This window comes from Nyctereutes procyonoides, unplaced genomic scaffold (genome assembly GCF_905146905.1).
Source record: "Nyctereutes procyonoides isolate TBG_1078 unplaced genomic scaffold, NYPRO_anot_genome, whole genome shotgun sequence".
NCBI lineage: Eukaryota > Metazoa > Chordata > Mammalia > Carnivora > Canidae > Nyctereutes > Nyctereutes procyonoides.
Window position 1 is genome coordinate 2,262,406 of NW_026575130.1, and position 144,179 is coordinate 2,406,584.

The 144,179-nt window shown below is 35.4% G+C and overlaps 2 pseudogenes; one reads left to right on the top strand and one right to left on the bottom strand.

Annotated features, from left to right (window-relative positions):
- Positions 1 to 24,849: 24,849 nt before the first annotated feature.
- On the top strand, positions 24,850 to 93,878 carry LOC129521169 (KAT8 regulatory NSL complex subunit 3-like; annotated as a pseudogene).
- Positions 93,879 to 121,746: 27,868 nt separating this feature from the next.
- Positions 121,747 to 123,439, bottom strand: LOC129521212 (ATP synthase subunit alpha, mitochondrial-like; annotated as a pseudogene).
- Between the last annotated feature and the right edge of the window lie 20,740 nt (positions 123,440 to 144,179).

Consider the following 144,179-nt stretch of genomic DNA (forward strand, 5'->3'; position numbering starts at 1 on the left):
TACCATTAATAAGCCAGATAATCTGTGTCCCTGATTAATACACTGCCTGTTGGGATGTGGTCAGTTCACCAACATACAGTAACAGATATAAACCACTTTCAGCGTTTGGCTTCCTGAAGATAATATGGAAAATAACTAAGAGTGAGAATACCTCCGAGCTAGATATATAAGTGCAGATTCTTAATTTTTACTAGTGGCCATTGTTCCCTAAGTTGATTAATTAAATTTCAAAAGGTAACATTTAGCTTAAATTTAAAATCATGAGCTCAAAGGAGATTCTTCCAATTTAGAAAGGCAAGTTATAATTTAAGTTTATAATAGCATTAAACTTATGTTCTGCCTAACTTCTTTTAGCAGCCTCAGTAGCTAAAGCTTTGATAAACTCTATATGCCTTTAGAAGAGTCATTTTGCCTTTGGAGGTTGTAAATAATGGATTAGTAATGTATAATGTATTCCTGAAAGCAAGTACTGCCTTGTTTAACACTATCTGTCAGTTATAATGATGCTGAAATAGAACTCAATGTGAAAGGGACATTGGGAAATGTACTGCTGTGCAATGTGAATGTGAGTGAATTTTTCTCAATTGCATAATTGTTTCATTTTTTAATGCAATTATGTGTTAGCTATGTCTCAAAAAGATAGCCAAGCATATGGCATTTTGGTTGGATACTTTTTGATACTCTGAAATGCAGATAATGTTATAAGTCTGACTTATAAAACATAAACAAACTTACTATTTTTTAATGAAGACAGAGTTTTAGGGCATCATATGGTGCTAAAATCTGTGTCTGAATTAAATGTATTCTTAAATGTTTATAATAAAGCTTTTGAATAATATGATTGTGAGCAGTTCTGAATTTTTTCTCAGCACAGAAATTCTAAAAGCAATATAAGACTCAGCTTAAAGTAGCAAATGAGTTAGAATATGTTTGATAGAACTTGCCAACATCCTAAAATCAGATCCAGACAATGTGTTTGAATTAATGTGAAATGTCAGCTCACCAATTGAGAAATCATAGCTCAATTGCTTTACAAAACAGGCGGACTCTCAGAACACAATCCCTATCACAGACTATTTTTCATATTAGAGAAAAGGAAAAGAGGGCACCTTGTGAGCTCTCATCAGTTGATTTGGTTACAATAAAAAGTGAACCTTAAAAAGTCAATTTTGATATATGCTAGGAAATATACTAGAATTATCAAATGAGATGACCTCATATTCATTTACATGTGTCTGTATTGCCAAATGCTTCTAGACTTGAGTGTATTAATAAGCTAATTACCACAAAAATACTACGATATTTTTTTCTTCCTAAAATTAGGCTTTTTTGTGTGACTTAATTTTTTTAAAACATAACACATATGTTAAAGATGCTCCATTATTACAGTTTGAAATTTACTATACAAAACTGACTTATTTTTAGAAGCAAAATATTATAGGATAATTTTTGTTAAACACTGTACATATTTTTAATGCCTAAATGTATGCACTAAGTATGTATCTAAATATTTTGGATTTAATTTCACTCATGAGGTGAGGACATTGACAGCAATGTGTATACTAGAGTTGTTCAGATATACAAGCACAATTTTCTTATAAGTACTCACAGTTAATTACTACTATATTTCTCACAAATAATTTTGAATAAAGGAGGATCCATTAGGGGTTTATGTGATGCCACTGAACACTTCATAAAAATCAGTTGCAATAATAATAGCTATAGTAATACTAATAAGACCATTTAATGGCTATGGGTATTTTCACAATGTTGCGGTATCATGCAAACTCTGTTACATGAACTAGCTCATTATTGAAATATAATTTTATGTATAAAATATAGTTAGTGCTCCCATTTTTAAAAATGAGTGACAGTGGCATATGGAAATATATAATTTGCTAGGGTTTCTGGCAGAAAAGGAATAACTCACCAGGCGTTGTTTACTTAAACCCTGCTCATTCCAGAGATGGCTTCATCAGTTTCTAAGACATAAACTTTGAGCCCTTGGAACATTTTATTTTTCCTGATAAGAGTTTTTGTTTTTGTCATTCTGAGACCGTACTGTACTAATTGACAAGTTTATCCTAAAATGTGATTTATGGTGAACAAACGTTTTCTTTCTGTGAGGTTAGATTGGAATCCAAGTAGCTGAAGTCATATAGGCACTGCATGCTTACATGACTCATTCCCAACAAAACCCTGGACACTAAGGCACAGGCAAGCTGAGAATGTTCGTATATCACTGCTAGGAGAAGTAAGGACATCTTCATGCAAATCTACTGGGAGGAGACACTTGGAAGCTTATACCAAGTATTTCCTAGACTTCACCTCATGCAACATTTTCCTTTGTTTGTCACTAAAATAAATAAAAATTGTCTCTATTTCATATTGTATTCTATTTGCAGATCATGTAGTTTCATATCTAGAAAATCTGGAAGACTCCATCAAAAAAACTGTTAGATCTAATTAAAAAATTTGTTAAGTTGCAGATACAAAATTAATATAGACAAATCAGTAGCATTTCTGTACTAATGCTACTATTGTACTGACAACAAATTAAAAGGTAAACAGTCCCACTTACAATAACATCAAAATACTTAGGAATAAATTTAACCAAGAAGGTGAAAATCTCTACTCTAAAAACTATAAGACAATGATAAAAGGAATCAAAGACACAAATAAACTGGAAAGATAGCCCATATTCATTAGGATTGGAATAATTAGTATTGTTAAACTATCCATACTACCCAAAGCCATCTATAGATTCAATATCCATTAAGATTTCAATGGCAATTTTTACAGAAGTAGAAAAGCCACTACCACAATTTGTATGGAACCACAAAAGACTCTGAACAGAAAGGAATCCTAGGAAAGAACAAAGCAGGAGACATCACATTCCTGATTTCAAGCTATTTTATGAAGCAGTAGTAATCACAACAGTGTAATACTACATAAAATAGACACAAAGACCAATGGGACAGAACTGAGACCCCCATAATTAACCCATCTATATTATCAAATCAACTCATATTCAACAAGGGAACCAAAAATGCTCAATGGAGAAAAGACCATATATTTAATAAACAGTACTAGAAAAACTAGCAGAAATGTTTCTAGAAAACTAGAAATTGGATATTCACATGTAAAAAAATAAAACTAGACCTCTATGTTACACTACTCATAAACTTGAAATCGATTTGAACCTAAGTGTAGAAAACCATAAACCATATAATTCCTAGAAACCATAAACTCCCTAGGGGGGATAAAAAGGACATAGGAAAAAACTCCTTGACATGAGTCTTGGCAGTGATTTCTTTTTTTTTAATTTTTATTTATTTATGATAGTCACAGAGAGAGAGAGAGGCAGAGACACAGGCAGAGGGAGAAGCAGGCTCCATGCACCGGAAGCCCGATGTGGGATTCGATCCCGGGTCTCCAGGATCGCGCCCTGGGCCAAAGGCAGGCGCCAAACCGCTGCGCCACCCAGGGATCCCTTGGCAGTGATTTCTTAAGTATGACACCTAAAGCATGAACAAAAAAATATAAAACAAGTAGAACTACTTCGGACTAAAAAGCTCTGCATGGCAGAGGAAACAACAAAATGAAAGGCAATATACATAATGGGAGAAGATATTTGCAAACTATGTATCTGATAAGGGGTTAAGATAAAAAATATACAAAGAACTCATACCTCAAGAACAATAATAATTATTATTATTATTTAATTAGAACATGGGCAAAGGATCTAAATTAACATTTTCCAAAAATGATCTACAAACGGCTAGCAGGAACCTGAAAAGGTGTTCAACATTACTAATCACAATGGAAATCCAAATCAAAACCACAATGGGACATCCTGTCACACCTATTAGAATGTTTGTTATCAAAAAGACCGGAAACAATAAATGTTGTTAAACACCTAGAAAAAAGAAACCTTTGTGCATTGTTGCTGGATATGTAAATTGGAATAGCTACTATGTAGAACAGTATGCAGGCTCAATTAAAAAATAGACCTACCATATGATCCAGCAATTTTACTTCTTGGGATTTATCCCAAGAATGTTGAAATACTATGTAAAAAAGATATCTGTATCTATATGTTCATAGCAGCATTATTTACAATAGTGCAGATATGGAAACCACCTAAGTGTGTTCATTAAGAGATGAATGGATAAAGAAGGTGATATATATACATATATATTTACACATCTTAGAATATCATTCAGCCATGAAAAAGAAGGAAGTCCTGCCTTTTGTGACAACACGGATGTGTCTTGAGGACATTATGCTAAGTGAAGTAAGTCATACAGTGAGAGGCAAATACTGTATAATCTCACTTATATTTGGGATCTTAAGGAAAAAAAGAAAAAATACTCAGAAAAAGATGTCATATGTTTGGTTACTAGGGGTAGAGGCTGAGGGAATTGGATAAAAGTGATCAAAATGTTCAACCTTCTAATTATAAGATGAATAAGTACTAGGAATATAATGAACAACATGATGACTATATCAACACTGATCTATAACTAATATATGTAAAAATTATATATAATATATAAATAAATATATAAATTATATACATATATATGTATAAATTATATATATAATTTTTATACACACACAGATAAAAATTAAGATTAAATCCTGAGTTCTTATCACACATTTTTTGGTATTTTCTATTTTGCATTTTTTTGTGTAAGATGATGAAAGCTAACTAAACTTATTGTGGTAATAATTTTATAATAAATGTAAGTTAAATCATTTTGCTTTATGCCTTAAGCTTATACAATGTTTTATGTCTATTATATCTCAATAAAACAGGAAAAAATTAAAGACTTTTTATTTTCACAGCAAAACTAAATGGAAGATAGATTTATTTCACGTAGATGTAGAGAAAGGGGAACCCTCTTACACTGTTGGTGGGAATGCAAGCTGGGGCAGCCACTCTAGAAAAAGTGTGGAGGTTCCTCAAGAAGATAAAAATAGAGCTACCCTATGACCCAGCAATTGCACTACTGGGTATTTACCCCAGAGATACAGATGTAGTGAAACCATGGGACACCTGTACCCTAATGTTCATAGCAGCAATGTCTACAATAGCCAAACTCTGGAAGAGCCATGATGTCCTTTGACAGATGAACAGATAAAGAATTGGTATGTATATATACAATGGAATATTACTCAGCCATCAGAAAGGATGAATGCTTACCATTTACTTCAATATGGATGGAACAGGAGGGTATTATGCTGAGCTAAATAAGTCAATCAGAGAAAGACAATTATAATATGGTTCCACTTATACGTGGAATATAGGAAATAGTGAAAGGGACTATAAGGGAAAGGATGGAAATTGAATGGGGAAAAAATAGAGAGGAAGACAAACCATGAGAAATTCCTAATTCTGGGAAGCAAACAAAGGGTTGCAGAAGGGGAAGTTGGGGTGGGGGGCCGGAGATGAGGTAACTGCGTGATGGACACTAAGGAGAGCACATGATGAGATGAGCACTGGGTGTTAAACTATGTGTTAGCAAATTGAATTTAAATAAAAATACTAAAATTTTTAAAAAGAAAAAATGAATATGTTTAGTTTTGTGAGAAACTGGCAAACTGTCTTGCAAAGGGGCTACAGGATTGTATAAGCCCACTGGCAGTGAATGAGAGTTCCTGTTACTTTCCAACTTCTCCAGCATTTGGCCATGGTAATTGGTGTGTAGAAGTATCTCATTGGCTTTAATTTGCATTTCCTGATGCCATGTGACAAGTAATATATTTTCCCACGATTATTTGCCATCTACAGATCTTCGGTAAAGTGTCTGTTAAGGTCTTTGGCCCATGTTTTAATCAGGTTGTCTGTTTTCTTATTGCCAAGATTTCTTTGCATATTTTGGGTAATAGTCATTTATAAAATGTGTCTTTTGCAAATATTTTCACAAACCATGGCTTATCCTCTTATTCTGACATTGTCTTTCAAATGGTATAAGTTTTTAATTTTAATGAGTCCAGCTTGTCAATATTTTCTTTCATGGATCATGACTTTGGTGTGTATCTAAAAGTTATCACCATACCCAATGTATTTTAGGTTTTCTCCTCTGTTATCTTCTAGGAGTCTAATAGTTGTACATCCTACTTGTAAATCTCTGATGCATTTTAGTTTTGGCAAAGGGTATAACAGTTGTGTTTAGATATTTTTGTATTTAAATGTTAAGTTGTTCAGCATCATTTAATGAAAAGACTATTTGCTCCATTTTAATACTTTGTCATAGATTCGTTGATTTAAAAGCCATTAATTTACTGTTAAGCCTCCCTCAGTCCCTTAAATAAGAAACTTCACTAGCTTCCATATATGCTCATATGGTGTTCATTTAGTTTTATATTAATTACAGGTGGATTTAATTTATGGCTATGCTAAAAGCAAAATAAAAATATTAGGAATGTCTCCTAATAAAGGTCTAAATTCATTACTGCATAAACTAAAGTAGAACAGCAAATAGTATAAAAATCACTATTTTATAAAAATTATTCTGTCCAAAATACGTTAACGGAATTCAGAATATCTACAACATACCATCCACCATGTTCAGTATATGTTTTGAAAATGCAAGAAATATGAAAGTGACCCAAATCATTTTTAAAATGAGTGATGGTTATGAATAGGAATTTTACATCTAAGAGTTGGTAAATTAAAATTCATTCAAACTAATCAGTAATGAGAGAAATGCCAATAAAATTATAATTTTATTTTTTTAAACTGATTTTTTAAAATTTTTATTTATTTATGATAGTCACACAGAGAGAGAGAGAGAGAGAGGCAGAGACACAGGCAGAGGGAGAAGCAGGCTCCATGCACCGGGAGCCCGACATGGGATTCGATCCCGGGTCTCCAGGATCGCGCCCTGGGCCAAAGGCAGGCGCCAAACCGCTGTGCCACCCAGGGATCCGTGATTTTTTTTTTTTTAATATAACACCACAGTAAACAGAGAGTGGCCCCTATTACAAATGATTTTTAAAAAATGCCATAAAAGTGAGGAGCATATTAAACTTAATGTTCCACAGAGATCCAAAGCAAAATAAACAAAAAAGCCTTAGTTGTTCACTTTCGGATACCAACCAATACACTGAAGTCAGGATAGAAAATGTAGAGGAGTAACATCAGCATCATAGCAATGTGAGTCATTCCTTTTTTATTTCCCCTGTGATTTACAGCTAGTTGAACATCCATAATTGAGCAAAAATACCTCTGCACATTACATCTGTGCATCCAAGAGTGGGTGGATAGGACTTTGGAGAGGCCTGTGGGTAGAAGGGACCTGATGAGACTGCCCCACCCCCTATTGCCACAACTAGGGGAAAAGAGGATTCTAGACATTGCAAATTGGACACCTATGGGAGGAAGAGAAAATTTGTGGAGATATAGACTAATGATAGGGGAGCCTATGGGGGGATAGAGAAGTTTGGAGGCAGAAGAGTGGGAAGAACTTTCTAAGGTGACCCCTCCTCCCAAGAAAGACATTACAATTAACTAGGTTTGTGGCCGTGGCAGAGGAAGTGGAAAGTTAAAGTAGTGAGTGACAGCCTCACCGTATGGATTGCATCTGGAGGAATTTCTTTTTCTCCAGCAGCATCTTGATTTCTGGGGAGGGACCTCTGACTTGGCCAGGAGAGAAGAAAGGGAAAGAGTCAGCCAAGACTAGCAAAGGATATTGAAGGAATATGTTTCCTATGGTCTGCTTTGGTATCCCAACAGGAAGTGGACCTCAGCAGGAAGAGTCTCCCCAAACAAGGATCCCCCCTACATGATCTGTGGGCACACCACAAACCCCAGTGCTAAACCCACACCTCCCCCACTCTGCTGCGTTGTTCTTGTGCCCACTCTCAAGTGCAGTTGTCAGGATCATCTCCAGTAAAAGAAACTGAAAGCTGGAACTATAGCACCACCTTCTGGAACACGAAAGAAAGCTTTCTAGTGTCCGGCTTGCTAAACTGAAAGAATCAAAGTAAACAAACCCTTAGCTCTGCTAGTTGAATGTGAAAGCAGAAGTCCCTATCATCAAACACTATAAAATCAAGGAAACGTATCACAAAGAGAAAATGGTAATTCCTCAACAATTTAAACTCAAAGGCATGTGATATTGCCATCTGATAAATAATTCAAAATAACTTCTGAATAAATTCAGTAAGCCACAAGATAACTCAGAAAGGCAATTCAATGAACTCAGGAATGAAATTAACAGGAGTTCTTGACCAGATACTGAAATTACAAAAAATAACCAAATTCTAGAGCTGAAGATTTCCATGAATGAGATGAAGAATGTAGCGAGCACTGGTACCAGGGCAGAACAGATGAAAGAATAAGTGACTTGGAGAATGAGGATCTAGAAATAATTGATTTAGAAAGAGAATTGAGATTAAAAAAAGAAAAAGGGGGTAATCCCACAAGAGCTATCAGATTTTATCAGAAAGGCAAATATAAGAATAATTGGTACACCACAGAAAGAAGGCAGAGTTTAAAGAATAGCTGACAGACTTGGGGAAGGAATTGGACATGTAAATCCATGAAGCTAACAATATATAAAAGCAGGGGCATCTGGGTGGCTCAATGGTTAAGCGTCTGCCTTTGGCTCAGGTCATGATCCCAGGGTCCTGGGATTGAGTCCCGCATCAGGCTTCCCGTAGGGAGCCTGCTTCTCCCTCTGCCTATGTCTCTGCTTCTCTCTCTGTGTCTCCCATAAATAAATAAATAAAATCTAAAAAAAAAAAAGGTAAAAGTGAAAAATATAATTTTTAAAGTTTTATTTATATTCTAATTAGTTAACATATAGTGTAATATTAATTTCAAGAATATGATATAGTGATTCAACAATTCCAAACATCACCTGGTGCTTATCACAAGTGCACTTATCACAAGTGCACTTCTTCATCCTCATCAATTATTTTACCCAACACCACCTCCACTCCCCCAACCCCCTACCCCCGTTCACCTCCCCTGATAACCATCAGTTGTTCTCTAAAGTGAAGAGTCTGTTTCTTGGATTTGCCTCCCTCTCTTCCCCCACCCACTTTGCTCATTTGTTTCTTCAATTCCACATATGAGTGAAATTATATGATACTTGTTTTTCTCTGACTTATTTCTCTTAGAATTATACTCTCTAGCTCCATCAGTGTTATTGCAAATGGAAAGATACAAGCAACAAGCAAATAACTTAAAATATAGCTGGTTACTCAATTTTTCTTCAGATATATATTTATATAAATGTATAAATGACATACCTTATTTATTTATATAAATATATATGTATATATCTCATTTATTTATTTTAGGGAGAGAGAGAGAGCAGCAGCAAGCAGGTGGAGGGGCAGAGGGAGAGAGAATATCCTGAGGCAGCCTCCCCACTGAGCCCCAAGCCCAGTGCAGGGCTAGATCCCAGGACCCTGAGATCATGACTTGAGCCAAAAATCAAGAGTCAGCCACTTAACTGACAGACACCCAGTTGCCCCTTCAGTAATAGATTTTGATATGCTATTTTGTGTTTTTATGAATTTTTTTGCCTTTATTTTTCATACAACTAAGGTTTAATTCAGATAAAATATTTTACCAAAATTTCCAATATCACCATTATCCAATTCCAGAATATTTTCATCACCCGAAAAAGAAACCTGATACCCAAGAACAATTACTTTTCATTCATCCCCTATCCAGCTCCTGGTAGTCACTAGTTTACTTTTGGTATCTACAAGATTTGCCTCTTCTGAGTATTTAAGTAGAATGCTACAATATGTGGCCTTTTGTGTTTGACATCTTTCACTAACCATAATATTTTCAAGGCTCATCCATTTTGTAGCACGTGAGTATTCTTTTTCATGAATGAATACTGCATTGTATAAGTATTGACACACTTTATTTCTCTAAGCTGTATCTGATTAAAAGTGTCTGATAAAAATTATTTTGCCAATTTAACTTCCAGAAATTAGTTTATTATAATTTATCAAACACATAATCCAAACCCTTAGACTTATTGTGTGACCACTATCAACTATTTGAAACTCTAAGAAACATAGAATGCAACAATTTCTACAAGATTTTATCTACTACTTCCCACTTGACACATCCAACAATAACTCTTACTGAACGTAATCATCTCAAGAAGTACCTCACTCTCCTGTAATGCAGCAAAATTGATTACCTTTTAGATATTTATTATATGTCAGACACAATGCTAAGAGCTTCATATGAGTTTTTTTCCTTGAAATACTTCCATAAGACAAAGGCTGCTATCATTTTCATTTTATATATAAGAACACCAGGTCTATCTACATAAAATGGAGAAATTATCCAAGGCTACGCAGCTAGGCACAGAAGTCTTAAGACTTTCAGGATTGATCCTTTAATAAAAGCATTTCTCTTTCATTCTCCATTCATGTATGATTTCATTTTGGATCTTTGACTTTATTAAAAAAACTTTAGTTGTTTCATAAAGAATTTTACTAAAATATATAAATCACAAGCATATTTTTAAGCCTATCAAGAATATTTAATACATTCTTTTGAAGATAGGCTTAGTTGAAAGGAAAACAGACACATAGTTTTTAACAAACCCTTAAGTTTTTCAATGACAGTGAGCCTACATTGGGAGGGGGGGTTACCCCAGATTTATTAAAATTATCTTATTTTCATAATATTGTTATTTTAAAAACTGAGGAATATGTGACCAAACATATTTATGATAAGCCAGCTTATTTTTCTGTCAGGTATTTGAATATTGTTATGTGACATAAACAATGCTAATGTTTAAATGTAGCTGCATCCATGTCCCATATGATAAAAATATGATAAAAATATTTGATATGCTGCAAACAAGAAGTGACACCTGTGTTGTTTGTTAGATAATCTGATAGCCAGAGAACTAGCTGATGACTTATGTTTACTGTCACAGTGAAGACAGTCATGGGGGTTTTTCCATTACTACAAATCAGACTCTGTCACTCAGGGTCCATCTCCTTGCCGCCACCACACACACACCACACACACGCTCCTTGAACACTGAAAATCTGTTGACCTGTTGTCAGGCATAACTTGTGGACAGAAAATTATCTGTTCTTTTCCTTTTCTCAAATCAGAACATGTACTTTATTAGTGTATAATCTTGCATTTGATTACTTTGGGTGCTAGTTTGGATAACATGTTCTTAATAGGTAATGAGATCAGTCAGGACAAGTTCCATTTCTCACAGCTTTAAGTACCCTTGTTGTCTTCTCTAGTTTGGTTAACTGCCTAACAGTTTGCAACTACTAAACAAGCTCTAATTAACTTGGATGTTATAGTCAGAATCGGTTAGCTCTTTCTGAATCCAGGTTTAAATTGCAACAACATCAAGGCATAATTTAATGCTCTTGATCAGCAGCAGGCTATATTATAGAACTGAAAGCCTTAGCAAAACTGACTAAGATCTTGGAACACATCTATAGGATTACTTTTTAATTGTGGCCCTGTTCTTCCAGGGAATGTGGGGTACAGGTCAGCTTGAGTCAAGACCACACATAATAAGCCTTCCTGACGGAGCTGTTTCTGTTGCACTCAGGCAGGAAAACTAATTTGTAGCCCCACTCACTGGAATAAAGCCTTCAGCCTGCCCAACCAGAAAGCCTTACCAGATCACAGGGGAAGCTGTATAGCCTATCCAAATCCCTGCTTACGTTGGAACTGGAAAAGAGATACCCCAAAGTTTCTCTTGTCTGCAGAACAAAACTGTTGGCTTCACCTGACTAGGATATCCAGTGTACACTCTTGCCTAAATTAGGTCCTCAAACAATGAGCTGTGCAGGCCCTGGGACCCATCATGCTGCCTGGCCAGGGAAGGAAAGTTAATTCATAGCTCCAACTACCCCTCTGTATGGTACCTAGTCCTGATCATCTAGTAAACCTAATGAGAGAATCCAGGGAACTGTGGAACCAGTCCTACTGCTTCAGATGGGCAGAGAATCAAGCAAGAAGTGCTATCCAGCAGTACTTAAGCCAGTTCTACACCCCCTCCTACCCCTCACTTTGAACAGTTGCATCACCTAAAAATAAATCCTAAAGTAGGCCCAACCTGCTCAATGACATTACCAGCAGGCATGTCCAAAAATACAAACTGGGCTAACTGGTGAACCATCTCTGCCAAAATAAACCCACAATGTCTGAAAGAGGAGCTCTATTACTCTTATACACAGATTCCAACATGAGGAGGAATAAAGGTTAAAAAAAAGTAGGTGAATATGACACCAGCAGGAAACTAATAAAGCCATGACTGACCATAGAGAAGTAGAGATCTATTAATTATTCAAGAATTCAAAATCTGGGCATCCCAGGTGGCTCAGCAGTTTAGCGCAACCTTTGGCCCAGGGCGTTACCCTGAAGACCCGGGATCAAGTCCCACGTCGGGCTCCCTGCATGGGGCCTGCTTCTCCCTCTGCCTGTGTCTCTGCTTCTCTGTGTCTCTCGTGAATAAATAAATAAAATCTTTTAAAAAAATTCAAAATCACTCTCTTAAATAAGTTTAGTGAGCTCCAAGAACACACAATTACATAAAATTAGGAAAACAATTACAAGAACAAAATGAAAAGTTCAACAAAGATGTTAGCATAAAAAATTAACAAATTCTAGGGATCCCTGGGTGGTTTAGCGGTTTAGTGCCTGCCTTTGGCCAGGGTGTGATCCTGGAGTCCCAGGATCGAGTCCTACATCGGGCTCCCTGCTTGAAGCCTGCCTCTGCCTCTCCTCTCCCTGTGTCTCTCATGAATGAATAAATAAAATCCTTAAAAACTTTTAAAAAATAATAAAAAACTAACAAATTCTAGAGCTGAAAAATACCATAACTGAAGAATTTAATAAAATGCTTCAAAAAGCAGCCTTAGCCATGCAAAAGAATAAGTCAACAAATTGGAAGATGGGACATCTGATATTATCCAGTCAGAGGAGCAAGTGACAAAAGATAGAGTGAGGAAAGTCTATACTGCTTATGAGACACAGTGAAAAGAAACATGTTCACATTATGGAAATTCCAAAAGGAGACGAGGAATAGAAAAGGATGCAAAATATTTTTAAAGCAATATGGTGAGAACTCTCCAAATCTGGGGAGAGAAAGAGACATCCATACCCAAGAGCTGTAAAGAACACCAAATAAGTTGATCCTGAATAAGGCTACACCAACACACAATATTATCATGTTGTCAAAAGTCAAAGAAAACTTTTAAGAGCAGCAAAAGAAAATAGAAGTTATATGTAAGTGAACCACCAGAAGATAATCAGATTTCTTAACAGAAACTTTAGGCCAGGAGAGAATGGGGTGACATATCTAAAATATTAAAAGATAGAAATGTCAGGAAAAGATACCAGATTAAGCTTTCCTTCAGAAATAAAGGATAAAGACTTTCCCAAACAAACAAAACATGAAAAAACTCATTACCACTAGACTCATCTTACAGGATATGCTAAAGGGAGTTCTTTGGGTAGAAATAAAAGGTTGTTAATTATCATAAAAACTTAAGGTAACATAAATGTTAATAGTAATGATAAATATATAGCCCAAGTTAGATTCTGTAATAAGATAACAGTGATATATAATTCACTTACACTTCTAGTTTCAAAGTTAAAAATCAAATATAAAAATATCCACAACTATAATAATCTGTTATTAGTTACACACACTAAAATGTGAAGGAAAGAAGTGTAAAGATTAATAATTCTATTAAATTTAGCTGTTATTAGTTTAAAATAGTATTATGTTTAGAATATTTTATGTAAGCCTCATAGTAACCACAAAGAAAAAACCTGTAGCAATTATATAAAAGGACATGATAAAGAAGCCAAAATATATTAATGCTAAAATATATGGAGATATAAAAAAAACAGTAGGATAAGAAATAAGGAGCAAAAGATCAACAATAAGAAAACAATGAAAAAAAATAGCAATAGTAAGGCCTTAACAAATATCCATAATTACTTCAAATATAAATGAACTAAATTCTCCAAAAGACACAGAATGGCTAAGTAGATACAAAACAAAATCCAACAATTTTCTACTTCTAAGAGACTCAAATAAGCCTAAAAGACACAAGCAAACCAAGAGTAAAGGGATAAAACAGATATATTTTTAAAAATGATAATTAAAACATGGGTAGCTATACTTAGACATAATAGGCTTAAAATGGTAAAAAGAAACAGAGGGTCATTATATTATGATGGAGATTTAACAATTGTAAATTTTGTGTCCAACACTGGAGTGCCTAAATATATAAAGCAAAAATGAATGGAACAAAAAGGAGATCTAAACAGTAATACAATAATTGGGAACTTTAATTTCCCACTCTCTACAATTTATGGATCATCCAGACATTCAAAGAAATAAGGGATTTGAACAACACAACAGGGTAAATGGATACATACAGACAGATACATACAGAATATTCTATCTAACAAAAGCATAATTCAAATTCTAAAAACCACATGAAACATTTTCTAGGACAAATCATTTGTTAGGCCACAGGACAAGTAAGCAAATTCAAAATGACTGAAATTATACGAAGTATCTATTTTGACCACAATAGTATGAAACTAAAAATAACAGGAGGGAACTGGAAAATTCATGAACTCATGAAAATTAAGCGCTGTGATGAACAACCAATGGATCAAAGAAGAAATTAAAGGAAAAATTATAAAAGTGTGTCGAGACAGCAAAAATGGAAAAGCTCATAAAACTCTTAAAATTTATAGGATGCAACAAAAGCAAAAGAGAGATTTATAGCAATAAACAACTATATTAAACAAGAAAGATCATAAATAAACAATCTACTCTTTAAGGAACTAGAAAAAGAATAAACTGAGTTAAAAGTTAGCAGAAGGAGGGAAATAAAGATTAGAGCAGAACCAGAGAACAGGAAAAAAATAGAAAAGATTAACCGACCTTATAGTTGGTTATTTTACAAAGGCAACAAAATTGATTAATCTTTACCTAGATTAACTGAAGAAAAAAAGGATACAGATCAACAAAATTATAAATGAAATTGAGTAGGATCATGACAAATGACACCACAGAAATATAAAAGATTAGAAGAGGCTACTATAAACAGCTATACTCCAATAAACTGCGTAACCTAGAAGAAATGGAAAAATTTTTAGAAACATACAATTTACCAGACTTCATCAAGAAGAAATAGAAAGTCCAAATAGGCCAATTACTAGTAAGGTGATTCAATCAGTAATCAAAAATCTTCCAACAAAGGAAAAACCAGGACCAGATGATTTCACTCATCGACGTTACTGAACATTGAAAGAAGGATTAACACCAATTCTTTACAAACTCTTCCAAGAAATCAAAAAGGAGGAAACCATCCCAAATTCATTCTATGAGGCCAGCATTATCCTAATATCAAAGCAAGAAAATTTTGGACACACCAGAAAAGAAAACCATACTGCAGTATCTCTGATAGATATACATGCAAAAATTCTCAAAATATTAGCAAACCGAATCAGTACATTAAAAAAAAATCACTGAGGCACCTGTGTGGCTAAGTCCATTAAGCATCCGCCTTCAGCTCAGATCATGATCCCAGGGTCCTGGGATGGAGCCCCTCATTGTGCTCCCTACTCAGGAAAGAGCCTGCTTCTCCCTCTCCTCTGCTACTTTCCCTGCTTGTATGTTCTCTCTCTCCCTCTCTCTCTCTCTCTCTCTCTCTCTCTCTCTCAGTAAAATCTTTAAAAAATTATCATTCACCACAATTGAGTGGCATTTATACCTGGGATGAAAAGATGGTTCAATGTACATGAATTAATGTAATACATCACATTATTAAAAAAAAAAAAAGAAATATCTGAATGTAGACAGGAAAAAAACTTTGACAAAATTCAAGACCCATTCATAATAAAAATCTAAAAAATTATGTATAGAAGGAACTTATCTCAACATAATAAAGGCTATATATGACAAGCCAATGGCGATATCATATTTAATGATGAAAGGTTGAAAACTTTTCTTCTAAGATCAGGAACAAGACTAGGGTGCCCATTTCTCACCACTTGCATTCATTATAATATTAGTAGTCCTTCCCAGAGCTATAAAGCATCAGAATTGGAAAGGAGGAAGTGAAAATGTTTATTATATATATAGATGGCATGATTTTATATAGAGAAAAACCTAAGACTCCACCCCAAAACTGTTCAATCTAATCAATTAAATCAGTAAAGTTACAAGATACAAAGTTAATATACAGAAATAAGTAGCATTTCTATACAATGAATTATCTGGAAAAAAATGATACCATTTACAGTAGCATCTAAAACAATAAAATGCTTAAGAATCATCTTAACCAAGGAGGTGAAAAAACTTTACTCTGAAAACACTGAGGAAACACATCATTGATGACATACATCAAAGATGGCACAAATAAATGGAAAGGCACTCCATGTTCATGGATAAGAAGAATCAGTACTGTTAAAATGTCAATACTACCCAAATCCATCTATAGATCAGTTCAATCCCTATGAAGATTCAATTTTTATAGACGTAGAGAAAACAATTCTAAAATTCATATGGAACCACAGAAGACCTTGCATAGCCAAAGGAATCCTAAGGACAACAAAGTGAAAGACATCACACTTCCTGATTTCAAGCTACACTATATGCTATAGTAATCAAAACAGTATGGTGCTAGTGTAAAGATAGCAAAACAGATCAATGCAACAGAATTGAGAACCCAAAAATAAACTTGAGTGAATTTGATCAACTAATATTTAATAGGTGAGATAAGAATTCTAAATGGAGAAAAGACTGTTTCTTCAATAAAAGGTGCTTGGAGGGGATCCCTAGGTTGCTCAGTGGTTTAGCGCCTGCCTTCGGACCAGGGCATGATCCTGGAGTCCTGGGATTGAGTCCCATATGGGTGCTCCCTGCATGAAGTCTGCTTCTCCCTCTGCCCAGGTCTCTGCCTCTCTCTCTTTCTCTCTCTCTGTCTCTCATGAATTTTTTTTAAAGGTACTTGGAAAATTGGACATTCACATCATTCAGAAAAATTAACTTAGAATGGATTAAAGAATTAAATGTAAGACTTGAAACTATGAAATTCTTAGATGAAAACCTAAAAAAAAAAATCACCTTGGAATGGGTCTTTTCAATTTTTTTTAACACCTAAACCACAAGCAATATTTTTTTTTAAATTAAGCATGACTACAACAAATAAGTGGAACTACACACACACACACACACACACACACACAAATCAACAAAGTCAAAAGATCACCTATAGAATAGGAAAAATATTTGCAAACCATATATCTGGTAAGGGTTAATGTTATAAATAGCTCATACAATTCAACACCAAATCAAACAAACAAACACAAATATAAAACAAAAATCCAATTAAAAATAGGCAAAAGACCTGAATAGTCACTTTTCAAAGAAGATATATGATTGTCCAAGTACACAAAAAATACTCAATTTCACTAGTCATTAAGTGAATGCAAATCAAAATCACAATGAGATATTACTTCATGCCTTTTAAAAATAAGTATTATCATAAGGGCAAAAAATAACAAATAGTGGCAAGGATATGAAGAAAAGTTTACTCTTGTGCACTGTTAATGGGATTATAAACTGGCATACCCAGTATGGGAAACATTATGGAGCATTCTCAAAATATTAAAAGTAGAACTACTTATGACATAGCAACTCCACTTCTGGGAATATTTCAAAAGACATTTACAAGCTCATGTTCATAGAAGCATTATTTACAACAGCCAAGACATGGAAGCAACCTAAGGGTTCATCAATAAATGGAAAAATAAGTTGTATTTATAGATAATGGGATATTATTCAGCCATAAAAAAAGAGGACATCTTGCCATTTGTGACAATGTAGATGAACTTGAGGGCATTATACCAAGTGACATCAGTCAGCCAGAGAGAGGCAAATATCTTATCATCTCAATTATATATAGTTAAAAAAAAACTGAACTCGTAAAAAAAGATCAGACTGCGGTTAGCAGAGACATAAGGCATAAGGCATACAGTTAATTATTTCTTCCCATAGACTGTGGAATCCATAAGGAGTGTAATAGTCTTATTTATTACAATATATCCAACCCAAAGTTGTATCTAAAAAAACGGTGAGGGCTTCATAAGTCCTTTTTCCACAGTGGAGAAGAGTATAAAAATTTTTTTTCTACTTCTATTTTTGTAATTTTGTTTAATGCTGTTCCTTTAAAAAGCGATACAAATTATATTTAAAAATATGCATATATACACACAAAAATGCATAAATTGTAGCAAGTAGAATATTTTAAATTTGAAATAATTTGTTTTTCGAATGACATTCATTATTCATGAAACTTGTAATAGTTGAAATTTATTTCTGTTTGAAACTATATAATTGATTTAACAAGCAGTAAGCTTCATAACCTTCTCTTATAATTCATGCTAACATAAAAAAGGTGTTGAATAATGGCAGTTTACAAATAGATGTTGTGGGGCCCCTGGGTGGTACAGCCAGTTAAGTGACTGACTCTTGGTTTCAGCTCAGGTCATGATCTCAAGGTCCTGGGATTGAGCCCCACATCAGGCTCCATGCTCTTCGCAGAGTCTACTTGAGTTTCTCTCTCCCTCTGCCCTTCTTCCCCATGTGATTGCTTGCTTGCTCCCTCTCCCAAATGAATAAATAAATCTTTTAAAAATAAATAAATGAATAGACATTGTATCCATACTATATAAACTAATCAAGCAATAGATAATTAATTGTATCAGCTAGATAAGAAGCCAGGTTGGTCCCAACTATCAAAAAGTGTAATATGGGCAGCAGAGTTAACAATTTCAAATACATCAGAAAATAGTCTTAACACTGCATGAAAAGAATAAATGCAATGTGCTTTTCAATGGCAGTACAAAAATTAAAGAAAAAATTGAAAAAAAATGTTTCTATTTCTACTGATGTTATATGACACCATATGTAACTTAGCAATAATTATTAAGGTGATAGGTGATAATCTTGATACTTTTCAACTGCAAAAACTTTCAAGTAACAATTTACATAATTTTATAAATATATTTAATTTTTATATGAAAAAGATACATCATTGAAAATTTCCAGGTTTGGAATCCCTTTATCTAATTGGATTTTCATTTACTTTTAACTATACCTTTAGAAAATAAACTTTTATAAGTAGCAAGTGATGAATGATGAATAATTACAAATAAATATTGAAAACAGCATCACATGCTATATTTTTTAGTAATTTTTTTATATTTTTTGTAATTAAATATAAATGTCATGATCTTGATTTTCTTTAAAATCTTTTGTTCACTTCGGTATACCGTTGGAGAATGATTTATCATGCTGTTATTAAAATAAATATATAATTTAGATATTGTTTGGCTTCCCAAATAAAATTTGGAAACTTATTTTTTCATAATCCTTTAGTCTAAAAGTCCAGGATCAGTGTTCTGGCCAGATAGATTTCTAGTGAGAACTCTCCATGACTTGTGGTTGGCTGCCTTCTTGCTATTTCCTTAATTTGGGGTGTCTTGTTTTTGTTTTTGTTTTTGTTTTTTGTGCATGTGCAGAGAGAAATTGCAAGAGTGAGCTTTGGTATCTCTTCTTATGAACACTAATCCAATTAGATTAAGGCTCCACCCTTATGACCACACTTAACCTTAACTACTTCCTCAGAGAAGCCAATTCCAAATACAGGCACACTGGGGTTAGGGCCTCAATTTTGGAGGGATACAAATATTCAATCCATAACGTATGTATTATCCTCTCTGAGTCATTTTGCCATTAATGTAGCCTAGAGTAGATAATTTGACGAGAAGTGAGCTCATTTGTCACATTGAAATCTTTAAATACTGACATACACAGTTTTGAAAATAATTTCTAGAGTTTAATGGTAGCTGCTTAAATTGAACTTATTCTATGTATCCATCCCTCAAAATATCTAAGCCTGAGAGCAATCCAAGTGCACACATGAATTATAACTCCAACAATAGTAGAGATACAACACCAAAAACTTAAAATTACCTGTATATGGAAAAATAACCTTAAATTATAGCAGAACTTCTAGTCGTTCTGCAAGGCAGATGAGGAAAGGGAGGCTTAAGAGGCTGTTTTTAAAGTGGGGGAGGGGATTAAGGTTGGAGAATGAATTCAAAAAGGCCAGAAAACCCACCTCCAGTAAGACAAAGATGAGGATTGAATGTCAGATGAAGATAATAGGACTTGGTAGGAGAAAAAAGCTTCAAAGTGCCCAGGAATGAAGGTGGCAGCCTGATAGAAACTTTTATTCTGGGGAATAATTAAATAAGTAGAAAAAGAATGACAATGAAGGATGTAGAGAATGTAAGCATCCTGCAAAAATATAAAAGAAATAGAATACAGGCCAAGCCATTCTCTTATTACCTACCATCAAATTGTTCAGTAAAGAAATTGTACTTCACTATAGTGACTGAAAAGAGACACCCTGAACATAAAAGACTGTCCTCAAGAAGTACAGGGACAGAAAAAAAGGAAACAGATTTCAGAGTAATCTACTTAAAAAGAAAGCAGAAAATTCAAATCATAGCATTTTTGTTGATGAAAACATGTAGAATATATAATATACATAACTATATATAATAGATAATGTATATTAATACTATGTATAATATAATGCATATGTATTCATGTATAATATAAAATATATAATATGCACAAAAGATGATATACAGAAAGATTATATGGCCACGTTTTAGTCACTGGATGTATAAAATCCATACAAAAATCACTTTTATTACTCAGCCATTAGAAACGACCAATACTCACCATTTGCTTCCACGTGGATGGACCTGGAGGGTATTATGCTGAGTGAAGTAAGTCAATCGGAGAAGGACAAACAGTGTATGTTCTCATTCATTTGGGGAATATAAATAATAGTGAAAGGGAATATAAGGGAAGGGAGAAGAAATGTGTGGGAGATATCAGAAAGGGAGACAGAACATAAAGACTCCTAACTCTGGGAAATGAACTAGGGGTGGTAGAAGGGGAGGAGGGCGGGGGATGGGGGTGAATGGGTGACGGGCACTGAGGGGGGCACTTGACGGGATGAGCACTGGGTGTTATTCTGTATGTTGGTAAATTGAACACCAATAAAAAATAAATTTATTATAAAAAATCACTTTTACACAACACACATTAATCTGTTCCTTATTTTAAGCATATATATGATAGAAGGATTTCCAGCTTTATGCATTGGGAATAAACTAATAAAAGTTAAAGTAAGTAAATAAAACCCGAGTGGAATTCTATACAAACTATTGAAGATAAAATTTCATTAGCTGAATTATGAGATGAATTAATCCCTCTACATCCAAGATATCAAGAAATTACTTAAAATACAAAAATAAATGTTACAACTCAAAATTATGCTACACTATAATAATCCTTACTGGTATTTTTAAGAACTCCTTGAAAGTGAGCCAACTTCTTAGTCAATAACAGCATCTTAAAAAATTCTATTTTACCTTTCATCCATTTCAACACTCTTGGCAGCTCTGCCTAAAGTTTTGTCATCTGTTTGCCTTCCAAAACAAAACACAAAAACGCTGGCTTTTCATCTTCCACTTTTAGGACTGTATCTCTTTTCCTTCCTATAGGCATGATAATACAGAACTACTTTTGAACTTGGCACTAAGCCCTCCTCCTTTCCTATCAATCCTAAATTCTGTCACTTTATCTTCTTTGCCCAAATTTTTCCTTTTTAAAACCTATACCTCCTCAAATCACTATCTAACTCAAAACAGACTTTTGGGGGGAGTTGGAAAAGGGGCAGTCAGGCAGAGGTATGGAGGGACGCAAAGTGGGAGCTGTTGACAAAGTAAGCACTGACAGAAACAGAACAGTAACTGACAGGAGAATGTTACCAAGACCTTATATGCTTTCTTTCTTTTGGAAAAAAAGGAATTAGCTGTGACTATTCACAGAAATGAGGTTCTCCTTCTATTTTACATGTAAGACATTAGCTTTGTCAGTGCTGAAGTAATTTTTATTATATCATATTAACTGAAATTAACTATGTCTAATAGTACCTAAATCTTACCTATCGACTAGGAGAGATCTATCATCCATTTCTTCAGGAATTTTCAGAAGTACAATTAACTAATAAATTGCATATTCTGTTGGAAATAACACAAGAACTGCAAAAAAAAAAAAAAAAAAAAAAAAAAAAAACAGCTAGAGCAAGGTCCTAAGGTGAGAGCTTCCCTAAAGTGTTCAAGGAAGAACAAGGACGTAATGAAGCTGGAATGAATGTGTGAATGGAAACACTAGAATAGGTCAGGGTTTAGGGTTTAGGTAGACAGTGTGATGGCTGTAGGCCATTGTGTGGACTTTGGCTTTTAGTCTCAGTGAGAAGGAGAATCATTGCAGCTCTAGCAGGACTGGCAAATTGGTATTAAAAAATCACTGTAATATTTTGAAAAGAAACTGAGAGGGTAGATCTCATAACCTGAGGATCTTGTTAAGAAACTGTTACAGTAACTCCAATCAGTAGATAGAGGTGACAACAATAGAGGTAGTAAACAGTGATTAGATAATGCATCTATTTTGAAGTTAATTAGGAGTAACAAATATTTCTTGACGTATGGTAAGTGGTATGGAAAAGAGCAGTTAAAAATGGCTCTATTTGCCTGTGCAACTGTACATTCCCATGGAGGTCATTAAGGGAGCATGTGAAATATGTTTTAGGAAGAAATCATAGGTTTAGTTTTGGATATGATAAATTTGAATGTCTATTTCAAAGTCTAGTCAGTTTGACATATGAGTATGAAGTTCAAGAGAGACATTTTGTCAAAGGATATAAATTTAGGAGTCAGCACATATATTGAGATATGGACTGGTTGAGATCAACTAAGGGAATGGAGACAGACCAAGACATGAGGGACCTCCAACAACAAAAGATCAGGAATATATATAATTTCTTTGCCAGAAGTCACCTTTAAGAGGCAGGAAGGAGGTGGGGTAAGTCGGGGCCAGAGGTTGTATATACTGGGCCTTGACCCTCTGAAGTGTGTGAGGTACAGTCTGCTGAATCACCACTTACAAACAGAAATCTGGTTATTGGATTATTCCTGCAAAATTGCTCTAATTAGGAGCTGCAAAACCTCAGAAGATATTGCATTGTATGAAACATATCTGGAGATTGTAGATGTAAAAGTTGTATGTCTTATAAATAAAGAATATAAAAAAGGCAGTAAAAAACCTTAGCAGGACCTTTTTCGCAGAAGATTGTTAGCCTACAGAAGTGATATCATACCAAGATAACTGAAATATTTTTCAATATTTCCCTAAAGAATTTTTTAAAATGGAGTCTTTTTCACCAGAATATGTGTTCTTGACGAGTGGGGAGTTATGACTGAATCTGAAACACATGGAATTTCACTACACAGTATGTTCCAGCATGTTGGTGAATTGAACTGAATTGAATTAATGAATTGATGAACACATTCAGAAATACTGCCTTCTAATTTGCATGGATGGATTATATCACTGAAAAAATTTATAAATAATCAAGGGTTGAATAAATTTCCTGTTTCATCTTTAAATGTGGATGCTACAATGGAAATTATCTTAAGTATACAAATACCATTAAATGAAGTCCCAGTGGGTAGAGTTCAAATATATTTCCCACTCATATAATGTTTTGAGAACATGATTTTATTGTTGGTGAAGTTTGGGAAAATGAATTGATTTGATACTAAAAAGCAAGGCATTCAAGCCCTAATTTATTAATTCAGTCCAGTTTATATTGGAAACAATTTGGGCATATGTTTGATTGAATAACTTTGATGTGTTAATGGAGCAACTTTGAATTACTTCATGATTATGTTACAAAATTAACTTTTTATTTAGGGCAATGACAAAGTCATAAAAATTCCTTTTCTAAGATAACATTTAGTTTTTTAATTCCTCATTAACCTTGACATGTTTTCATTTAATAAATAACTGTAACTTTTGACATATTAATTATAAGTATTCAAAGGATATTTCATGAAAATGCCTTATTATATTAGCATATTAGAAAGTATATATATAGAAAATACACAAAAATGAAACATATTGAGTAAAGGGGAGAATCCAAAAGGAAATAGAGGTAAAGTGAACACTTAAATAAAGTGAAGCCAAATGGGGAAATGGATGAAAGAGGGGGGAATAGGCTATATACTGTGTTGATGGCTGCCTGTAGTTCAAACAATCTGAACTGAAAATTGACTATTGGATTTTCCACAATAGAGGTAATTGTTGACCTTGACAAGAATAGTCTCTGTAGACTGATAAATTGGGTTTGAGAGCATGAAATGAGAGAAACTGGAGGAAGAATGTATTACAAAACCCACCCGGGTGGCTTTGTCAGTTAAGCGTCTGCCTTCAGCTCAGGTCATGGTCTCAGGGTCCTGCGATCAAGCCCCATGTCAGGTTCCCTTTTGGGTGGGGAGTCTGCTTCTCCCTCTCCCTCTGCTTCTGGCCCCTGCCCTTGTGTTCTCTTGCTTGCTTGCTTGCTCTCTGTCAAACAAATAAATAAAATCTAAAAACAAAACAAAGCAAACAAAAAACCTCACCCGAAGTGTGCTGAGTCAGAAAACAGCACAGTGACCGGATAATTTTTTTTTTTTTTTTTTTTTTTGTGACAGGAGCATGTTATCAAGAGCTTATACGCACTTACATGGTTATATGGTAGAAAATGAAATTTCCCTATTGTAGTAAAGATAAGGAAGAAGTCCTAAATCACTGTCTTTAAATAGGTAAGAGAAGATTGACTCTCTTGCACAAGTGGAGTTTTTTTCATTAGAGAATGGTAATGGCATGTGCAGCGAAAGGCTACAAAGCAGAGAACATGTTTGCCTATGGTGGTAACTGGATAGTTGTAGTTATTAGAGTCTGCAGAAATTCTTACGGCTTCAATTTTCTCAGTGAAGTAGGAAGAAAAGCAATTGGTGAGTGACAACAGTAAAACAGCTAATGTGGTTTGAGTGGAGAGGAGGAAGTATAAAATGATTATGTAGGATAGCTGTAGAGCTAATGGACTAGCAACTTTCTGTATGCCTGCTGTGCAGAAAGGATCCATGGGATGTCTATAGGCAAGAAATTAAAGAATTTTTAGTGTGGCTTCATGTTTTACTCCCACATTTTGCCAAAAGGATAGATAGGCACAGAATATGAGGATAGTAGCAGCAGTACTTCTCAAAATAACTCCACAATTTATAATTGATACTACTTGGTAAGCACTGTTTCAATCCTAGGTCTGAGGAAAACAAAGTGATCAAGGGCCACAGCAAGACTATTGACTTTGGTTTCATGTGAATTAATTCGCATTTCTGAGAAATGGGCAGAGGTTGAGAAAAACAAGACACTAACGATGGCATTTTAGATATTTGCCTGTGGAATCTCACAGCATATGTGCTTAGGTGACAGTAAGACGCAACTGTCTAGAGTCTAGGACTCAAGAAAGCATTATGCACTAGAAATGGAAATTGAAAAAATTTTAGCACATAGAGGCAATTTAATTGGGAAGAATTACATGATCCAAGAGGACTACCTAGAATTAGAAGACAATGACCTAGAATCAAACTTAGCAGAACATAATATTTACGAAATGTTCAGATAATAAGCAGGTAGCAGATGACACCAAATGGAACTCTCAAGAGCTAGGAGGGAAATTCTAAACACATAGGAAGTGATTGTTTAAAAATCAACATTAATGGGTGAAATAGATGGTCCAATGTGACCTAAAATGTATAGACTGTTCCAGGTCATTAGCATATTTGAAGCTTACTAAAAGTGCAAAATGTTAATTGCATGCATAGTATTGGTATTGGCCCCATGCAATTAACATTTTGCACATTCTAGCCATTTCTAGTGCTAATTTTCTAGCCATATTAATTTCTTCTAGTGCTAGAAGAAATTCTAGCCATTTCTGGTGCTAATTTTCTAGCCATATTAATAGCCAGATGCTATAATTAAAAAATAAAAAAATTAAATATTTAGATCCTTATTATTTGTGGAATGTTTAATGTATTAGATTTATTTTTAAGTGACATATTCCTTGAAAGGTTTAAGGAGATTTAATTTACTACTTGTTGCAGTTTTTTAAATTAAATTGTGAGATCTCAGATATAAATGTGGGATTACTAATATAATTTATTTTAATGAAGGTTGATATTTTATCAATATTTTTAGATCAAGGCTTACATGTACCTTTTTAACTTTCTGAAATTAAAGTGATCTTATTTGGAAAAAAAACAGATTTCTGCAATTTCCAAATGGAATAATAAATTGCTATTTTCAGATTTTGTATTCCTTCAAAGGGAAAATTACTATCATTCAATTTCATGCATCTAAAAGTTTTCCCACAAGTCCTAACATTTGTTGATATTTTTCAATGAAGTATGGATTTGATTCTCCTCTCAGTTTTGGTCTTCATTCGAGAACTTAAAATCTAAATTAAACTTTAAATAGTGAATACTTTCTGAAATAGTTCTGAGAAAGCTGAGTTCTTTTGCTTATTATTTTCTTAGGTCAGCTATGTTAAAGATATCTTACTTTTTAACTTTTTAATAGTTCACAGTTATAAGTCATAAGAAATAATGATGGAACAGACATTATAATCATAGCTAAAAATGAAAAGTTGGTTGTTTTTTATATTAGTTAGATTTAACTATTATTAGTTCATCATTACACAGAGCTTTACATCCAAGAATCCCTGGAATTAAGGTTATAGGACATTAATGAGAGGCCTGGGAAAGAAATGATACTTACTTGCAAACTCTGAAATAATATGCACATTCCACATACTTTTCTGTTAAATGAAATATTTAAGAGACAAATCAGGAGAAATCATGAGCTGCCATTTTTATGCCTATTAATCCTCACTCCTCACATTTTACTAAAAAGCACTTCTTTGAAACATTCTGATAGACCCAAGGAGGATTAAACCGCATTCATCCTTCTGTGTAACTTTAATAAAATAACCAGATTTAAAACTTGCAAATATTAAACACAAACAGAATTGAAAATCTTGACTTTGGAAGAGACTTGATGTAAAAAGTTTTAGATACAACTTTTCAGTTCTTTGAAAAGAGAGTGAGTGGATAAGTTTGTGGACATGAAATGAGGACTTCTATCAGAAAGGAGCAGGCTTTTATTGCTAGATAGACGCAGCAGAAGCTTAGAAAAGTGTGAATAAAGGGAATGAAATGCAATAAAATAAAATTTTACTCATTTCAATCCAGACTCTATTAGCAGGTATTTACATGTGCCATCATTTTATGTCTAATGAAATAAATGTTGAAGTTTCCTTGTGCCAAGGCATCACATACACAGACCTCAATGCTCATTATAGACTAATCAAATTTCTCTCTGAAGTTATTAAATTTCAGTTCAATCCCTAACTAAAACTACTCTCTTCAAATGGCAGGCAGGTACCTGACAAAAATTCAGTGGAGAATGAGAGAGAACAACTTCATGAACTAGCTTCCACCTAATTTCTCAATGTCATCCTAACAATATTATAATCATGAGTATATTTATATGTGGGAAAGTCCAGAGTGACATTACCAGAATTGGTAGTACTTGTATAATGTAAAAATAATTAAGTTTGTGTATTTATTAGATGCAGAGCTAAATTACGTATTAAATTATAAGGAATCTACAAAATAATTAAACACATTGTTTTTTCAAAAGTGGGTTTTTAATTATTGTTTAATATTCAATCAAAGAGAAAGATGCAACAAATATTGAATTATTTTAGAGATATTTTTGACAAACTTCTGAATTTATGTGCTCATATTGAATTAGGTTATTTTCACAAATGTCAATTTTGCATCAGTTGTCATCATTTATAGGACAATTTCTACATCAATTTTTTATCTGATATAGACATATCACAGTTCATGCTAAGAAAGCAATGTCTATAAACAATCTGTTGTTAATTTGAGTCCAATCTGTTTATCAAAGTGGACCAGAGTAGAAGTCTTACTTTCAAAGATTTGTCATTCTCCATTCCAACTTGATGTTTCTGTTACATTCCAATTCAGTTCATCAACTATTTCTTCCTACAGCTGGCTGGATTTTAGTCAGAAACCCAAAGAAATTTAAGGGAGCAGAATGGGAAATAATTGAAAAGGTATAGATAAAACATAGCAACAAAAGACTTAGAGAACTCCCTAATGAATGTTTGACATTTTCAAATTCCTTTATGATATTCATGAGAAAGATACAAATTATGCCACTAATTGATTGAAATAAATTCAGTGAAAAAACTAATCTATACTTAATATATAACCTGAAGGGAAGGTTTTGAATTATCAATGTTAAAATTTTCAAGTTTGAAAACTTTTAAGATTAAATAAAAAGCTTGTACTTAGATGTTTGGATTTGTATACCTTTTTGTCCCTGGAATTAATATTTCAAGAAAAGTAAATTTTAGTTAAATATTTGTAGGAATATTCACTAATGGCAAGTTCCACATTGCCATTAGTAAAAATCTTTAGCCTATCAAAAATATTGCAAATATATCTACCTATTGCATTCAATATATATCTCTGGGGGCATTAAAATAAATTAATTTGGGATGCCTGGTGGCTCAGCAGTTGAACATCTGCCTTCGGCTCAGGGTGTGATCCTAGAGTCCTGGGATGGAGTCCCACATTGGGCTCCCTGAATGGAGCCTGCTTCTCCTTCTGCCTATGTATGTCTCTGCCTCTCTCTCTGTCTCTCTCATGAATAAATAATATCTTTTAAAAAAATAATTCTTGTCACGAAAGATGGACAAAAATCTAATCTATTTATTTTTGTTCTCTTTATCATATTTTAAACAACTTTAAAAGATCCCTCTGGGCTAGTATTAATATAAATTATTTGAGGGCTTGCATTGAGGCTAATTCCCCTTCTGAATTTCAATCATTTCTTTCCTGAAATATGTTGAAATGACCTGAAAGTTTGTTTTCATAGCATGAAAAGACATAATTGTCCAACTTGAGTAAATTATAAGAAAAAAACAGGTTGTGTGTTGGTCTATACGCATAGAGTAATTTTTCTCTTAAAGTTTCTATGGGATTGTTTTGCAATTAATTACATATACCAATGAAGGCAGATGATAGAAAAGATTTACTACATGTTCTTGGGGAAAACTTTTATATTTGCACCAATAATGTATGGGCAAATTCTGTATTCTATATTCTCAGACTCCATTACTGATTTTTCATCTTTACTAATCCAATAGAATAAAAGTCATATCTCATTGTTTCAGTATCTTTCAAATGTACTTTAGCTTTTTAAATTTGCCTGTGAGAGAGTATATTTTTAAGCTTTTTTTTTTTTGGTTAGTTTTTCTATGAAGTTGTCTAAATTTCTGTAAGTTTTAAATACTTAAATTGTGTATATTATAATCATTGTCCTCTATTTTATGATTTTGAACAGGCCACAGCAACAGATTCAGGGAGAAGTGGGCACTTCTGGTGGAGTTAAACATTTTCTAATATCTACTAAGATATAAAATGCATACCCGACATATAGTTCAGCTAAACAAATGAGTTAGGTTTATAAAAAAAAAAAAAAAAACATGATTCTTAAAAACTGCTCAGATTTAACATACCAGCTTTGGTAACTGCATGCTGTTAGGAAATTCTTTTTTCTTTTTCCTTCAGTTTCATTATTATTTGTTTCGGTTGCATCTATTATTTGGTGTGTAGAAGTTGCTGGATGGGATGAGCTTGCATCAGGATGAGTAGTTATTATACATTTTCTTCATTCACCTTTGCATTTCATTTTATTTTGTGGTGAGCATGTTACTTTTAAAATTTTAAGAATTACAATTCTAGGTCTTACATGATCAAGTAACTATACTGCTAAATTCTATTTTTATGTATGTTGTATTTACAAGATACATATTTATTCAAATAATTTTAAAATCCAATGTATTGAGGTGCCTAGGTGGCTCAGTGGTTGAGCATCTGCCTTTGGCTCAGGTTGTGATCCTGGGGTCGAGTCCTGGATCGGGCTCCCTGAAGGGAATCTTCTTCTCCCTCTCCCTCTGCCTATGTCTCTGCCACTTTCTCTCTATCTCCCATGAATAAATAAATATATTTTTAAATCTAATGTATTGTAGATAATTCCTTTGCTTTATGGAAGTACTCCATTGGAATTATTTATCTTTATGACCTATTCAATGTTAGATAAATCTTTCAGAATATTCATTCAACATTTCTTCTGAGAATAGAAAGTATAATCAGTGCCTTATGTTGGTCTGGCATAGGTAAACAGTCAAGATTTAGATACCTAATTCCACCAGGAGAAAGGAGATGATACGTTAATAACTTGGTCAAATAAAGGTATGAGTATGCCAAAGTCTTCATCTGCCAAAAATCCTTATTGACCTTATTTTCACTCTCTGACAGTAAGGACCATCACTGTGTCCTTTTTTACCCTGTGTATTTTTTTTTATATATACAAAGATAAGTCTTTGTGAAATGTCATTCAAGCTAACCTCCATGAGATTATATATTTATTATATATGTTATGTTTCTATTACCTGCCTGTACATTCCTGCATCAGATTGATAATTTTAGAAACTCTGCCTAAAGCCAATGAAAGGCTTTCTATCTTTTTGTATGCATGATGACATAAACTCTAAACCTTCCTATATGGCAACACATATTTTATATTACTGAAGTATTCTTTTAAATTTATTCTCCTGGAAAAATGCCTCAAACTTTCATTATCTCATTAGATTTCTAGTCAAATCAAATAGATGCATTTCAAGCAATGCTTAAAAAGTACTACGTGCCAAAAATATGTCAGCTTTTTGCGAAGATGAACAGAATGAACCCTGTTATCCTCAGGTAATATAATTCACAAAGTAATGCATTATTATTTTAGATTTTGGCATGCACAGAACACTCAATTTGAATTAATGTATCAATAGGCTAATAATTTTGTGAAATTTTATAAAGATTCAAATCAATTAGAAAAATAAACCTAAGTCACATCAATAAGTGAAAGAGTTGTGTGCAATCAACAGACAAGAAATCTGGTTTATGGTATGAAAAACAAATTATAAGGAAGGCTCTACAATCATTAATTTTGTTTTTTTTTTAATTATCATTTCTATTAAATTGTAATATCCTACCTTATAAGTGTGTACCAGAAGAATGTTGGCAAATGTTCGACAACTTATAAATCCTGTATATGTTAATTGAATACAGATCTAAAAATTATAGAGAAATTTCTATTTTTCATTGAGGACTACTTTCAGCAATATACTAAGCAGCTAAGTTAATAATCCCATCATTCTCATGAGTTGAAATACAGCATTTTTTATCCTGAGAGGCAGTGGCAAATGGATTACCTTTATAATCTTTTCTAAAATAGAGTTTGCAATGTACTTGTTCATATCCATTAGAATTGTTTTTGGAACTTTAAAAAAAAAATAAACCCCAAGCATCATCATTTTATATTCCTCATGAATTAAAACCAGTCAACAAGTACTAGGAGCTGTATTTTGAATCCTTAGTATTGGAGGTATTTATACAATTATGCTTTAAATAGTAGTATTATTCTTAACTACAGAAATATTCTATTTAGCCCTATAGTGATAGGTTCAAAGTACTCAAATCTTGGCAGTATCTCGGAAATATGACACTTGTGCAACCACACACACTAGCTTTTGACATTTCTCATCTCTCACTTACAAAAATATTGAATTATTTAGTGAACAAGATGGTATTAGCATCTTTACACTTATTATTTTCACTTTGTAATTCAACAAGATCAGAATGCTAAATTTTGACTAACAGTTCTCTAAATAAAATTTTACTTCATGCATTTTTTGTTGCATGCTTTATTCAATACCAACACTGTTCCCAACGCTTTGTTAAAGATCTATAGAATAGCATGAAAAAGAATCATTAATAGTACAAAATTAATTTTCAGTGGTATAAAATTTCAAAAATAAAGACAAAAATAATGTAACTCATCATACACGCATACACAGAAGAGCAGGGACAGCTTGCTGTAGAATTAGAGAGCCTGTGGTGCCATAAACATAGGCTGATGGGCTTTGGCATGATCAGGAGAAGGCACTCAACTTGGTTTCAACATCAGAAGGGAGAGAGAAGAGTGGAGGGGACATCTTGTGTTTCTGAAAGCATGGCAAATTGTTGCTGTAGCATCAGAAAATTGTCAGTACCACAGACAGATATCAGAGGGAGCAAGAGACTGTAAGCTCTTGAAAAAGAAACTGGCAAACCTCTCCTTTTGGGAAATTACACGCATGAGCACAGAGAACCCCAAACTCCTCAAAATAGGTTTCAGAGGCCAACAGAATTTCTAGTTTGATTAGGAAAGTACTTACCGTACATTAAAAGCCAGTCTATAAAAACTGGAATAAATAACCATTTTTACAAATGCATAAAACACATACACATATCACAAAACACAATTAAAAAAATAGAGAAACATGACCCAAAGGGACAAAATAATCCAGAAACTAACTCCAACAAAATGAAGATCTTTGATTCCATGACAAAGAACTCAACAGTTTTAAAGAAGCTAAATGATCTAAAAAGAAAACAAGTCATCAATTACAAGGAAGCAAGAGAGAAAGGGACAGTGACCAATAAACAAAATGGCAATAAGTACATACTTATCAATAATTAAACATAAATGGTCTAAATGCTCTAATCAAAAGACACAGAGTGACAGAAAGAATAACACTCATCTACAGACTACCTACAAGAGACTACTGTTAGACCTAAAGGCACATACAGAGTGAAAATGAAGGGATGGAAATCATATACCGTAATTAATGGTATATGCAAATGGAAGGAGCAACAAGAAAAACACAGAGTAGCAATACTTACATTAGATAAAACAGAGTCATAAAGAAAAACTACAAGAAGAGATAAGGAAGAGCATTACATAATGATAAAGGGGTAAATCCAACAAGATGATACAACAATTGTAAATATCTCTGCACCTATCATTACAGCAACTATGTACATAAAGCAAATATTATCAGACATAAAAGGAGAAATTGACAGCAATGGTATGGGACTTTATATTCCATTTGCATAAATAGATAATCCAAGCAGTAGACTAATAGGAAACAGTGTCTTTAAGTGACACATTTTTCCAGATGAACTTAAGATATATACAGAATATTTCATTCAACAACAGAATAAACATTTTTTTTCAAATGCACATGGAATATTCTTCAGGAGAGGTCACATGATAAATTTATTGAGACTGGTTTTGTAGCCTAAGAACACTGAAATCTTTTTGTGCATCTTTTCTAACCACATAGTATGAAACTAGAAATCAATCACAAGGAAAAAATTGAACAAAATACAAACACATGGAGACTAAACATGCTGCTGTAACGAATACGTCAAAAAAAATAAAAGAGGAAATCAAAATCTACATGGAAACAAATGAAAATGAAAACTCAATGGTATAAAATCACGGTAACACTGCAAAAGCAGTTTTAAAAGGGAAATGTATAGCAATACAGGTCTATCCCAAGAAAGAAGGAAAATCTCAAACAAGTTACTCTTACACCTAAAAGAACTAGAAAAAAAAAAAAAAAAAAAAAAAAAACAAAGCCCAAGGTTAGGAAAAGGAAGGAAACAATAAAGATCAGAGCACGGGACACCTGGGTGGCTCAGCAGTTGAGCATCTGCTTTTGGCTCAGGGCATGGTACTGGAGTCCCAGGATTGAGTCCCACATCGGGCTCCCTTGAGGAGCCTGCTTCTCCCTCTGCCTATGTCTCAGCCTCTCTCTATGTGTCGCTCATGAATAAATAAGTGAAATCTTAAAAAAAAAATCAGAGCTGAAATAAAGAACAAAAAATAGAGAAAATAAATGAAAATGAGATTTGTTTCTTTAAAAGATAAACAAAATTGATAAAACTTTAGCCAAACTCTAGGAAAAAAGAAAAGACAAAATCAGAAATGAAAAATGAGAAGCAACCAATGAAACCACAGAAATACAAAGGATTATTAAAGAATACTACACAAAATTATATGCCAACAAATTAAACAACTTTAAATAAATGGATAAATTCCTAAAAACATACAATCAACCAAAACTGAATCAGGAAGAAATATAAAATCTGAACAGGCCAATTACTAGTAAAAAAATTGAATCAGTAATGAAAAATTCTTAGCCAAAAACGGTTCAGACCAGACAGGTTCACAGGTAAATTCTACCATTTATTATTTTTTTTTGAAGTCTTATTTTATTTTATTTTTTATTGTTTTTTTATAACAAATTTATTTTTTATTGGTGTTCATTTGCCAACATATAGAATAACACACAGTGCTCATCCCGTCAAGTGCCCCCCTCAATGCCCGTCACCCAGGCACCCAAACCCCCCACCCTCCTCCCCTTCCCCCACCCCTAGTTCGTTTCCCAGAGTTAGTAGTCTTCATGTTCTGTCTCCCTTTCTGATATTTCCTACCCATTTCTTCTCCCTTCCCTTCTATTCCCTTTCACTATTATTCATATTCCCCAAATGAATGACACCATATAATGTTTGTCATTCTCCGACTGACTTACTTCACTCAGCATAATACCCTCCAGTTCCATCCACGTTGAAGCAGATGGTGGGTATTTGTCATTTCTAATGCCTGAGGAATATTCCCTTGTATACATAAACCACATCTTCTTTATCCATTCATCTTTCGATGGACACCGAGGCTCCTTCCACAGTTTGGCTACTGTGGACATGGCTGCTAGAAACATCGGGGTGCAGGTGCCCGGCGTTTCATTGCATCTGTATCTTTGGTGTAAATCCCCAGCAGTGCAATTGCTGGGTCATAGGGCAGGTCTATTTTTAACTCTTTGAGGAACCTCCACACAGTTTTCCAGAGTGGCTGCACCAGTTCACATTCCCACCAACAGTGCAAGAGGTTCCCTTTTCTCCGCATCCTCTCCAACATTTGGGGTTTCCTGCCTTGTTAATTTTCCCCATTCTCACTGGTGTGAGGTGGTATCTCATTGTGGTTTTGATTTGTATTTCCCTGTTGGCCAGTGATGTGGAGCATTTTCTCACCTGCTTGTTGGCCATGCCTATGTCTTCCTCTGTGACATTTCTCTTCATGTCTTTTGCCCATTTCATGACTGGATTGTTTGTTTCTTTGCTGTTGAGTTTAATAAGTTCTTTATAGATCTTGGAAACTAGCCCTTTATCTGATACGTCATTTGCAAATATCTTCTCCCATTCTGTAGGTTGTCTTTGAGTTTTGTTGACTGTATCCTTTGCTGTACAAAAGCTTCTTATCTTGATGAAGTCCCAATAGTTCATTTTTGCTTTTGTTTCTTTTGCCTTCGTGGATGTATCTTGCAAGAAGTTACTGCGGCAAAGTTCAAAAAGGGTGTTGCCTGTGTTCTCCTCTAGGATTTTGATGGAATCTTGTCTCACATTTATATCTTTCATCCATTTTGAGTTTATCTTTGTGTCTGGTGTAAGAGAGTGGTCTAGTTTCATTCTTCTGCATGTGGATGTCCAATTTTCCCAGCACCATTTATTGAAGAGACTGTCTTTCTTCCAGTGGATCGTCTTTCCTCCTTTGTCGAATATTAGTTGACCATAAAGTTCAGGGTCCATTTCTGGGTTCTCTATTCTGTTCCATTGGTCTATGTGTCTGTTTTTGTGCCAGTACCACACTGTCTTGATGACCACAGCTTTGTAGTACAACCTGAAATCTGGCATTCTGATGCCCCCAGCTATGGTTTTCTTTTTTAAAATTCCCCTGGCTATTAGGGGTCTTTTCCGATTCCACACAAATCTTAAGATAATTTGTTCTAACTCTCTGAAGAAAGTCCATGGTATTTTGATAGGGATTGCATTAAACGTGTAAATTGCCCTTGGTAACATTGACATTTTCACAATATTAATTCTGCCAATCCATGAGCATGGAACATTTTTCCATCTCTTTGTGTCTTCCTCAATTTCTTTCAGAAGTGTTCTATAGTTTTTAGGGTATAGATCCTTGACGTCTTTGGTTATGTTTATTCCTGGGCCTCTTATGCTTTTGGGTGCAATTGCAAATGGGATTGACTCCTTAATTTCTCTTTCTTCAGTCTCAATTTTAGTGTGTAAAAATGCCACTGACTTCTGGGCATTGATTTTGTATCCTGCACACTGCCAAATTGTATGAGTTTTAGCAATCTTGGGGTGGAGTCTTTTGGGTTTTCTATGTAGAGTATCATGTCATCGGCGAAGAGGGAGAGTTTGACTTCTTCTTTGCCAATTTGAATGCCTTTAATGTCTTTTTTTTTCCTTTAATGTCTTTTTGTTGTCTGCTGAGGCTAGGACTTCTAGTACTATGTTGAATAGCAGTGGTGAAAGTGGACATACCTGTATTGTTCCTGATCTTAGGGGAAAGGCTCCTAGTGCTTCCCATTGAGAATGATATTTGCTGTGGGTTTTTCATAGATGGCTTTTAAGATGTTGAGGAATGTTCCCTCTATCCCTACACTCTGAAGAGTTTTGATCAGGAATGGATGCTGAATTTGGTCAAATGCTTTCTCCATATCTATTTTTTTTAATTTTTATTTATTTATGATAGTCAGAGAGAGAGAGAGGCAGAGACACAGGCAGAGGGAGAAGCAGGCTCCATGCACCGGGAGCCCGATGTGGGATTCAATCCCGGGTCTCCAGGATCGCGCCCTGGGCCAAAGGGAGAGGCCAAACCGCTGCGCCACCCAGGGATCCCTCTCCATATCTATTGAGAGGATCATATGGTTCTTGGTTTTTCTCTTGCTGATATGATTAATCAAATTGATTGTTTTACGAGTGTTGAACCATCCTTGCATCCCGAGAATAAATCCTACTTGGTCATGGTGAATAATTTTCTTAATGTATTATTGTATCCTATTGGCTAGTATCTTGTTGAGAATTTTTGCATTCATGTTCATCAGGGATATTGGTCTGTAATTCTCCTTTTTGGTGGGGTCTTTGGTTTTGGAATTAAGATGATTATGCTAGCCTCATAGAACAAATTTGGAAGTACTCCATCTCTTTCTATCTTTCCAAACAGCTTTAGCAGAATAGGTATGGTTTCTTCTTTAAACGTTTGATAGAATTCCCCAGGGAAGCCATCTGGCCCTGGACTTTTGTGTCTTGGGAGGTTTTTGATGACTGCTTCAATTTCCTCCCTGTTTTGACCTGTTCAGGTTTTCTATTTCTTCCTAATCCAGTTTTGGTAATTTGTGGCTTTTCAGAAATGCATCCATTTCTTCTAGATTGCCTAATTTATGGGCATATAGCTGTTCATAATATGTTTTTAAAATCGTTTGTATTTCCTTGGTGTTGGTAGTGATCTCTCCTTTCTCATTCATGATTTTATTAATTTGAGTCTTCTCTCTCTTCTTTTTAATAAGGCTGGCTAATGGTTTATCTATTTCATTAATTCTTTCAAAGAACCAACTCCTGGTTCTGTTGGTCTGTTCCACAGTTCTTCTGGTCTCGATTTCATTGAGTTCTGCTCGAATCTTTATTAACTCTCTTCTTCCTCTGGGTGTAGGATCTATTTGCTGTTTTTTCTCTAGCTCCTTTAGGTGTAAGGTTAGTTTTTGTTTTGGAGTCCTTTCCAGTTTTTGGATGGCTGCTTGTATTGCGATGTATTTCCCCCTCAGGACTACTTTTGCTGTATCCCAAAGATTTTGAACAGTTGTATCTTCATTCTCATTAGTTTCCATGAATCTTTTTAATTCTTCCTTAATTTCCTGGTTGACCTCCATGTGTTTGAAGTCCTTAAAAACTTCTTGTTGTGATTTAGTTCTAATTTCAAGGCGTTATGGTCTGAGAATATGGAGGGGACAATCCCAATCTTTTGGTATCCGTTAAGACCTGATTTGTGACCTAGTATGTGGTCTATTCTGGAGAAAGTTCCATGTGCACTTGAGAAGAATGTGCATTCAACTGAGTTTGGATGTAAAGTTCTGTAGATATCTGTGAAATCCATCTGGTCCAGTGTATCATTTAAAGCTCTCGTTTCTTTAGAGATGTTGTGTTTAGAAGATCTATCGAGTGTAGGAAGCGCTAGATTGAAGTCACCAAGTATAAGTGTAAGTATGTCTTAACTTTGGTTATTAATTGATATATTTGATATCTCCCACACTCGGGGCATATATATTGAGGACTGTTAAGTCCTCTTGTTGGATAGATCCTTTAAGTAGGATATAGTGTCCCTCTTCATCTCTCACTACAGTCTTCGGGGTAAATTTTAGTTTATCTGATATAAGGATGGCTACCCCTGCTTTCTTTTGAGGACCATTTGAATGGTAAATGGTTCTCCAACCTTTTATTTTCAGGCTGTAGGTGTCCTTCTGTCTAAAATGAGTCTCTTGTAGACAGCAAATAGATGGGTCCTGCTTTTTTATCCAGTCTGACACCCTGCGCCTTTTGATGGGGTCATTAAGCCCATTCATGTTCAGAGTTACTATTGAAAGATATGAGTTTCGTGTCATCATGATATCTATTCAGTCCTGTTTTTGTGGATTGTTCCATTGGACTTCTTCTTAAAGGTGGATTTTGAGAGTCCCCCTTAAAATTTCTTGCAGAGCTGGTTTGGAGGTCACATATTCTTTCAGTTCCTGCCTGTCTTGGAAGCTCTTTACCTCTCCTTCCATTCTGAATGAGAGCCTTGCTGGATAAAGTATTCTTGGTTGCATGTTCTTCTCATTTAGGACCCTGAATATATCCTGCCAGCCCTTTCTGGCCTGCCAGGTCTCTGTGGAGAGGTCTGCTGTTACCCTAATACTCCTCCCCATAAAAGTCAGGGATTTCTTGTCTCTTGCTGCTTTAAGGATCTTCTCTTTATCTTTGGAATTTGCAAGCTTAACTATTAAATGTCGAGGTGTTGAACGGTTTTTATTGATTTTAGGGGGGGATCTATTTCCGGATCTGAATGCATGTTTCCCTTCCCAGATTAGGAAAGTTTTCAGCTAGGATTTACTCAAATACATATTCTGGCCCTCTGTCCCTTTCAGCACCTTCGGGAACTCCAATTAAACGTAGGTTTTTTTCTTCCTCAGGCTGTCATTTATTTCCCTTAATCTAATCTCATTGTCTTTTAATTGTTTGTCTCTTTTTTCCTCAGTTTCCCTCTTTGCCATCAACTTGTCTTCTATGTCACTCACTCATTCTTCCACCTCATTAACCCTCGTCATTAAGACTTCTAGTTTGGATTGCATCTCATTCAATTGATTTTTAATTTCTGCTTGATTGGATCCAAATTCTGCAGTCATGAAGTCTCTTGAGTTCTTTATGCTTTTTTTTAGAGCCACCAGTAGCTTTATAATCGTGCTTCTGAATTGGCTTTCTGACATTGAATTGTAATCCAAATTTTGTAACTGTGTGGGAGAGAGGACTGTTTCTGATTCTTTCTTTTGAGGTGAGGTTTTCCTTCTGTCATTTTGCTCAGTGAGGAGTGGCCAAAAACAAGTTGTATTGGGAAAAGGAGAAAAAGAGAGGAGAGAAAGAAGGAAAGAAAAGAGAAAAAGAAAAAAAGAAAAAAGAAAAAAAGAGAAGAAAAGAGAAAGAAAAAGAAAGAAAAGAAAGAAAAGGGGTGGGGGAAGCAAACAAATCAAAAAGCAAAAAACAAAAACAAACAAACAAACAAAAAAAACCACGGGGGAGTATCCTCTGATTCTGTATACTGTAAGTAAGTCCCTTGACTTCCCCTGGAACTTTCCAATGCTGCTTGGTCAATAATTTGTTTTTTCCCCTGTCCGTCTAGCTGCTCTTCTGGGGGAGGGGCCTGTTGTTCTGATTTTCAGGTGTTAGCACTTGGGGGAGCTGCTCTGCCCCCTGCCTGGTGCAGAGCTCAGTGAGTAATGTTTATCCTGTTTATCCGGTGAGGCCACTGTGAGGCTCAGTGGGGGTTGTTTACCCTGTAAGGTCCCAGGAGGAACAACCACAGGGGCTGCGGCCAGCTCTGCAGCCCTGGAGTCAGCTCCCGCAGTAACTACTGAGCTCTCCGTCTGCAGCGGCCTGGATGCTCCGGGGGCGGGGTCGCTGATCTGCTCAGCTCAGGACAGGAGTGTCCTTGCTGTCCTGTACCCTCCTGGCCTCTGTCTGTCCCAGGGGGAGGCCGGATCCTGGGCTGTGTCCCGGTGCCCTGTGCTCCCGGGCCTGTGCTGTTGGATTCGCCCTCCCACCTCGCAGCCCCCCCTCTCTGTGGAGCCGCCTCCCGAGCCCCTCCAAGCTGCTCCCGGGTCCAGCCGTGTGCATTCTGCAGCCCTTTAGGGAGGTCGGCTGTGGGGGGTCGGGCTCTCTCCAGGGCGCAGGTGTCTGTTATGTCCCAGGGAGCCTGAGGGCATCCCCACCCTTCCTGGGGTCCTGCTCTAACTCCCTGCTAGCGCCTTTCCTCCCGGGAAGGTTGGTGAAGCTCTCACTTCTCTGGGATGGGGCTCTCCTGTCCTGGGGGCACTCGCCCCGGCCTTAGCCTGGCTCCTGGTGGGGCCCCTCCCCCTTGGGTGCCTTTTGTTTCTTTATTTCTTTTTTCCCCCATCTTCCTACCTTGCTAGAAACGTGAATCTTCTCACTGTAGCATTACAGCTATTCTCTCTTTAAATCTCAGGCCGAATTCGTAGATTTTCAGGATGGTTTGAAGGTTATCTAGGTAATTTGGTGGGGACAGGTAACTTCGGGATCCTACTCTTCTGCCATTTTGCCCCTCCTCCACTCTATCAAACATTTAAAAGAAGAGTTTATACCTATTCTACTCAAACTATTGCAAAATAAAAAAGAAAGGAACACTTCCAAAAATATTTTATGAAGTCAGCATTATCCTGACACCAAAAACAATGACAATATAGAAAAAGAGAACTAAAGAGCCAATATGTCTGGTGCGTACAAATGCAAATAAATATCTTCAACACATCACATTCACTCAAGTAGGATTTAGTCCAAGCATGCAAATATGGTTCAACATTTGCAAATTAATCAACATGATATGCATAGTAACACAATTTATAAAAATCATATGATGTATCTCAATAAATCCAGAAAAAAACATTTCACAAAATTCAACATCTGTTCAGGGAAAAACAAAACAAAAACAAAAACAAAATGCCTCTCAACAAAGTGGGTTTATTTATACTTGAATATAATAAAAGCTGTATATGAAAAATCCACAGCTAACATACATCATATTCAATGATGAAAAACTGAAAGCCATTCCTCTAATATCAGGAATAAGATACAGGTTTCTACTCTCAGCACTTTTATTCAATATAGTAATATAGAAGTCCTGGTCATAGAAATGAGACAAGAAATAAAAAGCATCCAAGTGGATAAGAAAAAATCTTAAACTGATATTATTTGCAGAAGGTATGATACTATACAAAGAAAACACTAAAGACTGCAACAAATAACTATTAGCAGTAATAAATTCAGTAAAGTTGCAGGATACAAAATACTGTATTTTAATACACTAATAATTACATAGCAGAAAGACAAATTAAGAAAAAAATAATTTATAATCGCATCAAAAAGAATAAAATACTTAACAATAAACTTAACCAAAGAGGTAAAAAAACCTATACTCTGAAAACTGTAAAACACTGATCAATGAAACTGAAGATAACACAAATAAATGTAAAGATACTCCACACTCATGGTTTGGAAAAGTATTGAAAAATGTCCATTCTACCCAAAGCAATCTACAGAGTAACTGCAATCCCTATTCAAAATATCAAAAAAAAATTCACAAAATTAAAATAGTCTTGAGATATACAGAATCACAAAAGACCCCAAATATTCAAAACATACCTGAAAAAAAAAGTTGGAGGTATCAAAATCCCAGATTTTAATATATACTACAAAAGCTATAGTTATCAAAACACTATGATAGTGGCAAAAAATGGACACATAGATCACTAGAACAGAAGAGAGAGACCAGGAATAACCCAAGCTTAATCTATGACAAATGAGGCAACTCATTTCCCAACAATGGAGGGAAAACTCTCTTCAATAGATGGTGCTATAGGAGGACTGAAAAGCTATATTCAGAAACATGAAACTAGAGCACTTTGTTACACCATACAAATATAAATTCACAATGGATTAAAGACTTAAATGTAAGACCTGAAACAATAAAACTCCCCCGAAGAAAACATAGGCAGTAATTTCTTGGGCATAGGATTTAGCAACATTTCCCTAAGTCTCCTCAGGCAAGGGAAACAAAAACAAAAATAAACTATTGTGATTACACAAAACTGAAAAGATTTTGAATAGCAAAGGAAGCCATGCATTACAAAAAGACAGTCTACTGAATGGGAAAAGATATTTGCAAGTTATATATCCAGTAGGGGATTGATATCCAAAATACATAGAGAACTTATACAATTCAACACACACATACACACAAATAATCCTATTATAAATGGGCAAAATATTTTTTTTCTAAAACAACATACAGATGGCCAACTGAAACAAGAAAATATGCTCAACATTACTAATCATCTGGGAAATGAAAATCAAAACCACAGTGATATATCATCTTACACCTCTTACAATGGCTAGTATCAAAATATAAGAAATAATTGTTGTAGATACGGAAAAAAAATAAGCTTTTTTGCACTTTGTTGGAATGTAAATCAATGCTGCCACTATAGAAAACAGTATGGAACTTTCTCAAAAATAACTAATAGAAATACCACGTGATCCAACAACTCCACTACTGGATATTTACTGAGAAAACAAAAGCAATAATTTGAAAATATATATGCACCTACCCCATGTTTACTGCAGCATTATTTACAGTAGCTAAGATATGGAAGCCTCTTATGTGTCCACAAAGACCTTAACTGATAAAAAAGATGCAGTCTCTGTGTGTGTGTGTGAGTGTATAATAAGGTATATTACTCAGTCATAAAGAAGAATGAAATCTTGCCATTTGTGACAACACAGATGGACTGAGAATATATTATGCTAAGTAAAATAAGATAAAGAAAGACAAATACCATATGAATTCACTGATATGTGAAATCTAAAAAACAAAACAAATATATGAAAGCAGGAATAGACTCATAAATACCAAAAAAACCCTGATGGTTACTAGAGGGTAACTGGGTCAGGAAATGTGCAAAATGGGTGAAGAGGAGTAGAAGATAAAGTCTTCAAAAAAATAACTAACTAAAAACAAAACAGACAGCTAAATGAAATCAAGTTAATGATATGAACAATACAAGTTCAACAAAGAGATAGTAACTATAAAAAAAAGAACCAAAAAATTTCAGAGTAGCAAGAAACAATAACTGAATTGAAAAATTTACTAGAGAGGTTCAATAACAAACTTAATGAAGGAGACATACTAATCAGTGAACTTATCAACAAGTAACTTAAATTTATCCAGTCAGAAAAGCAAAACAGAACAGAATGAAACAAAGTGAAGAAGGCCTGAAGGACTTACAGTAACACATCAAGTGGATTAATATACACAATTACAGGAGTTCTGGAAAGAGAAGAAAAAAAGAAAGGGACAGCTTATTTGAAGAACTGGTGGTCAAAACTTCTCCTAATCTGAAGAAAAGGGACATGAAAACTTAAGAAATCCAAAGGATTCCAAGCAGGATGAACTTATTATTATCAAACTATCAAAAGTCAAAGACAAAAACAAAATCTTGAAAATAGCAGGAGAAAAACACTCCTCATATACAATGGAGCTCTAATTAAATTGACAATGGATTTACCCACAAAAATCTTACACACTAGAAGAAAATATGATGATATATCTAAAGTGCTGAAAGAAAACACAAGAACTTTCCAATCAAGAATATTATAACTGGAAAAATGATCTTTCAACAACGAAGAAATTGAGACTTTCCAGATAAAAGCAAGGAGTTCATCACTACTAGACCCCTTGTAGAAGAATTAAAGGGAGTTCTACAAAATGAAATGAAAACAATGCTAGAGAGCAATCCAAAGGCATATGAAGACATAATGCTTACTGGTAAAGGTAAAAATTTAGATAAATACAAAATAATGTGAGAATATAACACTGGTATATAAGGCACTATTTATTTTGGTATAGAATAAGAAAAATGTATAAGTTATAAAATTTAATGGATGCACAATATGTAAAGATACAACCTGTAACATCAGTAAAATAAAGTTGGGGTAGGGAAATATCAACATAGGTAATTGAAGTTATCAATTTAAATGATAAAAAATATTTTTAATATATTTTTAAAGACCTTATTCATTTATTCATTCTTCTGAGAGAGAGAGAGAGAGAGAGAGAGAGAGAGAGAGAGAGAGAGAGAAGCAGAGACACAGGCAGAGGGGAAGCAGGGTCCGTGTGGGGAGCCTGACGTGGGACTCAATCCCAGGTCTCCAGGATCACACCCAGAGCCGACGTTGGCACTAAACCGCTGAGCCACCCGGGCTGCCCAAAAATATATTTTTTATACTTTTGAAATTTAGTACCTTTTAACATAGAGACCAAAATACATTGAGAACCAAGTAGATCACCATGTTGGTCTACTCTGCGAGATTACATTTTCTCTCCCTCGCTACTTCCCTCTCCTTCTTTTTTGTTTTGTTATCTTTTCTTTTCTTTCTCTTTTCTCTTTTATTTTCTGGTACTTGACCTCAATAGAATTGTCTACTGTGTATTTTGCTTAGGTCATGGTTGATATTTCTTACTCTGCTCACTTGTACTGCCATTTTTCATTGTACAAAATGACTAGAAGGAAAAATTCACTACAAACCAGAAGTAATATTATCTGCCACAGATCTAATGGATATGGATTTAAGTAAGATGTCAGAGATACAATTCAGGATTACAATTATAAAATTACTAATTGGACTTGAAAAAAAAAGCAAAAAAGACTCTAGAGAATCTCTTACTGCAGAAATGAGATCTAATCAGGTAGGAATTAAAAATACTCTGAGATACAGTCTAAACTGGATGCTCTAACAACTAGGGTAAATGAGGCAGAAGAGAGAATATGGGACATAGAAGAAAGTTGATAGAAAGGAAGCTGTGGAAAAAGAGAAAAAACAACTAAGAGCTCATGAGGAGAGGCTCTAAGAGTTAAGTGATAGTTTGAAAAAAAATAACATCGTTTTTTTGGGATTCCAGAGGGCATGGAGAGAGGACCAGAAGGTATGTCTGAACAAATTATAGCTGAGAACTTCCACAATCAGGAAAAGGAAACCTGTATTCATATCCAAGAGATAGGGAGGACCCCTCCCAAAATCAACAAAAACCAATCAACACACCGACATACAATAGTGAAGCTTGCAAATTTCAGAGATAAAGAGAAAATCCTAAAAGTAGCTTGAGAAAGAGATTCCTAACACATGGGGGGAGAAATATAAGATTAACAGTAGACATATCCACAGAGATTTGGAAGGCCAGAAAGCATTGGCATGATATAATCAGGGCACTAAATGAGAAAAATATGCAGCCAAGAACACTTTATCCAGCAAGGCTCTCATTCGGAAGAGGAGAGATAAAGAGCTTCCAGGACAGACAAAAATGGAAAGAATATGTGATCATCAAACCTGCCATGCAAGAAGTATTAAGTGAAGACGGAGCCCCCCACCGCCCCCCACAAAAAAAATCTGCAGAAACTGGGACTATACAGGCAATACAATGACACTAAATTTATGTCTTTCAATAGGTACCCTGAATGTGAATGGTCTAAATGCTATAGTCAAAAAACACAGTATCAGACTGGATAAAAAACAAGACCCACCTATATGCCCTCCAGAAGAGAAATATTTTAGACCTTTGGACACCTTCAGACAGAAAATGAGGTAGAGAACTGTTTAAAATGCTAATGGGCATCAAAAGAAAGTTGAGGTAGAAATCCTTATATCAGATAAATTAGATCTTACACAAAAGACTGTACAAGAGATGAAGAGGGACACTATATCATACTTAAAGGGTCAATTCAACAAGAAGACCTAACAATTATGAATATTAATGTACCTAATATGGGAGCAGTCAATTATATCAACCAATTAATAATCAAAGTGAAGAAATACATAGATAATAATACATTAATAGTAAGAACCTTCAACATTCCACTCTCAGCAAGGAACAGATATTCTAAGCAGAAGAACACACACACACACAAAAAAACAAGGGGTTTGAATGACACACTGGACCAAATGGATTGCACAAATATGTACAGGACATTCCATCCTAATGCATCTGAATATACATTCTTCTCATTTGCACCTGGAATTTTTTCCAGAATAGAGCAAATATTGGGTCTATTCTGATACCAGTTGAGACAAATCAGGTCTCAGCTGATAACAAAATACTGGGATTATCCCCTGCATATTTTCAGACCACAATACTTTGAAACTAGAACTCAACCACAAGAAAAAATTTGGAAGGAACTCAAACACTTGGAAGTTAAAGAGCATCCTACTAAAAAATGAATGGGTGACCACGAAATTAGGGAATAATTTAAAAGATTCAGAGATAATCTTAATGAAAATGTTCAAAATTCAACTTAATTAAAATGTTCAAAATCTGTTCAAAATCTTTGGGATATAGCAAAGGTGGTTCTAAGAGGGAAGGAAATTTCAATACAAGCCTCTCTAAAAAAATTGGAAAAAAATCCCAAATACACAAGCTAACTCTACACCTAAAAGAAAAAAAAAAAACAGCAAACAAAGCCTATATCACGATAAGAGAAATAATAAAGACTAGAGCAGAACTCACTGAAATAGGGAACAAAATAACTATGGAACAGATTAAAAAAAAGAGTTGTTTTTTTTTAAATAATTAGTATGACATATAAACCCCTACCCAGACTTATTAAAAAGAAAAAAAGATTCAAATTAATAAAATCATGAATGAAAAAGGACAGATCACAACTGACACCAAGGTCACCAATACAAATACACCACCAATACAAATGGTTTTAAGAACATATTATGAGCAACTATATGCCAACAAATTAGGCAATCTGGAAGAAATGGATGCATTCCTAGAAACCTATAAATTACCAAAACTGCAACAGAAAGAAATAGAAAACATGAACAGATCAATAACTAGTAAGGAAATTGAAGCAGCCATCAAAAACCTGCCAACAAGCAAAGTCCAGGGCCACATGCATTCCCAGGGGAATTCTACCAAACATTTTTACAAGAAATAACATTTTAGGAAAGTTGTTTCAAAAAGGCATTCAAATTGGCAAAGAAGAAGTCAAACTCTCACTCTTCACAAATGAAATGATACTGTATTTTGAGAACCCCAAAGACCCCACCCCAAAATTGATAGAACTCATAGAGCAATTCAGCATTGTGGCAGGATAAAAAAAAAAATCAATGCACAGAAATCAGCTTCATTTCTATACACTAACAATGAGACTGAATAAAGAGAAATTAAGGAATCAATCCCATTTAAAATTGCACCCAAAACCATAAGATACCTTGGAATAAACCTAACCAAAGAGGTAAGGATCTATACTTGAATAACTACAGAACACTTCTGAAAGAAAATGAAGACACAAAGAGATGGAAAAACATCCCATGCTCATGAACTGGAAGAAAAAAATACTGTGAGGATGTCTATTCTACCCAGAGCAATCTATACATTCAATGTAATCCTTATCAAAATTCCATGGACCTTCTTAACAGGGTTGGAACAAATAATCCTAAAATTTGTACGGTACCATAAAATAACCTGAATAGCCAGAGGAATGTTGAAAAAGAAAACCAAAGCTGGGGTCATTACAATGCCTGACTTCAGGCTGTACTCCAAAGCTATGATCATCAAGACAGTATGGTACTAGCCCAAAACAGACACATAGATCAACAGAGAACTCAGAATTGGACCCTCACCTCTATGGTCAACTCACCTTCCACAAAGAAAGAAAAAAGACGGACTCTTCAATAAATGGTGTTGGGAAAATTGGACACATACAGAAGAATTAAACTGGATCATTCTCTTATACTATACACAATGATAAACTCAAAATGGTTGAAAGATCTAAATGTGAGACAAGAATCCATCAAAATCCTAGAGGATAACACAGGCAACAACCTTTTTGAACTTGGCCACATCAATTTCTTCCAAGATAAATCTATAAAGGCAAGGGAAACAAAAGCAATAATGAACTGGGACTTAATCAAGATAAAAGGCTTCTGAATAGCTAAGGAAACAGTCAACAAAACTAAATGGCAACCTACAAAATGGGAGAAGATATTTGAAAACCATAGATCAGATAAAGGGCTAGTATCCAAGATCTACAAAGAACTTATCAAACTCAACACCCAAGAAACAAACAATCCAGTCAAGAAATAGCAGAAGATATGAACAGACATTTCTCTAAAGAAGACCTACACAAGGCCATCATGAACATTAAAAAATGCTCCACATCACTAGTCATCAAGGAAATACAAATCAAAACCACAATCAGATACCACTTTACATTAGTTAGAATGGCTATAATTAAGATAGAAAACAACAAATGTTGGCAAGGATGTGGAGAAAGGAGAACCCTCTTGCACTTTTGGTGGGAAGGCAAGCTGGTGCAGCCACTCTGGAAAACAGTGTAGAAGTTCCTCAGGAAGTTGAAAATAGTGCTACCCTATGACCCAGCAATTGCACTACTGGATATTTACCCCAAAGATACGATGTGGTAAAACAATGGCACACCTGCACCCAAAGTTCATAGCAGCAATGTCCACAATAACCAAATTGTGGAAGGAGCCACGATGTCCTTTGACATGGATAAAGAAGATGTGATTAATTATATATTATATATTAATTATATATCATTGGAATATTATTAAACCATCAAAAAGAATGAAATCTTGCCATGTACAATGATATGGATGGAGCAAGAACATATTATGCTAAGCAAAATAAGTCAGAGAAAAGCAAATACCATATGATTTCACTCATATGTGGAATTTAAGAAACACAATAGTGAAACACAGGGGAAGGTGGGAAAAGGGCAGAGGGAACAAAACACAGGAGACTCTTAACAGTAGGGAACAAACTGAGGGTTGATGGAGGGGAGGTGGGCAGGTGATGGGCTAAATAAGGGATAAGGAGGGCATTTTATGTGTTAAATATAGGTGATGAATCACTGAGTTCTACTCCTTACACCAATATTACACTTTATGTTAACTCACTAGAATTTAAATAAAAATTTGAAACAAAAATTACAGAAAATAAAAATAGAACTACGTGATCCAGCCATCCCAGTTAAAAAAATTAACAAGGTCTTGAAGAAAATATTTGCATATCTGTGTTCACTGAAGCATTATTCTAATTGCCAAATAATTAGGCAGCCTAAATGTTCATCAACAAATGAATGGGTAAAGAAAATGATAATACATACAAGATAATATTATTAAGCCTTAAAAAGAAAGGATTTCTGCAGTATGTGACAGAATGGTTGAAGCTGAAGGACATTATGTTAAATGAAAAAGAAAAAAAATAGTCACAGAAAAGGAAATTTACATGAGTTACCTAAAATAGTCAAGCTCATATGAGCAGAGATAGAATGGTGGTTGCTTGGTAGGGGCTACTGATAGAAAGAAATGGGGAGTTGCTTTACAAGGGATATAATGTTTCAGTTATAAAAGATGAATATATTGTAGAGATCTGTTACAATACTGTGCATAAAATTTAAATGTTAAGTGTATAATACTGCATTGTTAGAATATAGTTAAGTGCCTTATCATTTAAAAAAAGTCAGATCAAAATTATTCTCTGGCTGGTAGTGAACTTAGTGCTATTGTAACTAATAATCAGACTCCAAACTGCCTGCATTAATTATTATACAGTATCCATGTGATATTTTGTAAAAACATAACTATGATGTGATAAACTTCTGCATCTTCACATTTTTCTAATTAAATGTTCCTAAAAATCTAGGAGAGATTTTATATATGAATTATAATTATCCCTATTATCTAGTCAATAATAACATATGTCATACCTCACTAGAATCTCTCTCTAGAGTTACCTATAGAGTTTCCTGAAAATGTATTTTAGAGTTAAGTGTCTCATAAACAAGTACATTGACAATTATGTTATAGCCATATATTTGAACTACATTTCTATGTTTTGAAGTAAAATAAGAATATATTAACCAACATCTGCTCAAAACATCACAACTACATTTCTTCCTAAGTTTTGATATTTCCTATTTTTATTTATAGGTCTTCTTTTCTATCCTTCTTTTCTTTGTTACTGTCCTCTGAAGCAGTATTTTGCACTCATCTTTTATTTTTTCCATGTGTTTTACTCATGGCTAAAATCTCATCCTTCTAAAAGATAATTACTCCCATAAATACAAACGCACAGACATGCAGAACTAGTGTTTATTACCTAAGGTTTTGCCCCAGATAACCACATAAGCATATCTCCTGTCAAAGACTTTGGAAGCTCCTCAAAATACTTGCATTAAATACTTTAATAGTATTCATCACAATTTTCCTAAAAAACAAACTGTGACTAATATATAAATACTTCAGCTTCACTTAGTTATCTCAAAATGTAGATTCAAATAATCTTTTAATTTTCTCCCAATCTCCATATATATGATGGACTTTTATTAAATAGAATCATTAACTGTTTCCCCATTTCGATTGGAATTTCTAAAATATACGAAGAGGAGCAGAATATGCCACCCCAAATATGCCTCTTTGGCATAGGAATTATTTTTTGCATATTGCTTTTAAGAAAGAGTAGACCAAAAAAAGCACTGAAAAACAGTAATTACTTTCAAGATTTATAAGGATAGTCTCCATTTGTAAGCAGATCTCCCTTTCTGTACAGGAAGAAAGGATGACTTTCTGTACCAGGTAGTAAGGATTAGGTAAAAACCCTTATGAATGGAAAAGACATAGACTTAAACCGCATAGCAACAATACTTTTTTTTTTTTACAGTGCTTTTCTTGGTAATATCCCATAAATGGCCTCCTACATATAGGAGGTATACATGCTGTTAATTTTCTTTCCTAGAAATTTGTGTTTTATTACTGGGGGTGGGGGCAGGTTCAGCCAAAAACCTAGAAGGCTAGAGGGATAATTACTTTGCTTCCTCTACATATGTCACTAATCTCAGTATTTTCCATAATCGTGTTTCCAAATTTGAAATTCACTCTGTATATATATATTTTTTTTTCTTTCTCTTATAACACTGGTGTTTTACTCTATTTCAACAACAAAATATAATAGCACATTGTGTTCTAGTAGATCTTGGGTATGGTCTATTTCTGGATATTTAAAAAAATTTCTGATCATTCCTTTCTTTGTTGTATTTATAGCACAAGTGGTAGAAATTCTTTTGTTATGTTTTTCTATCTATCCAGTTGTATGTTGGTGTATTTAAAAGGAGACAACAAACACAAAATAAAGTCACTTGTGTTAAGCCCACATCACTAAATCAAAACGTAATACCTAGCTTACAGTTTCAAACTTCCCCTGGTCAGCACTAGTTAAACAATCTGTCTGATAGATTCCTGTTGTGCTCTAAAGGAAGCTGACCTTCCAAAAAGATTCCACTTTTTGCTAGTGACTTCATTGTGTCATTCCCTTTTGCCTATAAGCCTTGCATTTTGTAGGGCTTTTCAGGGCTCCTTTCTATCTGCTAGATGGAATACTGCCCAATTCACAAATCACTAAATAAAGGTAATACAATCTTTAAAATGGACTCAGTTGAATTTTGTTTTTTAACAAGAGCCTAAGAATTTTCATTAACATTGCCTTTTACATGGTGTTTCCTATGTAAAATTTATTATACAACAGCATATATATTCCATTTGCTCATTGATCCTAACCCCTACATTTCACTATGTGGGGAGTGACTCGGTTGCTAATTTTATGCATGTTTCACTTCTTCAGGCTCCCAGGTGAAAATTTACCTTGTCAATATTCTTTTAGATATACATGATAGATATCCATCTAGTGGCTTAAACAAAAGAAAATTCATTTGTTCAAGAAATGAATATTCCACAGTAAAGCCAATACCTTTTACTAAAGAGAAAATAGTAAGACTCACCTTATAACATCAAAGTCATTATCAGCTCTATATTCTTGAAGCTAGCTCCTTTCTTCCATATCAAAAGGTATAAGTCCTCTTCTCCATAGGTAAGACAACTTAAAAATTCATATCCTTATGCCAACAAATCCAAAGAGAATATGCAGCTTTACCTTCTTTTATAATGAAAAATCTTAAGTTTCACTCAAATGAGATCAACTTATTTCATATCTTAAATCACCTACCATGGCTCAGTGTATATAACATTTACTAAGAAAATATGAGATATACTTAGAAATAAGAAGGAAGTGGTCAATTCTACTCAAAATAAATGAGGTAACAGTGATAAGTGGTTTCCCAAGGAAAATTCTAGAATTTATTTTCTGGAAGAAAAGTAGGGAGGTACACTATTATTCCAGGAAATGCTAGTGCTTTTAAAACTGCTAAGGGAGAGTTTCTTGAGGGCAAACCTTCTGTCTTTGTCTGTCTGCAGTGTCAAAAATAGAAGTTGAATAATTATTTGTTTTATACCAGAAGAAGGCTGGTCCATCTTTAAACTACAGACTTAATCTTTAAGACATTTTTCTACTGCTATCGCAAATAGAAGCCCAGTTTCTAATTTCCAGTATCCATTATCTTTCCAGAGTTTGGAGAAACTGATTAGATTCACATAAAAAAAAATTTCCCTTCGGGATCCCCGGGTGGCGCAGCGGTTTGGCGCCTGCCTTTGGCCCAGGGCGCGATCCTGGAGACCCGGGATCAAATCCCACATCGGGATCAAATCCCACATCGGGCTCCCGGTGCATGGAGCCTGCTTCTCCCTCTGCCTGTGTCTCTGCCTCTCTCTCTCTCTCTCTCTCTCTCTCTCTCTCTCTCTGTGTGTGACTATCATAAATTAAAAAAAAAAAATTCCCTTCATTCCTTTCCTTAACTGTGTTCTTTATTTTGTGGCATGAAGAGTGATGGTGGGTGGGTAAAGCTTACAGATTTTGGTGTTCAGATTTGGGAATTTATACTGAACACATAGACACATATATTTGGATATGTTCATTTCTCAGTGTCCATCTATAGGTAGGTGGGTAGCTGCATACATATACACAAATATCATTCTATTCATTTAATTAAATCTGCAGGCCTGAGTAAGTAAAGTGGTATTAAATTATAAATTAACCCTAAAGATTGTTAGCTAGGCATATATTAGTACTTGAAAATTATAGGTCGGTATAAATATTCTCCCCTCAAATCTACCTGTTTCAGTGATCTGATATATTGCATTATAGGTTCCTTCTTAAATCATAGAGAAAACATTAAACATGTAAATTGATATAGATGAAACCTTAATGTATTCAATATTTCTAGCTAGAACTTAATATTGTGAAACATACTCTGTTTAAATTATCCAGGAGATTCATTTTTATTCACGGGTAACAGGAAATTATTTCTGGCAGAAAACTTGTTCTAACCAGGATTGTAAGATTTTTCCGCTGGCATAGTAAAGAAGGAATAAATTTCCATATAGTGAGTTCATTATGACTAACGTTACAGCCTACTGGTAGATTGATGGTATACCATCTGAATGTTTTTTGACATGTATCAACTTTTAAAACGTGTTATAGAAATCATTAATAGCAAATTTCCCTCTGAATTTTTACAACAACCTGTTGGTTACAACAGGATTCATTATTTTGATTTGATAATGCTATAGAAGAATGTCCTTCTCCAGGATTATATTTTATTTTTAGTAGATAATTGATATTTATAATAAATGTTTTCTGATAAAAAAAAAAAGGCTACTCTTAAGAAAAAGCTAGAGAAGCTATTGGAATATAAGAATCCTGAGCTTATTGGTTCCACAGACACACCGAGGCAACAATTACATCTGAGTAACCAACTCTGAAAATGATCTGAAGAATGCAGAACAGATTTTTCATAGCTAGTCATTGAGAAAAGGTCACCCTGAGAAGGATAGGAAGAGCAGAGAAGTGGTCAGAATCTACACACTAACCATAAACAGGAGAGACATACCAAGAACAGAGGAATGAGGGGATCATACTCCACATCAAGCATCCCTGACTATGGGAACTGTCACTAAATGTCTAGCTTTGAAAATCAGTGGGACTTAACTTGTAGAGATCCAGAGTGATAGACAATTGAGTACTTTCCCTTAAAAAGCCAGCAAACTAAATAGCTGAAGCCAAAACAACACAGAAACAGTATGAAAAGTGCCTCGGGTATACACAAAGAAAATTTATAGATTAATCTTAGAACCTGTGCTGGAGGAGCAGGAATTTTCAGAAGATATTTCCAGGAACAAAAATGCTGACTAGTGTCATTTTCTTGCCATCACTCAGGCTAAACAGTTGGATACATAGAGAAGCCAGTTCTAACACTCTCAAAATATTTTGCCATTACTATGTGCTCCACCCTGGCATTTCCCTGCAGACCTGCTTCACTCAATGTGCCCACCTCAGAGGCATCCCTCCAAGCAACTCCTACCCGGTAGACAGCCCCAGGAAGAACCTGCACCATTTCAAAGGAACTCCTGCCCTGGGTATACAGGGAGTGGAGATCTCCACACAGCAGCACACATACTTGAAAGTCCTGCAGCCCCTGCTCTTAGCTGACAGCACAAGGACACTAGTCCTGCCCTCCTGTATGCTTCCAATTGTGTCAAAAGCAAACTGCAGAGAGCTAGGTTGAGTGCCAGTCTCATACACCAAGAAGACAATGGCCACCACAGTCAGGCCTCTCAAGAGGGCAGGGAGCAAACTCTGCCCAGGATATCCACAGTAGGCAAAACAGGTCATTGCAGGTAGAGCTGAAGGCCATCGTGGCTCACCACAAAACAGGTCATTGCAGGTAGATCTGAAGGCCATCGTGGCTCACCACAACATCCCAGAAATGCCTGGTTCTGGTGATCAGCAGGGATTGTGCTATAGGGCACCACAGGACCTTTTCTACACAAGACCACCACTTTCAAGACTAAGAGATACAGCTGGCCTACTTAATACATAGAAACAAACACAGAGAGTTCAATAAAATGAGGAGATAGAGGATATGTCCCAAATGCAAGATCAAGACAAAATTATGGGGAAAGAAAAAGAGCTAAATGAAATAGAGATAAGCAACATGCCTGATGAATAGTTCAAAGTAATGTTCATAAAGACACTCAGAAGACTTGAGAAGAGTGGATAAACTCAATGAAAACTTTAACAAAGATACAGAGTATTAGAAAAAAAGAATCAGTAAAAGTTGAAAAATACAATAACTGAAGTGGAAAATCCACTAGATGGAATCAAAACACATTAGAGGATACAGAGAATATATCAGCAATCTAGAAGGCACAGCAATCTAAAGTACCCAAGCTGAACAGGTAAAAGAAAAAAGTAATTTTTAAAAAGTCAGACTACATTAAAGGATCTCTGGGACAGCATCAAACAAACATTCACATCTGGTGGTCCCAGAAAAAGAGATAGAGACGGAGGCAGAAATTGTACTTGAAGATATAATAGTTGAAAACTTTCCTAACTTGGAGAAGAAAATAGATATCCAAGTCCAGGAAGCAGAGAGGACCCCAAACACAACAAACCTGAGGAGGCCTAGAGTAAGACATATAACACGTTTTAAAATGCCAAAAATTAAAGATAAAGAGAATCTTAGAAGAAGAGAGAAATAATATTTAGGTATAAGGGAAACCCCATCAGGTCATCAGTTGATGTTTCACCAGAAATTTTGAAGTGGCAAGATATATTCAGAGTGATGGGGGAGTACACAAACTACAATGAAGATTACTCTATGGCAAGGTTATCATTCAGAAATAATTAGAAAAAGGGTTTCCCAGACACACAAAAGTTAAAGGAGTTTGTTATCACCAATGCACTCTATAAGAAATATTAAGGTAATTTTAAAAGTAGAATTAAAAGCCTGTAACTAGGGGCGGGGCAAGATGGCAGAGGAGCATGGTCCCCAAGTCACCTGTCCCCACCAACTTCCCTAGATAACTTTCAAATCATCCTGAAAACCTACGAATTCAGCCTGAGATTTAAAGAGAAACAGCTGTAATGCTACATTGAGAAGAGTTTGCACTTCTAACAAGGTAGGAAGATGGAAATATAAATTCAATAAATAAATAAGTAAATAAGTAAGTAAGTAAATAAATAAACAAACAATCCAGTAGGGGCGGGGCCCCGCGAGGAGCTGGGCTAAGGCGGGGGTGGGGGTGGGGTGGCAAGAGTCTCTGGGTCAGGAAAGCCCAGTCCCGGAGAAGCAGGAACTTTTAAAAATCCGCACCAGATTCTTCCCAGAGGGAAAGGTGCTCGCAGGGAACTCGGGCAGGATCCCAGGAGGGGCACTAACAGGAAGTGCACCCTGGGGGAGAGCGTGCCACACACGTGGGCCGAGCTCCCTAAAGGGCTGGAACGCGCGCCTGGGCGGGCCGGGAGCAGCTCAAGTGGCGGCTCGGGCAGCGGCCCCGCGTGTAGGGGGCTGCGCGGTCCTGGGAGCACGATCCCAGCGGCACAGGCCCCGGAGCCCAGGGCACTGGGGGACACACCCCAAGATCTGGTGCTCCCCCTGGGACAGGCAGAAGCTAGGAGGACACAGGACAGCAAGGACACTCCTGCCGCCAGGCGGCCCGGAGCTGTGCAGATCGGTGCCCCCCAATCCCGGGAGCATCCAGGGCCCTGTGGACTGGGAGTTGCGGTAGTTACTGCAGGAACTGACTACAGGGCTGGAGAGCAGGCCCCGTCATTGTTGTTTCTCCTGGTGTCACCCTGTGGCTGGGACGGAGCGGGGTGCCAGGGAGCAGGGGCCTCACAGGATAAACAGCTCCCACTGAGCCCCGCATCTGCAGGGGTGGGGCAGATCCCCCAGGTGCAAATACCTGAGACTCAGCACGGTAGGCCCCTCCCCCAGAAGACCGGCTGGAAGAATACGGGAAGAGCAAGTTCTTGACTGAGCAGCGTTGGAAAGTTCCAGCGGACATTGAGGGATTTACAGTATATAGAATCAGAGGATACCCCTCCATGTTTTTTTTTTTTTTGGGGGGGGGGTTGTTTGTTTTTTTTGTTTCTTCCCTTTTCCATTACAACTCATTTTTAGCCACTCTGCACTGAGCAAAATTACTAGAAAGAAGAACTCACCACAAAAGAATCAGAAACAGCCCTCTCTTCCACAGAGTTACAGAACTCGGATTACAATTGTAGAAAGCCAATTCAGAAGTACAATTATAGAGCTACTGGTGGCTCTGGAAAAAAGCATAAAGGATTCAAGAGACTTCATGACTGCAGAATTTAGATCCAATCAAGCCGAAATTAAAAATCAATTAAATCCAAACTGGAGGTCCTAATGACGAGGCTTAATGAGGTAGAAGAAAGAGTGACATAGAAGACAAGTTGATGGCAAGGAAGGAAGCTGAGGAAAAAAGAGAAAAACAATTAAAAGACCATAAGGAAAGGTTAAGGGAAATAAATGACAGCCTCAAAAGAAAAATCTACATTTAATTGGGATTCCAGAGGGTGCCGAAAGGGACAGAGGTCCAGAAAGTGTATTTGAACAAATTATAGCTGAGAACTTCCCTAACTCAGGGAGGGAAACAGGCATTCAGATCCAGGAGAGACAGAGATCCCCCCTAAAATCAATAAAAACCACTCAACACCTTGATATCTAATAGTGAAACTTGCAAATTCCAAAAATAAAGAGAAGATTCTTAAAGCAACAAAAGATAAAAGATCCCTAACCTTTATGGAAAGAAGTATTAGGATGACAGCAGACCTCTCCACAGAGACCTGGCAGGCCAGAAAGGGCTGGCAGGATATATTCAAGGTCCTAAATGAGAAGAACCTGCAGCCAAGAATACTTTATCCAGCAAGGCTCTCATTCAGAATAGGAGAGATAAAGAGCTTCCAAGATGGGCAGAAACTGAAAGAATATGTGACCACCAAACCAGCTCTGCAAGAAATATTAAGGGAGACTCTGTAAAAGAAAGAGGACACCCAAAGAAATAACCCAAAAAACCAGGGGCTGAATAGGTATTAAGATGACACTAAATTCATATCTTTCAATAGTAACTCTGAACATGAATGGGCTTAATGACCCCATCAAAAGGCGCAGGGTTTCAGACTGGATAAAAAAGCAAGACCCATCCATTTGCTGTCTACAAGAGACTCATTTGAGACCTAAGGACACCTATAGCCTGTAAATGAAAGGTTGGAGAACCATTTACCATTCAAATGGTTCTCAAAAGAAAGCAGGTATATCAATCCTCATATCAGATAAGTTAAAGTTTATCCCAAAGACTGTAGTAAGAGATTAAGAGAGACACAATATCATACTTAAAGTATATCCAACAAGAGGACCTAACAATCATGAATATTTATGTTCCTAATGTGGAAGCTTCCAAGTAGATCAATCAATTAATAACCAAAGTTAAGACATACTTAGATAATAATACACATATACTCGGAGACTGGAACATGATGCTTTCTACAAATGACAGATATTCTAAGCACAACATCTCCAAAGAAACAAGAGATGATATTACTGGACCAGATGGATTTCACAGATATTTACAGAACCTTACATCCAAACACAACTAAATACACAATCTTCTCAAGGGCACATGGAACTTTCTCCAGAATAGACCACATACTGGGACACAAATCAAGTCTTAACCTATACCAAAAGATTGGGATTGTCCCCTGCATATTTTCAGACCATAGTGCTTTGAAACTTGAACTCAATCACAAGAAGAAATTTGGAAGAAATTCAAACACATGGAGGTAAAAGAGCATCCTGCTAAAAGATGAAAGGGTCAACCAGGAAATTAGAGAAGAATTAAAAAGATTCATGGAAATTAATGAGAATAAAAAGATTTATGGAAACTAATGAGAATGAAGATACAACTGTTCAAAATCTTTGGGATACAGCAAAAGCAGTCCTGAGGGGGGAAATACATCGCAATATAAGCATTCTTCAGAACACTGGAAACAACTCAAATACACAACCTAACCTTGCACCTAAAGGAACTGGAGAAAGAGCAGCAAATAAAACCTACACCCAGCAGAAGAAGAGAGTTAATAAAGATTCTAGCAGAACTTCATGAAGTAGAGACCAGAAGAACTACAGAACAGATTAACAAAACCAGGAGTTGGTTCTTTGAAAGAATTAATAAGATAGATAAACCATTAGCCAGCCTTATTAAAAACAAAAGAGAAAATACTCAAATTAATAAAATCATGAATGAGAAAGGAGAGATCATCACCAATACCAAAGAAATACAAAGGAATTTAAAAACATATTATGAGCAGCTATATGCCTATAAATTAGGCAATCTAGAAGAAATGGACCCATTTCTGGAAAACCACAAACTACCAAAACTGGAACAGGAGGAAATAGAAAACCTGAACAGGCCAATAACCAGGGAGGAAATTGAAGCAGTCATCAAAAACCTCCCAAAACACAAAAGTCCAGGGCCAGATGGCTTCCCAGGGGAATTCTATCAAACGTTTAAAGAAGAAACCACACCTATTCTACTAAAGCTGTTCCAAAAGATAGAAAGAGATGGAATACTTCCACTTGTTTAATGAGGCCAGCATCCATCACCTTAATTCCAAAACAAAGACCCCACCAAAAAGGAGAATTATAGACCAATATTCCTGATGAACACAGATGCAAAAATTCTCAACAAGATACTAACCAATAAGATCCAACAGTACATTAAGAAGATTATTCACCATAACCAAGTGGGATTTATCCCCAGGATGCAAGGCTGGTTCAATGCTCATAAAGCAATCAATGTAATTGATCATATCAACAAGAGAAAAAACAAGAACCATAGGATCCTCGCAATAGATGCAGAGAAAGCATTTGACAAAATACAGCATCCATTCCTGATCAAAACTCTTCAAAATCTAGGGATAGATGGAACATATCTCAATAACATAAAAACCACCTATGAAAAGCCCACAGCAAATATCATTCTCAATGGGGAAACACTGGGAGCCTTTCCCCTAAGATTAGGAACATGACAGGTATGTCCACTCTCACCATTGCTATTCAACATAGTACTACAAGTCCTAGCCTCAGCAATTGGCAACAAAAAGAAATAAAAGGCATTCAAATGGGCAAAGAAGAAGTCAAACAAACTCTCCCTATTGCAGATTACATGATACTGTACATAGAAAACCCAAAAGACTCCACCCAAGATTACTAGAAATCATACAGCAATTTGGCAGTGTGGCAGGATACAAAATCAATGCCCAGAAATGAGTGGCATTTCTATACACTGAGACTGAAGAAAGAGAAATTAAGGAGTCAATCCCATTTACAATTGCACCCAAAAGCATAAGATACCTAGGAATAAACCTAACTAAAGAGGTAAAGGATCTATACCCTAAAAACTATAGAACACTTCTGAAAGAAATTGAGGAAGACACAAAGAGATGGAAAAATATTCCATGCTCATGGATTGGCAGAATTAATATTGTGAAAATATCAATGTTACCAGGGCAATTTACACATTCAATACAATCCCTATCAAAATACCATCGACTTTCTTCAGATTTGGAACAAATCTTAAGACTTGTGCAGAATCAGAAATGACCCTGAATAGCCAGGGGAATATTAAAAAAAACAAAACAAAAAACAAACAAACAAACAAAAAAAACATAGCTGGTGGCATCACAATGCCAGATTTCAGGTTGTACTACAAAGCTGTGATCAAGATAAGTGTGGTAATCCCACTCCTAGAGGATAACACAGGCAACAACCTTTTCGAACTTGGCCACAGCAACTTCTTACATGAAGGCAAGGGAAACAAAAGCAAAAATGAATTATTGGAACTTAATCAAGGTAAAAAGTTTCTGCACAGCAAAAGAAACAGTCAGCAAAACTAAGACAACCTACAGAATTTGAGAAGGTATTTGCAAATGACCTATCAGATAAAGGGCTTGTTTCCAAGATCTATAAAGAACTTATTAAACTCAACAGCAAAGAAACAAACAATCCAATCATGAAATGGGCAAAAGACATGAACAGAAATCTCACAGAGGAAGACATAGACATGGCCAACAAGCACATGAGAAAATGCTCCACATCACTGGCCATCAGGGAGATACAAATCAAAACCAGAATGAGGTATCACCTTACACCAGTGAGAATGGGGAAAATTAACAAGGCAGGAAACCACAAATGTTGGAGAGGATGCGGAGAAAAGGGAACCTCTTGCACTGTTGGTGGGAATGTGAACTGGTGCAGCCACTCTGGAAAACTGTGTGGAGCTTCCTCAAAGAGTTAAAATAGATCTGCCCTACGACCTAGCAATTGCACTGATGGGGATTTACCCCAAAGATACAGATGCAGTGAAACGCTGGGACACCTGCACCCCGATGTTTCTAGCAGCCATGTCCACAATAGCCAAACTGTGGAAGGAGCCTCGGTGTCCATCTAAAGATGAATGGATAAAGAAGATGTGGTCTATGTATACAATGGGATATTACTCAGGCATTAGAAATGACAAATACCCACCTTTTGCTTCGACTTGGAGGGACCTGGAGGTTATTATGCTGAGTGAAATAAGTCAATTAGAAAAGGACAAACATTATATGGTCTCATTCATTTGGGGAATATAAAAATTAATGAAAGGGAATAAGGGAAAAGAGAGAAAATGATTGAAAATATCAGTGAGGGTGACAAAACAAGAGAGACACCTAACTCTGGGAAATAAACAAGGGGTAGTGGTAGGGGAGGTGGGCAGGGGGTTGGGGTGACTGGGTGATGGGCACTGAGGGGGGCACTTGGCAGGATGAGCACTGGGTGTTATGCTATATTCTGGCAAAATGAACTCCAATAAAAAAATTTAAAAACCCATTAATTTGAAAATATATGTACCCTTATATTAATTGTAGCATTATTTATAATAGCCAAGAGATGGAAGTAACCCAAGTGCCCATTAACAGGTGAATAAAGAAAGAAGCACTGTATTTATATAGCTATAAATCCATATAAATAAATCCATATATATATCCATTATATATAATGGAATATTTTATTCAACTATAAAAAATGAGATCTTGACAGTTACTACAACATGAATGGACCTATAGCATATTATGCTAATTTAAATACATCAAATGTCATATGATTTATACATGGCATCTAAGAAAGAAATAACAACCCCCCCCCCCAGACTCTTGAATACAGATAACTAATGGTTGCCAGAAGGGACGTAGATGAGAGGTGCGAAAATGGTAAAGAAGATTAAGAGGTACAATCTTCCAATCATGGAGATGTAAAGTACAGCATAGGGAATATAGTAAAAAACATTGTCATATTGTATGGAGACATGGTGAGTTTTGAGTAACACGGAATTATTCAATCACTATGTTGTTCATCTGAAATACATTATAGGGCAGCTATACTCTAAAAATCAAATATCTCACCTGATTGTTTACTTGTATGAGATGCCAATTCCTCTTGGGACCCACTGTGACCACATTTCATTTCTTTCAGACTCATACTTCTATCCTTTCAGACCCAGGAGTCATACAGACCATCCTTTCAGGTGGAAATTTCTCATACTCAGTAAAATAATTGCAAAATTGGTCAATTTATACTTCTAGATACCTTATGAATGTGTGAGGAAGCTGCTTGTCATAGACAAAGAACAAAAGTGTATCTAATTATGTTAGTAGTGCAAAGAATAGAATTTGTGTGATACTGAAAGAGTGAAGTGACTGGGTCACCTGTGGCTCAGACAGTTGGGCATCCAACTCCTGATTTTAGGTCAGGTCAAGATTCCAGGATTGTGAGATTAAGCCCCACATGGGCTCTATGCCCAGTGGACTCTGCTTATCCTTCTCCCTCTGTTCTTCCCCCCCAACTTGTTCTTTCTCACTTTCAAACAAAATCTTAAAAAAAGAAAGATGAATGGATAAAGAAGACGTGGTTTATGTATACAATGGAATATTCCTCAGCCATTAGGACAAATACCCATCATTTGCTTCAATGTGGATGGAACTGGAGGGTATTATGCTGAGTGAAATAAGTCAATCGGAGAAGGACAAACATTATATGTTCTCATTAATTTGGGGAATGTAAATAATAGTGAAAGGGAATATAAGGGAAGGGAGAAGAAATGTGGGAAATATCAGAAAGGGAGACAGAACATGAAGACTCCTAACTCTGGGAAACGAACTAGGGGTGGTGGAAGGGGAGGAGGGTGGGGGGTGGGGGTGAATGGGTGATGGGCACTGAGGGGGGCACTTGACAGGATGAGCACTGGGTGTTATTCTGTATGTTGGCAAATTGAACACCAATAAAAATTAATTTATTATTAAAAAAAGAAATTAAAAATATATTTAATCAAAGATTTTCTAAGAAAGAAAAAAGAAAAGTGTGAAGTGACTAACAGCTTGCTTGGTTGACTGGAAACTACCCAAGTGTATATCAATTTACAATACCATTTGGCCCAGGGCGCGATCCTGGAGACCCGGGATCGAATCCCACATTGGGCTCCGGTGCATGGAGCCTGCTTCTCCCTCTGCCTATGTCTCTGCCTCTCTCTCTTTCTCTCTCTGTGACTATCATAAATAAATAAAAATTTAACAAAAATTTACAATACCAGTTCTTACTTTGTACAGTAGATAGGAAGAAATGCAGAGTTTTATAAAGATAGGGATATTAAAGAGTGTGTTATCTATGTGATTGACTCCACACCATCCAAAGACTTAGTTTATAGTTTATAACAAGGTATGCATGGTTCATTGGTTACTGAAATATCAGCACCCCTAGAATGCCCTGCAGAGGCTGTTCTCTGAAGACAAGTTATGGTAACATCACAATTGGTCACCTGATCTCAGTGGTGACAGCAGAATATAGAAAGTAGAGGGTTACCAAGGTCTATATCACATTCTTCCATCTTAGAGAAGCCAAATAGTAAAGATTAACCTAGCCTCCTAAAAAGACTCAATGTCCAAACCTTCTGTTGTATATGCCAAAGACTTGAAAAACTGAAAAGATAAGAGTCCCATTGAGAAATTTTTTTTGTCAGGATATACAAGGTCTGTGTCAACTGAGTATGTTAAAAGTGGTGATAAATGGACCTATGCAGTAACTAATGGAGAATGTGTAATTATTTATATTTTTAAAAAATCCAAGTCTAAGATAAAAAAATAGCACCTTTCACATAATATGGAAACAACTCATGTGATACTCTCCTATATTGTATTTTTCCATATAAAGTTAATACTAAGATATAAAAGTCAAGAATCATGTGTTAGCTAAAGAATACCTATTAGCTTTGCAAAAACATTGAAACTTCCTGCTATCACCTGTGTCTCCTGAGAGGGGTGGACCTGTTCCCCCTCTTTTCTAAGTTTTAGCCAGGGGTCATTTTGTTTTTCATGTGCAATATGCTTATTAGATTTCTTCTAAACCTGGATATCCTTCTTCCTAGAATTCTTAGTTCTCAAATCCACATGTATTTGGCTGCTTCTTGATTTCTTTTTTGTTAAAGGTTGTTTGTTTATTTATTAATCACACACACACACACACACAGAGAGAGAGAGAGGCAGAGACACAGGCAGAGGGAGAACCAGGCTCCACGCAGGGAGCCCAATGTGGCACTCCATCCTGGGTCTCGGGGATCACACCCTGGGCTGAAGGCGGCGCTAACCTCAGAGCCACCCGGGCTGTCCTTGATATCATTTCTAATGTCACTTCTTTGTAGAAACCAACTTTGAGTAGGCCAACTGAAAATTTCCATCACACTATCATTTTTCCATGTTTCTATGTTCTCATAGCATTTATCATTGAAATGTCAAGTTGTCTATTTACATGTCTAATTTGCTCTCCTCTCCCAATTTAGGTATCAAGAGAGCAAACATTCACTGCTGTAAGATCAGCTTCTAGGACATAATTGGGCGAGACACATGGTAGGTACTTAACAAAAAGCATTAATATGTGCAAATCATGAGTTACAGGCTTTTTAAAACGTGCTTAGGATAGAGTTAATATTTCATTTAGGTAAAATAAGTCTAAATTTTTTTAATATGAAGAATTTATTTTTCATGGAAACTCCTTGCCAACATATAACCTTTGATAACTTCAAAATACTTTTATGGAAAAGTTAAGGAAGATTAGATGAATTGGGCCAAGTAAGCAGAACCTCGAAAATAGTAGCTGTTTACATGAAAGGTAAAGGCTTATGATCTGTAAGTTTTGATGAAATGGAGAACAGATAATGCATTTGTCATAAGGTTAAGGTAAAATATGTAGGCTTATTGAAGGCTTTAGATCTGATAATTGGCTCAATCTAAAATAAAGTGTTAGTTTATGGATTGAGGACTTAAACCACAGCCTTTTGGTGGGGTTGGGGGAGGGGTGTGGGCACAGGCAAAATCAAGTTCTGAACACACTGAGATTCCAGAAAAGTAGATTAGGTTTTAAGGACTGAGCCTAATTTTCATGTAGAAAATGGAAAGCTAATAAAAAAAAAATCCAAAAGTAAGGCCACTGTATGGCTTGGATGAAGATGGCTGGAGTGAGAAAGAGACTAGAGCTCCTTGTTGGGTGTTCAGGTGCCTGGATCCTAGAGACTATAGGATCACGCAGGATAGTAAAACAAAGTCAATTTTACTTTAGGGCATCAGGTTTTCTTCTGACTATAGGGGAAACTAATAGGAATAATACTAACACAATATAAAGTAAGAAAAAGTGTTTAAACTGAAAAATAAGATCATGTACAACAATGAAATATTTGAATAAATGCACTAATGAAGATAGTACAACATTCCAAACTGACAGGACTTTTAATAACAACAATAAGTGTTAAAAAGTTATATATAATAACTAACAGCATTTTAAAAATATAAATCATGTTATATAAAAAAATAAATAGAATCCTATGTATAACATGATACTTGAAACGTTCCTAAAGGCTCTGAGGGGGGCACTTGACAGGATGAGCACTGGGTGTTATTCTGTATGTTGGCAAATTGAACACCAATAAAAAATAAATTTATTATTAAAAAAAGAGGTTTCTAAAGACTGACAGAAAATTAATGAAATAATTTCACTTAGGATAAATACCATACATTGCCATCACTTAACATTGTCTAGGTTTTGGGCAAATATATGCAAGCGCAGACGAAATAACCTGTCAAAGAAATAATCAATTTTTGCTGTTCTGTTTTTATACTTGACCAATACAATTTTACAAATTGAGTATTTTTTTAAATGTGATAATGTGGCTGTTAGAAACATTCTAAAAAAAAAACAGATCTACTTGAACAAATAGTACTCAGAAATGAAAATAAGTCTAAGTACTTAGAAAGGTATGTATCAAGACCTATATGAAGACTGTGAAGTGATACTTAAATGTGAAACAAAGTCTGAACAAAGAGCAAGATATACCATGTTTCAGTATTCCCTGTGTATTCATTTCAAGTGATATAAATTTGATTGATGCTAATCAGAACTTTGCCTCTCAGTCTTAGAAAAAAAAAAAAACTTAAAATCTGGAGTACATTGGCAATGACCACTGGGTATTACATAGAAATATTGAATCACTATATTGCACACCTTAAATTCATAGTACACTGTATATTAACTGGGATTTAAATAAAAAATTCTAAAATATCTGATTATACAGTAAACTAAAACTAAGATTAGGTTAGGGATTTTGCATTACCAGGTAGCAGAATACATAATAAAATCTGTGTGATCAATATGCCCTAAGGGCAACAGAAAATATATCACAGGACACATACGGGAAATCAAGCAGATATAAGAGAATTCAACAATTATAAAGATGTTGGTTTAATTCAGACCATGAATAAATTATCTGAAAGAAAACATTGACACCAGTACCTAACTAGAATATAAATGTGTCTTTCAGTTACATCACACACAAAACTAAATCAAGTTTTTTGGTACATGTATCTGTTGTGTTATAAACTCTGCTCCCTGATCCACTACAAGGGAAGATCCTTTCTCTGCATACCAGACAACCATATTTACTCTTCCATTTTTATTCAATTGCTTTTCAATCTCCTCCTAGACTCACTCCTATCTGGTTCATCAAGAGAGAACTTATTCCTACAAGCAAAACTCCTGGTCTGGCACTTGGATCATAGTATTCCTGGAATATGTATATATCTTGGTATAAAAGAGGAACTGTGACCCTTGAGAGAGAGACAAGTTAGAAAACACACTTAATATATTAATTATTTGAGATAAACCTTGTCTCATATGATTTTAGATGATGCAAATTAATCACTTTGATTTCTACATTAGAACCAGAAATATTTCTTGCCAAGTATTTGTCATTTAACTATATGTATAACTGATATACTTTTAATTTCTAGAAAATCAAATTGCATTTGTCTTTATGGTGGTATCCAAACTGAGATGAACCGAGGCACCATTCTTTCTGGGTTTTTATGTTTACTACATATATGAAAATGCTTTCTCCTACTCGCTGTATTCGAGGTGCACTAATTATTCATATTCTCACTCAAAGATAGCATAGGCCATACATCGTTCAACATTCTGTCTAATGATGTAGTTTAGTTACCTGATCTCCCTTTTTTTTTTTTTTTAGTTCTCATTTGGAAGCATGAAGAAGCTTGCCCTTTTGAGAAAAAATAATAAATTTACAATATTATCTCTTCCTATTATTTCATCAGTACATTTTTTAATCTAAACTTCCCTTTACAGTGAAATGGTGGCATGCCATTTCTGAAGAATGAGCTATTAGCTAAACAAAACTCCAAACTGCTTTATTAAAAATAACCTAATTCTGGGGCACCTGGGTGGCTCAGTGGTTGAGCATCTACCTATGGCTCAGGTTGTGATCCTGGGGTCCTGGGATCAAGTCCCACATCAGATGCCCCTCAGGGAGCCTGCTCCTCCCTCTCCCTATGTCTTGGCCTCGCTCCTCTCATGAATAAATAAATAAAATCTTTAAAAAAAATAACCTAATTCTGTACTGTGTTTTAGTTACAGCCTCCAAATACATATATATATATATTATATATATATATTATATATATATGCCATCCAAATTTTTCTTCCCCACTTTTGAGCCCCTTTTAAGAAGCTATCATCTTTGTCTGAACATCTATGATAGATTTCTGACTCATCATATTACTGTAGTTTGCATTCACATTCTCTCATATATATAGTTTCTAGAACACAGCAAGAGCTGCATTGTTCCCCAAAGCCTTACCTCCTCCAAAAATCTTTTGTGCTTAAATAAAACTGAAGGACATCTTTACTATTACACATGCAACCTATCTATTGATCTATATTTTATGTATCCATAAATCTTCCTCAATAAGCATTTTAAATGGAAGCCATGCCTACCTATTATTGTATCATGTTAATTACCTGTGCATGGCACAAGGAATGGCAGTAATAGCTGCTGAAAAATTGAACATTCAGGGTTCAGAACCATGAAGATCCTAACCAGGATTAGAGGCTCCTTGCCATGGAATTAGTTTTCTGAGATGCAATCAAACGTGTGACTCAGAATTAGATCAAATAATTCAAATTATTTATATAGAATTAAGAATTAGAGCAAATCCAAAAGAATTCAAAATATATCTTTTCAGTCTTTATGTAATTTATAAACATATTTTTACCTACTGATGAGCAGGTAATAAAGTATTTTACATTTGTTTGCTTCCTCCTAAATGTGTTTGATAGGCTTCTACATTGCATACCCTTGGGAAATTGATTCACCCATAGAACAGAAAGGCATTACCTACTTTGAATAAAATTGTGTTTACATATAAATTCACCAATGGCCAGACTACTGTTTTCTACAGCAGTATATTAGCATTTGAATGAATATCTGAAAGGTTTTAAAATGTATTTAAAAGTGGAAACATTAGACAAGTTTATTTATATCCTATTTTTTCCCACCATGCAATATGCTTGGTGGGAAACATTAATTCAGCTCATATACAACACTGGATTTCAAAATTAGCTGAAAACTTAAATATAACTTTATTATTATTTTTTGTATTATGTGAAAGGGGAGAGATTAAATGTTGCCAGAGTACATAAAGTGTTGTTTTGTTTTGTCTGCACATACTTACCTGATAACATTTAATATATTCTTAGCTTATTTAACAAGAGTAACTAATATCACTAATAGTTGAGAGATATTTAATACCTAGAGGGAAAAAAATGCACCTTTAACAAGCCTGATTTCATCCAAATGTTATCCAAAATTGATGCTGTTGTACAGAATAAAGCTTAAGAATCAAATGTCTCTGCTTTCATTTGTGAGTGACCCAAATATGATGTAAAAAAAGATATCATCCAGAGATTTGGTTGAAAACTAAAATAATTGAAGGTCACTGTTTATATCTTACTAATAAATCAAATATTGTTATGTAACCCAATACACTCAAAATATTAAACATCTTCAAATAATCATTTTCCTTTATTTACATGCAGCAATTTTACACAATTCATAATATAATTCAAGCTAGCACAATGATCTTCATAGGTGTACCCATATACATTTTAGTTTATGTAAAGTCAGTTTTAAATCTTTGTGTTTATATATATTCAAATGTGGTTTTGTGTGCATATTTCTTCAAACCTAATTTTCAGAGTTCTAAAATAATATTATAGAAAATAAATATCATACTTGGCTTTCTAAAAAATGTGAATTTACTATATCTATCAATTTTAATTCATAAAAACCATTTAGTTATTATCAAGATATATTCATCTTAATTTTATATTTAAATTGATTAAACTAATAATACACCATAATGGTAGATAATTTCTTCAGAGATTTTTAAAAAATGGTATCCACTTGGTAACTATAGAAATAACATAGAGAACAGTTTAAAGATCATGACAAGCTGCATGCTTTGATATTGCCTTTATTTTTCACAGTGCAATTTGAAATATATGATATAGATTTTTCATCTGAGGAAGACAAAATTTGAAATATCAATGTGATAGATAACTAATATCATTAGTGATCATCACTGCTTCCTCCTTCCCTTGTTAGCTCAAATTACAGGCCTTTCATTATTACCTGAGAATATTTGGCTTACTTTCTTTTTCTTTTTCTTAAAAAAGTATGGCCATGAAAAGTTATGTTCTTTGCTCTTATTTCTGTAGCTGCAAGGAATGCTTAGTTGGTCAAAAGTTGCTTATCTTGCAGATAATGTATTCTAGGAATAAATTCTAAGTAGAAGATATATAACAAACAGCATAGTTTCTCTGAGATTCCTCATATATAAAATGTAAAGCATAATACTTATTCACTTGACTTTCCTGGAGACATGAGATCATATATATAGTAACTCTTAGGGATAATGATGATAATAATGATAAAAGGTGAATAATAAGGATGTAGAGGGTGTAACTCTATCACATGCTTAGCATTAAGCATGAGTCTTTAGAGGAGTGAAACTTGAACTTTTTATTAAGGCATATCACAGGTTAAACAGTAACTGTGGCTTCTAATTCTAATTAGCTATTATGTGTGAGGATGGCAGTGTTTAGAATACACTTTTCAGGAGTCTAGTTTAATAAATTGCAGACAGAGTAAATGTTCTATTCTAAAAATTTACCACCTGTACCCTGAGTTTGGAAGGAGTACAGTAAATTTTAAAACTGTCTTTTAAATTTTGTTCTTAGCTGCATATTAGAGTGTATTAATAGCATTTCTTGATATTTATCATTTATAATTTTAATCTAGTAAAAGCAATTATGGAACTTAACATTTTGTTTGAATGCAGAAAGTCATGCTTTAGGAAACAAACAGCTCCCTACTGAGACTATTTGATAACATCATTTTTTTCATGTGCTATTTAATTTGCCAGTAGATGGATAGAGTTAGAAGTAATACTGTAGGTATTAAAACTCTAAAATTGTAGGAGAAATGGAGGTTACACTGCAAGCAAAGTTTTTCCCTGGCATTGGTCTCACAGTCATGCCAGCAGAGTTTTAAAAAATACGTCAATATCAGTGAATGTATCACACTAAAGGGACATAAGAAGTGAATTTAATTCTGTTCCTTTGAAAGGTTTATTTCTTTAATCATAAAAATGCATTCCAATTTTTTTTATAGGTGAATTTTGTCAATTTTTTCTGCTACTTCTACAGCCATATTAAGTGATTTTGTAGGATTAATCAGGTTATGTGAGTGACTCATTATTTTGTTCTTTCCATTAAGCAATCAGAAATGTGTGCAATTAATTTCTGACTTTGAATCATTAGAGAAAAAAAGACTAATTACTAGCTAAGAAGGGTTTAGTGCAAAAGATAGAGTATGGTGACTCAAAAGTTCTTACAATTCAAATCCAAGTGTCTAGTGATTTAGGGAGAAAAAAAGGATTTTCTCAAAGTAGGAATATATAAATTCATCAAAGTTTTAATTTTCCATTGATTATATATGATTATATTTATTTGTGAATATAAATGTCAAGCAGCTAAATAAAAGTAGGCTGTAAAGACTTGAAACATCCATGCTTTGAATTTAAATGTCATTTGTTTAGAACGTTTTATTTTCTCAAAACATCAGCCTTGTCTGTATGTGTATTTCTTTAAGGCCTCAAGACATTTAATGGATCAAATATTCATGTTTGACTTAAAATATATAAATATTTAAGTAAAAAAATTATGGTGAAAATTGACCTTAATATAACTTCAACAGATATAACTTGCTACCAAAGCAATGTGGAAATCTTAACAGAAAATTTCATTCAAGCTTATTATCTTGAGGTTCATTTGATGTTGTAATTGGCATTGCATAGAATGAAGTAAAATCAGTATGCAAGGTGGTTTTCAAATAATCTTTAATAAAATAAGGGTTAACACTCTGCATTTTCTTTTTGAAATTTTTACAATTCATATTCTATTAGCATATCATACATAGACACTAATTATTTCTTTAGCACAGTAAAAATGTAGTTTTGACCAGCCTCATTATCCTGCCTTGAAATTAAAACTGCCTTTCTATGATAAAACATCAAATTGTTACAAAGAAAACTCATGTTTCTAGAAAAATTTAGCAAAATTGAACTTCTTTATGTATGCTAAGGTATGCATTTGTATAGAATGCTATTTTTTGCAATGATAATTGTCTTAGATTTGCTTTTTATGATATGTTTGAATATAGAATTAAACTATGCAATAGTAACAATGCCATCTGTACATTATTTTATGATATTCAACATGAACATGCCAAGATCAAAATTCCAATGTTTACCTAAAAGGTTAATGAGCCAGAATTTTGCTTGATTTATTGGTTGATGCTCTCATATGAATTCTAGAGTTACAGGAGAAATTGAAGAATCTTTTTGAACTTTCAGCAATAGTTGAATGGGTCAGTGTGATAAGCAACCATGTATAGATATAATAACAAATAAGAGAAGTGGAAATAATCTATCGCAATGATTCTATTTGCCTGATAACCATCCATCATACATTTCTGCTAGAGGCACTTGGAAAAAAATAAATTAACCTAAGTCTACCTTATTGAGTTTTTTAACCCTGAAAGTTATTTATAATATAAAAATATTCATTTAAGATAAAATTTGTAGGTCAAAAAATGTGATATACTTTGAAATGGTTTAAAGACTAAATATGTTTTAAACAAACAAATATATCTATATCCTTTGGCATAAGACTTGCATTTTGATAATTGCTCCATCACATGGAATTACTTGGACTTCATAAAAATATTTTGTTCATTGGCCCAGATTATTTTGCATTTCATATGCTTATTGGAAATTGTTTGTTATAATTATGGTTTTAAAGAAGAAAATGATTCTTGCCAATTACACATTAGCTATAATACAGCTCCGAGAGAGCTAAATGAAGACTGTTTACAAGTCTGGTAAAACACAACAACAAAAATTGCTTCATGTGTATGACTGGCATGTGTCAATGGTGAGATTGTTTTGGGGGAACACCTGTGTGTGTGTATATGTGTGTGTCTATGTATGTGTGTAACAAGATGTAAAAATATGTCAGTTATAAATTTAATCCCCTTTTTAATCATTGGGGAAAAAATGTTGAAGCTGGAGAAAAAGTGCTCCAAAGTATCTGTGTAAAAATATAAAAATAAATATACACTTGAATCTCTAAAAAGACACATGTAGTATTAATAAAAATTTTGTTTGTAGAAAATTCTGTATGCTAGACTTAGGATCAAATACTTTCAAATGTAAAATGCTGAGTACCCTTTAAACTTCTGTAATTTAAAATTAAACTGTTAAAATCCTTTTCAAATATAAATTATAATATATATAATCTTAATAATATTCAAGATACAATGTTTTGTATCATGAACATTATATGGCCTGCTTTAAGTAATTTTAATTAATTTGAACATCTATAAGTCATGAATTTAAAATAAAAATACTAAATATGAAAAATAAATGCATATATACAGCGAAATTATTCTGGTTCCATATAATATTTTTTTCTGTTATTAATCTCACATTAAATTTTCTTAATTATTAAGGAGTTATTATCATCCTTATTTTGGCACTATTTAGTGAAAAATGATTCCCTTAAAAAGAACTGGATAGCCTACCAATTTCTGAAGGGACTGAATATGTTGTCCATTACTGCATGTAATGAAACCTACCTGCCCAGTATACTTGAAACTAATGTAATAATGGTATCAACTATACTAAAAAAAGAAGAAGAAAGAAGAAAAGAAGAAGAAGAAGAAGAAGAAGAAGAAGAAAAGAAAGAAAAAAGAAAAGAAGAAAAATCTGTGTACTCATATCTATAATCTGCTGTACAATTTCTTCATTGCTTATTGTGGTAAGAAAGTATTCGACATTAGAAAAAATACTTCTAAATATCTTCTGACTCTCAGAACACAGAGAGCCTTCAAAATCATTCAGAGTGGGGCATCTGGGTGCCTCAGTCAGTTAAGTTTCTGCCTTCGGCTCAGGTCATTATCTCAGAGTTCTGGGATCAAGCGCAATATAGGGCTCCTGCTCAGCAGGGAGTCTGCGAGTCTGCTTCTCTTTTTCTCTCTGTCCTACACCCTCATGCTCTCTCTCTTTCAAATAAATAAATAAAATATTTTAAAAAGTCATTCAGAGTAACAAAAAAAGCCTACTCATACTAATAACTGATTAACTTGAAACCTTAAAAAAGCCTATTTTTGAAAATAATAAATTTTATATCATAATTAAAATTATAAAAAATAATCTTTAGTTTTGTAATATTTTGAAACCATTTGCAGAGCTCTATCATAATACATCCAAGCTTTTGGGGTGCCTGGATGTTAGACAGTTAAGCATCCAATTCTTAATATCAGCTCAGGTCATGATCTCAGGGTTGTCTCTTGGGGTGGTGAGATCAAGTCCTCCATCAGGCTCTGTACTTGGCATGAAGCTTGCATAAGATTCTCTTTCTTTCTCTCTCTCTCCCTCTGCCCCTCCCCACTTCCCTCTCTAAAATAAATAAATAAGTAATCAATCAATCAATCAATCCAAGCCTTAGATTCCCAACAAATTATAAAGAAAATGAGAAAGAAGGAAATCTTGCCACTTGTGACTACATGGATGGACTTTGCAGGTATTATGCTAAGTGAGATAAGCCAAAGAAACACAAATCCTGTATTAGGATCACTTAAATGCAGAATCTGAAAAGTCAAATGAAACAGAGAATAGAATGATGGTTGTCAAAAGTTAAGGAGTGGAGGAATTTGGAAGAGTTTGGTCAATAGGTACAAACTTGCAGTTAGAAGATGATACATTCTGGACATCTAATGCACAGCATCGTAATTATTGTCAATAATCCTGTACTACCGATTTCTAAGAGTCTACATCATAAACCAGAAATTAACAAAATGGCATTAAGTATATACTTATCATTAAATGTAAACGGACTTAGGACTCTATAATCAAGGGAAACAGGGCAATGGAATGGATAAAATTAAACAAAAAAAACAAAGAGAAAAAAGACCATATACCATAGTGCTGCCTACAAGATAATCACTTGGACATAAAGACAAATATAGGCTAAAAGTGAAGACATGGGAAAAGATATTCCATGCAAATAGATGCAAAAGAAATAAAGGAAGAAGCTGGAGTAAGAATACTTACATTGGACAAAATATACTTTATTTTGTTATTACTAAGCTTGCTACAAATACTGTAGCAAGAGACAAAGAAGGGCACTGCATAATGATAAAGGGATCAATTCAACAAAAGGATATAACAATTTTAAGTATCTATGTACCCAATACAGGGGCACCAAGACACATAAAGCAGACATGAACAGACATAAAAGGAGAAACTGATAGCAATACAATAATAGTAGGAGACTTTAAGTCCTCCCATTACATCAACATGTGATCACCCAGACAGAATATCAAGAAGGAAACTGGTTTTAAACAATACATTAGACTAGATGGACTTAATAGGTATATGCAGAATGAATGGTCCATTCAAAAATAAGAGAATACACATTCTTTCAAAGTCTACATGAAACATTCACCAGGTTAGGTCACAGATTGGGCCAAAAAACAATTCTCAATAAATTCCAGAAGACTGATATAATATCAAGCATCTTTGCTGACCATAATGTTATGAAACTAGAAATCAACTATGAGAAAAATAATTGGAGAAAACACACAAACATGTGGAGGCTAAAAAACAGTCCACCAAATAACCAATGGGTCAATGAAGAAAGAAACCAAAAAGGTAATTTAAAAAAACATGGAAACTAGTGATCCCTGGGTGGCGCAGCGGTTTGGCGCCTGCCTTTGGCCCAGGGCGCGATCCTGGAGACCCGGGATCGAATCCCACGTGGGGCTCCCGGTGCATGGAGCCTGCTTCTCCCTCTGCCTGTGTCTCTGCCTCTCTCTCTCTCTCTCTCTCTCTCTCTCTATCATAAATAAATAAAAATTAAAAAAAACATGGAAACTAAAAATAAAAACACAATAGTACAAAATACTTGGGATGCAGTGAAAGCAATTTCTAAGAGAAGTTAATAACATAACAGGCCTACCTCAAGAAACAACTAAAATCTCAATCTTAACTTACACCTAGAGAAACAAACAAGAAAGAATAAAGTCTAGAATCATATTTAAAAAAATGAACTCTCAGTAGAAGGAAGGAAATAATAAAGATCATAGAAAAAATAAATTGTGGATTAAAAAACAAAGGATCAAGAAACCAAGGATTGAATTTTAAAAGATAAATAAAATTGACAAACCTTTAGCCATGATCATCAAGAAAAAAGAGAAGGCCTAAACAAACAAAATCAGAAGTGGAAGAGGAGAAGGAGAAGCAACAACCAACAACATAGAAATACAAAATACTTGAGAGACTACTATGAAAAATTATATGCCAACAAATTGGACAACCTAGAAGGAATGGATAACTGCTAGATTCATATAGTCTTCCAAAACTGAATCGGGAAGAAAATAAATTGGAAAAGATTACCAGTGACATAATTGAATCAGTAAACAAAAGAGTTACCAACAAACACAATTCCAGGACCAGACAACTTCACAGGTGAATGTTTTGTAGAAAACATTTAAAGAAGAGCTGATACCAGACAGAGAGACACTGCAGAAAAAAAGAAACTACTGACCAAAACCCCTGATGAACATAGATGTAAATATCCTCAACAAAATATCAGCAAACTGAATTCAATAATACATTAGAAGATACATTGACCACAATCAAGTGGGGTTATTTCCAGGGATGCAAGAATGGTTCAATATTCACAAATCAATCAATGTAACATATCACATTAACAAAACAAAGAATAAAAATCATATAGTCTTCTCAATTGACCTAAGAAGAATTGACAAAATTCAACATCCATTCATGATAACTCTCAAAAAAGTAGGTTTAGAGGGAATATACCTCAACATAATAAAAGAAACATATAAAAAACCCAGAGTTAACATCATACTCAATGGTAAAAAACAAACAAACAAAAAACCCAGAACTTTTTTTCTAAGATCAGGAATAAACAAGCATGCCATTTTCACCACTTTCATTCAATACAGTACTAGAAGTCCTAGCTGCAACAATTAGATAAGGAGAAGAAATAAAAGGCACCCAAAACAAGTCTATTTACATTTGCACCAAAATGATTAAATTCCTAGGAATAAATTCCACTAAGGAGGTAAAAATCTGCACAATGAAAACTATAAAACATTGCTAAAAGAAATTGAAGATGAAATAAGCAAATGGAAAGATATACCATTCTAATGGATTGGAAAAATTAATATGGTTAAAATGTCCATACTATCCAAAGTACACTACAGAGTTAATGTTATTGCTACCAATAGTATTTTTCACAAAATACCAATAGCATTTTTCACAGAACTAGAATAAATAATCCTAAAATTTGTATGGAATCACAAAAAATTCTGATTATCAAAAAAAATTAAGAATGATGAATGAAATTGGAGGTCTCAGATTTTATATACTACGAAGCTATAGCAAGCACAACAATATGGTGCTGGCACAAAAACAGACACAGAGATCAATGGAATAAGATAAAAAGCCCAGAAATAAATCCACACTTATATGATCAAATAATCTGAGAAAGGAGGCAAGAATACAAAATAGGTGAAAATACAGTCTCTCCCATAAATGGTGCTGGGAAAGCTGGAGAGCTGCACACAAAAGTATGAAACTGGATCATTTTCTTACACCATATACAAAAATAAACTGAATATGAATTAAAGACCCAAATTTGAGACATAAAACTTTTAAAAAAGAACATAACCTGTTATCTCTTGTACATCACCATTAGCAACATATATAGATAGGTCTCCTCATGCAAGGGAAAACGAAAGCAAAAATAAACTATTAGGACTAAATCAAAATTAAAAAGCTTTTACACAGCTAAGAGAGCCACCATCAAAACAAAAAGGGAACCAACTGGATGGGAGAAGATATTTGTAAATGATATATCTAAGAAGTTGTTAATATCAAATTAAAATGGACTAATACAACTTGATGCCAAAAAACAAAACAAAACAAAAACATAAAGGGATGCCTGGGTGGCTCAATGGTTAAGCCTCTGCCTTTGGCTCAAGTCGTAATCCTGGAGACCTGGGATTGAGTCCCACATTGGGCTCCCAGAATGGAGCCTGCTTCTTCCTCTGCCTATATCTCTGCCTCTGTGTGTCTCTCATGAATAAATAAATATTTTTTTAAATTTGTAAACATTTTTTAAAAACCTAAATTATGGGCAGAGGGCCTAAATAGACTGTTCAAAGTGCATTGCAGAAAAGTTATGAAGATTTACATCTATATTTTCCACAGGGAGAAATGATAAGAAACACAAACACAGAAATAAACGAGTAGAGATATAATGAGTTTGTCTGAAATATGACATATTTTGGCCAGATTCTAAGAGACAAGTGTGTAAAAAATATATTTTAGGTCTTCAATTATTCAGTGTAGAAATGTAAAACATCACTGCACTTGCTGTTTAGAGTATAAAAAATATATAGAATGTGAAATTTTTATGCACTAAGGGATACATATTTTAAAAACCAATTTTAAGATACTTTATAAATATTTTTATGTTTCCTATTTTTCCTATTTACATTATATTTTATTCAGAATTCTATCACCTCTTTGCTAAAAATGACAATAATCAACTAATTTATTTTCCTGCTTCAAAACTTAAACCATCAAATCCAGTATCCATCTAGCTTCCACAAGTAACTTTTTGAGAAAAAAAAAAGATTAATATTAGTCATTGTCCCACCAAACCAAATCCAAAGTATCTTCCATGACACACAAAAGCTCCTACTCATCTACAGCCTCATCTTAACTCCTTCTCTCTTGCTTAATCATGGACAACAATAAAGAAAAACTTCTTTCCCATTTACACAATCTTGTTTCATTCTTCTGTCTCTTTATGCTTCCTACATGAGTGGACTATATTCCCCTTTGACACAGTCTTTATTTTTAATTTTATTCTTATGTTGTCACTTATTTCCAGAAATGCTACTTCTTCCAGAAATTTCTATAAATTCTACTGGATTTTAGCCATACCCAATCCTCACATTTTTCCCCACTTTACTCTGCTCAGATTGCCTCTCATTGGTTCTCCATAATACCCTACATTTCTGTGCATTTTATCTCTGTCTCCATCACCTTCTGTAAAAGGGGTGCTAGTTTTATTTGTATCTTCAGTACTAGCGATGTATATACACACATATACACACATATCATATATATGTATATATGTGTATAGTGGCATAAAAGGCACATACATACATAAATATATAATATTGTGTGGTGATTTTATTAGTCATTTAAATGCCACTGAGCTTTGTTTATCAATATACGTATAGGACACAGATTTGAACCCAAGAATTCTTGAGTCAAAGCTAATGCTCATTTCACTATGCTTCATGTCTCTAATTGATAATATTAGAATTAAATGAGTTGAACATTCATAAAATATATGTGTATTATATTTTAAATGGGAACTCATTTTCCCAACTTTTTCACTCTGAAAGCATTTTTATACCAAAAGATATATAATTATTATATATTATAAAAATTAAACGTCATTATGTTTACCTTAAATTATTAAAATTGATATATAATTATAGTTTGCAGATAACATCCATAACTTATAGTGAAAACTAATACATAGTTACTAAAGAGCTCAAACATATAAAAACTGAATAAAATTAGGAACAAGGAAGCAAATTATTTTTAAAAATTAGACAGTTATTTCCTTAAAAATTTTTCTACTTGAGATCATACACCCACGAATGAAGCAATCAATTCATATATCCAAATATATTCCAGAGTAATTGTAAAAACATTTACTATTTTTAAAGGAAACTTAATTATTTTTTTTAAACTGACATCCATTACATCATCAGATTTTCTTCCATCTACATACAACATTATTTGGTGTCATAAATCTAGAGGCATCAAAAAATACAAGCCTACATAAAGCATCCTACTTATGCAAATAGTGCATCTGCTGCTGTTTGAGGAGGCCAAAGACTATTTCCAACTAGAATCGGACAACCATAATACAACGCAGATTAAATCAATCGAAATCAAATTATACTAGAAATATTTAAAAGTTTAAATATTGTGTATAACCTGCTCAGAGAGTCACTTCAAATTTTCCAGGAAATTTGGATGTCAAATCATATTTCCACCTACCAATACTCATTGTTCCCAATAAAGAAAAGTTTCCTCTGCATTTTACTCAACATAAGTATCATTTCTAACTATTTTCCATTATTACCATAATGACAATTTATTTTCTGGTTAATAATAAAATCTTTCCAGTACTTGTCTATAAAAGGAGATTAAACCAAGGGTAAAATAACAATTTTTTAGGTTTAAATATTTTATAGATTATTTTCTCTGTATAAGGAAATATTGGTTGGATACTCATACTTTTAATTGCATTATTAATATGTATGACTGAAATAAAAATGTTTTATAGTTTCAGAAATATGGCTATATACAACTTATTAAAGAGTCCAGTTCTAGGCCAAATCATAGTACAATTTTTCAAGGCTAACCATAGGCAATCACAAGGTTTTTCCTGGCAAGTCTTAAAGGGGAAAGCAAACTTCCCCACATTAGACTGAGTGTCCAACCATCCAACCAGTGCATTACAGTTTTTTTAGAGGGAGGAGCAGACTAGGACCCAGCCCAAACACCCTCTACCAAGTCACTCCTTCCATGGCTTGCCAAGCTCATAAACATGTCTTTATTGCTAGCTCTGCTTAGACTTTTGGTGGTAGAGTCTTGACTAAAATATTTCTCCATTCTGACTCAGGACTTTTCCACTACTAGCTCTTTTCTCTCTCCCTCCTTCAGACTCCCTAGATCCATGAAATGGCAGGAGCTTTTTATTCAAGGCTCTTCAGCAGTGAGAGCATTACCCCCATTTGTACTACTTGTCATCTGACTGACACTCTCCCTATACTAGTCTATGGGGGAAAATGAAACATTCCTGCCTACCTCCCTTATTGGCCTCTTACTTACATTACTGCAGTAAATGAATGAAGATTTGATTGTTACTTTCAGTTGGAGGTCCTTGTCCTAATTGGCCACTTCTGCACCCAGAAGCTCTAAACTTAATCTTATGTTTCTTCCAACCACTCTGTGAAGAGAGCTGATCAACTACTGATTGCTCATAGATCAAGCAGAAAAACTGTACTCATTTAGAAAATATATGCTTTAAATGTAAGATGGTTTTCTGAATCCTGGAGATAACATTTAAAATTTGCTAAAAGTGTATAGCTACTAGGTTTATGTTATAATTAATTCTTTTGAATTTACTTATCTACATATTTAATAACAAACTGATATTAGGTATTAAATTATTAACAGGTGAAAAAAATTCTAAGACTTACATTGGCTAAAGATAGAGTTCAGTACAAAGCAAAGATCTTTGGAATATATCATTTATCTAACAGTTACTAATACTGACTTCTTTTTAATAAGTAATTTGTATTTTATTCTAAAGATGTTTCTGAGCCAATCATTTTTTAACATAAGGATATGATACAGTTCTATCAGTATCAGTGACGAGAGATTCACTATAAACAATCTGTAAAGATGAGGTAGGGGAAGAGATATAATTAGAAGGATTCATGACAGGGGGTTTTCTTCCTATCTCTCACAAAGGTATGCTGCCTTGTATTGTCTCCAATGTTTCAGACCACTAATAAAAGAAATAAAACAAAACAAACAACAATTTTAAAAAGAAATGAACACATAGTACTCTGCACCCCACTAAAATTATAATTTAAATGCCTATTTTGTATGTATATTGTGATATATTTCATGTTATCAAACTTAAAATTTGTAAAACAATACACTTGTAAAAGTCTAGTCCCCATACTTGTGCCCTCAAATAATTAGTCCTGTATCTAGATGCAAATTTAAAAACACACAGTGTTTTTTTTTCTTTTTTTTTCTTTTTTATTTTATTTATTTATTTATTTATTTATTTATTTATTTATTTATTTATTTATTTATTTATGATAGGCACACAGTGAGAGAGAGAGAGAGAGAGGCAGAGACACAGGCAGAGGGAGAAGCAGGCTCCATGCACCGGGAGCCCGACGTGGGATTCGATCCCGGGTCTCCAGGATCGCGCCCTGGGCCAAAGGCAGGCGCCAAACTGCTGCGCCACCCAGGGATCCCCCACACAGTGTTTTGAATAAAATTCTAAAAATATATTATATATATTCAAGTCAAAATGTGTACTCTTTTTTCTGCTTTTTACACTAAGGGTGCCATATTATTACTATTATATCCAGTTTTTGTCAAGTAAATGGTGAAATTCCTAGAAATTTCTCAGGTCCCCACAGCCTTATGTGGGAATTCTAATGCTATCATATTATTGGCAATATTCCATACTCAGCTATTTTATATCCATACATATTTTATGCCTGTGTATGTATCATAGTGGATGATTAATATTAGTGCATAAACACAGTCCTCATTCATATTTCAGCCACATAGAAACTTTCCTGACATAACATTTACTCAGTCTCCTGGGGAAGAGCCTCTTGTTTCAACATTATTTTGCTATCAGACATAATGATGCAATCAGTGATGGTACAATAAATAACCTGCATATATTTGTGTGTCCAAATGCATCTGTAGAATCAATTCCTTGAATTAAAATGGTCAGTTCAAATGATTATATAATGGTATCTTTGAAAAATATAAATTATAAAATGACTTATCTGGAATCAATTACTTAATGTCTGTGTTACCCACTAGAATATATTAGCTTGGTAACTTTATCTTCTTTCATAAAATTTAGTGCACTCCAAAGTATAATAATACACTGTTTTGCACTGTGTCAATGAAAACTTTATGAAATTTCACATTGCTTATCTAATAGCTGATTCTATATTCTTAACCAACATACTTTCTGGAACGGCTCTTCTCCATCTTGAAACACTTTATTTCCATTGGTTTCTACTGACTTACCAGTTTCCTCTAGCTAATGCCATTATACCATTGGCTTATAGTTTTACACTTTGGGCTACTCCTTTTGCTGTTCCTGTTGTTGTTTTCTGGGCTGTGTTCAAATACCTAAGTTCATTTGTTGTACTAGCTCAAGCACTTACCTTACTTATCTAAATAATCTCACCTGATCCTTTGCTTTTAGACACCATGCTGGAGATTCCCACAGAGAGATCACCAGCACTGATCTTCCGATGCCCATGTTAATCTGCATTCTTGGATTATTGAGGACTTCTCTGTTTTCAGTGAATTGAACCTCCACCCACTTTGTTGCCAATGTTGGATCAACTATTATGCATATTTGGCCAAAAGCTCTCTCTTAATCTATTTACTAGTCTCTTCACTTTTCTCTAATTTATTTCTCCTAAAATCCACTCTTCCCATAGCACACAAGGTGATCACTTACCACTCTAACTCAGTTAATGTCATATGTCTTCTTCAAGTCATGGAGTGGCTTCTCATTGCCTTTGTTCTTCTTCCATATGTCTCCCACTATTCCTTCTGATCTTCATTCTCTAAGTTTCAGAAACATTGGTTACCTTTATATTTTGTTATTCATTTGTCAAATATTTGCTACTTGCCAGTCTTCACTTTCAGTAATGGGGATACTACAGATAACAACAACAAAAAAGACAGATGGTCAAAAATATAAACTTCCAGTTATAAAACAAGTCAGCTGCAAAAATGTAATTCACACCATAGTGATTATAGTTAGTAATATAGTATGGCATTGCATATATGAAAGATGTTGAATAGATCTTAAAAGTTATCAGGAAGAAAAAAATTGTAACTATGTACAGTGATGGATGTTAACTATATTCATTATGATCATTTTGTAATAATACAAATATGGAACAATTATGTTGTATACCTGAACGTAATATAATTCTGTATACCAATTTCATTTCAATGAAAAAATAAAGAAAACAGAATAAAAGAAAAATTCCTTGTTTTTATAATGCTTTATTTTACTGGAGGAAAATGAGAATGGCATTTTATGCCAAATGCATAATATGACAAGTGGTATAAAATACTAGAAGAAAGAAAAAATAGGTTAAAGGTTAAGGGTCATAAAGTGATGACAGATATAGCATTTTTAATAAGATTGCAAGTGAAAGTCACAGATACAAATGTGGAATAGCCAGTGGGATGAAAGATGAGTAGTTACAAAGGACCTGAGACTGGAACATTCTTGATGCATTGAAAGCAGAGTATAACTAGTGTGGCTGGAATGGTATTGGAGAAGGAACTGAGGATAGACTGTCAGTAGGGGAAGAATTATGTAGAGACCTACTTAACATGGAAGTTCTTTGTTTTTATTGTAAGAAGAGAAATACAGAGACATGACACTATCTAACTTCAGTTTTTGAAAGATCATTCTTAGGGTAAAATGTGGAAAATATAGTGGGTGGATATAGAAACAAGGGTAAAAGAAAGGAACTTTCAAGCAAGCTAATGCAAAATTCTAAGTGAAGATGATGGTGCCAGGATGCCTGCTTGACTCAGCCGTTGAGCATCTGCCTTTGGTTCAGGGCGTGATCTTTGTCCTGGGATCGAGTCCTACATTGGGCTCTTAGGGAGGAGCCTGCTTCTCCCTCTGCCTAGGTCTCTGCCTCTTTCTGTGTGGCTCTCATGAATAAATAAATAAGATCTCAAAAACAAAAAAAAGATTTTGTTTCATGAACAAAATCTTTGTTCATGTTTCATGAACACATGAACATAGGCTAAACAACCATTATCTAATTCAGAATGTGTTTCAAACTAGATTTGCTAATGAATTTCATGTGAAAGATGAGATAGAGATATTCAAGATGAAACCATGTTTGTTTTTTGGCCACAGCAATTAGAATCTGTATCAAATTGAGCAAATTTAGAAAAAGTAGAAATTGAGTGAGGAGAATCTTTCCTTTTTCACAGGTTAGTCATCTGACATGGAACAGACAAGGGGGAAAAGAAGCACAAAGACACACACAGACACAGACACACATACACACACACAAATTACCAAATCTTAAGAACTCTAGAGGACAGGCTGAAGTTCGAGGTGGCAGCATAGAAAGACACTGAACTTACCTCTTTCCATGGACACACACATGGAACAATTCCTTCTAAAAAATACCTGAAAACTAGCTGAACAGTCCCTCCAAAATAAAAGACAAAAGGGCCAAATGAAGATGGTTAGAAGAGGCAGAGATACAACCTTGTCAAAAACTTTACCCCTAATAAAGAGGGAACTCACAAATATGGAGCTTTTCCTTAAGGAGCAAGGGGTTTGTGCTCAACATGAGACACACCAACCCTTGGGACTTATACCAGAGAGATTAAACCCCCCAAAATGTCTGGCTTTGCAAATCAATGGGGATTACACCTAGAGAACTGAGATACTTCTCTTTTATGAATTGCATGTAGACTCAATCAACCTGGGACCCAGTACAAGAAGAGCAGTTTGAAAGGCACTTGACTAATACAAAAGAGAGTCATTTTCTAATCTTAAAGTGCCTGAAAGACAGGCAGAGGTCTGTTAGAACTCTCTCCAGGGATGGAGGCACTGGTGGGCACCATTTTTGCATTCTCCTTCTACCTTGCTACCACCAGTGGATGTACATAACACCCTTCTGGTGTCTCAAAAAAGCTGGCAGGCAAGGCTTAACCTTGTGCTCTCTTGCTGAAATGTTAAGGCTGGCAGGCATGTCATGCCCTACATTCTCCAGTTGCATTGCTAAAACTACAGGGTACATGCAGTCCACACAAGGGTGTCCTTTGATCACATGGTTCTAGCTTGCATTTCTGGCTCTATGGGATTATAAAATTGAAAAGACATTTCTTAGCAGGCTACTAGTCTCAGAGCATTGCACAGAGAGCAGCCTAAAACACACTCCTGGTATTTCTGTGAAAGAGGTCTGTTTACTTGTCTTGAGGCTATACCCTGAGGGTTAGACCTCATGTTTGCTACATATCTAGAGGTTTCAGAGGTGCTTTCAGGGAATAATGGCTAGGAATGCCATCTTTGCCCTCTATCTTGGCCTTTTTGGAGCTCATTCGTACTTCCCAGAAAGGAGCCTATACACATATCCGGAGCCCTGATTTCTGCAACTGTCACCCGGGAACATTTCCATATACACATATCTGGAGCCCTGATTTCTGCAACTGTCACACCGGGAACCTGGTCTGGAGGCCAGCAGAGTTTAGCATATGGTCCCACAAGACTGCATAAATTTGCACACTTTAAAAATTGCTGTTTGTGGGTCTGCCTTCCAATCATTCTGAAGCTAGGTTCTGACAGATCTTGGCACACCCCCAACAACTGGGATGCATCAAGAATAAATCAGGCTCTTACATAATCAAAACGGTGTGAGAGACAACCAAGAGCTATGGCAATATGGAACAAGAGGTTTATCTCTGACATAAGACCACTTCTTCAAGACTGAGAGAGGTAGATCTTTCACCTAATAAATTGTAAAACACTGAAATCTATATTACACTATATGTTAACTACCTGAAATTTAAATAAACACTTGGAAAGACAAGGGGGGAAAAAGGGGAAACAGAGAATCAAGCAAAATAAGAAAACAGAGGAATATGTTCCAAATGAAAAAAATAAAATAAAACTTAAGAAAAAAGAAAAAAAAAGAAATTTAATAAAGAGGGAGAGAAGTATTTTACATGATAAAGAGTTCAAAGTAATGGTCACAAGGATGCTCACAGAACTCAGGAGAAGAATGGGTGAACACAGTGAGCACTTCAAAAAAGAGACAGGAAATATTATAAGTACCAAACTAGTACAGAACTAAAGAATACAATAACTGCCTGAAAAGTACACCAGACAAGTTCAATAGCAGACTATATTAGACAGAAGAAAGATTCAGTGTTCTGGAACACAAAGCAGTAAAACCGACACAGAGTGTCAAAAATATTTTTTTTAAAGATAGCCTAAGGGAACTATGAGACAACAAAAAGCAAAAATAATATTGGTATATTAGCAGTCCAGAAGGAGAAAGATAAAGTGGCAGAAAACTTACTTGAGAGGCATGTGGTTGCCTCAGGTGGTTAAGTGCCCAACTCTTGGTTTTGGCTCAGGTCATGAGCTCAGGGTTGTGTGATCAAGCCCCATGTCAAGCCCCAGGTCAGGTTCCCCACTCAGTAGACAGTTGAGTTTCTCTCCTTCTTCCCCTCTCCATCCTCTGGATTACACTCACTCTCTCTCTTTCTCTCTCTAAAATACATAAATAAATCTTAACAAAAAGAAAAAAAATGATTTGAAGAAATAATGGCTGAAAACTTTCCAAATCTGAGAAGGTAAACTGACACCCAGATCCAGGAAACCTAGAGAGTTCTAATTAAGATGATCCCAAAGAGATCCACACTAAAATGTATTATAATTAAAATGTAAAAATTTTAAGATAAAGAGAGAATCTTAAAAGCAACAAGAGAAAAAAAAAGAGAGAGAGAGAGAGAAAAGCAACAGGAACAGCTTATTACATACATGGGAACCTTCATGAAACTATCAGCAGATTTCTCAGCAGAAACTCTGTAGGCTAGAGGGAAGGGCGATGATTTATTCAAAGTGGTGGTGGTAATGGAGAGAGTAGCCAAAATCTTCCAAACAAAAATACTCTACCTGGCAAGTTATCACTGAGAACTGAAGTCTCCTCCAGAGTTTTCCAGACAAACAAAGCTAAAGGAGTTCATCACCATTAAACTGGCCTCATGAGAAATGCTAAAGGGACTTGGTTAAGCTGAAAATAAATGGCACTAATTACACAAAAACTTATCAAAGTAAAAATCTCACTGGTAATGTAAATATATAGTAAAGATAATAAATTAATCACCTATAAAGCTAGTATGAAGGTTAAAAGAGAAAAATAGTAAAAACTAATGACAACTATAATTGACAAAATGATTTAAAATGTGACATAAAAAAAAAAAAAACTTTTTCTGTGGGAGTAAAAATGCAGCTTTAAAATGCTTTCAAACTTGCTTTGAGATAGCCTGTTACACATATAGATTGTTACACGTGAACTTCAAAGTAACTCACAAAGAAAAAATATTTTGTAGAAACACAAATAACCTTTAAAACAAAGACCATAGCAAGAGACAAAGAAAGGCACTACATAAGGATAATGGGATCAATCAAACAGGAGGATATAACAATTGTAAATATCTATGTTGGAACGTTGGAATATCTAAATACATAAAGAAAATTTTAGCAAACGTAAAGGGAGAAATTAACAGTAATATTATAATAGTAGGAACTTTAACACCCATTAACTTCAATGAATAGATCATCTAGGCAGAAAATCAACTTGGAAGCAGTGGCTTTGATCAGCACATTAAGCCAGATGACTTAACAGGTATATATAGAACGTTCCATTCAACAAAACAAAGCAAAACAAAACAAAATAGAATACACATTCTTTTCAAGTGCACATGAAATAATCTCCAGAATAGTTCACATGTTATTTCAAAACACATTTCCCAATAAATTTAAGAAGACTGAAGTCATATCAAAGCATTTTTTTCTGACCACAATACAAAACTAGAAGTCAATTAAAGAAAGTAAATTGGAAAAAGAACAAATAGTATGAGGCTAAACAACATGCTACCAAACAACAATGGGTCAAAAAGAAATCAAAGAGAAATTTTAATAATACATGGAGATAAATGAAAGTGAAAACAAAAAAGTCCAAAATCTTTAGGACCAAGCAAAAGGTAGTTTTGATAGAGAAATATATAGCAATACATATAGGCCTACTTCAGAATAGAAGAAACATCTTAAACATACAATTTAACCTTATACCTAAAGGAAATAGCAAAAGAGGAACAAATCCCATCTTAAAGGATACTGAAAATGCATTTGACAAAATATAATATTCATTCATGATAAAAACTATTAACAAAGTTGGTTTAGAAGGGACATATCTCAACATAATAAAGACCATATATAACAAACCCACACCTAACATCATACTCAATAAGTAAAAAAGCTGAATAGTTTTCTTCTAGGATTAGAAATAAGACAAGAATGGCCACCATGGCCACTTTTATTCAAAATAGTATTTGAAGTTCTAGTAAAGGAATTAAGAAAAAAAAGAAAATAACATATCCAAATTGGAAAAGAAGAGGTAAAATTCTCACTATATGTACACAACATAATTGTATATAAATATATAGGTTTATGTACATAAATTATCTAAATAAGTTATCTATATATGTAACTATATATATATATGTTTTATATATATATGTGTGTGTGTGTATATATATATATATATATAGCGTGTGTGTGTGTCCTCCAAAAAGTTGTTAGAACTGATACATGAATTCAGCAAATTTTCAGGGTCCAAAATCAACATACAAAAATTGTTACATTTTTATACACTAACAATGAACTACCAGAAAGGGAAATTAAGTAAATAATCTCATTTACAATTGCCTCAAAAAGAATAAAATACCTGGAAATAAATCTAATCAAAGAGGTGAAAGATCTGTGCTCTGAAAACTATATTAGTGAAAGAATTTGAAGATAATAAAATACCTGAAAAGATATACCATGCTCACAGATTCGAAGAATTAATATTAGTAAGTTGATGAGCAACTATTACCCAGAGAAATCTACAAATTTGATGGAATCTCTATTGAAATGCCAATGGCATTTTCACAGAAATAGAGCACAGAGCCCTAAAATTTGTATGAAACTATAACTGACCCTGAATACACAAAGCCTCTTTTTTCACCCAAAGCAATCTTGAGGGGGGAAAAAAAAGCTGAAGGAATGACTCTTCCTGACTTAAGCTATAATATAAATGCATAATAATTAAAACAGTATGACATTGGCATAAAAACAGCAACATAGATCAATGAAACAGTATAGAAAGCCCAGAAATAAACTCATGTGTAAAATGGTCACAGGAGCCCAATGGCAAGGATCCAAATATATAGCCAGTGGGGAAATGATGGTCCCTTCAATAAATGGTGCTGGGAGAACTGGATAGTCATATGCAAAAGAATGAAACTAAACCACTATCTTACACCAGACACAAAAATTAACTCAAAATGGGCTAAAACCTTGAATGTAAGACTTGAAGTTATAAAACTCTTAGATAAAAATATGCAGTAGCAACTTGGTATCAATCTTGGTAGATTTTTTTAGCTCTGACTCCAAAAGCAAAGGGAACAAAAGCAAATTTAAGCAAGTGGGACTACATGATACTAAAGTTTCTGCACAGCACAAAAAAAATGCAACATACTGAATGGGAGAAAGTATTTGCAGTCAGATATAAAAAAAATGTGTAATCTAAAAATATAATGGAACAAACAAAACAAAACTCATAGATACATAGAAAAAAACTGGTGTTTGCCAAACTGAATGGGGGTTGTGGAGTGGATGAAATGGGTGAGGGAGTTATATTTCCATTTACAAAATAAAGTATAGGGTGTAGTATACAACAAAGTAAGTACAATCAGTAATATCATATAGCATACTGGAAAGTTGTTGAGACAGTGATCTTGAGGGTTCTCATCAGAAGAAAAAAATATGTAACTTTGTGTGGTGACAGATGATGACTGGACAAGGAACAATAATAATTTCACCATGTATATCAATGTCTAAACACCATGTTAGAAATGGAATTCAATAATGTTATATATCAATTGATGTCAAATTAAAAAAAATAGCTTAGAGTTTAAAAAAAGAACTCTTGAGGAGAATAGTTATTTCGTTTACTTAAATGTATCATTTCTGTTGCTAACCTCTCCTTTTGGATGTTCTAGTGTTTTAAGTTGCCTACTGATATAATTTCCCTTCGGTCTTAAGACTTTCTTTACCAACAATTTTTAAAACATATTTGCTAGCTATGAATTGTCTCAGTTTTTCTTCATCTGAGAATATCTTTATTTCACCTTCATTTCTGAAGCATATTTTCACTGGGTATAGGATTTAACACTGACAGTTTTTTTTTTCCCTAATACTTTAAATATGCACACCAGTTCCCTCTTGGACTTCATGGTTTCTAATGAGAAAAAATTTAATTCTTATCCTCTTAAGCTAATGTTTCTTTCCTTGCTGCCAATGCAGCTCTCAATGCCATGAAACTGTGATCTGGGGTATGAGGAAAAAGAAAAAGGTTTAAAAAAACTACATTGGATTTTCTCTCCTCACTCTGAGCATTAGACTTCTCCTGTTCCTTAAGCCATATGTAAGAAGATTCACTTCTAGCTATCTCTATCCTGATACTCAAACCAGATTTCCAGCTCAGCTAAATTTATGTGGTGGATTAAAGGCATTTGTGAGGAAAATTAAAAATAAGCTCATGTAAAAAAAATAAAAAATAAAAAAATAAGCTCATGTAGGTTTAATAGTGCTTCGAATTTTGGCATTCTTCTCTGGCCCAGAAGTTTCTATTTTTCAGTCCTTAGATACCTTTCCTATGCATCCTGTCCAGATTTTAGTTTTGCATTTCATGGGAGAGTCAGGGCAGCATATGTGGACACCATATCACTTGCACAGAATCCTATAGAAATTACTTATGCTTTCTTCTAGGACTAAGGAAATAAGGATTAAAGATCTACAGAAATAATTAAATAAAAAGTGAAAGCAAACAACAAAAAATTTTGTTTCTACCTTACAGTTTTATTCTACATTTCAGTTAATACACAGAGTATTTCAATATACACAAATATACCGCTACGAATTGCTGTATTTATACCATCTTATACATAAGTATTTTATGTTTGGGGCCAGCCTTCAATTTATCCTAAGCAACAGACATTAATTTGAAACCCAATTCCGGATTGCAGGTGAAGGCAAGGCCAGCCCCTGCAGGGTCCGGCGGGTCTGGTGGGGGAGAGCAGGAGTTTTGGCAAGGGCTTCAGGAGGACTCCCAGGGCATACAGGAGCTGGGGGCTAGAGCCCGGGGCCTGGGCAGCTGGGGTTGAACGGGCCTTCTAGCTCCGTGTTTCCCACCTCACGCTGCCACCGCTCTGGCAGTCTCAGCTCTCCTGGTTAGGCAAGGTCATCCCTGTAGCCACCCATCTGCTGAACAATGGTAGTGGGGTAGGAGTTCTGCAGTCTCTTGAGCATATGATTGCGGCAGTGAGAAGCAAAGTGCTGGAGATTCACAGCCATTTCCCCCACAAACCTATTATCTTGATTAGTTGGAGTACAGGAGCTAAGGTGGCCTGTCATGTGTCAGAGATGGGATGGAGTACGTCACTGTGGCTGTCTTCCTTGGGTTTCCTTTACTTAACGTGGATGGCCCCAGAGGGGATGTGGATGATCCCCGTGTGGATATTAAGACTCCAGTCCTCTTTGCCATTGGGCAGAATTCCTTGCAGTGTTATTCCGAAGCCATGGAGGATTTCCAGGAGAAGATTCGGTCTGAGAACAGCTTGGCGGTGGTTGGGGGAGCTTATGATAATCTCAGAATACATAAAGCAAAGCAGAAATCAGAGGGGCTGACTCAGAGCATGGTGGACAGGTGTATTCAGGATGAGATCGTGGACTTTCTGACTGGAGTGCTGACTCACACCAAGGGGCATATGGGCTCTGAGCCCCACGATCAGGATGCTAAGAAGCCTCAGGATGCAGCCTGCAGACACTTGGCCTTTGAGGTCCCTGAGCAGGGCAGTCGGCCTACCTCACCAGCTAGCTGCCAAACTGCCTGCCTCACCCTCAGGCTTGGAGGATCTTTCCAGTGTATCTAGCAGCCCCACCTCAAGTCCCAAGACCAAAGTGACCCCAATGACCTCTGCCCAGAAGTCCAGTCAGATCAGGAGCTCTCAGCTCCTGAAGAGACATGTGCAGCAGACAGAAGCTGTGCTGACTCACAAACAAGCTCAAGTTCCCATTTCATCAGAACAAACAGAAGAGGCAGAGAAAGAAGATCTTAGGGTCCAGCTGAAGCACCATCATCCCTCTAGTCCTCTTCCTGGCAGTAAGACCTCCAAGTGACCGAACATTAAGGTGTCCCTTATCTCTCAAGGGGACACAGCTGGAGGGCCTTGTACTCCTTCCCAAAGAGGAGTTCCAGAAGCTGCAGGAGGAAAGCCCATCACCATGATGCTGGGGGCAGGCTTCAGCGGGGGCCAAGGATCTCACAGGACTTCTCACCACCAAGTCAAGTGCTTCTGAAGGGGAAGTCTCAGCCAGCCCAGCCTCCTCAGTGTCCAGCAGCACAGCACCTGGTGCCTTCCACACACTCCAGAGCTGCCTGGTGGCCACCTCTCCTGGGAGCTCCCTCCCTCCCACATCAGCCAGCAGCCTCCTTCAAAGCCTCAGCTTCAGCTTGCAGGATATCAGCAGCAAGAAAGACCTCTGGCCTCCCAGCAAATCCTTCCCCAGGGCCAGCCCCACAGGCCACCAGTGTGAAGTTGCCCACCCCCATGCAGAGCCTGGGTGCCATCACCATGGGCACCAGCACCATTGTTCATACCATTCCTGTGGTCACCACTCTCTCCTCCTTGGAAGCCACTCCTGGTGGGAAGCCCACAGCCATCCACCAGCTGCTGACCAATGGGGGCCTTGCTAAGTTGGCAAGCAGCCTCCCCGGCCTGGCTCAGATCTCTAACCAAGCATCAGGCTTGAAGGTCCCTACCACCATTACTCTGACACTGCATGGCCAACTGAGCCGAATCACTACACTGAGCCCCATGGGCTCGAGAGCAGCCCCAACAGAAGAGCCCAGCTCCCAGGCTCTGCCCTCCAGCTTGCAGTGCCTGCCTCCAGCACTTGAAGCTGCTGTGCGATATAGCCTCCTTTACCAGGTTGGTGATGGCTGCCGTGCAGTGAGCCCTGGGCACACGTGCTGTCTTGCTGAGCTGTCCACTTGTCTGAAGACCTCTTAAGACCTCCATTTTTGCCTCCCTGCCATTTGTCTTCAGAATGGGCCTCGGGGTCTCGTGAAACCATTAGGCTAGCAGCAAGGGAAACATTGTCCACTGGCACCTATGGGTCTATATCCCAGAATCACCAGGTTCCTCTGCAGATCTGGCTGTGCATGAGTCAGAGGCACTTCTTCTCCAGCATTAGCTGTGACTTGACCTAAGTAGCAGTGTTAGACTGCTCGTGACATTTAATGAAGGAGTTCCTTTTGGAAGTCTGTGCCGCCCCCATGCCAAGTTGGTTGAAGATGTCCACATGCTCTGGGGCTTTTATGGAGTTAGAATTGAGAGCCCTTTGCTGAAAACTGGATCATCCTGGCCTACCGACAGTTGTGCAGTACCAGAGGGCTGGTTTTGGACATCACTATTGCTTTCCCTGAGCAGCCATGTGAGAACGTGCCCCATGCAGCTTCTCCCTCTTAAGAACCATATCAGATATTGAGTAACCTGCTGAGATCTGGGCACTCCTAAGTTCAAATCCATGATAAAGTAAAGAGGACTGGGATGTTATCTTTTAATTCCTTTGGCCACTATAGATGGGGAACAGCTATTGCCAGGAAGTAAAAGATGGCCTGGCCCCTTTTTTCCACCATGCTTCAGGGATTTCCTGTATCCAGAAAACTTACAGGTCTAAAAAGGCTGAAGAAGAGGAATGGGACAAATGAAGTGGCTTAAAGGCTGTGCCAGTAAGTTCTGTGGAGAAAACTTGGGGTATGAGGCTTTGCACCTAGTACCTAAGGAACTGTTGATTCGACATGGAGATGAGAAGAAATTGCCAAGTTACAGGGAAGAAACCCCAACCCCTGAAAATGCCATCTCCAGTGCTTGGAAGTGAAATGGAAACAGCTAAGTTAACATCTTGGCTGTCCCAGGAAGTTCAGGCATCAGGATGACCAAGGCCACGTTTTAGTGTTTGTTTCTATTCCATGCACCTTCTTGTCTTCTTGCTTAGAAGTGAGAAGGTTAATGGCATTGACTCTACTGTGTGCAGCTCTTGGTACCAGCCTGAGCTCTGGAGAAGTGATCACTGAAAATGGAGCTCTGAGCCCCTCCTTACGTCCTCACGATACTTGTACATCAAAGTAGTTTTAGATTTGGTGTCATACCTGTCCTCTAGATCAGGTTGCCTGCCCTTCCATACTCTACAATGTTTCCAGCCAAGGTGACAATAAATAGAACAACCCAGGTGTGACTAACTCTGTTCAGTATCTGTAGGCAGGAAGGTCCACAGCATGCCATGGCAGTGGTTCAGGATCCTGACCTGTGGTGTAACATATATGCAAATCAGGCTGTCTGTCTTTAGTCCAGGAGCTTTACCTGCCTGTCTAACTGGAAGCCAGGAGAGAGAACCTCTTGTGTAGGAGACTGAGACATGGCAGAAAGGGGTACTGTGGGCAGGGAGGGGGTATGTGTGATAGACATAGAAAGAATATCCTGAACACCAGGCCCTCCCTCCCTAACCTCTTGCAGAGCTGATCTCAGCAGTGGTTTGCACAAAAGTAGGCTTTGTTCTCTCATTAGCTGGTAGGTAACTGCTCTCAGAAATTCATTTAGTAAGTTTGAGGAAGATATTAAATCTGAAAGAGACATCCATGGGTCAGGGGTTTAGTAACTTTACAGGTAGGATTATACACCAATAGAAACCAAAGACAGTAAGACTGAGACTTTGTGAAGCTTTTAGGAATCATTTAGGACAGGCAGAGGGTCCTGAACAACTCATTCATGACTTAGGAGTATGGCCTAGACAGTGCTAGAGTGGTTGCTCCTAAAAGATACTGGCCTAGTCTATGCTGGGGCCCAAGGAGAAACTAATGCATCGTCCTGTGTTTTTTTTTTTTTTCGTCCTGTGTTTGTGTAAACCCTAGTATGCTTCCCATGGATGAGGCTTGAGTTGTACACCTGGAAGAAAGCCAAACCTGTAAAGGGGAGTTGTGAGAACACTGACTCTTGTTCACCTTGGAGGAACAGGCTAAAGGGGGAGATGGCTGAAGTCCATAAGTCATATTCTTCAACTCCACACTTCTGCACCCACTCTTCTCGAAATGTGAAAGGAAGCTCCTTCTTCTACCTATCATGAGTCAGACCTGGAGTCCATAACCTCAGATGGCAATACTACTGGCTGAGAATGTAGAAGGATCAAGAAAGCTTTAGTTAAATTCTTGACATTCAACATGACAGGTGCATGTTGATGCCCTATGGAAGATGTCCTTGTGCTTTAAGAAGAGGTCACCGGGCAGCCCAGGGGGCTCAGTGGTTTAGCGCCACCTTCAGCCCAGGGCCTGATCCCAAAGACAAGTCCCACGTCGGGCTCCCTGCATGAAGTCTGCTTCTCCCTCTGCCTGTGTCTCTGCCTGCCTCTCTCTCTTCTCTCTCTCTTTCCCACTCTCCCCCTCCCCCGATGAATAAATAAATAAAATCTTAAAAAATGAAAGAGGTCACTGATGGAGGAAGATCTCCTACCTGTTCTTGGCTCCACCAGTAGAACAATCTTGGGGTGGGCGGGTTATAGAGCTGAGCTGCTGTCTTGATTCTGTTCTTACATTAGCAAAAACAATTTAAAAAATAAAAGCAACTTTGGATTTCTTAAAAAAAATCCAATTCTGTTATCCAACCTATCCATCCAACTGTGGGAATGATTTCGTCAGTTGTTTTTGGTTTCTATGTCCAAAGCCATTCCAAAAAATCTTTGAACTTATAAACATATGATGGATAAATGCATTGAAATATATTCATATGCCATAAGAATATTAGGTCTGTCCAAGGGGTGCCTGGATGGTTCATTTGGTTAAGTGTCCAACTCTTGATGTCAGCTCAGGTCATGATCTCAGGGTCATGAGACGAAGCACCATGTCAGCCTCCACCCTGAGCATGGAGCCTGCTCTCTCCCTCTCCCTTTGCCTCCTCTCCCCCACTAGCCCTCTGTCTCTAATTAAAAAAAAAAAAATTATAGGTCTGTCCAAAAATGTTCCTGAGTCAAATAATTTAAAAAGGGTATGTCACCCAAACCCTGAACCAGTTTTCCTGTACTGGCTAATACTCAAATCCCAGCTTCTATATCAGAGTCATTATAGTGCTTCTCAAGCAATAGTTTCATTTTCTGTGAGAATCATATACACAATCACTGAGAAATATTTGTAGTCACTATACAATGAGGCTGTAGACAATTTGGAACACCTGCCCTATAATATTGAGGAATGCTAAAATTTACTTCATATTAAATTTACTTCATAAGACATTTTATAAGAAAAATTATAGTCCTGTGAATGGCTGATACTTTTATGAAACAAAACCACCCATTTCATAATATTTTCACAGCTAGGAACCAGAGTATACAACTTTATGTTGCAATGTAATAAAGAACATGTTATCATCAATCCAAACTGTTTTTTATACATAAAATGAAATACTGGAACTTTAAGTGTAACAGTGGGTGAATGAAAATACTTTATACTTTTAATTAAATTTCAGAGTCAATCAGTGGAGGGATAAGCAAGATGTGCTACCTTTGCCAAACTATCATTTTATGTAACTACCTTGCGGGAAAACCACTATTAATGGTTGAGAGTCCTTAATGCCTTAGGGCTCTCTTCATTTGCTAAGACATGATAATCAGCTATGCCAGGCTGTGTGGGCTTTGTCTCTGCCAACTCATGAATACATTTCTCAAAAAGTTTCATAAACAGAAGGGAAGATAAGCTGTTTCTGTCTTCAGAGCCTTCTGTTAAGAATTTAGAAGCTCTCTTGTTTGGAAAGAAAAAAATAAATAGAAGCCAAATTGAAAATGTCATTCCCTAGCAGGAAAATACATTTAGGTCATATTCAAATCTAAATGATCTTAACATTGTAAGAAAAAAAAGGCAACATTATAATTTCTAATCCAAAATATTTGAACATCTAAAACATATGTTAGTGAGGTATATTTTTCTGAGCTCTCTAAACTCTGTGAGAAAGTATTATATTATTCTCCTGCTTTCCTAAAATAGTGTTAAAAATAACCTGGATTTCTTTTTGTTGTTCTTTATGGTTTATTCTTTCAAATTTTTTCAACTGAATTTCTTACTTGTAGACTTCTTTTACATTGATGTTTAGGGGAGAATAAGTTAATTTTCAAAATGAAGAGGCAGAAATATGTGCTTGTTATTTTTTAATTTATGCTGCTACTACAACATCAAGAGGCAGAAATATATGCCTGTTATTTTGAATTTATACTGCTAATACAAGATCATCACTATACTAAAATCATAATATGGAAGAATGCAAAAATTGCCTCAAATCCATCCTTTCATTGTGGCCATATTCTTTATGGTGAATCATTTGGTTATATGGTTTTCTTTGACCAATGAGACATTAGCAAATGTGAAATGCTGGGGCTTGTTTGCTGGTTCCTTTAGGAAATGTAGTAGAGTTAAAGAAGTATCTCCCAGATCCTCCTTGGAGAAAGAATTTACTGTCCAACTTCAGAAAGTACAGTTAGCAAATAACCTATAGTTATCAGTTCCTTCAGAGTCAGCCTCAATGATTCATGTTCCTGGAGGTGAAGCCTTTCTAGTATTCACTATTCACTCTAGAACTCCATGATGAACTGGAAGAGGGACTCAGTGGACCAGTTTCACATTTTGACTTCTCTCTTTCCAACTATGGTGTTGTTGTTGTTGTTGTTGTTGTTGTTGTTGTTGTTGTTTGGCTTCTTTTTATAGGTATTGGTCACAAATAAATAACTTGCACTTCACAGTTCAACTCCAGATATGATTCCAGACTCAACTTGAGGCTGAAAACTCCATTAACATGTGAACAAGCTTGGTTTAGTTTACTGGAAGAGAAGATAGTATCTGGAGAATATATGAGCTATATCAGCTGAAGCTCTACTGGAACAACCAGCCCTAGCCAACTGGTTATCTGATTGAAAACATATGAGTGAGCCCAGCTGAGATGAACAGAAGAATCACCCAACTTAGCCCAACCCAAACTGCTGACCTATGGTTTGTGCTTTGATTAATAGTTGTTTAAAAACAAAAACAAACAAAACAAAACCCTACTTTGTTTTGTGGTAGTTTATTACAGAGGAGAGTTAACATAAAAAAAGATTAATAATTAAAATTAAAGTGCTGCTGAACAAAATTTTAAACCATGCAACACTGATTTACTGACTTAAATATAAGTTGAAGTAGCAAAAGGGCCAAGGGCTTGAATTAAAACGGTATGAGTTAAACAAGGAAGAGACCACTGGGCTCCCAATTGTCTACAGGCAGAAAGCACACTAGCACAGCTATTTAGTAGCAAATATGGACTATTTGTTAGGAAATACAAAGGAAGTCTTGGAGAAAAGAGTTTATAAACCTGAGAGCAGAGCCAAGAGATTTGAAGAATGTTTAATGGGGGAGGATTCCTAGAGAAAATTGGAGGGAAAAAAATGACAGAGGAGTCATTTCCAGGGAGCAAAAGCTACGCCTAACAAAGACAGATCATTTGTTACCAGAGAAGGTAGCCTTTATAATATGTGCCAGCTGGATTTCAGAATGCCAAGAAGCAGCAACTGTTAGAGGAATAGAAATGTCCATAGCAGATAACGCCCTGTCTCAACATTATATATTGGGTGAGTCAGATGCAGAAGACATCTTTTTAGTTCATCAGTTTCTGTATTCAAGAAACCTCCTTAATATATAATTAAAGTACATGAAATCCTGGACTTCAAGGCTGATACAACGGTTTTATTCAATTTATGGAGGTTTCTAGAATGGCAATAAGGAAACTTTTTCTGTGGAACGACTGTGAATAATCTATGGCCTATGGTAAGACTGTTTAGTAGTTTGTAAAAATGGCTACAAAGGTTTTCTCTCCCTTGGTCCATGTCCTTCAGGAATAAGTTTTCATCATGACTTTAAGATTGGCTATGTTGCTGGATTTACCAATAGGATAATAAGCAAATGTAACACAAGCATATGCTTAAAATTGCTTGTGTTTTAGGGCAAGTTCACTTGTTGAATTTGGAAAACATGGCACCATATGAACAACCTAACTTGTCGGCCAGTGAGAGATGTCATGGAACAAAGATGAATCCTGAACTGAGGCTGCCCTAGAACAACAGGTGCTTTCTTCCACAGCTGACTGGCAGCTGACAGCATAAATATGGGTGATTCAGCTGAGATGTGTAGAACTACCCAGCTGTACCAACCCAAATAACCACCCCACAAAATCTGTAGCCAAATACAGTACTTAAAACCAGTAGGTTTTGGGGTAGGTACACAGAAAGTTAACTAAATCAAATATAAAATATATCCTAAATTAATAGTTTCATGAACATTAAGCCCATAATATAACGCAAAGGAAAATTTAAATTCAATAATGTTACACAACTGTTAAGCTGCTGTATTCATTAGTATTTCAGATTTAATTCCATTTCATCAAAGTTTAATTTTGCTTGAGAATACAAACATATTATTATGAGAATATATCACACTGATAGCTTAATTCATGAAAACATTCAAGTAACATTTATTTCAATTAATTATATCATGATTGCTTATCAGCTCATGGGCATATGAATCAATGATTTTTGATAATTCGATACTTTTAAAATATGAATTAGAATGTTTTATATAACTGTACTTCTCATTTTGAAGTAGTATATTCAATATTTAAGAATTTTCTGCTTCTTTAGAAAAAGCAAAAAAAAATCATCAAACTATCATGTCTGTTGAGAATAAAGAACTTGGGGGTGAGGGTTAAAACTATTGCTCAGTTATACAATTCCTTTATGTGCCAGCAACAGCTGGGCAATCCACTTTCCATCAAAACTATCTACAGTAAGAAGCTTGCCCATGGCCAAGTCAATAATTATAGAATCAAATGGTTCATCAACTTTCTTCCAAGGTTTAATTTGGCACACAGTACTTTGAAAAATAAAACCATTATAAAATATTATTATGACTCCTGAATGTAATATCCAACTAGTGTTTCTGACCTAGTTAGGTGGAATAAATTGAAATCCTTTCATTAATATGTTAACGGAATCATTGTAAAATTGAATTTTGATAGTAATCCCCTTGGAATTGCTTATGGTATATTGCTGAGTTTCCTATGATTTTAAACAGATGAAGTTTGTCTTGTGACCTTAAAACATCAATGCAAGGTTCTGTGTCAATTTCCTGACAACAAAATAAGTTTTAATCTGATTATTCTTGATTTGAAGATTTGCTAATATTCTTGTTTAATTTGTGAAGAGTAGGTTTTAGTAGAATGTTTCATAGATATCCTATTATAGGAAATAAATGTGATCTTATAAGTATTCCTGAGGTGGCATCATACCTAAGTATGTGGTTTGTAGATATTGGTGAGTTAAAACAAAAATTCAGATGTCCAAAGAATCATGTTGGTAACATTGTATGCTCAGTAAAAGCTAGGTGGTCCAGGATTTCTGAACCACCATTCAGAAGGAATTCATGATGAAATCATGTAAATGAATATATTGGATACTATAAAACAAACAGTGGTCCTTTTCCATATAAAAGCTGAATAAAGCATTTTGAAATAACATCTTGTCTATGGACCTCTAGAAAGATAATTTTTAGTCCTCAAAGAAGTAGGAATTATGTTACCAAAAACATAAAAATAGTCTCAAAAGTACTTGTTCAAAATGTAAATTTCTATTCTACTCCTCCTTTTCCATATGAATCAGAAGTACAGGTAAGAATATGGATTTCCAGCAAGTGCTGTAACTAAGTGGGTCTCAAAGTATTTCTGTAATATAGAGCATTTACTATGAAAATATTTTTATATTGATATACTATTGCTTATTAAATCTCATTGACAGTCATGCAAGTACCTTTCAATATCATTTATTTTATTGCTCAAAATAATCATATGAAATAGATATACCTATGTCATAGCTGTAGAAACTGCATTTGAAAAATTAAACAATCAACTCAAATCACACAGATATCAAAGAATAAAGCCAAGGAAGTAATTCTAATATATCTGACTTCAATGGTAATGATAATGATTTTTTAATTAAATGCCCTAATATTTTACTTTGATTCTTCAGGTCTTTAGGGCTAAAATAACCAAACTCAGATAATGAAGGCTACCATAAATGTTGCCATTATGTATAGATACTTAGAAATGGATTGTATGATGAATAGACATAGAAAATAGAAGGAATCACTAGGAGAAATTTAGTGATATCTGACTTTAAGCAACTGCATTTCTTTAAAGCCAGTTTTAAATTATTACCATTTTTCCATATTCCAAAGTTCAAGAAAACCATGGAAAATATCATAAAATAGCATATATATATGTGTGTGTATATATATATATATTTATGTGTGTGTGCATGTATCTGATATTAAATATATATAGCATAGTGTATAAATAGTATTAAATACATATATATATGTATATATAGTATTAAAAGTCAATAAGGTAGGTGAAATAATAAATAAGTGCTGATAGGCCAGAGTATGTTAAGATTCTTAAACAAAACATTTATGATATATTCATCATAGGCACCTGGACGGCTCAGTCGGTTAAGCATTTGCCTTTGGGTCAGGTATGATCCTGTCTGGGATCCAGCCCCACACTGAGCTCTCTGCCCACTGGGGAGCCTGCTTCTCCCTGTCCTTCTGCTGCTCCCCCCCTGCTTATGCTCTCTTACACTCTCTCTGTCAAATAAATAAAATATTTTTAAAAAATGTTTAAATAAATTTAAAAAAAGAAAAATTCATCACATTATTGATAGATGTACTTTCCACATTTTTTCCCTTGGGATATCTTGGTTTGGTTTTGTTACCAGTTTGGTTTCATAGATTTAGTTGAAAAGTGTTTCCTCTTTTACTTTTTAGAAGGTTTGTGAAAAGTGCATTGTTAATTCTTCATTAAACATAAAATTTACAGTGAAGGCATCAGATTGTAGGCTATTCCGGTTTTGGAGATTTCCTTTTTTATTACTAATCAATCTCTTTTGTTATTATAGGTCTATTCATATTCTCAGTTTGTTTTTAGTAAGATTTGGTAGTCTGAATTGACATTTTTTCATTTCATTAAAGTTATGTAATCCCATATTAAAGTATTCATGGTATTCCCTGTAATCATATTTCTGTAAGATCTGTAATAATGTTCTTTCAACCTTGATTTTAGTAATCTGATTCTTCTCTAATTTTTCTCGGGACACCTGGGTAGCTCAGCGGTTGAGCATCTGCCTTCAGCTCAGGGCATGATCCTAGGATCCCGGATAGAGTCCCACATTAGGCTTCTAGCAGGAAGACTGCTTCTCCCTTTGCCTGTGTCTCTGCCTCTGTGTGCCTCTGTCTCATGAATAAATAAATAAAATCTTTAAAAAAATATTTTTTTTCTCTTGGATGGTCAGCTGAAAGTCAATTGTGATGAGCTTTTTGGTTTCATCGGGTTTCTCTATTGTTTTTCTACCCCTTATTTCATTTACTTCTGTTCTAATCTTTATTATTTCCTTCTTTCTGCTTGCTTTTAGTTTGTTTTTATTCTCCTAGTTTCTCAGAGTATAAACTTAGGTTAGTTGATATTTTCCCTTTTAAAATAGAGACTTTTATAAGTAATAATGAGTGTTTAAAGAAGCTGTACTTCACAAATTATGGTATGCTGTATTTCATTTTAATTTGCCTCTAATTATTATTGAAATTCTCTTGGACTTGTTGGATTCATTGCTTATTTAGGAGATTTTACTTCTCCCTTTTTAAAAAATTTTCCCTCTAGTTTTAATTTCCCAAATTTCTGTTACTGTTTATAGATTTCATTGCATTATGTTGGAGAACATACTTTGTATGATTTAAACAGTTTTGAAATAATGAGATTTGTTTTATAGTCTAACATATGGAATACCTAGAAATACCACATGCACTTGAGAAGAATGTACATTTTGTTGTCATGAGTGGAGTGTTCTATAGTTGTATGCCCATAAATACTACAATTTCATAGTATTGTTCAAATCCTCTATGTTTTCCTTATTGATCTTTTGACTAGTTTATAATTTTCTATCTTCCTGATATATTAACACTTTCATAATTTTATAAAATGTCCTTTTTGTTTCCAATTATATTTTTTTACTAAAGTTTGCTTTGTCTGATATTAGTATATCCAATCCAGCTCTTTTGATTACTGCTTGCATGTATATCTTTCTGTTCCATTACAATAGAATCAATCCATTTTCATCCTATTTGTTTTACATTTACTTCAACCAATTTGTGTCTTTGAATCTAAAGTGTACTTCTCAGCACATAGTTGAATCACAATTTTTTAAACATGTATATCAATCTCTCCCTTTTGAATGAAATTTCTAATCCATTTTCATTGAGCATAATTATTGATATGCTAGGAGTTATCTTTCATTTTGCAATTTGTTTTCTATTTGTGTTATTTTCTTGGGTCCTCTGCTTTTATATTACTGTTTTCTTTGTGTTAAATATATATTCTTAGCATACCTTTTAATTTTTTGTTTTTGTTGAATAAATGTGTACCAGATTGCTGCATGCCTTCAGTTAATTTACAGAGTTCTAAAAAAAAACAAAACTTATTTTGACTTTTTAAGAATTTTTGGCTAGCTTTCTCATTCCTTTTATGGAACTTAGAATTTTTAGAGGTCTTTGCTATTCTTTCTGATGTCATCCCTGTGAACCATTTTTGATTGACATATTAGAGCTATCTTAATGACTATAAATAAAAAAAAAAACGACATAAAAGTGAGTCCACACAAGTGATTAATTTATCTGTTATAATTTTTTAAGAGCACAGTTTATGTCACATTAACTATCAAATTCATATTTAAAGTCTTCTGTAATAATAAAATTGGTTTACAAAAGTCCCAAGGCAAAATCATCTAGCTCTAAGTAATTGCTCTAATTATAAACATTAGTACTTCTCTGTTAAATATCTGATTTTTATATCAATTTCAAATTAGATTATCCGCTGTTCACTAAATCAAATATCAAATTACTCAGGCAGAATATTATAATTTCTGTGTCCCAAAATGTATCAAAGAAACTTGGAGAAATATTTTTAATGTTTTTAAAATACCTAACATTATATAAAAATGAATCTTAAGTGAAAAAATGTGGCATGTATATTTCTTCAGTTCATTATCTTATTGTAGTTTTATGAATAAGTTTGTAAAGTCATCTAATCCAAATTTCTATTATCTCATTAACAGATGGCAACTCAAATTTTATTTGGATACTTATTAATAAAAGACAATTCATGAAGTGGTTTGGGAAGCTCTAATTATTATCATTTTTTCTAAGCTAAATGAAGTCTAATTATTTGAAATTTATATTTTAGCTCCTGCCTGAATTCTGGAATAAAACAAAACAAATCTGTTACTCTTTCTCCAAAGAAGAACCTCACATAAAGAATATAATGAAAATATTGTACTTACACTTCCTTCAAGTGAATGAATTATAAAAATAATCCCAAAAATTGTAAAGTCTTTCTTTTGTGTTCTTCTGTTGAAGTGTTAGAAAATTAGTTTGGCAGAGCAGTACTGAAAATCTTTTCTGAAAAATCACTGGACTGTGAGTGGTCAAGATGTCTGCGTACTCCTTACTATTCCTTCTATCAAGAAGTGAATTAATTCCCATTCAATTTTGGCTATCCTTAGTGATTTTCTTTACCTTTTACCAAACAGAAGTGATATTCTGGAACTTCTGATAATAGATCCAAAGAAATGCTATAGTTTCTACTCAAGCCCCTCAGAATGCTCTTTCTCATTATGTTCCTTTTAGAATATTACCTCTCAAAACTTAGCTACCATGATGTAGACACCCAAGCCACATGAAGAGACCATGTGTAGGTGTGTGTGTGTGTGTGTGTGTGTGTGTGTGTGTGTGTGTCTAAACTCCAGCTGAACTCCTAGTCAATATCCAGTATCAACTGTCGGTCATATTCGTGGCAGTGGGACTCTCTGGAAATCTACACTGGTTGAGTCATTAATGACTAAAGCCTCAACACCATGGGACACAATCAAATGAAGAATGTGAGGCAAGAATCCTCAGCTAAATCTGTCCATCTCAAGGATCATGCAAAGTAAAGATTAACTGTTTTAAGCCATTAGGTTTGGAGATTGTTTTTTTGTTTTGCTTTGTTTTGTTTTTTGCTTGTTTTCCTGAGCATGAAATAATAGAAACAGAAAAATAGTCCATTGTTCTGGATAGAATTTACATATTAATGCAGGCTCCTTATACTGACTTATGCATTGTACTCCTGGCTAATTTTTTAAATAAATTTTTTATTGTTGTTCAATTTACCAACATACAGAATAACACCCAGTGCTCATCGCGTCAAGTGTCCCCCTCAGTGCCCATCACCCACTCACCCCCACCCCCCGCCCTCCTCCCCTTCCACCACCCCTAGTTCGTTTCCCAGAGTTAGGAGTCTTTATGTTCCGTCTCCCTTTCTGATATTTCCCACACATTTCTTCTCCCTTCCCTTATATTCCCTTTCACTATTATTTATATTCCCCAAATGAATGAGAACATACACCGTTTGTCCTTCTCTGATGGACTTACTTCACTCAGCATAATACCCTCCAGTTCCATCCACGTTGAAGCAAATACTCCTGGCTAATTTTAAACATGCACTCAAATTCCTAAATGAAATTTTTAACCAAACCACTAAACACTAAACTAAGTCTTACAGAATTTTTTTTATTTTGGGGAAGAAAAAAAGCAAAACACTACTACATTTTAAAGTTAGGTCTTATTTATCAAATTACTATTTGTTAAATTAATATTACATAAAGTATTTATTTTGAATGAAAAATAATTTCATATTTGTCAGGAATTATTAAACACTATTTAATGTTTGGCTTTAAAACCCTCTATTTAAAGCCTCAAATACTGAATATGAAAAATTAAGGATTATTTTACACCTCATATTGGAGAAAATAATGAGTATTAGGGACAGAACAAATAATTGAGTAACATATGAAACGGTCTTATGAGTGTATAAAGTGAACATTCAAAGAATAGGAAATATTTATAATAAACTATCTCTACAACTATTAAATCTATGACTATTCTTGCACAAATTCTAGATAATAATTTGCTTTCATCTTTTTTTCTATTTCTCCTGACAATATTCACTTTGATATCAAAGTTCTCTTTTGGTCACTAGAATATATTATCCACCATTTTTAACATGAGGATAACAAAGAAAACTAATATGGTGAGAAGATAAGAACCAAAAGAAACAATTAAAATTCCACGAAGCTATTTGTAGATTTAATATATTATAGCCAGCTTTATAAAGTTCATTACATGACTTCTTTTAACATTTCAATGCCTCCTTATAAGGAGTTCAAAAAAAGGTGTATCTTAAAAAAAAATAGCAATTTGTAAATATACTATCATTATAGAATTCTTTCTCTATTTAAAATTTGCCTATGGGATGCCTGGGTGGCTCAGCGGTTGAGCATCTGCCTTCAGCTCAGGGCGTGATCCTGGAGTTCCAGGATCAAGTCCCGCATCAGGTTCCCTGCATGGAGCCTGCTTCTCCCTCTGCCTATATCTCTGTCTCTCTCTCTCTGTCTCTCTCTCTCTCTCTCTCTGTCTGTCTCTCATGAATAAATAAATAAATCTTTATAAATAAATAAATAAATAAATAAATAAATAAATAAATAAATAAAATTTGCTTGTGTTTAGCCTTATATATTTTATGTGAAATTTGATTTTAGTTTAGAAAGTAATTCTCTAATATAATTTCCTAAACTTAACTACAAGCAAATATCAAATTATTTCAGATTCCAAAATACCATTATTACTAACATATTGAGGGTCTTTTTCTTTTTCTTTTCTAATGACCATAAAATGACTACATTTGGGCAAAGCTTACATTAGGAAAGGGACATTAATATAGACTAGTGGTTAACTCCTTTTGGGCAAACTGATATGCTGTTGTTGGTTCTATATACGAATGTATAGTTGGAATATATTCATTATCTATCTCTGTCCCATAAATCCTGGGGATGGAGTAATCTATAGATTGGAAAGAGGTAGAGAAGTACTAGTACTTTTGAGTCTGCACAATTTTAAGACTCCTTTGAGTTAAATGTATCTGTGATTGATGCCTTGATATTTGGAGCCTCTGGGAAAAAGAGTCCCTTAGGATGTTGTACTCATCACCTCTCTGACACAGCTATCAGGAAAAACCCATCAGAAGAGCATATTACTACTGGACTCTTACTGAAATTTAATATCTCATTCATGGAAACAATGTAATTCACTTATCTAATGTCTCCATTTTGGGAGAGTCAACTCAGACTCAGTAACTATAAAAATATTAGAAGTTTCCCTGCCCAAAGCCTCACTTTTATCAAGTGGAAATAGTATATTTAAGAGCTGACATGTACACTATAGCACTTAGGTTTTAGATAAAAACACTGAATATATATTTCTGAAAGAAGATAATCAAGACTAGTCAAAATTCAAATCAAGGATCTCTTGGCTTCTCTTTCCTTCCAGTTTCCATTTATTGGGGAGGCTTTTTGGTTAAAAGTTTGTATACTAGGGAATTTATTTCAAGACTACTACACTAAAGGTAGAGTACTATGAAATAAGATGTTCATTAAGGATCCTACAGCTTCCAATTCTTCACTCTAAAGTCACCACAGGAGGGAGGGGGCAAGATGGCGGAAGAGTAGGGTGCCCAAGTCACCTGTCCCCACCAAATTACCTAGATAACTTTCAAATCATCCTAAAAACCTATGAATTCGGCCTAAGATTTAAAGAGAGAACAGATGGAATGCTACAGTGAGAAGAGTTCACACTTCTATCAAGTACTACTTGTTTTTGGCCACTCTGCACTGAGCAAAATGACTAGAAGGAAAAACTCACCTCCAAAGAAAGAATCAGAAACAGTCCTCTCTCCCACAGAGTTACAAAATTTGGATTACAATTCAATGTCAGAAAGACAATTCAGAAGCACTACTATAAAGCTACTGGTGGCTCTAGAAAGAAGCATAAAGGATTCAAGAGACTTCATGACTGCAGAATTTAGATCTAATAAGGCTGAAATTAAAAATCAATTAAATGAGATGTAATCCAAACTAGAGGTCCTAAAGACGAGGGTTAATGAGGTAGAAGAATGACTCACTGACATAGAAGACAAGGCAAGGAAGAAAACTGAGGAAAAAGAGAAAAACAATGAAAAGATCATGAGGATAGGTAAAGGGAAATAAATGACAGCCTCAGAAAGAAAAATCTATGTTTAATTGGGGTTCCTGAGGGCGCCGAAAAGGACAGAGGTCCAGAATACGTATTTGAACAAATCATAGCTGAGAACTTCCCTAATTTGGGGAGGGAAACAGGCATTCAGATCCAGGAGATAGAGAGATCCCCCTAAAGTTAAAAAAAAAAAAAAAAACGCTCAACACCTTGACATTTAATAGTGAAACTTGCAAATTCCAAAGATAAAAAGAAGATCCTTAAAGCAGCAAGAGACAAGAAATCTCTAACTTTCATGGGGAGAAATATTAGATTAACAGCAGACCTCTCCACAGAGACCTAGCAGGCCAGAAAGGGCTGGCAGGATATATTCAGGGTCCTAAATAAGAAGAACATGCAGCCAAGAATACTTTATCCAGCAAGCCTCTTGTTCAGATTAGGAGAGATAAAGAGCTTCCAAGATAGGCAGAAACTGAAAGAATATGTGACCACGAAGCCAGCTCTGCAAGAAATACTAACGGGATTCTCTACAAGAAATACTAAGGAGGAAGTCCAAGGGAAAAATCCATAAAAACAGGGACTGAATAGGTTATCATGATGACACTAAACTCATATCTTTCAATAGTAACTCTGAACATGAATGGGCTCAATGACCCCATCAAAAGGGGAAGGGTTTCAGACTGGATAAAAAAGCAGGACCCATCTATTTCTGTCTACAAGAGACTCATTTTAGACATAAGGACACCTACAGCCTGAAAATAAAAGGTTGGAGAACCATGTACCATTCAAATGGTCCTCAAAAGAAAGCAGGGGAAGCCATCCTTATATCAGATAAAGTTTATCCCGAAGACTGTAGTGAGAGATGAAGAGGGACACTATATTATACTTAAAGGATCTATCCAACAAGAGGACCTAACAATCATGAATATTTATGCCCCGAATGTGGGAGCTGCCAAGTATATCAATCAATCAATAACCAAAGTTAAGACATACTTAGATAATAATACACTTATACTTGGTGACTTGAATGTAGAGCTTTCTACAATCGACAGGTTTTCTAAGCACAACATCTCCAAACATACAAGAGCTTTAAATGATACACTGGACCAGATGGATTTCCAGATATTTACAGAACTTTACATCCAAACACAACTGAATACACATTCTCCTCAAGTGCACATGGAACCTTCTCCAGAATAGACCACATACTGGGTCACAAATCAGGTCTTAACCAATACCAAAAGATTGGGATTTGTCCCCTGCATATTTTCAGACCATAATGCTTTGAAACTTGAACTCAGTAACAAGAAGAAACTTGGAAGAATTTCAAACACATGGAGGTTAAGAGCATCCTGCTAAAAGATGAAAGGGTAAACAGGAAATAAGAGGAGAATTAAAAAGATTCATAGAAACTAATGAGAATGAAGATATAACCCGTCAAAATCTTTGGGATACAGCAAAAGCAGTCCTGAGGGGGAAATACATCACAATACAAGCATCCATCCAAAAGCTGGAAAGAACTCAAATACAAAAGCTAACATGGCACCTAAAGGAGATAGAGAAAAATCAGCAAATAGATCCTACACCCAGCAGAAGAGAATTAATAAAGATTCAAGCAGAACTCAATGAAACAGAGACCAGAAGAACTGTGGAAAATATTAACAAAACCAGGAGTTGGTTCTTTGAAAGAATTGATAAGATAGATAAACCATTAGCCAGCCTTATTAAAAAGAAGAGAGAAAAGACTCAAATTAATAAAATCATTAATGAGATAGGAGAGATCACCACCAACACCAAGAAAATACAAAGGATTTTAGAAACATATTATGATCAGCTATATGCCAATAAATTACGCAATCTAGAAGAAATGGATGCATTTCTGGAAAACCACAAACTACCACAACTGGAACAGGAAGAAATAGGAAACCTGAATAGGCCAATAACAAGGGAAGAAATTGAAGCAGTCATCAAAAAACTCCGAAGACACAAAAGTCCAGGGCCAGATGGCTTCCCAGGGGAATTCTATCAAACGTTTAAAGAAGAAACCATACCTATTCTACTAAAGCTGTTTGGAAAGATAGAAAGAGATGGAGTACTTCCAAACTCATTCTATGAGGCCAGCATCACCTTAATTCCAAAACCAGACAAAGACCCCACCAAAAAGGAGAATTATAGACCAATATCCCTGATGAACATGGATGCAAAAATTCTCAACAAGATACTAGCCAAAAGGATCCAACAATACATTAAGAATATTATTCACCATGACCAAGTAGGATTTATCTACGGGACACAAGGCTGGTTCAACACTTGTAAAGCAATCAACGTGATTGATCAGATCAGCAAGAGAAAAAACAAGGACCATATGATCCTCTCAATATATATGGAGAGAGCATTTGACCAAATTCAGCATCCATTCCTGATCAAAACTCTTCATAGTGTAAGGATAGATGGAACATTCCTCAACATCTTAAAAGCCATCTACGAAAAACCCACAGCAAATATCATTCTCAATGGGAAAGCACTGGGAGCCTTTCCCCTAAGATCAGGAACAAGACAGGATGTCCACTCTCACCACTGCTATTCAACATAGTACTAGAAGTCCTAGCCTCAGCAGACAACAAAAAGACATTAAAGGCATTCAAATTGGCAAAGAAGAAGTCAAATTCTCCCTCTTCACCGATGACATGATACTCTACATAGAAAACCCAAAAGCCTCCACCCCAAGATTGCTAGAACTCATACAGCAATTTGGCAGCGTGGCAGGATACAAAATCAATGCCCAGAAGTCAGTGGCATTTCTATACACTAACAATGAGACTGAAGAAAGAGAAATTAAGGAGTCAATACCATTTGCAATTACACCCAAAAGCATAAGAGACCCAGGAATAAACATAACCAAAGAGGTAAAGGATCTATACACTAAAAACTATAGAACACTTCTGGGGATCCCTGGGTGGCGCAGCGGTTTGGCGCCTGCCTTTGGCCCAGGGCACGATCCTGGAGACCCGGGATCGAATCCCACGTCGGGCTCCCGGTGCATGGAGCCTGCTTCTCCCTCTGCCTGTGTCTCTGCCTCTCTCTCTCTCTCACTGTGTGCCCATCATAAATAAATAAAATAAAATAAAATTAAAAAAAAAAAAAAAAGAACACTTCTGAAAGAAATTGAGGAAGACACAAAGAGATGGAAAAATATTCCATGCTCATGGATTGGCAGAATTAATATTGTGAAAATGTCAATGTTACCAAGGGCAATTTACACGTTTAATGCAATCCCTATCAAAATATCATGAACTTTCTTCAGAGAGTTCGAACAAATTATCTTAAGATTTATGCGGAATCAGAAAAGACCCCAAATAGCCAGGGGAATTTTAAAAAAGAAAACCATATCTGGGGGCATCACAATGCCAGATTTCAGGTTGTACTAGAAAGCTGTGGTCATCAATACAGTGTGGTACTGGCACAAAAACAGACACATAGATCAATGGAACAGAATAGAGAACCCAGAAGTGGATCCTCAACTTTATGGTCAACTAATATTCGATAAAGGTGGAAAGACTATCCACTGGAAAAAAGACAGTCTCTTCAATAAATGGTGCTGGGAAAATTGGACATCCACATGCAGAAGAATGAAACTAGACCATTCTCTTACACCAGACACAAAGATAAACTCAAAATGGAAGAAAGATCGAAATGTGAGACAAGATTCCATCAAAATCCTAGAGGAGAACATAGGCAACACCTTTTTTGAACTTGGCCAGAGTACCTTCTTGCAAGATACATCCCCATGAAGGCAAGGGAAACAAAAGAAAAATGAATTATTGGGACTTCATCAAGATAAGAAGCTTTTGTACAGCAAAGGATACAGTCAACAAAACTCAAAGACAACCTACAGAATGGAAGAAGATATTTGCAAATGACGTATCAGATAAAGGGCTAGTATCCAAGATCTATAAAGAACTTATTAAACTCAACAGCAAAAAAACAAACAATCCAATCATGAAATGGGCAAAAGACATGAACAGAAATCTCAGAGGAAGACATAGACATGGCCAACAAGCACATGAGAAAATGCTACGCATCACTGGCCATCAGGGAAATACAAATCAAAACCACAAGATACCACCTCACACCAGTGAGAATGTCAAAATTAACAAGACAAGAAACAAGAAATGTTGGAGAGGATGTGGAGAAAGGAGAACCCTCTTGCACTGTTGGTGGGAATGTGAACTGGTACAGCCACTCTGGAAACCTGTGTGGAGGTCCCTCAAAAAGTTCAAAATAGAGCTACCATATGACCAAGCAATTTCACTGCTGGGTATTTACCCCAAAGATACAGATGTAGTGAAATACATCTCATCAAGAGTTAAAAATAGATCTGCCCTATGACCCAGCAATTGCACTGCTGGGGATTTATCCCAAAGACACAGATGCAGTGAAACGCCAGGACACCTGTACCCTGATGTTTATAGCAGCAATGTCCACAACAGGCAAACTGAGGAAAGAGCCTCAGTGTCCATCGACAGATGAATGGATAAAGAATATGTGGTTTATGTATACAATGGAATATTACTCAGCCATTAGAAATGACAAATACCCACCTTTTGCTTTGACATGGAGGGACCTGGAGAGTATTATGCTGAGTGAAATAAGTCAATCGGAAAAGGAAAAACATTATATGGTCTCATTCATTTGGGGAATATAAAAAATAGTGAAAGGGAATAAAGGGGAAAGGAGAAAAAAAATGAGTGGGAAATATCAGAAAGGGTGACAGAACAGGAGAGACTCCTAACTCTGGGAAACGAAAAAGGGGTGGTGGAAAGGGAGGTGGGCGGGGGGTGGAGGTGACTGGGTGACAGGCACTGAGGGGAGAACTTGATGGGATGAGCACTGGGTGTTATGCTATATGTTGGTAAATTGAACTCCAATAAAAAAAAAAGTCACCACAGAAACCTGTAAACAGAGTTCAATATTAAATGATGAACTAACCCAGATGAGATGCATGGGCAGTGAAACAGTTTTCATGTTGACATAGATCCCTAGTCTTCCTTTTACTTAATTTTCCTACTTATTTCATAGATGTCTTTTAAGGCCAATTTACTTTGTGGTTCCTATGCTTTTTTCAGTTTCTAATGTTTGTAAAAGTCCTAGGAGCTATGGAAGTAAAGAAGTCTCTGGCACCTGTTTACTCAGAAGCAGGAAGTGATGTATAAGTCATTTGCATACTGTTTGTTAGCTAGAAGCAATTGAAGAACAGATTTTAGAACCACAGAGGAACACAATTTGGATGTAAGGTCTAAATACAGTTGAAATGAGCAGCCCGGGTGGCTCAGAGGTTTGGCGCTGCCTTCAGCCCAGGGCATGATCCTGGAGACCTGGGATGGAGTCACACATCGGGCTCCCTGCATGGAGCCTGCTTCTCCCTCTACCTGTGTCTCTGCCTCTCTCTCTCTCTTTCTCTCTCATGAATAAATAAATAAAATAATAAATAAATTAATAAATAAATAAATAAATAAATAAATAAATAAATAAATACAGTTGAAATGAAAACTTTTCAGTAGGAGTAGATATGAAGTTCTCCTTTCCCTCTTTTTCCCAAATCTAGAGTCAAAGTCTGTAAATCAAGCAGATATATTGTTGAACCGAGAGAAAAGCAGATGGAAACTGGAGTGCAGACTTGCTCTGCTGTACTTTAGACCTAGAGGGAGAAAGAAAACAAAATAGATGTCCACCCCAGTTTACCAAGACAGAGGATAGGATATTTATTGTGGGGAGAAAAATTCAAAGTTAAAAAAAAAAAGGTTCCTAGATTATCCCTTGATATTTAATAAAAATAATAATACCAGCAGTTACTACTAACACCGTTTGATTTTTTTAAGCACTGTGCTGGAAAATTTCAATAACTTGTCAGACATAATCCTGAAAACAACTCTACCATTTAGGTCGAGGAAGAATTAATTCCGCATCTACTGTCATTTAGCATATTAAAGATAGCAACAACAACAACAAAAAAAAGATAGCAACAGATTCTTGCTTCAGATTTATCTACAAAATTTACAGTCTTCCCTTCATACAACTTTCTTTCTTTCTTAATATCTTAAGTGATATCTTAATAATTAATTAATATCTTAGTATCTGGACATCACCTCAAGGCATAGGAGGTTGTAATGGACACAATAAGTATCTCTCTATAGCAACTGCCCTCACCTGACAGTTTACCAGTCTGGTGATTTTAGTAAAATCTAAAACACTGTATTGGCAGCATAGATCTCATGTTGTTCTGTTGTTAGTGAAACATTTCAGTGTAGCTTGTATGTCTCTGTACAGTTGAGTATACAGTAAATAATTTAAGCAAGGAATCATTACAAGGAGAAATGAAGCAACAACCGAACAAATAGGAATTATAACCTTGAATGAATGAGCAGATTTGTAACATTTTTAAGCAAATCATCCAAAGCAATAAAATTCAGATTTCTTTTGGATTGCTTTTAGGATTGCTGAGAATAGTAAAAACAGATTATTCTGAGACAAAACATTATAAAGAAAAACTCTATTAAAGTTATCAATGAGCAGATGGCCTATAAAAGAAATCCAGAAAAAAAAATCAAGTTATGCATGAAATTTTCCTAGCAACCTTTCCAAGTGTTTAAAAACAGAATAATTGTGGCCACTCTGTTTATACACAAAGACTATTCAATAACTAAATATAAACAAAAATAAGCAATATTTTCATCAGGCTTATGGGTGCTTGAGTGTATGAGATTCCTTTTACTTTTTATTAAGAAGAGAACCTGTGTTTGATGATGAAAAGATCATGAAGAAGCTCCTGGTGACATATCACTCAAAATATGCCCATAAATTGACTAATGTAGAAAATAATTTTCAAGATGTTAGAGACCATAGGGGCACCTGGGTGGCTCAGTCGTTAAGTGTCAGACTCTTGATTTTTGGCTCAGGTCATCATCTCAGGGTTGTGAGATGGAGCCTGGCTTCGGGCTCTATGCTCAGTGTGAAGTCTGCTGGAGAGTCTCTCTCCCTCTGTCCCTCCCCACTACACACACACACACACACACACACACACACACACACACGAGCACTCTCTCTCTTTCTCAAAAAAAAAAAGTTGAAGAGCTGACTGTTACTAAGTGGCTTATATATGAAATGCTGTGTTACAGACAAGTATTACTGTTTATACTGGTGTCCTCATGATCCCTTCTTCACCTGCAATAGTGCTGATAAAATTTCAATGTAGGATTTTTCATTTGTATAAAAAGTGTGGTCAAAGTGAACAATAAATCATTGTTAGAAATTCTTAATTTCTGATTCCTAAACAATTTCTACTTGAATATTCCCATTCAAATATTCTAAGATCCCGATTCTTCACTGTTCATTAAATCCATATTAAAATCACTCAGGGAGGCTATAAAAATTCTGAGCTATGAAAATATGAAATGCAATGATTCTCATCCTTGTCTGTACATTAAGACCAGTTATTTGGGTGCCACTCATATATATTCTCACCCAGGAATTCTCACATACAGCAAGAGTTGAGAAATTACTTCTTTATAGAAAAAACAAAATCCAGTGTAGGAATTATTTTGAAAATAGTTTAAAACCCAAAAATATTAGCTGTGAAAAATTAAAAGGAAGTAAAGTAAAATACAAATTGGGACATAGAAGGGGAGAATTTCAAGAAAGCTTTTTTTTTTTAAGAAAGCTTTGAATAAAAAGAAAACTAACATTCACTACAAAAGGAAAATATTTTATCTTCTATTTTAAACAAAGATTAATAGGAAAAGAATGATTACACAAAGGAAAAAAACAAGAATGACAAGATAAATAAATGGACAACTACATAATAGATTGTAAATCTTGTTAAGAATAAACTGGAGACTCAAATAGTTATTATATTACCTGTATTTCTGACTCCACACAAACCTAAGATTAAAAAATATATATATATATGGTATTTTTAAAATTGTTGCTTCACTCTCTCTCACAAGATCTAAAGTTCCACTTCAATGTCCCCCACGTACCTCTTTTTCCTCCCCTCACTGCCAACCATCATTAGGTATGACCAACTATATAATCTGCTCAGTTTTCAAACCATGGCTGTCATTTGTTCCCTCCTCTATAATACGATGCTGAGGCCCTTTATGTTAATAAGTATGCTGTCAAATTCTGCCATCTTCTGTGGCTGTCGCAATCATAGCTGTCTTACCTAGAAATCAAGCCGTAGGAAGCAACTGTGTTTATTCTTTCTGTAAAATCAACTATACATTCAAGCTGAATACTGTGCTAATTTCTTATAAGTGATATATTCTCCTCAAGTAAGACCACTCTACTCTGTCACTCATCTGCAGATGGCACACAATACAGCTTCTGCATGCTGGCATCTCAACTAAGTCACAATGGTCTTATGGCCATACTCTGGCTTCTGCCTGCTGCTGTGAGGACTCATCACTGTGAGCAAAATGGAAAGGAGAGAATCATTCAGTGCCCAACGGCCTTAGTTGAGCACCGTGAACCAGCAATGCTCACCCGTCTTCAGGTGATGACCAATATTAAATCCACCAAGCTCTACATCCCTGTTTCACTTCAGCATCATTTTCCCTTGCCAAGAATTTTCCCTCTTGCATTATTCACAGTTGTTTCCTCTTCCTACCTTAATATCACACTTCTCTTTTCCAACACAAACTCATTAACTATGCCCTTTGAAACTCCTGTTCCATAACTTAAAACACTTTTTTCTTGTCCAGCATTTTGTCTTTCCTAAGCCAGATTTGTAGGACAATGGATTCTTCTATCATTTTTATGTCCAAGTTTCTCTTTCTCTTCACTCCTTTACCTATTTAGATAGGATGTATCATTCTTGTTTCCAGAACACTCTTATTTTTGTCTGGTACTTCGAAGATGCAGTTATAAATTTAGCACATAAATGATACTTAAATACATGGGACTAGATGAGCTCTTCTAAAGAAAAGGCAAAATGCAAAAAGAAGAGGGAATGAGTGTGTCTTGGGTTACAATTTGCAGCCTATGTATTATATATATAATCTTAAATTATATAAATATATATAGAGAGAGATAGAGGAGAAAGGGAGCCTATTTTTGTACTGTGCAAGGATTTTACACTTATAATGTCTTTTATTTATTAGTCATTTATTAGTCAATAACTCTGTACAATAGGTTTAATACCACATTAAACAAATATGAAAACTCTCAGATATGTTAAATAAATAGTCCTAAATCACACAGCTATAACATGAAAGATTGTTTCTCTGTGGCTTCAAAGATTCACATTTTTCCACTATATTCTGTGTATGAGAGTGTGTAACTGGTTTCTGTATGTCTTCCCTCCCATTCAAGGTACAATAAGCACAAAATAAGTCTACCTGTTGAAAGACAAAAGTAGTATCAACCACCCATTTCTTTCTTTCCCCTTTCTGATTACAGGAAATTGCTTTCACAAAGCAGCCATTCTTTCTCAGGAAAATGATGATTTCAAGCTGCTGGACTATGACTTTACTGCAATTGATTCTCACTAATCAAAATTAGGAGAGGTTTCTGATATTACCAAAACACTGAGATAGGAAAAAATGTGCCAACCCATAACACCTATAATCTATGGCAAGGGCTAAGATCTTTAATTGTGGTCCCATCTGTCAGCTCATGTAGAAAGAGATTAGTAAACCCTTAGCGGTTCTAATGCCCAATTCTTTTCTATGAGGTACAGAAGCTTCTTTCATATTGTTAACTCTACTACTAAGACCTATTTAGAAAAATTTTAAACCTAATAAAATTGACCTAAATGGAGACGAAGCATACTAACACACAGACATATTTATTAGTCTGATTGGTTAGGTGAAGCATACTAATACATAGACACTCATTAACTTTATGACCAAGGCTCATGAATGATAAAAAGCAACCTCTGATCTATTATCTACTATGTTATTCCAAAATATACTCACTTCTTTAAAAAATTAAATATTATTCCAGTTACTTAACACTTTATAAGAAATTATTATAAAACTTAATTACAGGGGTGTCTGGGTGGCTCAACTGGTTAAGCGTCTGCCTTCGGCTCAGGTCATGAACCTGGAGTCCTGGGATAAAGCCCCACATTGGGCTCCCTGTTCAGCAAGGAGTTTCCTTCTTCTCCTTCTGCCTGTTGCCTTGCCTACTTGTTCTCTCTCTCTCTCTCTCAAATAAATAAAACCTTAAAAAAAATACATAAAGCAACCTTTGATTCTGTGGTCAGAATTTCACACAGGCATAGCATAGACAGCTTGTCTTTGTTCTACAATGTCCGTAGTTTCATGCATGAACCCCAAATACTGAGACCTAAAATCTTTTGAAGGATAATTTACTGACAAATCTAATGGTTGATAGTGGCAGTCACCTAAGAACCTCAGTTCATATCTATGTTGCTGGTTCAGGGTTCCCCACAGCATAGTGCCTGGGTTCCATCTCCATGTGTCCTAAACCAAATAGAAACTGTAACATTTTTAAGATCTAGCATTGAAATCACAAAAAAAGTTGCTTCCACCATTTTCTATGGAGACAAACACTATTTCAACCCATATTCAAGAAGAGGGAACATAGATCGCACTTTCTGGGTTCAAGAGTACCAGCTGCATTGTAAGAACAGCACGTGAGAAGGGATTATGTGGCCATCTCTGGAAAATACAACATACTGCAAATATGGTTATGAATTCCATTCACCAGAGAAAAGGGGAAACTTCTTCATGTACTTCTCTTTTCTTCATCCTTTATTCTTAGATATTCACAATTAACTAAGAGATTTCCTACATATTCTCTTTTCTAACTATAGGAAATATGTAGGTATTATAAAATTTAATAATAAAATCTCCATCTTTTATGAATAAATACCTAATTTCAAAAAATTCAGTTTGTGTTGATGTGTAAATCATACTATTTAACAAATCTGTAAGTTACCTTGTTATGAGATGTACATCATATCTACTTAGAGATCATAAAGGCATTTGGAAGAAAATTAAGGCATCATTTCTTTAAAGATCTAAATCACAATTAAAGTAGGAAAAAAAGAAACCACCAAATAAATTCTCAGTAATAATATACATAATATTATTACATAATATCATACTTGAGACACAGTAGTTTGGATATTTCTTTAAATTAGAGTTTATTTATAAAGAGATCTTTAGGAAAACATGATAGCACTATGGAAAACTTCTGGAAAAAGAATTTGGAGGAGGTAAGCTATAGGTAGTACTCACCAATCCTTACAGTTTTATTAAGGCTATTTTTCTATGTAATTTAATTCTAAGTGATTTTATGTTACTATCAATTTCTCTACATTATTATAGTTCTCAGCAATTTACTTTGGCTAACACAGTCCCCAAAGGGAACTATACTGGAACATATATTGCAATTATGAGAGCATAAATGGTCAAAACGTACCTTAAGAAAAATAATAGGTAAAATGGCACTCTTGATTAGACATGTTGGCAATGTGTTTAATTCAATACACTGTTTTCTAAAAAAAATTCTACTTCCTTTGTATTTACCTAAAAGTTTCTAAAATAAAAAAATATCTTAACAAAGAGGGAATATACATCTTTACTCTCATATAAAGACATCAATGTGGAAGATAAGAAAAAAAAACTGTACAAAATCTTTGAGAATTAGATAAGGCTGATTTTTTAAACAACAGAAAAAATAAAATGTACAAAAATTGATAAAATAAACTTCATCAACACTAAAAAAGGTTTGCTTTTGAAAGACATAGCTAAGGAAAGCAAAAAGCAAAGTACAGACTAAGGGAAATTTTTTGCAGACCCAACAATGGGTTTCTATACAAGAGATGTAAAGAGCTCTTACAACCCCAAAATAATAGTATGGCCTACTTAAAAAATCAACAGGATGGATGCAGACACTTCACAAAGTAAGATAAAAACTGGCAAATTTTCATGTGAAAATATCCTAAACATCACTAGCCATCAGAAAAATACGAATTAGGACACTGAAATACAACTAAACACGCATACACTAAAATGGCTAAAGTTAAAATCCTCAGGTGTGCTGAGAAGAGTGAGTAAGGGAAACTTTCACACAATGCTGGTGGGTGTGCAAACTGTTAGCCACTTTTGAAAACACTATATTGTATCATATATAGTAAAACATACATACTGTACAAAATGGCAATCCCATGCTTCTGTACTTAACAAAGAGAGCTGGAAATGTACGTTTATACTGATGTGTATGTGAATATTCATAGCTGCTTTATTCAGAATGACTCAAAGCTGCAAATAAGCCGTATGTCCATCTACTAGTAAATGAAAAAACAAATTGTGTCTCAACACATATATACCAGGTGCACCTGGGTGGTTCAATTGGGTAAACGTCTGCCATTGGCTCAGGTCATAATCTCCAGCTCCTGGAATTGAGTGCCATATTGGGCTTCTTGAGCAGCAGGAAGGATCTCTCTCTCCCTCTGCCCCTCTCATTTGTGCTCTCTCTTGCTCTCAAGTGAATAAATAATTAAAAAGGAAAACAGATAAACCAGAAGTGCATTTCCTATTTTTTTCTTTACCAAGCAATATGGAACCTTTATTTTTAAGGTAATTTCTGTACATCTGGAGCATGAGAGTAATCCTTTTACTAATGGAACTGATTACTAGAATAAACAATGACAAACCAAACTGGCATTTGATGTGAATCCACAGGACTTTAAATTTCAAATCCAGCCAAGAAGTTTGTTACAATCTCTTTCAGCTTAGCATCTGACTGTTCTGAGATCTTTCCATCGGTCCTTATATTGTCCAAGAAGGCTTGGTGCTGGCTGATAACACGAGCCAAGAAAGCATGCTCAAACTTTGTGATCTGGCTGGGCTCCAATTTATCAAGATATCCTCTTACACCAGCATAAATAACAGCCACTTGTTCTTCAACAGCCATGGGAAAATACTGTCCTTGCTTCAGCAACTCAGTCAATCTCACGCCACGACTCAAGGGTTGTTGAGTGGCAGCATCAAGGTCAGAACCAAACTGGGCAAAAGCTGCAATCTTGCGATACTGAGCCAATTCCAGCTTCATGGCACCTGCCACCTGCCTCATGGCCCTGGTTTGGGCAGCAGATCCAACACAGACAAACTGAGTTAATGGCAGGGCGGATACCTTTGTAGAACAATTCTGTTCCCAAGAAGATCTGTCCATCAGTGATGGAAATAACATCTGTTGGAATGTAAGCATTCACATCAGCAGTTTGTGTTTCTATGACTGGTAAAGCAGTCAAGGAGCCACCACCAAAAGAATTGTTCATTTTGGCTGCTCTCTCTAGCAGATGGGAATGTAGGTAGAACACATCACCCGGATAGGCCTCACGACCGGGGGGCGGCGGAGCAGCAGAGACATCCGACGATAAGCAACAGCCTGTCTGGATAAGTCATCGTAGATGATCAAAGCATGTTTGCCATGATCTCTAAAATATTCCCCCCCCCCCCAGAATAAGGAGTCAGGCATCGAAGTGGAGCAGCATCAGAAGCAGTAGCTGACACTACAATGGTGAACTTCATGGCATCTGCATCTGTAAGTCTCTTCACCAACTGGGCAACTGTAGATCTCTTCTGACCAATAGCGACATAGATACAGTATAGCTTCTTCTTTTCATCAGTCCCGTCATTGAAACATTTCTGATTAATGATTGTGTCAATAGCAATTGACGTTTTGCCAGTTTGCCGGTCATCAATAATCAGCTCACGCTGACCACAACCAATTGGCACCACGGCCTTAATTGGTTCGCATGCAGTTTTAAGGAATGATCCCAGGGGCTTTCAGGCCAACTCGCCTATGGATCTTGGAACCAACTGGACCCTTTCCATCAATGGCATTGCCAAGGGCATCTACAACATGGCTCAACAGCTCCTTGTCAACTGGAACGTCCACAGTGGCTCCTGTTCTTTACATGATATATCCTTCCTTAGTTAGTTTATCATTTCCAAACATGACAACACCAATGTTGTCAGGTTCCAAGTTCAGAGACATACCCTTTAAGCCTGAAGAAGACTCTACCATTTCTTCAGCCTTAACATTCCTCAGCCCATGTACACAGGCAATATCATCACCAATGCTTAGGACACGGCCAGTCTCTTCAAGGTCGACAGAGGTATCAGCTCCAAGAACACACTCTTCAAGGATAGAGAACACTTCGGCAGTGCCAGTCTTCTGAAGATGAGTGGTAGAGGCGTGGAGGTTCCTTGCAGCAATGAAGGATGATCCCAAAGCATTTTTGGAGACTAGCCCGGCCCACCGAGGGAGGGTGCAAGCCACGGCCATGGCGACCTGCATGGACAGCATCTCTGCAGTCTCTCTTCGGGGGGTTCCTCTGCAGCTGCAGCCTCCGGACTGACTGGGACAAAATGGCTGAGTGGCCGCATTTCCTAATTTTTAATTTTCAATTTATGTTTTAATTTTTTAAGAATTGTTTTTATCATCAATCTTAATACAAAATATGGTACCTATTACACATACTTACAATGTTAATTTAACCCTATAAATTAATAATAATATATTATGTAGTAGATAATGATATATTAGTATTATAGTAGGTATATTATACATCAAACATATTGTTAATTTGTCTCTAAAAGATTCTTTTTTTAAAAAATATTTATTTATTCATGAGAGTCACACACACAGAGAGAGAGGCAGAGACATAGGCAGAGGGAGAAGCAGGCTCCCCTCAGGGAGTCCGATGCTAGACTCGATCCCCGATCCCAGGATCCCAGGATCAAGCCCTGAGCGTAAGGCAGACACTCAACTGCTGAGCCATTCAGGCATCCGGACTCTAAAAGATTCTTATATGTAATTTAAATTAAATTCATTTTTATTATTTATTTCTTTTAGCTTAATGGAATATTTTTGTGCCAATGTTTAACATTTCATTTTAAATTTCTCTCTCTAAAAAAATAAAATTCTCTCTTTAATAGTATGAATTTTTAAAAATTGTATTCTTTTAGCTGAATTAAACAAACCTTGACCCACTTTGACTTTTAAACATTATATTTGAATCTAATTAGCAATAAAATCTGTTATAAAAGCTAATTTATATGAGGATCTTTTAATCCCCCCCAAAAGGATTTTTCTTTTAAGAGAAACTGCCACTCTTGTCCTTGGGTATCATTAGATTTAACCTATGGGGTTTCTATTTGTTTTGATGTCAATTACTTTAGAAAGAAAAAAATATATTTCCTTAGATACAGTTAATTTATTATTTGAATTTTTGTTGTATTCTAATTGTTTCATCCTCCCATCACATTCTTCACTATTTTATATTTATAGACATCCTTTAACATCTTTCCCTCTAATTTTTCTTTAATATGTGTTTTTATTGTTGTTTTGTTTTGTTTCTGTGCAGATACTCACTATTTACTTACTCCTGTTGCTCTTTCTAGGTAACTCCAAATAGTATATTGGTAACTTGGCTTATCTTACTATCTTATCATTATGTCTATCCACATGATCTTTCTTTTTTTTCTTATTTGCTCCTATTTTTCATTTCTTCTACCTTTGTTTGAATATATCTTAATTTTCAGTAAAGAATTATTCAACCATGTAAATGTTGGCATGTTTTCAAAAAGATAAAATTGAGCAAAATCCTAAGAAAACTGTTCCAGAAGGGAATAGGAGAGAAAGATATCTACTGCAATAATCTTTTTTCTTTTCTTTTTTTTTTTTTTTTTTTTTTTAGTAAATAGCAGGAGGCTACCTAAATGTCTATTATGGCAACAATACTGAAGTAGCATCTGTTAAATGTATGTAATAATATACTACACCATAATGAGACAAAATGAACTATTTGTAGATATTGAATGCAGGCAGGCACATGAAAAAATACATGATTCTTAATTTAAAAAACAAACAGATTTATAGGAAAACATGTTTGTAATCTTACCAAAAACATAAATTAATAGTTCATATTGCCATAAATATACATATAAGAAAATGAACTTCAACTTAGCAGTGCTTTGAAAGAAAACATTTAAGTCATAAGAAAGGGTGCTTATGTGGAGGAGGAAATGGTACTAGAGTTGAGATATGAAGAGTAAAGACAAAAACATAATAAATTAACGAAGAAAAATCATGAGTAAATAAGATATGTAGTACCACAATGCCATGAATTCAATCAAGTCAGTTCTGTGCTTCTGAATATGAATTAACAATACATAATAAAAAAACTTTTTATTTGGCTTTATGCAATGCTTAGAAATTTTTACTGTAATTGTTAATGTGTGTGCATTTTCCATCAACTCTTATAAATAGAAAAAGAGTATCTTACTGGCTTACCTTTATACCTCACAGCACAGTTTCTCAGCCTTCTTCTCTTATAATCCCTTATCTGAATTCATGTGGATAAATGTCCTACTGGCTTTTATTTTCTTCTTTTTTTCATTCTAGATTCTTGTATCTGACAACCATGTGCCTAATAAGGTCTATTATTTGAAAAGTCTGATTTAATTTGCTATTTGAATTTCTTTATTTAGAAGGAGCAAAGCTGCATCCTCATAGTCCACACCTAAAACACTTTTTAAAAAAAGGTTTTAAAAAAATTTAAGGAGGACTTTATTTATTTGAGAGACAGAGACAGAGCATGAGCGGGGGGAGGAGGCAGAGAGAGAGAGAGACAGAAGCAGACTCCCACTTAGCAGGGCATCTGAGGAAGGACTCCATCCCAGGACCCCATGATCATGACCTGAACAGAAAGCAGATGCTGAACCCACTGAGCCACCCAGGTGTCTCTACACACAGGCATTCTTAATAATGCAATAAAATTTTTATTGCAAAAACTATAATTTTTAAATTATAAAGAATCAGAGCCCTCTTAGATAATATTTACATAAATATAAAGCTTACAGTTTCTTTGCTATGACAGTTAATATTTTATTGTTAGAAAATGGATTCACCAGAAAACACCAAAATATACTTTGAATTGGGCAATAAAATGACAATAATCTAAAATCTGGATCGATATGGTTGCACCTGGGTGGCTCAATGGTTAAGTGTCTGCCTTTGCTCAGGTCACGATGATTCAGGGATCTAGTCCTGGGATCTAGTCTTGCATGGGGCTCCCCACAGGGAGCCTGCTTCTCCCTCCGCCTGTGTCTCTGTCTTTCTGTGTCTATGAATAAATAAATAAAATCATAATAAAATAAAATAAAATCTGGATCCATATGCCCTCATAGATTTTTCTGCAATACAAATTATTTATTTGCCTGAAAAAGTCATCAACAAGATTATCTGAAATCAAATGTATATAAATATGTGAGATTGTTCCTGGGCTTTGCATGCAAAATTATCTCTGTGTCTCCATCTCTGTCTCATCATCTAAGTTGATTTATCTACGTTTCTATCCACCTATACTGATAAATAAATTTTGACAGCTTAATTTTCAAGAGTCATTTTCAAGGCCATTTCTGCTCTTTACATTTCCATGCTAGTTTTGGACTCAGCTTGCCATATTTTACACACATGTTCATAAACACACATGCACACAAAAACCACTAGGAATTACACTGAATTTACACCTATGTGGGAAGAATTTATATTTTTGTAGAATAATGATTTCAAAATCATGAATGTGTTGTAACTGTCTACTAAGTTAGGTCTTTTTTTAAAGTGAATCTTGAGAAAATTTTTACAGATTTTCTCATATAGGACATTGCATAACCTTTGCTAGATTTATTTTAATTACCTCATATTTTTATATTAATGTATATGGTAGCTTATGTTGCTTCATTTCAAATTGTATGTTCCTGTAAAAAATAATATAGTTCTCTTGTATGTATCAATTTTGTATCCAGCTACCTTGCTAAACTGTTATTAAATGTAATGATTTCTTTACAAATTCCTTTGATCCCATAAGACCTTATTTACCATTATGTTTTTGTACAAGATGTATCACTTATATTTATGCAACAATTAGTCTGTTGGTTGCTTTTATAAATCAACATTTCCAAATAAAAAACATTTTTCTGCTACAAAAGAATGCTTTTTCTATAAGATTAATCCAATGGTTAAAAATTCTACAAGTTTATATATTTGTGGGAATGCCTTTGTTTCCTCATTTTAGAAACTTTTTTTCTGTGTAAAGAATTCTAGGTTGGTTCATATTTTCTTCAGCACTATTTATTATTGTCTTTTGAACTGCCTTATTTAATATATTTATTATTTATTTTTTATAATAATTTTCATAGTTTTATTCAAATTCCAGTTAGTCAAGACACAGTGTAATATTAGTTTCAGATGAACAATGTAGTGATTCAACACTCCCATATAACACCCAGTACTCAGATAAGGCTGTGTGTGTCTGTGAGAGAGAGAGAGAGAGAGAGAGAGAGAGAGAGAGAGAGATTCTGTGCTCTAGGGGATCATGGCTCTTCTTATAACTGTGTAGGGTTCATCAGATTTTGAAATTTCTCATCCATTTCTTTCCAAATTTATACTTTAAAGTACTCTTTTTTGAGAGTCAATGAAAAGTGAGAGTAAAATCCAAGCTAAAAGTTATAAATGCTTATAATATTTTCTCAACAAGAAATGTTGAGGTATATTTCAACATACACACAAAATGCATATACTATAAATGTTTAGCCTAGTGGGATGCTATCAAAATCATCTGTCTCATTTTAACTGAAAATATAAATGCTTTATGAACAGGCTGACAGCACTTTTGAGATAACTTTACAAAGAAAGACTAATAACCAGGCAGATACAGAATCAGGAACATAAACTTCATTAATTCAGAGATTAACAAAAATAGTGTTTTACAATATATAATGCACCAAGCCCAATTATCCTTGTAAATATAGTAGAAAAATTTGCAAAATAGCAGTGCAAGTTTTTCTAAATAGATATATGTTCTTTATACTAAAAAATCTGAAGAATTTCCATCTCATCTCTAGAAAACAGAACTAGATAGACAGGCTCTCTAGGATGTCTCCAAACTTTTTAGTTCAAATAAAAACAAAAAACAAACAAACAAAACCCAAGGCCATGCTGTCTTCCCAATGCATGAAAGGACCACAAAGATCACCCAGCACTTAAATTACAAATATTGTGTATTATAGGGATATTAGCAGTCATTTAAACCACACTTACAAAAAAAAAATTCAGTTAATGGCTCAACTCCTTATTTTTTTCTAACATACACTTAAAAGGAACTTTAATTTTTTTTAACTTTTTTTATTTATTTATGATAGTCACAGAGAGAGAGAGAGAGAGAGAGAGAGAGAGAGGCAGAGACACAGGCAGAGGGAGAAGCAGGCTCTATGTACCAGGAGCCCGACGTGGGATTCGATCCCGGGGTCTCCAGGATCGCACCCTGGGCCAAAGGCAGGCGCCAAACCGCTGCGCCACCCAGAGATCCCTTAAAAGGAACTTTAAAATCCATATACCTGCATAGTCATATTTATTCTGCTCTTGGATGGAAGGTAGACAAGAAGCAAGCACAATGATTAGGAGTCTGCCTCCAGTGAAGGGCTTCAGTTAAGTAATACACCTGCATTTAAATATCTATTGGAGGCTCCATTTTAGTCCACCTTTCACAAGCACAACATAGTTAAGCAGTTATTTACAGTTAGATGTTCCATTTTCTTTCTTCATTTTATTACAATATACTGTTATAATTAACATTTACTATTTATGTTATGCAGTTCTGCATCCCCCCATTCTGTCTTCTTTTTCCTTAGGATAAATTATTTACCTGAATTATGATATTATATGATATAAACCTTGTTTGGGCTTTTCCAAGTTAGAAAAAGGCAATCTCAGAACCATGATTTTACTACAAAGGACACCTAGTAAATTGTCCCTGGGTTTTGGCTGTCCTGTTTGCTCCAAGTGACTGATTTTCAGACTTACTACAGATAAAGAATCTCATCTGGAGTCTGCTCACTTTATTCATGCCAACTTATAAGGAGCATTCAGATGGTCTCATAATACATTTTAATTGAAAATGTTATTGAGATTATTATCAATTGACAAACAGTTGAAAGAAATTCAGAGAGAATTTCCTATACTCTTAAGCTAGTTTTCCCCATAGTTAACACCTTGCAAAAGTATGGCACAGTATCATACTGATAATACTTTGGGAAAACTTGAATTCTGTTAACTATCTAATTCCTAGTAAGAGGGTCCCACATTATCATTATCTGAGATATTTTATAGACAATGTCCAGGAGGAACAGCATAAAAGAGAGACAGAGTGAGCATGTCCTTCCTCTGCACTCCCAGAATGCACACTGCTCACTGGCCCAGTCTCTGGCTGTGAGCTCCTGACACCCTGAAAATTACCAATAAGCCCTTCCTAACATAGGATTCACTGGTTTGAAAGGAAAAATGTGGCTGACCTGGAAACTGGAAAGCCTAAGTATTCATCTGTCTCTTTATCACCTTTGAAGGCAGTTATCATGTGACTTTCAGGAAGAATTATAATTCTGCTGAGACCTAAGACTGAACCATAAGCAGCAAGTATACTCAAATGCAAATATGGTCACCATGAGGGCATCCATCAAAGATAGGAAATTACTGCTAATCAAACAGGGAAGCCATTAAACCAGGTGCTCTAATGCCTTGGTATCCTTTGTAAGCAAACCGAAACCTTAGAGTCAATGCACTTGAATTTACGGAGAAACTTAGGAACAACCCACCACAAACAGCCAACAAGCCTTCCCAGAATAAGGCAATCACCTTAGCTATACCCAATGAAATAATGTCCTTGCTTTGCTTTGGCTTCTTCTCTATAGAACCCTCTTCCTAGTTCCTGTCCACATAACACTCCTAATAACTACTCAATTCCAACTGATGTATGTTCCAATATACCACTGAAATTTTGCATATGCCTCAGTTTATCTTTTAAACATTGCAAATATTTGCAACAGGCTGCACCCAAGTATCTAGGCTCCTCTGGCTGGGCAATTTCCCATCAGACACGTTTTCTCCAGGTTAGGACACAGCAAAACCCTGAAAATTACCCTAACCCTGTGCTCCCTAACACTGTGCCAGCAGGACACTGATTATTATTGCATAGGTGGCACTATACCTCAGGACCACAGGCAAGTGAGGCCCCACAGAACACCTAGCAGCATTAGCCAAAGGGTAATACTATTTTTACCCTAAGATTTTCAAATGTACTACAAATACATCTAGTCAAATTTACATGGTAAATTTAAGGTGTTACTTTTAAGACTGTAGACTTCGTGAATTATCATAGATACTCCAATAGGCTGGATATTGGAATCTTTGTGTTTGAGAGTTGGAGACGGGGCCAGTAATTTCAGAGAATGATATATCCCTCATTCAGCACACCCTTGTCTTAGTGCCCACATTCCTTCCACTTCTGATAATTTCAGTGGAATAAATGACAAACACCTGCTGCAAGTAACCTAAGCATTCCTCAAAAAATTAAATAAGCATCTACTGGAGAAGCAGAACACACTCTAAGTATACGAGGCTTTCTGATGAGATTTTATTTTGCCCACCTCCCATTTGCCATCAAGTTTGTCATATTTGTTAGTCACTTAGCATATGGACCAGTAATAAACAATGTTGGCCTTACTCCAAAGAAGCAAAAACTTTAAATTAGATAGTATGGTCAGATTCTATAAAGCAATTTTCTTTGAATGTTAAGTCTTTCTCATAATGAGAGCTAGAGTTTCTGAAAGTGCTAAATAATCTGAGAATTTAGTTAATTTGAAAAAAAAAGGACCAGAAAACTGTCATAGTTGATAAGAATTCAAAACTACACATACACAGTAAGCTCATAAATTATCCAGTGTTGTGATACTTCTATTCATATGACCTCCATCAGGTCCTGTCACTCCAAATAACAAATTTGGCTGATACCTAAAAGCATTAAAAATGATTTTCTGTTGTTGTTGTGATAGGGTTGGTGAAACAGTTTCACATAATTTTGATGGATTTTCCTCCCTAAAAATGTTCCATCAAACATCGTATTTGGTGCAACAACAACAACAACAACAAAATACACAGGCAAAAGAGAAGGAACATGTTTTCCATTTCCATAGTTATCAGTATTCTATGAATGCTTTTCTTTTTCTTCAGAATGATCACTTTTATTTTTCAGCCTTTACTTTTATATTGTTTTACTGTTATCAAAAGTCCAACTCATTGGTTTTTGTGCATCGAGAGAGCCATCTCATATACAGACCACTGAGGTGAGGTGTCTTGCTGTTAAAAATCACTGAAATATAGAAACTGCACAAACTGATGTAGATATTGGAAAACTATGGCTGGCTTTATGTTTTGAACCTAACAGGTACCGATAAGGGAGGAAAAGTATATGAAGCACTTGGAAATACAGGAAAAATGGATGATACCTACAGTCTAGACATTTTCACATAATAAACTATGATCTCAACCTACCTATATGCCATGTCTCATCAGCAACCACTACACTCTCTATGCTTCAAGCATTGCATCTATTATCCCCTTTGAAATACTCTCTCTCTCTTATTTTAGTTAATTCTATTCATTTAGTCAGTCATAGCTGATAACCTGGAAAAATCGATCACAATAATGCTGCTAGGGGAAAAGGTTTGGGGAGTGTTAAAGGGGAGGGGAACCCCAAAAGTGTTTCTGAGGAGTAGAAAAAAAAGACCAAGATTAATTGTATTTATCCAAGAACCAAAGTTAGAACTTCACAAATACACAATGTGTTTCAAGAAAAGTACAGTACAGGATTTCTCTACAAAAGTTATAGTACAGGGGGCAATGATAATGAAGTGGATGAAAGGAAGTAGACTTAAACCATGGAAAATGAATGAAAAAACCTAGTTATCAGGTTAACTAATCTTTTAAAGGGCTATAAGAGATTTAAAATGAGAAGACTAAGTAAAGATAAATTTTAAAATTCTTACACATAGAAATCCAACGCTAGAGGACAGTATTTCTCTTTAAGGAATGATTAACATTGAACTAGTTTTAATTATCTAAAAAAGTTAACTGTATCTTCAGGAATATGGTATAATAAAGGTATGGTACAGCATGATATAGACATTTCCCTTACTTTGGGATTAACTAAATAATATTTGTGAACAGATGTGTGTGTATAAATTATAAAATTATGATGTTACTTTTAAGACCTTAAGATTTCATAAAAATTATGTTTATAATATATCATATACACACACATATCTATACACACACAAATGGTACACGTGCACACACACACACACAGCTTAATTATTCTCCCTCTAGCTTTTGGCACTAAGGAAAAACTGATGTCTATGCTTATATGATACAAGTATGATCTGGTAAGTGGTTGAAAGTTCTATTTCTTAAGACATATCTGGTTTATTTTACAACTATAACTTATCAGTTTCACATAGCTATGGCAACAAATTACCACAACAGTCTAACCTTAACACAACAGAATATTTCTTTTTCTTTCACAGTTCTGAAGACCAGAAGCCCACAATTAGTATCACTGGAATGAAATCAATATGTTGACAGGCTGTGCTCCCTGGAGAGGTTCTAGGGGAGAATCCTTCCTTGCATCTTCAGACTTCCACAGGCTGCCAGCATTCCTTGACCTGTGGCCACATGGCTCCAATCTCTGCTTTTGTGTGTCAGGTGTAAACTATCCCTCTGCCTGCCTCTTATAAGGATACATGTGATTGCATTTGGATAATCCAGGATAATCTCCATGTTAAAACCCTTAATTACAAAAAAAGATGTAAAACGACATTCATTTTGCCATTTAAAGTAGCATTCATAGATTCCAGGGTCTGGGAAGTAGATATCTTTTGCAGAGGGGTTATTTTAGCCTACCACACCCACTAACCACTTAAGTCACCTTTGGGAATTTACTCAAACTTTCTAAATCTTAGTGTCTTCCTCTATAGAGTGCCAAAAATACAAGTATTTACCTTTGAGTGATTAATAAAATCAAGAATATAAAAACAAGTGTAATCTTGACGCATGATAAATATCAGTCAATATTATCTATTATTGTCATTATTTCTATGTTTGTTCCATTGCTTTTTTTTCACTAACTTATTACAAATGTGTTGGCTCTCCACTATGAAGAGGATATTGCATTATTACTGGTCCACTCTTGACAAGATGTGTGTCTTTCCCTATTTCCCAAGCCATTTCTACACCTCCTGACCCCAATCCCCTCCACTGGTAACATCAAGTCTCAAGCTGTCAAAAGAGAATATTAACAGAAAGCCACTTGTAACATGATTTTTGGTTAATGACTGCAGAAATTAGTTCAAGATTTCCACCAGTAGTACCAAAGTATGACCTCACTGAACAAAGTTAAACTAGGGGCACTTGGATGACTCAGTCGATTCAGCATCTTCCCTGGGCTCAGGTCATGATCCCAGTGTCCTGAGACTGAACCCCACGTCGGGCTTCCTGCTTCTCCCTCTCTCCCCTGCTGTCTTGTTATCTTTGTCACTCTTTCTCAAATAAAGAAATAAATATCTTTAAAAAAAAAGAAAAAGTTCAACTAAAAGACTGACTGTTTTACAAGACTGATTACCATGTTTTATAGGGTGTGTGTGTGTGTGTATTCATATAGTCTGAACTTATTTCTGAGTTTTTGAATTTGACAATAAATGCTTATTTTGTAATAGGAAAATTTCAAAATAGTAGAAAATACGCATTATTGAAGGGTTAATCCTAAAAGATTTCTATGAAAGGAGTAGTGCTGATAGAGTTTTTAATCTTCCTACATCTCTACATAAAAACCAACTGCATTCTAAACTAGTCCCCACTGTCATTCAACTTGTGTCATTCTTGTATTTCAAGTATGAAATACAGCCTTTAATGGATATTTCTTTGCATAATTATGTATTCTCACTAAACAGTAGGATACATGAAAGTTTATACTGCATTTGTTTTATTTGTTGTTATAGTCTCAGTTCTTTGTCAATAGCAAGCACTAAATATTTCTGAACAAAAGCTGAATTCATAGCCTCCATCCTCTGTTCTATTTTTCCTTTATTCAATTATGTTAGTAAAATTAAGTGGTCAATTTACATGCAGAATAGATACTGAATAACTCACAGAGAAACTTTAATACTCATATAATGAATATGTAGACAATGCCTTTGACCCTATAGTTGAATTTTTTTTCATTTCATTTTACCACATAAATGATAATTAACTTTTAGGCATTTATATATTTAAGTTACTTTACAAAATTAACCACTGCATTCTTTTTCTAGATTATACACCAAATATTTTCTAAAAAGAGAATTATGACCAATACAATTTCAAGAAGCAAACAAATGGTGCTGTTTTTCCTTAAAAAGAAAAATTTATTAGTGTTCGACAACAGAAAACAGTTACATTTCATCTGGTAAGAGTAACACATTAAGCCTCATTACTAAATAAATCATTTTTGTCACTATTCTTATTAATTTTGGGGGGAGGTTCACTCAAATTCATCCTAGTAATTAAGAGTACTATTTTACTTTAACACATTTTTTCATTTCGTACTTTTTGAGGAAGAAAAAACCTTTTATATTTCTACTGATGAAAAGAACACCTATTAAATTTTTCAATATTTTTTATACAAGAAAGTCTGTAAACAAATGTAATTTAAAAATCATGATAAAGACAGGAAGGTAAGCAGATTCACTGAACTACAAAAGGGAAACAATTCACTGTGGTTAGAATGCCCCAGTTCCAAAAAATAGGAGAAACTGAAATACATGCCTTGGTTAACAATCTCACAACATGGGGAATTTACCTTTATAGTTACATGAACGCAAAATAAATGTTCTAAATGTTTGCATATTGTGGTATGTTTTGGAGCTACATCTAGATAAATGTGATTTTGCTTTGATTTCCATGGGGTTTCTTCAAAAGGGATAGCATTTGAATCATTTCACATTTACCAACTACGTATATAAGAAAATACAACTCTCTGGAAGATGAGTCTGTGTGTGTGTGTGTGTGTGTGTGTGTGTGTGAATGCAAACTGTATACAGGAGGGGAAACAAGTCATGAGTCTATTTATTTTAAGACAATGTGTTTCCTAAGGGTGTTTCCTCAGGTGAAATTGATTGATTACACACATATTTCATTTTATAGGAGAATGTGGAAATTCTGACACCTGGTGAAGGAAAAGTCATAGAGCGCTGCTGTGATTGGGGGGAGGTAAGAAATGGTAGTGACCACCTGGCAAGGTGGCCAGATACGCATGTCATTACATAAAAGAGACTGATCTTCATCTAGAACAAAGGAGAAAAATGAGTTTATAAACTATAAAGGTAATAGAAATTTGATTAATGAGATTGTCATTTAGTACATAAAGGTAACAAAACTGTTACTTTAGAAGATAAGATATAATAACTGAATTATTTAAATAAAATGTCAAAAATCCTATAGCATAAATTCTTTAGAAATCCAATAACTCTAAGATTAGTTAAAAACATGGCACTGGTACTGAAATAAATGTTAGGGCATGTACAAATGGGGAGAGATTAAAATTCTATTTAAATCTTATTTTAATATATGGCATTTAAATAATTTATATATAAGATGAAGGCATTATATGTATCAAAAACCAAATTAAATTATGTATTAAACTGTAAAAGGTCTCTGAAAGATTTTAAGTAGGATAGATTTTATTTGCTTGCAAAATGGATGAAATTTGTCTCATTTAAAATGTTTAAGTAGGGGATCCCTGGGTGGCTCAGCAGTTTAGCCCCTGCCTTCGGCCCAGGGCATGATCCCGGAGCCCCAGGATAGAGTCCCACATCGGGCTCCCTGTATGGAGCCTGCTTCTCCCTCTGCCTGTGTCTCTGCCCCCTCTCTCTCTCTCTCCCTCTCTCTCTCCCTCTGAGTCTCTCATGAATAAATAAAATATTTAAAAAATAAAAATAAAAAAAATAAAATGTTTAAGTATAGGTCTTACATAGATTGATCTTAAACTAAATTTATCTCTGTGATTTTTTTTGCATGGGTGATACTTAGAAATATGAAAGTATTCTAAGATTAAGAGAGGAAATATTATATAATTCTTTCAGCAGGTGGCAGGAAACCAGGCAGGACTGGTGTAAGACAGAGGACAAAACAGGGAAGACATAACACAGCAGAAATTTGGTGACCAAACCGCTTATGGGTGCCTACACAATTCAGGAAAAAGAGAATGAGGCTGGATTTTGGATAGTAGATGTAAGGCATAAAGTACAAATGGATCACAAAGCAAGACTGACCTGACTCTAGTCCTTAAATGTTGGAATGAAGACTCCTTTTGCACAGCCTGCCTCAAAGCCTAAGATGGCAGAGAGTAGATATGCAGCCCAAGTGGCCTCAGCTACCTGGACCATGTGTCTTAGAAAGAGATGAGACCTCTGTTTACCTCTCCAGTTATTACTAGATGTCCTCCTCTTGGAACTGGTACAGAGACAAAGAATGGCACAGACACATGGGGGTGGCAAGGGGCTTGGAAATCTAGGCTGGTGGAAAAAAAAAAAAAAACACTGAGTGGTTGAGTGGGAGTTTAGACTCACTCAGGAAATGCAAGCAGAGCACTGGGTAAGATTGAAAGAACTAAGTGACTAAAGGTCTTGGTATGGCCACAAACTGAAAAATATTTTCTTCTCTTTGCTTAATGGTTGAACCCAATGCACGTAACACTTTCTTTTTAAAATTGGTAGAGTTGTAAAATTTTAAAGTCACTAGGTTAATTATATTTTTTATTTATTTGACTTATCTGTTTTATTGACTATTTGGTTACAATTATATATATATATATATTTCATGGAATATATATATATACATATTTCATGGAACACTTAATTCCTATTTGGAAATATTACAGAACATCTACAAACTATTAAAGACTTTCGGATGCACTATCTTTTAGCTGTTATTTTAACTTGTAACCTCCAATTGTTTAGAGAGGAGCATGTCCAATTTTCTTGGTATTCTGAAGAGCTTGGTCATTAATTTCAAGTAAATCTAGCATGCTTTTATGAAAAGAGCCTTACTAAATTGAAAATGATAGGATTTATTTACCTAAAAATCTCTAGGAGACAGGCAAACTAATTAAAATATTATCTCACTTTCCTTATGTCAGCAATGTATTTCACTTTGATACTATAGTACATTTTGATACTATAATATTTTTCTATATTAAAAATTAAATATGCTCAGTATCTAAAAATTTGCAAAACTGAGAATATACATTCCAGCTAATGCAAAATGCCAAACACAGAAAAGAGCAAGAAAGAACATTCCAGTATCTGAAAGAATGATGACAAGGCAAATGGTAGGCCTTTAGTAAGATTTTATATTTTGAGAAACATTGTTTTCTATCTAGTAATACTGTAATAGTTGCTAAAGTGTATCACTTAATATTTGCAAAGTTATTTTGTCATTTTAAAAAACCCAAATGTATTTGTCAAAATGTAAGCACATTTTTCAATTGTGTACACTTTACAGATGATACTGACTGATGTCTAAAGCTAATGTTATTTTGTTTTCCTAGTGATATTCTCCCTCATTTAAAGTCACAAAAGAGGTTAGTTTTTTGTTTTGTTTTGTTTTGCTTTTTAAAGATTTTATTTATCCATTCATGAGACACACACACAGAGAGAGAGAGAGGCAGAGACACAGGCAGAGGGAGAAGCAGGCTCCTCGCAGGGAGCCTGAGGTGGGACTCGATCCTGGGACTCCAGGATCACACCCTGAGACAAAGGCAGACACTCAACCACTGAACCACCCAGGCATCCCTGGTTTGTTTTCTTTTGTTTTGCTTAAATTCTAATAGCTCAACATTAAATTCTTTTCAATATGTGTTTTGAAATACTTATAATTTTTCTAAATATAAAAAGGGCTCTTTATTCCTTTATGCATTATTAAGTAATATGATGGGTAAATAACACACTGAAAGCCTATTATTTTGCAGGCTCCCTTTCACTGTGGGAACATTGCAATGGATATCATTTATTTCATCCTATCAGCCTTTATACTGTACAGTGCTAGTGGCTAAAAACTCCAAATCAAAGCATTAATTCCTCCCTCACTTTTTGTTTTGATTTCTACTATATTTATTTACATAGTTTCTTCTTTCAAAAATTATTTCTTTCTTCCACAGATTTGAGAATTACACATAAAATCATTTATCTGCACCCTCATATCGTTGTCATGGCCAGTAGCAGTAATCTGAAACTTCAGAAGGAAGAGTGTGAAAGCTTTCTGGATCTAGGTCGGAATTTTAATGCTGTTTACAGTCTCTGTCAATTCCGCCCACGTTTACAATCTAGAGAACTGATATTTATGGATTACACTTATTATTTAAAAAAAAAAAAGGTTGTTTTTGGTCTAAAAGGATTTGGCAATGTTTGGCAAATGTGTACTTGAAACTATACCTCTATACTTGAAGATATGCTCTTGATGCTACCCAAGAAGTAACAGTTTTCTGTTTTTACAACTGTGAAAAAAGTAGACTTTATAAATTCTAACTACGTTTATTATAATTTTGAGTAAGGGACAATATGAGTCAGCTGCCCAAACAGGGTAGATCCAGCAGTTTCAGGCAGAATGCTGTTACACTTAAATGAATATCACTACTCTTGAAAACTCTGATTAGCCAAAGACAACAAACTGAAAACATCCTTTATGCGTCTAGGCAGCCATGGGTTAAAAGAGGTACACTTGAAATTAATATGTCACTTATATCTTAATAAAACAAAAAACTAGGACACTTGAGTGGCTCAATGTTTAAGCATCTGCCTTTGGCTCAGGGCGTGATCCCAGGATCCAGGATCGAGTCCCACATTGGGGTCGCTGTGAGGAGCCTGCTTCTCCCTCTGCCTGTGTCTCTACCTCTCTCTCTGTGTCTCTCATGAATGAATAATTAAATCATAAAGAAAAAAAAAACCTATAAACCTAAGAAATGTTATAAGGGACATCTGTGTTTTCCTTGTTCTTCCTCTTTGTCATACACCATATGATGTACCACAGTCTATGTCATTTGGTACTGTGTAGTGGAAATGTACAGGCTACTGGAATTGGAAATTTTCAGCTCATATGTAATTCTCTCACTTTTTTTAAGCAAAGAATAATACTTACTGTATAGAAATTACACTTACTCAAAAAATAATTAAGGTATTCCTAATGCCATATGGGTTCCACCATTCTTGTTGTCCTCATGTTCCAAATCTCCTTGTTTGGTTTTGGTTTTGGTTTTAGTTTCTGTTTTGTTTAGTTTTTGAGAGAGAGAGAGAGAGAGAGAAAGAGAGAACACATGAGTTGTGGGGGTTGGGGGTGGCACTGGTGCAGAGGAAGAGAAAGAATCTTAAGCAGACTCTAACACTCAGTGCAGAGCGCCACGCAGAATTCGGGCTCACTCTCACCACCCTGAGATCATGACCAGAGCCAAAATCAAAAGTCAAATGCTTAAGTGACTGAGCCATCCAGGTGCCCCCTCCCTGGGGTTCTGTCATTATGCCCACACCTCTGGGTCAGGATATCATCTGAGTGTCCTGTGGCAAAGGGGACAATGGGTTCACTGACTGACCAAACCATCCTGATGACTCCAACACCATGACGAATGAATAAACCATTCTCACATTCCTGGGACTTCAAAGTGTTTATTTTACAGCCTAGGAAAGCTGTCTGGTGTGGGTGGAATGCCAAGGAAAAAGAAGATGAAAAGAAGGTTTGCAATTATCTTTGCAAAGCTCAATCCAGGCCAGGCTTTGGGCTTTGCAACCTTCGCAGAGTAAAGGAAGTGGGCCTGGTAAATAGATTTTGTAGATGTGGCTGGTGATTTAGGGGCAGGGCGACATGAGGGGGGTGTTTAGTTTCCTCATAATTGAGTATCTCTGCTTTTATCCATGCTATCTTCCAGTTGCTGAGAGTTTGGTTTTTTTTGTTTTGTTTTATTTTTCTGTTTTTTGTTTTGTTTTTATAATTTCCCACAAACACAGTAGCTAGCATGAAAATCAGTTACTTCCTGCTCTTTTTCCTTCCCAAACTAAGAACTAGCAGAAGTGTTGGCCAGAGTTCCAGCAGTAACCAGATAGTCTGGTCACTTTTTTGTGTTTCTGCTCCTCCCTGCAATGAGTATGATTAACAAGACGGGAGACGGATGAGCGGTCCCCACCGATGTTCTTGGTCAATTCAACTCCCATCTTTTCCCGTATCTTTCCTCCATCTCTCCTTCACTCATTTTTCTAGTTGTCCTCTGTCCAAACTTCATTAAGGCAGAGAAACAAATCTTGTGTGTTTGGTTTGGGTTTGTGGGTTTGTGATCCAGACATCTGCTGCCCTGACCTGACTATCACAGCTAAATCTGAGGTACAATAGCCATGCATTTGAATCATGTAGGAGTTAAACAAGTGACACCCACCTTCCTTTATTCTCCATGACTCTGCCTTTTTTGATTTCCTTAAATCTCAAGTTAAGGATGTTTTTATTTACATTAGAATTGATTATATTACTATAAGTGTCCATTGCTTATTATTTCATCTATAATTTTTTAAAAAAGGCTGGAATTTTGTCCTTCATGGATGACTTACCCTTGTGGTAAGTCTTGTGGTGCCTTCAGTTTCACATTTTCCCCATGTTTGTCAGAACTACAGAAAGAAGAGTTAGACCTTAAATTCCTCAATTTAAGTGCTCTCACCTGAGTTATGAAAAGATTATGTTCTTTGTATTATTGCAAATTATCACCTACTGATAGTATGTGACTATTTTTACAATTTAGAACTCTCTAGTATTTAATCCATAGAATTTCCTACACTTAATATAAAAACAATCATTGATTACGAACCTACCAGTGTCAAATTTCTTGCTAAATGCTTCATAAGATTAGCTCATTTGATTCTCATAAATAACCCCAGAGGGTAACTTACTGTTAGCCCCATTTTGATTTTTTTTTAATTTATTTATTTATGATAGTCACACACAGAGAGAGAGAGAGAGGCAGAGACACAGGCAGAGGGAGAAGCAAGCTCCATGCACCGGGAGCCCGATATGGGATTCGATCCCAGGTCTCCAGGATCACGCCCTGAGCCAAAGGCAGGCGCCAAACCGCTGCGCCACCCAGGGATCCCTAGCCCCATTTTACAGGGGAGACCAATGAGACTCAGAAAGCAGAGGTAATTTGCCCCAAGTCGACAGAATTTATGGGGAAGGTATTTGAATTCATATCTAGTTTGAACAACTCTAAACCTGTGTGCTTTATATGACATACAGTTTGGGAATATGTTTGCTTTTTAAAATTATGATTTTACTTAAATTTGCAACTAATTCTATGACTCTTTTTAGAATTTACAAATATTATTGGAGCTTAGTGACTTCAGAAAACTCACAAATCTAAGTAAGAATGTAGTGTAACTGCCCAACATCACTCAGACACCCACTTCAAAGACATTCATCTGGAATAAACATATTGCCAGCTGCATGACACAGCTACTAGTAAAACAACTGAACTAGATAAGAAACCAGGCCACTCCACCCATGAAGTTCCCCTTATAGAAAGCTGTGGGTGACCTAGATAACTGACCACCAAGTGATCCGCTTTTCCCTTCCTGTGCCCTAATTCTTGCTCTTATGTTTTAAATTCACCAGTAAAGAGTAAACTCACAAAACCCTAAGCATCCCACCCTTAACCTCAATAAAGGCAGAACCCCAGGTTCCCTCCTCCTATCCCTCTCCTCCCTCTTCCTCTTCCTCTACCAGTGACCTATGTGGACCCTGATATGCCAGGTGTATGCTATAGGACTTTTATGTAACAAATCTTGGTTTCTCAAAATCCCTTGCTGGTTGTTGCTGAGGTGCATTTTGCAATCATAATAAGAACCACAAGGGCCAGTCTAGCCACAAGAATGGCTCTGAAAGGGGGAAATACCCAGGAAAGTTCACCTCAAGAAGGAGGGACCTAAGTGAGTGCCCCAGGCACTTCTAGCCTTAGGCAACCCATAAACAAAGAAGTATCAGTTTTGTTTTTTTTTTTTTTTTTTTTTGTATTTTGTATTTCAGTTTCTTAGCCACAGATTGCCTTCCAAATAATAACAAAAAAATTGTTAAAGAAGGTCCTAAATCACCAGTCAGGTAGAAAATGAAATAAGAGTTAAGACTATTTTTAACAGTATAACCTTGAGCATCTTTAAGCAGTTATCTATACACAAGGTTTCTAGACATTGCCTCTGCCTCCTAGAATTCAATGAGACAGCGCTAGGAAATCACTTAGCACAGTGCCAAGAACACGATGAGTGCTTAACAAAGGGCAAGTATTATTTCTTATCATTTCATCTTTATGTTTCTCACAAAATATGCAAACCTTCCATTATTCATAGAAAAAAATGTTGCACAGTCAGAACTCAAAAAATAAAGTCAAATACACTGTTTGACAGAACTTTCTCCTCCTACTCTAAGCTGGTTAAACGGATGATATTTTCAATAGGAAAAGGAAAGTATTTATTTTACTTTCAAAGCTGGCAATTTCCCAGTTTTAAAGATTTCAGAGTCATGATTACAATTTATTAACAATTCTCACTGCCTTATGCTTTTTCTCTTCTTTGGAATTCTGGTTGTAGTACTGAGGCAGCCACATATGTTATACAGATATCTGACAAGGCAACACTCCCCCAGCCTTAGCTGTAGCATGCATGCCCCAGTGCTTCTTGTTCTCCTGTGCAATTCAAGAACATTATCATGGGAGCTGCGGGAGCTTCTTGGGGAAAGAAAAAGGATATCTTGGATGACAAGAAGGACAAAGAGAGACTGAAGTTTGTGATCAAAGAACAACAAATGAAGAAGGCTTCATTTCTTAAGACTTAGAATTGAACGGAAATATTCAGTTTCCATATAATGTTTCCTGAATAAATGTAGTAGGCAAGAGTTTGTTTATATGGTTCTTCCCTTTAATTTCCCCTTTCCCACTGCCTCACAGATCTATCAAGGTCCAAGTGTCCAGAACACGTTTGGGTCATTCCTCAAGCACTCCAGGACCCCCTATGTGTTCAGTAATTCATCCAACACCTCCTCCCCCACTGCACATATACAAAGAATGCCAAGGCATCTAAGATAACCATCTTGTGATTAGGCCAGTTTAAAGTGTTGTGAACAATCCTCTATCCTTTAATGTCATGATGTTCCCTATACTAACTTTAGCAGTGCTATGGTTATAATTTTGTTAGGGCCATTAAGGAACTATTGTGCCTCTCACCCCATAAATATCTGTGATGATGGCACAATAATCCTAAAACCAAGGAATTTTAAGAAAGATCATCAAGCGGTCATATCTTTTTTTATTCCAAATAACCATGCTTCAATGTCAAAACAAGGACTAAGGTGAAGAAGATGAGCAGATAAGATCAAGAGAAATTTCACATCAACATGATTTGGCTTAAAGATCTTTCATGTATTTATTTGCTTCAATAAGCTAATAGCAACTGTAAGCAAGGAGGAAGTGATGGGGTGGATGATGTGCACCAGTGTAGGAATGACCAGTCTCTCCCATTGCCTTAATCACTGCTTAATCTTAGCTGACATGCCTAGTGGTCTCTTCTTGAAGATCTCTTTCCTATTTTCTTGAAGGTCAGGTGTCCCCTCAAGGTCAGCATGTGGCATACCAAAAGCAGCTCAGCCCACTCAAGAAAGATGCAGGAAGTCAATGTCAATGTTCATCATGTCTGGCATGCTAGACTGCCCTCTATGCTAATGGGAGTCTGGGTGCTCTGGATATGTCTCACATTCTATTGATTTGTAGTAGCACCTGCCATATTCTGACTGGTGACAAAGACTCTCTCAATGACCAGACTTTAAACAGGTTCCTCTGAAGGTGCTTCCGTCTATGCCTCATCCTTTGGCTTCAGTCAGTTGTAGGAAGAATCCTACTAAGTCAGTTAAATGAGCTTCCCTTCACCCTTGATCTTACCACCCTTGACATCTGATCAAATTCCTTATTTTTTCTCTTAATATCTGATCACCTTGATCTGCCTTCAGCAAATCCTGTTATGTTGGTTTAGCAAGAATCCCCCTACCCTTGATATCTTCTCTTAGTAATTTTCCATCCACCAATTTCCAACCCCTCACCCATTCTGCT